This window comes from Diabrotica virgifera, chromosome 8 (genome assembly GCF_917563875.1).
Source record: "Diabrotica virgifera virgifera chromosome 8, PGI_DIABVI_V3a".
Lineage (NCBI taxonomy): Eukaryota > Metazoa > Arthropoda > Insecta > Coleoptera > Chrysomelidae > Diabrotica > Diabrotica virgifera.
Genome location: NC_065450.1, coordinates 64080802 through 64195180, shown reverse-complemented (window position 1 = coordinate 64195180; position 114379 = coordinate 64080802). Strand labels below are relative to the sequence as shown.

At 33.1% G+C, this 114379-nt stretch overlaps 3 protein-coding genes across 4 annotated transcripts; 1 reads left to right on the top strand and 2 right to left on the bottom strand.

Annotated features, from left to right (window-relative positions):
- Window positions 1-6861: 6861 nt before the first annotated feature.
- LOC126890616 (ribonuclease kappa-B) lies at window positions 6862-14509 on the top strand. The gene is made up of 3 exons (XM_050659699.1): window positions 6862-7064; window positions 7119-7238; window positions 13839-14509. Exons 1-3 carry the CDS (start codon window positions 6996-6998, stop codon window positions 13938-13940), a joined length of 291 nt encoding a protein of 96 aa, XP_050515656.1. The 5' UTR covers window positions 6862-6995; the 3' UTR covers window positions 13941-14509.
- A 16201-nt stretch (window positions 14510-30710) lies between these two features.
- On the bottom strand, window positions 30711-66272 carry LOC126890610 (beta-1,3-glucan-binding protein-like). Of its 2 annotated transcripts, none has more exons than XM_050659690.1 (4): window positions 65995-66272; window positions 45939-46093; window positions 43426-43589; window positions 30711-31354 (listed from the first exon to the last, which is right to left on the bottom strand). In XM_050659690.1, the coding sequence occupies exons 1-4, from the start codon at window positions 66181-66183 to the stop codon at window positions 30744-30746; spliced, it is 1119 nt and encodes a 372-aa protein (XP_050515647.1). In that variant the 5' UTR covers window positions 66184-66272; the 3' UTR covers window positions 30711-30743. The 2 variants fall into 2 exon arrangements, with proteins under 2 accessions (XP_050515647.1, XP_050515649.1); XM_050659692.1 differs by lacking the exon at window positions 65995-66272 and adding an exon at window positions 53290-53518.
- A 10708-nt stretch (window positions 66273-76980) lies between these two features.
- Window positions 76981-104498, bottom strand: LOC126890612 (beta-1,3-glucan-binding protein-like). Its single transcript, XM_050659694.1, has 4 exons — window positions 104234-104498; window positions 86795-86934; window positions 83150-83313; window positions 76981-77644 (listed from the first exon to the last, which is right to left on the bottom strand). The coding sequence occupies exons 1-4, from the start codon at window positions 104423-104425 to the stop codon at window positions 77028-77030; spliced, it is 1113 nt and encodes a 370-aa protein (XP_050515651.1). The 5' UTR covers window positions 104426-104498; the 3' UTR covers window positions 76981-77027.
- Window positions 104499-114379: the final 9881 nt, after the last annotated feature.

Below are 114379 nucleotides of genomic sequence, written 5' to 3'. Positions count from 1 at the left end.
TTTTAATACTTTCCAACTTTCTGTACTTCTCCGTCCTCCTAAATGTGTGTTAATCATGTTACACTTTTGCTCCCAAGCCTCATTCTTCTTTTGGCATATCATTTTTCGCACTTTAGCTTGGACCCTCCTGTATTCTACCTTATCGGCGTCGGTCCTTGTGTTCAGAAATTTTTTATACTTCTCTCTTTTATTTTTAATCTCTTGTTCTATTTCTTCGTCCCACCAATACGGAGTTTTTCTGTGGTTTTTTATTTGGAGTCCGAGGGCCTCTGTTTTTGGGCTTCTGTTCCGAGGGCTTCTTTTTGATGTTAAAACTTTTAATAGACGATAGGGACAGATTCGAAGAATGATTTTTAACGATTTTGGTTTTCGGGGCAGTGTGTTGTGACAACCGACGAGGAAGGACGATTTGAATATTTTTTTCTTGGCGTGTGTGTGAGCGACGCGCGAACGAGGAGCATTTTTAAGTTACGTGTTAAATTCTTTGCGGAAAGAGTGCGATCGGGTGCGAACTTTTCAATAGTGATCCGAGGAGAGAAATACGGGTTCGCGTAATACCGTACTAACAATATCCGAAGTTGTCGGTCGCGCGTAAAACTTTTAAATTAATAATTTAGAGTCTAGAGCAGGGGTGGGCAAAAGCCGGCCTGCGGGCCGGATCCGGCCCTTTTGCTTACCTTATCCGGCCCGCTGAGAAATCCCGCAAACAATTTTTTTATGAGCGTACGCGCAAAATTTCGGGCCATTGCTTTTTAAATGCATTCATTTTTTCGCATCCTGAGAAAACTAATAAGTATTTTTGAAAAATTTTAACGCAGAATGAAATATTAGGTACATTATTACAGAGGGCCGAGTAGTCCCTGAAAACTTCTATGCTTATTTTAATAAGTCACAGGGGTGAAAAAAAGAGAAAATTTAGTGTGATTTTTAATTTCAAATATTTCATTCAAAAGAAATTTTTGTTTATTCTAAGGGACTTTCGGCCCGCGGTAATAATGTGGTCTTTCATTCTGCGTTTAAATTTTTCAAAAATATGTATTAGTTTTCTCAAAATTAAAAAAAAATAAACGCATTTAAAAAGCATTGGTCCGAAATTTTGCGCCTATGCTCTTAATCTCTTTTATGCGATTTTGTTGAAATCAACAGTATTAGTGTTCGTAGTGTTTATACAGAGTGAGTTTTATGTATGGAAACTCTCAATTATCTCGGAAAGGGCTTGCACGATTTTATGGATTTTGGTAGATTGTCAGGTTTTCTGGTTTTCTGGAAATCTAATGAACTTTCTTATTTCAAATAGAACACCCTATATATTTTGAGTTTTCAATTCCTTAGGAAATACTGATTATTTTTCATGTTATATTCCCTAATACCTAAATGTCATAATTCCGGAGTTATTGCTACATTTCTTAAAATAAAATTTAAACACATAAAAAATATTATTTTTGAAACTGCGAAGTACACAAATTCAAGCTCAAGTCTTATTTTATCAGTCACAGATAAGTATGTAATTTGAGCCTGTTTCTTTGTAAAACGTTGTTTTTTAGTTGTTAATGCAGCTCCATTGCTCGTCCTCTCATATGCACTCCATTAACAATTAATGGCAAGCTATTAGAAGAAGAGTTGAGCTTGAATTTAGGTACTTCGTAATTTCAAAAATAATATTTTTTACTTGTGTTTTAACCTTGAAAATCGTCATTATTCGATTTTTTTAGTTTTAAATTGTTTAGGTATTATTCGAGAACAATTAATTTTGGAGAAAAATTACAAACTTGTTTGTTTCCAATGATCCAAAGAACGTAAAATAATGTCTACCCGGGCCGAAAACATTGATTTTTATAATTTGTTTAATTTTTTTTAATAAATGTAGCAATAACTCCGAAATTATGGCATTTAGGTATAGGGAATATAACATAAAAAATAATCAGTATTTCTTAAGGAATTCAAAACGTAAAAATTTACAGAGTATTCTATTTGGAATAAGAAAGTTCATTAAATTTCCAGGAAAACGGAAGATCTGACAACAATGTACTTAGCACTATAATATCGGCCGCATTAGAAAACCCCTATCTACCAAAATCTATAAAAATCGTGCAAGCCGTTTTCGAGATAATTGAGTGTTTCCATACATAAAACTCACTCTGTACAAATAATGAATCTCTATCTTCTGCTTTTCTTTAAATTGTCTGTGTGTTTAACCCGGTCTAGACGCGAATATTTTTCGGCCACGGCATTTGTCGTCTACCAGGACTCCTTTTACTTCGATTTTACCCCTCATAATAAGCTGCTGTAACAACTTACAACAACGTACTTATTATTTCTAAGTATGTGCCCTTTCTCCTTGCTGTCTTCTCCTTTTAATGAAGGTCAAAAGTTCTCTAGTCCTTCCCCACTCTGTGTAACACCATTTCGTTCGTAATATGATCGGTCCATGGTATTTTCAAATTCTCCCAAAAGCCATATCTCAAAAGCTTCCAGCTTTTTCATTAAGTCAGCATTAACGATTCAATGTTTTGCTGAAGATGGGGAAGGAATGCGAAATCATAAAAACCATAAAAACGAGAAAACTGGAATATCTAGGCCACATAATGAGAGGGAAAAAGTACTCCCCGCTAGGCTGATAATCCAAAGAAAAATCTCGGAAAAAAAACGTGGGGCGTACGAGGGTTTTCCAGGTTGCGAAATTTAAGGGAATGGTACGGATGCAGTTCAATACAATTGTTCAGAGCTGCAGCCAACAAAATACCAAAATCTTCAAAAAGCATGCACTTGATTATATCCTTGATTTAATTTCTGAATTTCATTTTTTATCTGGATCCTGGTATGACTTAATATAATGGACCATATTAAAATTTTTGTAATTTTACTGGGTATAAATTGTTCGCATGTACACCTAAGTAAGACAATTTAAGAAAAGAAGACAAGAGAAGCGTAGGACGACAACCTACATGGTGGATTGACGATTTAAGAAGGCTAAATAAAACTGGATGAGAGCGACGTAAGATAGATGGGATTGGATACACGAGGAAGAGGCCTATGTTCAGTACTGGACTTTTTAGGCTTCATGATGATAATGCAGCTACCAAGAACAGTCTTGGTTTTAAAGCGGACTGATTCCTAAAACGATGTAAATGGAAACAGATTCCTATGATAATAAAAATTATGATTATAATTACAGTTGTTGTAATTGACACGAATTACTTTTTATACTAGGTCTCTTTTTTACTCACATAAACTAGTATCACAAAATTAAGCCACTTCTATAGAAACCACAATAAGTTAAACAAGGATCAGCAATATGGCATGTCTTTGATACATTATTTACTAAGAATTTTGGTGCTTACGATTTTCAGCGACATTGGCGGATTTGTTGTGTTTAAAAATGGTTTTTCGTATTATTTAAACTTTTAGTTTTTTGTTTGTACATTTTATTCTAATTGCTATTTTCAAATTTAATTGTTAGAACGACCAATTAAGCTAATGAGACAAGAGAAAAGTAATATTTTTAACTTACAAACTGTCATTCTACTACATAAGGTAAGTGTGGTTACAGTTCTGTCGGACGAAAACTTATTTGTTTATTTTCGAAATTATTTTTTAACTTTATTTTTTTTTTATTAATTTATTAATGTTCGATTTAAATTAGTAATAGTCGATATGATGTTCAAGCTGTTTAATGTCGAGTCCATCAATCTCCTCAATAGTAAAAAGAGATCAAACTACTTACTTACTTACTTTATCCCTCTTGATTCCGTTTGGAACATAGGGCCTCTACAGTCTCCCTCCATTCATTTCTGTACCTGGGCAGAGCTTTCTTCTCTTTCCATGTTAACCCGTTGTCTTCTAGCTCTCTGGTAATATTTCTTGTCCAGGATGTCATTGCGGTCTGTCTTGCTTTCTTTTTCCAGTTGGTTGGTAATCCAGGCCTTGTTTGGTTATATCTTCTTCAATTTTCCTTAATGTATGCCCAATAAACTTCCATTTGCGTCTATTTATCGTTTTGCCTATGGGCTCTTGATTAGTTTTTCTTTAAAGTTCCTTGTAACTTATTCGATTTGGCCAATATATTTGCAATGTTCGTCTAAGTCGAAGTCATCTATTTATATATGTTTGAACCTTTTGTATAATCTTTTTCTCTAATTTCCAAGTTTCTGCTGCATATAGCAAAATGTTATTTACATTATTTGTATTAATTATCCTGATTTTGGTTTTGATTGTTAATTTATTGGACTCCCATATTTTCTTCAGCATATAGAACGCATTCTGGTCTTTAGTTTCCTTCCATTAATTTCTTCTCCTGTTAGCGTCAATTATGCTTCACACACAGCAAAACTTCTGTACATTTTCTACTTCTCCTTCAATGACAAAAGATCAAAAATTTCAATAAAATAACTTTATAAAATACGTCCATCGGGGTAGTAGCCAATTCTTAATAATACATTGACAGTACGTGCAGACGTACGTTTCACTTTTGATTAAAGATTTAACTTAATGTTGTTCTGAAGCTATTTTCTTGTGGCATTTTTACAATTTTAACTATTTAGAATGGGAAATAAGCCACAATATTATTAAAAAATGATTTTTTATTAACGTTTCGACGCCCAAATCGGGTGCCGTTGTCAAAATACAAAATACTATTAATATAAACAAAAATGTTGTTGCTTAGTAAAAAAATTCTTCTAATAATTTATTTAATTTGACTCATTTATATCGGCAATTCAGATACATATGATACATTTTAAAGTAGAAGACTTTAAAATGATATTGCCAATATTTATGAGTTGCGTTTCTGGGACGACTTTACTGAAAGATAGTTCATTCGATTACATGAAATCAACCCCAACTCAAGAATATCCGTCACAAAAAAAAATCATAGCATGTGATCTGTCTTTAAAAAGACAACCACATGCAACGGTGACATTAAAATTCTCGCGTTAGAGATCTCATAGTAAATCACGAGGGAAAACCAGGAAAAACCTCGTGATACTATCCCGACATCGTAAGTATTTGGTCTTACATTTAATTTACTCTCAAAATTAATACCAAATTCTGACTTTACTATAATTTTGTTTAAATTATAAATAATATCAATAATACATGGGTATATAAGTAATACTAAAATATAAAATATGTACTAACTCGACTATTGACTTACTAATTGTGGTATTTTCTTTCTATTGACTTCCTATTTCAGTATGGGTATCCACATCCTACTGAATTCCACCGAGGAATTTGCGACACAATTGGTTTCGTTTAGCATAATTAGAGCCGCTTCTTTGATTTTTCTCTTTTTACTATCTGTTTCTTTCAGGACTATACTTGAATCTCTCCACTGAACTCTATGTTCATTATCCCATGTGTGTTGACATATTTGAGATCTATCAATTTCTCTATTTTTAATATAAGATTGCTGTTCACTTATTCTAACGTTTAATGGTCTTGATGTTTCACCTATATAAAACTGTTCGCATTCACAAGGTATTTTATAAATACAATTCTTTGTCCTTTCTTGTTCATTGTTAGGTTTAGTTTTAGATAGAATAGATCTCAATGTGTTGGTTGTTTTGAATGTTGTTGAAATGTTGAATTTATTTCCTATTGTTTTAAGTTTCTCGGATAGTCCTTTTATGTATGGTATTGATATTTTCCTCGTATTATTTCTTGTGAATGTTGTAGGATCCCGTTCTATGTTGTTCTGTTCCATTCGATCCAATCTTGACAATTCCTTATTTATAAACGATAAAGGATAATCATTTTTTAATAAAACAGATGTTAAGAATTGTTTTTCTTCTAAAAAGGAATTTTCGTTAGAACAAGTAATTTTGGCTCTATCATATAAGGATTTTATGATTCCCTTTTTAACGTTGATGTTGTGATTTGATTTGTAATTGAGATATCTGTTGGTATGTGTTGGTTTTCTATACACTTGAGTCTCATATCCAGTATCCTTCTTTAAGACTAAAACATCGAGGAAAGGCAGGGTGTTATTATATTCCTTTTCCATTGTAAATTTTATTGTCTCTTCTTGATCGTTTATAATATTCAGGAATGTATCCAACAATTCTGATCTATGAGGCCATATTGAAAACACATCATCTACATATCTCCACCATACAGTGGGTTTTAAATTTTGTTTAGAAATGATATTAGTTTCGAAATCCTCCATAAATATATTAGCCAATAATGGAGATAAAGAGGAGCCCATTGCTAGACCAAAATTTTGTTTATAAAATTCATTATTTAGTTGAAAATAGGTATTATTAGTACATAATGTCAGTAACTCCATTATAGCTGATACATTTAGTTTTGTCCTAGTTGTCAATGTATCATCATTCTCTAATTTCGTTTTGATTATGTTTAAAGTTTTATCTAATGGCACATTTGTAAATAAACTGTTTATGTCAAAACTTACTAAAATATTATTTGGATTAAACTCAATAGTTGATAATTTGTTTACAAAATGTTTTGTATTTTTTATAAATGTGTCATCATTATTAGCAAATGGTTTTATAATGTTTAATAAAAATTTTGATAGTTCACTACAAGGAGAACTGATGGTACTACAAATGGGTCTAAGTGGTATGTTCGGTACAACGGCACCCGATTTGGGCGTCGAAACGTTAATAAAAAATCATTTTTTAATAATATTGTGGCTTATTTCCCATTCTAAATAGTTAAAAAAGATTTAACTTGTTTCTAAATAAATCATTATGTTGGTGCAAAGATCCGATAGAACAACTATATGTAATCATTTGGTGAAAATCAGGCAACACTTTATACTTGGAAGTATCGATTGTATATCATGTGTCTTTTGACAACTATCGATATATTGCGCAGCATTTAAATTATTAGGAATAGCTGTCAGCTGTCACTGTCAGTGCTGTGTGCTGTCACTGTCACTACTCTAGTGTCACGATTTTTTAGCCCTGAAATTGTCAGATTATCACATGACATTTTGAGAAAACTAAATTAGTAAGTGAACACGAATTTAGTTCAAAATGCCTTTCTGTGGTCCCAAATTGTCCCTCTGCGGCCTGATTATCAGTGCATGGGGTATCATCCAGTTGGTATGTGATTTGTTCCTTGTTAAAGTAAATATTTAATTTTATATTCGTTTCTAGGGTTTCATGGGTGTATTCTATTACATTGGGGCTGTGGCTTTAGCAGAAGATATTCCAGAGGTTGAGTTTAAGGGCGATTTAGACAAATTTTATAGCGACGTCAACACGGGTTTCACACAGGTAAGGAAATGACCTTTGTTTTTAACCCCTATAGTCACCCCTTAGAAGAAGATATCCTTAGTTCTAACTAACCCTTTAACTTCATTTGTAGCCACTTTTGTACTAAAGGGAATATTGTAGATGTGAATTCACAGATAAATTTTAATAATTACGTGCCTTAGATAACTTCCCCATGTGATAAGGAAATTAACACCTTGGCTGTGTAGATATTTGAAGAGTACAGGGGAAAAACAAGGAATGTCACATTTTATATGTATTGAGATAAACACCAAAAAAGGTTTAATTCTTATGATATCTAAAAACTACTTAGGAGATTTTTAGCAGAATTCTAGCAATTCTGATTCTATAATCTTAATATATTAATCTATATTAACTTATTAACTTAATAATGCACCAAAAAACTGCTGACATACCTTATTTTTGTTCAGTGGCGTGCGGACAATCCGGGTCCTTCGCCTAGATACAAATTCTTAAAAAATTTATAAAGACTGATCTTTCTTGTTTCTGACGACCAATGTATTCTTCGGGTCCTTACATGTGGATGTCAAACATGGACGTTCACAAAAGCGAATATGGACAGAATTGCGAAAACACAAAGAGCAATGGAAAGACAAATGATCAACGTAAGACTGTCAGATAGAAAAAGGAATTCCTGGGTAAGAAATATCACAAAAGTTAAAGATGCTACTCGTCAAACAGCTAAACTAAAATGGAAATTCGCCGGTCATACGATTAGACAAAAAATGAAAGATGGAATAAAATTATTACAGAGTGAAGACCATGGACATATAAACGAAAGAGAGGAAGACCACAGATGAGATGGGCAGATGACCTAAAACACCAAGCAGGCTCAAAATGGCACATGGCTCAGGATAGAGAAAGATGGAGGAGCGAAGGGAGGCCTATGTCCAATATTGGATGTCGCAAGGCTAATATATCTTTCTTGTTATTGTTCTGAATCGATAGTCTGGTCGATAGTACTCAGTTTTTGCTACCACATGGCGAGAAAAGCCAAAATTCATGAAAAAGTGACATTCCTTGTTTTTGCCCTGTACTCTTCATTTATAAACTTACGTTGAGTGCATTACAAGGCACATATATGTCTCCTATACATCATTCGCCACCGTGCATTACAACAAAGTCGACACAGCCAACCATTAATGTAATAATATGAGGTCTATTTGTCCCGTACCGCAGCCAAGGTGTTAAGGACTATTGTTTGTAACGACATTGAGCTATTATGCAAAGTAGGTATTAGCTGTAATGTAAAAAGTTTTGATGATTATTTAAAGTATTTAATCGAATTAATTAGGAAAGCTGGTGACATCTTCTAGTTCCGTGACTGTTATCGATCATTGGATATCATGTTGGCTACCATATTCACTATCGTGACATTATTGACAGTAGCTCTGAATAATGATGTAGTTGATTTTCTGTACCATTGTAGATTTTTCAGCCATGATGTTCTTCTACCTGGAGCACGTTATCCTGAATGATCAGATGTTAAAGTTCATATTTTTCAGGGTGTCTCATACTGTGACCTTTACATTCCAGCTTGCATTTCTTTATTATATTGACCAGTTTTGTTGTTTGGTTCAGCCCTCTTCTAAGGACCTCCTCATTTCTAACTCTGTTGACTGAGCATATTCTTATTAGTTGTCTGTATTCCCACATCTCAAAGGCTTCCAATTATTTAAGCATATCCCCACTTGTCCATGCTTCCATTCTATACAGTAGGACTGGAAAGATATCGAGGGGTTCGAGCGAAAACCCGATATCTAACAAAACCATTGTTTAGAGATAATCGCGATTAAAGATTTTAGGAAGTTTGAAGAAGATTTAAAATCGTCATAGGAAGTTTTATCAAATATTTGTTATAGCCAAATGGTAGAGAATTTAGTATTTAGTTATAATTTAGTTAGAATAATTTATTTTAAGTTTAAATTATAAAAACGTCTTTACAAAAAAAAAATAAAATGTGACATTTATCGGGTTTTACCTAGTTGAATGAGTAACACATTTGACTTTATTGGTTTTTATTTTGAATTTTTTTAATTATAAAATAAAAGTTGATTGTATATTATTCCAACAAAAATAAATTAATCTGCATTCTTTTTAGAAAACTAAAAGGTAAAATGTGTCTTCTTCCGATTCTTCTCATATCATTACGTCTGGAATTCGATCTACGATATAATTACCGGTTTTTAAATTTGTTATTCAAGCATGCACCTCTTCTGGAAAATATTTTCTTGGCACATCTTTATCAAATCGGTTTTCTTTGCTTCACTTATTGGAAAGGTACTTTTTACAACTTTGGTAAATTGCCCGCAGTTGGTAAGTCTATGGTTGCTTTTTGGGATGCAATTTGTTTTAGCTGTTTAGGGCGTAGAGTAGGAGTTTTTTTTAATCAAACCAATATCTTCTAATATTTTTATTAACTGGTTACCATTTTCCGCTATTGTCCCCTTTAGAATATCATCCAGTAGAATCACTGTTAGCTACAGCACTTACTATATATCATTTGAGATTATACACAGAGTTTTTTAAAAACTTTTCACACTGGAATTCATTCATGGTAAGCTAGTGAAAAGAAACATTTCTTACTAAATGTTCGTTCCTTTCTTTGGGAAGTTTTAGGGACAAGTCTAATCCTAATTAGTTTAACAGTTATATTGTACAAAATAAAAATTTTCTAGACTAAACTACTACTAGACTCCAGTAATTTCTACAGAGTTTCAATAGTCGTCAGACAACTTTTCAGTACACTTAAATTTAAATTTACTACAATTATTGATTTGCTGTGGTACTTTGGAAGCTCTGAGTTTGTTTTTCATTATAAATATATCTCCATTCTAAGCGCTTTTTTTGGTTTCGTAATATTCAATTGTCAATTTACGCCATCTTTTACTGGGTTTTCGCAGGAAAAAAGTGTGCTGAAATTTAATAAACTATCATAGTCTAAAACTCTTTATCTGATTTTTGCATGAATATATTTTGTCAAAATGAATCATTTTGTAATCTTGATCTCCGATAAAATTAATTATCAGTTTTTAACTTAAAAATATTTCTAATAAAATTAGTAACTTTACACAGGAAAAAGAAGATAAATGATTCTACCGGATTCTTATATTATAAATATGTTTACAACAAAGTATTTTTATCAGTAAAGTTATATATCGGGTTGGTGTTATTTGAAAATATGAGTTAACGGTTTTTACCATGTTTGGTTTTTATTAGTTATTGTGCTTAAAAATGTTAATATCAACTAATAACATTTACCAGTGGTAGGAGACGTGTTTTTACTACAGCAGAAATAAAAATATTGGATTTCATAATTTTGGTATTTATCGTGTTTTCGCTCGAACCCCTCGATATAGCAAATGTTATGTCATTCAAAAATAAAGGTCAATACGAAGATCGTGGCTGCAAGGTATGTTTCTCATTTTTACAACAGTACCTAACTCAGTCTTGTTCTTATGTTGATATTACTACAGCTATTAAAAATATTTTTAATATAGCACAAAGAGCACTAGAGTCTGAAAACCACCTTGAAATCTAACAGACCTATAAACATATTACATTTTGTAGTCCCGTAAAACTATTAACTACTGAAATTAATGTTTAAACTGTACCTTTCCTTTAGATTTACAATCACCCTTTAAAATAGTGTTATTCTGGTCAAATCCAACTCCCAGAGGAAACAAAAAAAGAAAATGTAAGGAGAAACTTGAAGAAAAAGAAAAGAGACTATATCAAATTAAGAAAACGAAAAAAAGCCTGATTCTGAACGTTCTGAAGACTGGATAGAAAGTGGTGATAGCTTAGCTTAGATAGAACTCAACTAGCAAGAAGAAACTGAATTTTCAGAATTATATGCTGTTGGTGTAATTGCTGTAAGAGGATTCTTCTTCTTCTTCTTACGGTGCCTATCTGTTCTGGATGTTGTTGATCAGCATGGCTATCCTAACTTGGCTTGCTGCTATTCGGAACAGTCAGGTTGTATATGTATTGATTTACTTTCTTAAGTTTTAACACCTTGACTGCGTTACAGGACAAATAGACCTTATACTACACCAACGCTTGGCTGCATCGACTGTGTCATAACTAAAGCTCGGATTTATAGGCAACAAAAATTTAAGAAAAAGGCGCCTATATAGGCAAAGATTTTTATTAAAAAAGGCAGGAATATTAACATTTAGGCAAAATATAGGCAATAAAGGAATATAACTTATTATTTATAACCACTTAAAATTTTATCATTAATAGAAACAACTAAATGTTTTTCAATATTTTCGGTCTTAAAACTATGTCTTCGATCACTTAAAATTAATTTATACATTGAAAACGAACGTTCGACATCGACAGATGTAATTGGAGCATATTTCAGAGCGGATAATAAATCTGGCATAATTTGTAATTCCTCGGAAAATGTCCCATTCAAAACTTTAGCAACATTAGATAAAAACGAAAAACCTTCACTCTTGTCGAAAACATATTTCATTTTTTTAAAAATTAATTGACCGTTACTTCCAGGTGCCGATTTAATTTTCGTCTTTAAAATTATCTATTAATTTTACTGACTCACATAAATTTATCTCTTGTTTTTCTAATAAGGTAATTGTGGTAATATTAATTTATAATTGTCATTGATATAAGCGAGTTCCTGTTTCAATTTGGGATTTTTTAATATTTTTTTTGCTTCTCGAATGGCTTCGGAAATATCATCATCGAATTCTGACATAACTAGTTCTATTTCATTGCAGTGTTCAAAGTAAAAAAAAACTGCTTCGAGCCAGGTTCTCCACCTTGTAATTACTGGTTTAGGTGGCAAAGGGACACCGGGAAGTCTTTCTTTATATATTTGCACCCTCAACGGAGCCTTTACAAAAACTTTTTTCATAAAATTTATAAAATTATTTACCAACGGAAACAGATTTCTTATTTCTTCAGCAATTCTATTTACCCCGTGGGCTACACAAGTGCAATGAATTAAATTAGGATAAAACATCTTTAAATTAACAGCAGCTTTTAACATATATGCCGCAGCATCTGAAAGCATTAAAACTATTTTATTCACTGGTATAGGGTTGGGTAAAAAGAGGTTTGTTAAACTATCTTGTATAAATCGACTTATTGTTAAATTGTTTGTTTTTTTTTCAGTTCTTTAACGGCAACTAAATAAGGTTTTCTCGCAAAGTTTTCGTTCAAAATTCCAATCATTAAATTAGCTATATACCTGCCGCATACATCTGTCGTTTCATCCACGATAATATACAAAAAATTGCCCTCTAACTCCCGCTTAATTTTTGAAATACATTCCACATAACATTTTTCCACAGTATGTTTTCTCAATGTACTCTCGTCCGGTAAGGATTTATTAAGATATTTTTCGAAAAAGCATTTAAAACTAGGGTTATTAACTTTATATAGAGGAATGTTGGATGCAATCATCATCTGGCATAAATCAAATTTAAATGCGTCTTCCTCCTTTTTTTTTGAACTGCTTAAACTATCCCGCAGAGATATTTGGGCTAACTTAGAGGAATTTAATTTTTCCAAATTACGTTTATGAAGTGGGGTTCCACAATGCTGGTCAATAAAGTACTTTTTTCTACTTGAAATCTGAGAATTAAAAAAAAATAATTAGAATTCTAAAACCGCTTTAGAATTTAGTTATGTTGTGGGACGAGAAAAAAAGAGAAAAAATAAAACTTACCGATTTGCCGCATGGTTTACAAAATGCTCCATCTCCTTCTAGAGAAAGTTCCGAATAAGGTGCGATCCATAGCCTTAATTTAGATGTCATCTTTTCACACAAATCTCTAAAACGTTTTAAAACGTGTTCTTTACTTTTCGGTATACGCAACAAAACTAAACTAAAATATAGCAATTTGTGACTAAACTCTGATACAGTAACCGACTGTACAACTGATAATAAACTAATAAAGCTTAGGGATTTCCAAATAGTTAACCCTCAAGTCTCGATCAGGTACATTTTCCTAGAAATCTGTTATATAAACAAACCATTGATATTTTATTATTGACCCAAAATTTTATTATAGAATGGTTTAGTAATAGAATAATATGATGGGTAGTATCATGAAATTTTAAAAAAGGCACAAATAGGCGGAATTTACGAAAAAAGGCAAAAAGTGCAAAAAACAATTATAATAGGCAAAATAGGCAAAAAAAGGCATTTTGCCTATAATCCGAGCTTTAGTCATAACACACGGAGGCAAATGGTGTATAACTTTTTCAAAATTAATATGACAATAATAATTATTACTGGGTAAAAAAAATTGTTGTATGTTCTTACTAAAATAAAACTGAAAAAATATATATTCTTATTATTTAACTATTCGCTGTCATTAATAACATTACAAAGTACTCTGAACAAATTTTGATTTCAGTTAGTATGATAAATGAAGGGTAGCCTTAAGTTTGGCTTACGTAAGGCTACTCTTATTATTAAGACTATCCTTATCTTCCAGTAAATGGTATCAAGCAGTTTTTTTTAGATTTGCATTTTCCTTTAATCACATCTTTTCAAACATCTATTATGTAAAAGAGTGTACAATTAACTACGTTTAATATTTTCAGAATGCTTACAACTGCTGGATTGCTGCTCTCCTATACCTGATAACATTAGCAGTATCAGCTCACCAATTCTGGGCCAACAACAGATCATCATTGAACGTCTAAGAATCTTTTAATTTGCTTTTGTATATATTTATTTACATTCCTTCTCCAGCTGTAGATTTTAAATGTATAGACCCTCAAATACTTCAGAGTACCAATTTTTCTGTTAAACTTAGCGAACTCGTACACCAAAGCAATATCCAAACGCAACATGAAACACTCAACATCCCATAAATATCAGAGGTTATGTATCCCTTGAACGCGCTTAAAACTACCTAGGAGTCCTCGAACTTTGTTCACCGACGCAATGCGGATAAGGATCATCCACCGAAAACCAGATGCGACACTCAGTGCATATTATCTTTCCACAGTGTATGTTATATGCGATTTCGATAGGGTATTGCTTTGGTGTACGAGTCCGCTTAGGTCAGTCAATGTAGCATGTTGTTGTTTTTAAAGTTTTCATTGGTACTAAAACTTTTGTTCACCAACGTAGTATTATAAAAATCATAGTAATATTAATAACGCTGCAATGTTATGAATCTTACCAAATTATTTTATGGTTCTGTTGTATTAGTGATTTGAATTTAAAAATTGTACACATTTACTATGAAATAAATTGATTTATTGTTTTTTGGTACTTTTTGACCAATTATCACCCAAATTATTTTTTTTTCACTATCGGTAATTTTGTTCTTGATATGGAAGTATTTATAAAATTGTTTTAAATCTTTCTCGTCCTATAAATAGATCACTGAGCGTTAGTGTTACCATAATTGCAAGTATGTGTAAATCAGTTAAAAACAGTTATGGGAACTACTGACTCTTAACAGCCAAACAAACTTAACACATTCACGGACACATCTTCATATAGCGCACCTTTGGTGAAACACTGACGCAAGTGCAAATTTTTCACAAATTGAGTTATCAACACTACGATATTCCTAATACTCGTATTTGTCTGAGGAAACAAAGCCAGAATTAAACCTTTTCCCTATTTCGCTAGATGACGTGTATGTCGTTGAATTTCCGTTTTTACCTGCTCTCTTGGTGGAACAAAGTCAGATTGTCAGTTGTGCGTGATACAACATTAGTATGCAATGATAAAATTATGAAATTTTGGGAGAAACACTGACATATTTGCTAATTTTTGGAGAAACAATGACATATTTGCTAATTTTCTCCCCTTTCAGGCGGCTTTAAGAGGGGATGTTTAAGAAAAATCCTAAAAAAACTTTATAAATTATAATATTCGGTAATAACTAAAACCGTGGACAATAAATTTCTACCTTCTTTTGTGATTTGCATCTCATTTTTGGTCTTAACTGACTTTCAAAACTATAAATGCGGTTTCTCAACAATTAACAAATTTGCACTTACGTTAGTGTTTCCCCAAAGGTGCGATATGATCTGCCCACATTCATGTCCCTTTGTGAGTGTATGCATATGCAGTACTTGGACCTCTACTTTTCATATTATACATTAATGATTTGGGAAACGTATTAAGCAAATGTAAAATTCATCTTTTTGCTGATGACACATTAATATATTTTTATGGGGAAGATTTTGTTGATGTAGTGGACACGATGAATCGTGAATTGCATTTATTAACTGAAAGATTTAAGTTAAACAAATTGAAAGTCAATGAGTTAAAATCCAAATACATGTTTATTGGTAATAATACTCTTTTCGGGAAATTCTTAAGTTTGGATGTTCACATTAAATTAAATAATGAAAAAATTGAAATGGTTCAGGAAATAAAGTATTTGGGATTTATATTGGATAGGGAACTAACTTTTAGTAAACATGTTGATTACATTTGCAGAAAGATAGGGAAAAATAGGTTTTTTTCGAAGAGTATCACCATTTTTGACATTTCAAACTATATTAACAATTTATAATTCGTTAATATTACCTCACTTTTTATATTGTTGTTCATTGATTTATACAGGATGTTCTAATTATGACAGGCTTCAAATTCTCCAAAATAAGGCTATGCGAGTAATATTGAGATGCAATCGATATACTCGAATTCAAGATATGCTGAAAACTTTAAATTGGTTAAAAGTTGAACATTTTATGTATGTCCAATCTATGACATTCTTATTTAAGATGGTAAACCATTTATTGCCTGAGTATTTGAACAGTCAGTTGGTCCCGATAGCAAATGTTCATGAGCATAGCACTAGAGCTGCAAATTCAATAAATTTTTATGTTAGAACAACCAACAAGTCCAGTTCAATGAAAAGCTTGTTTCATAAAGGAATTGTACAGTTCAATAATATACCTTATCACATTAAAAATAGCCATAATGCAACTATCTTTAAGAGATTATTAATCCATTATATTAAAACTAAGACCTAGAAACCAATTGGCAATGTTTGTTGTACTTCCAGTGTTTTTATTTTTATTTTATTTTTTCTTTTTTTATTTATATATTGAATGTTTCTGATTAATTTAATTTGACAATGCTTATTTCTTTATTGGTTTAGTCTCATGTTTTTAATTTTTGTAATACTTTATGATAATTATACAGCGCTCCTTGCCTTGACAATTCTTATGTAATTTGTACAGGTGTGGAGTGCAATGTTTTTGTTTTGTGTATTATCTATTATGATAAATAAATAAATATCTATCTATTTAGTCGTGTCCGCGAATGTGTTAAGAAAGAAAAAGAAAAGATATTGACAGTGCATTGAAAATATTATCTCAGTTGATTTGTGTTCGCTCTTCCTTGAAAAAATATGTTTCATTTAATTTGTTGATATTTGTTTTCTCCTTTTGGTGATAAAATTTATTAGGTCTCATGCTCCAAGAACCACGAAATCTCAAAAACAAATTTTAAGTTAATTTATTATAAGGTATTGACAACCTGACACCTACAAGCATGCCTAAAAGAATGATAATTGACGACCTAGAATTGGAAGGTGTCGACTCCTTCATATACTTAGGCTCGCTGCTAACTAAAGATAACAATGTCAGTGAAGAAATTAAAAGAAGAATAGTGCTCGCCAATAAGTGCTACTATGACTGCCAAATAGACAAGGCGGAAACGGCGGGTTCGTTGGGAAAAATATTCCCATGAGATATTTTTGCATAATCACATTCGTGAGACATCCCAGAATAAGGTTCAAGAAGTCGCCCACGAGAAAAGTGGGCCAATTTTTTTTTAACAAATTTTTTTTTAATCAAATTGCAAAAATCCATATTTTGGTCCGGACTATTTTTTTTAGGTTTTTTGGACCATTCTGGACAAAAAAGGTCTCTTATAATTTTTCTCTAAAGTCGATCTTTTTCGAGTTATAAGCAAGTTAAAATTTGAAAAACGCGAAAATGGCCATTTTTAAGGCTTAATAACTCGGTCAAAAATTATTATTTTGAAAGTCAGAAAGTGACTAAATCAAAGTTTAAAGTCGCCGTTACATGATCCTGAAGAAATCTATGTCATTAATTTACTACTAAGCTGTTATTTTTAATTAATAACAATGAGTGGTTGTATCGTATTGACGCTGCTGTAAATCCCTAATAGCACAAGGACGTCCAATGGACATCCATTGGACGTCCTTCACGGACTTTAGGGACGTCCTTTGGACGTCCGTTTTCGTCCGAGGAACGTCCTTTATACGTCCTATTTTGGTCCAAATGTCGCGCTACCGAACGTCCATTGGACGTCCATCTAAGGTCCGAGGGGACGTATATTGGAACTTAATCGGACGCAAATTGGACCTTAATCGGACGTCCTAGGGGACGTAAATTGGACCTTAATCGGACGTAAATTGGACCTTAATCGGACATAAATTGAACCTTAATCGGACGTCCTAGGGGACGTAAATTGGACCTTAATCGGACGTAAATTGGACCTTAATCGGACGTAAATTGGACCTTAATCGGACATAAATTGGACCTTAATAGGACGTAAATTTGACCTTAATCGGACGTAAATTGGACCTTAATCGGACGTAAATTGGACCTTAATCGGACGTAAATTGGACCTTAATCGGACGTAAATTGGACTTTAATCGGACGTAAATGGGACCTTAAGCGGACGTAAATTGTACCTTAATCGGACGTAAATTGGACCTTAATCGGACGTCCTAGGGGACGTGAATTGGACCTTAATCGGACGTCCTAGGGGACGTGAATTGGACCTTAACAGGACGTCCAATTTTGGTCCAAAGGCCAAGTTGTTAAACGTCCAATGGAGGTCCACCTAACGTCGGAGGGGACGTTCGGTGGACGTCATTTGGGCATTCATAGGATGTCCCAGTTTGGTCCAATGTCTTGCTGCTGAACATCCATCTAACGTCCTGGAAGGTCATTCGGTGGACGTCTAGCGACGATATTTAGACCTGTGGAGAATGTATTGTGGGAAATAAAAAATATATTTTTTAAGGAACTTATATTTCATCTTATATCAAATTACAATTATTGGATATTACAGTATTTACATTAAATTACAATACACTTCTCCAAGAAATTAACGCACCACCTTAAATATGGGGTATATTTGATGTCTCGTATTTCCTAAACCTGTTGTCCCATCTAAGTGATGTTTTTATAATATTATAGCCTAGGCTATAGGTTACCTCCTTAAGCTTGTCATGCTGTAATATATGTATATTATATCATATTGCTCTCTATAGTAATGTGATATAATATATATTACAGTATAGCTCCCTGTGCATGACAAGCATAAGGAGGTAACATATTCTAGGGCCTAGGCTAGAATATTATAAAAAAAATCACTTAGATGCAACAACAGGTTTAGGAAATTCGAGACATCAAAAATGCCCAATTTTTAAGGTGGTGCGTAATGGGCTGTATATACAGGGTGTAACAAAAATACAGGTCATAAATTAAATCACATTATTCTGGGACCAAAAATAGTTCAAATGAACCTAACTTACCTTGTACAAATATGCACATAAAAAGTTACAGCCCTTTGAAATTACAAAATGAAAATGGATTTTTTCGATTATATCGAAAACTATTAGCGATTTTTTATTGAAAATGGACATGTGACATGTGGCATTATTATGGCAGGAATATCTTAAAGAAAAATTATGGTGAAATTTGTGCACCCCATAAAAATTTTATGGGGGTTTTGATCCCTTAAATCCTCCCAAACTTTTGTGTATGTTCCAATTCAATTTTATTATTGTGGTACCATTAGTTAAATTCAATATTTTTGTTTCTTAGTATTTTTCAGATAAGGCAGTTTTTATCGAGTTGCGACTTCTTTTTTAATATGTCCACGTAAAAATTTTATGGGGGTTTTGTTCCTTTAAACCCCCCAAATGTTGTATGTTCCAATTAAACTATTACTGAGGTACCATTAGTTAAACAGAGTGTTTTCAAAACTTTTTTGCCTCTTTGTATTTTTTCGATAAGGCACGTTTTATCGAGTCTGGCTTCTTTTTTAATATGGTTCAAAATATACCTAAAAATGTAAAGCATAAATAAGTTTGCATATTATTACCAAGTCTCCATAATCGTACTTAACCATATACAAATATGTGGTGGATTTGACAAATATTCACAATATTTCGATAAAAATTGACTTTTCGAAAAAGCAATAAGAGGCAAAAAAGTTTTTAAAACGTTGTTTAAATGGTAGGTACTACAATAATAATTAAATTGAAACGTGCACAAAAGCACATTGTTTTCGATACATTGGAAAAAATCACTTTTCATTTTGTAACTTCAAATGAGTGATAAAGGCACAGAGACTTAGATCACGAGGTCACATTGAAAGGATGCCAAAAACGAGGACTCCGAAAAGGGTACTAAACTACACTATAGCTTCAAGAGAGAGAAGAGGAAGACCGGAAAATAGATGGAAGCAAGAGGTCGAAAAAGATTTGGAAAGAATGGTGTTACAGGGTCAGAAAAGAAAAATGAATAAGAGGAAGGAATGGAGAAAAATCACATATCAAGCCAGAGAAGATCTCAGTACATAAAGAAACGTGAAAATGAAGAAAAAACAAACTTTTCAAGCCATGGGCCTCTAAGGCCCTTGGTGCTATTAATATATAACTTCAAAGGGCTGTAACTTTTCTTTTGTGCACATTTGTACTAAGGTAAGTTAGGTCCAATCAAACTATTTTTGGTCCCAGGATATGTGATTAAATTTATGACCTGTATTTTTGTTACACCCTGTATATATATAAAGGTTATATTTGGTTCTTGGGACATCAAAGTATATTTTTTAGACATTCCCTGGATATAGTCACTGATGTGACATACCTCCGATTTGTTTTTTCATGAGTTTTGTAAGAGAGACTAAAAACTTTTTTATGGTTACCTCCTGTTTTCATATATTTTTTGACATGTTTTGTAGTAAATTCAACTATCTATTTACTACAAGACATGTCAAAATTTACATGTGAAAGCAGGAGATGATCCTAAAAATGGTTTTTCGTCTCCTACAAAATTCATGAAAAATCAGATAGGAGAATTTGTACATTACAATTCTCTGATGTTTGGGAAAAAGGGCTTAAGTCAGAAATGCACATCGATAATGTTTTGATGATTTCTGGACCAGAAAAATCGGCTCTTTTTATTGGTACATACAGTTTACGTCTACAACAGTTTTTTGCTGGTCCAGAAATCATCAAAACATTAGCAATGTGCAATTCTGACTTACGCCCTTTTTGCCAAACATAAAAAAAGCAATCTGGTCATAACTGACCAATGAGCAATTTTAATTTAACCTAAATTACTAATGTTTCTTAAAATGAAGAGCTTACCCGATAGCGTCTCTTATCTAATCTAACAAGATCGTGCACTATTCTAACATACACAGCCACATCACGCACTATGCTCTGCTTTTCACTATCACCTATCACTCAAACTAGTTCAAAAGGCTTTGTCCTCTTCAATCTTCTAGTTTGCCCAGTAGTATCGAGGAGGATTTCCTCAATATTCTTGTACTTATTTAAGTTGTTTGTCGGGATTCCTGCTATCTTCTTGATGATTATATCCAGGTTCCATTCCTAGGTATTAATATTTGTTTATAAAGTAATAACTTATTATGCATGGACAATGTTGTTTCTTCCAATTAGCCAATACACTTTTTATATCTTTATTTTGGTTATATCTGGTTTTTTGTAGACCACTTTCAGCTGATTCTAAAAAAAATTAAAATGAACGGTAATTTTTCTATTCTTTACAATTAAAAATCAAAATATTTACAGGTAATACATGCATAAATGATTCGTTTCATAAAGAAAATTGAAAACGGATTTTATAATACTTACATAATTGTTTAAGAGATCCAGCCATAGCCAAAACTAGCATACTAAACAGTACAGTTGAGTACAGCAAAAAAAGCCACTAATTTCCATTTTTCACCCCCTTATCGATGCATTTTTTTCCAATCAAAATTTTTACTAAATTTTTAGGTTATCTTATGATGAAAATGAAATAATTGATGACTTGATGACCAATGACCACGCGACGCTACATAGATACTCGCGCGGCAAATTTGAAAATGAACGCAAATTGAATAGTAAATGGCCTCTCTTTAGAGTATGGAAAATTTTACCCCTCCAGGAGGACATTGTACTCTTTTCATAGAATATCTTGTGGTAACTTTCCAGCCATAATTTAATCAGATGTTCACGGAATAGAACTTTGATAGTAGAATTCCTGGAATGTTTTGTTGTTAGGGGAAACTTTTATTTTATTTATTCTTGAATATTTCCTGTTGTTAAACATTGTAACCAATAATTTACAAATAAGATTTTCATTACATTACATGAAATCAAAACATGTTTTGGATATTAAACTATATAGTTTTATAATTGTAATAATTTAATATACAATTTTGAATTAAGATTTAATCTTTCGATCTAATCGATTTAAACTACAGTAAAACTTGTGTTACCGGCCCCCTGCCAACACCGGCCACCTGTACTAACGGCCGCTAAAAATGAAAAAGCTATTGGCCGATATAGAAAGGTGACCGGTATTGCCAGTTTTTGTAGTCTAGATATAATTGGTTTGGGGAATTTTTAAACTGGCCGTTAGTACAGGTGGCCAGTAACACAGGTTGTACTGTATATCTAGGCTACAAAAACTGGCAATAACGACCACTTTTCTATATCGGCCAATAGTTCTTTCATTTTAGTGGCCGTTAGTGACAGGTTTGACTGTATTTCATTAACGTAAAGTTAACGCAAGTTAATATTTTATTGAATTATTTTGCTATTTGATCTCGTAATTGGTATAATGTGTCCAATATAAGCGTTCATAAAACGTCCGTATTTCGTCCAGTATGGACGTCCAAAGGACGTCCATATTTATTCCTTCCGAAGGACGTCCAACGTCGGACGTCCACATTTATTCCTTCCGAAGGACGTCCAACGTCGGACGTCCAAAGGACGTCCATTTTTATTCCGTCCGAAGGACGTCCAACGTCGGACGTCCAAAGGACGTCCATATTTATTCCTTCCGAAGGACGTCCAACGTCGGACGTCCAAAGGACGTCCATTTTTATTCCGTCCGAAGGACGTCCAACGTCGGACGTCCAAAGGACGTCCATATTTATTCCTTCCGAAGGACGTCCAACATGGGACGTCCAAAGGACGTCCATTTATAGTCCATGGACGTTAGGACCAAAAATGGACCTATTTTGGACGTCCATTGGACGTCGTGTGCTATTAGGGATGTGAGTGCGAGTAAGATGCACAATGGACAGCCTAAGTCTTGACGTCACAAAATTGGGAGGAGCTTATATTTGGCTCCAAACAATTCTGTTTATAATGTTAAACACTCATAAGGAATTCTTAATTTATTGTTTACGTGGTTTGTGTGACAAAATAAGACTTATCAATTAGGTATTTAGTTAAAGAAACGTGCCAATTAAGAGATTTTTATTCGTTTTTGCCCAGGTGAGTTAATTTAATGCAATGATTAGAATGTAAACAGTTTTGAGGTTATGTTTATTTTCAATCACTAAGGAATAAAAACCACCTGAGCAAAAACGAATAAAAATCTCTTAATTAACACGTTTCTTTAACGAAATACCTAAATGAAGTCTTATTTTGCCACACATAGCACATAAAAGAAAAATTCCTTATGACCATTTAAGGTTACAAACAAAATTGTTTGGAGCCAATATAAGCTCCTCCCAATTTTGTGACATTTGTGACGTCAGACTTAGGCTGTCCATCTCTCGCACTCAGCATTTACAGCCCCGCACACGTGCATGGCGCTTAGTATTAATACTTAAAAATAACAGCTTAGTAATAAAATAATGACAAAAATTTCTTCAGGATCTTATAGGGGGGGCTTCAAACTTTGATTTAGTCATATATTGACTTTCATAATAATAACTTTTAACCGAGTTATTAAGCCTTGAAAATCGCCATTTTTCGTTTTTTTCAATTTTAAATTGCTTATAAGTCGAAAACGATCAACTTTAGAGAAAAATTATAAGAGACCTTCTTTGTCCAGAATGGTCCAAAAAATTAAAGAAAAAATTGTTCGGGCCAAAAATATTGATTCTTGCAATTTGATTAAAAAAAAATTGTTAAAAAAAAATTGGCCCACTTTTCACTTGGGCGACTTCTTGAACCTTATTCTGGGATGTCTCACGAATGTGATTATGCAAAAAAATCTCATGGGAATATTTTTCCCTTCGAACCCGCCGTTTTGGCCTTGTCTAAAATTGACTGTCTACAAAACACTAGTAAGACCAGTGCTAACATGGTTCAGAAACTTGGTCACTTACACAGAATGACCAAGAACTGCTCAAACGTTTTGAGCGAAAAATACTAAGAATATATGGAGGGATAAAAGAACAAGGTTTGTGGCGCAGGCGTTACAACTTTGAGTTGTATAGAAGTTTTGGAGAACCTGGCGGTGTAAAGTTCATTAAGGTAGCACGCCTTAGATGTATAGGTTATGTAATCAGAAGAGAAGAAGATGCCATAATCAGAAAAGTTTTGACCGAAGAGGGCCGATAGAACAACGAGCAAGAGGAAGACCGAGATGACTTGTGCCCGTATTTATAGTCCAGTCTCAAGACGTCATCGAGTCTCGAGACCGACCTTGAATGAAATTTGTGTTTAGTTTACACACAAATTTTAATCAAGGTCGGTCTTGAGACAACTATAAATACGGGCATTAGACAGAGCTTAGAAAATGATTTAAAATCTATGGGAATTAGAGCGTGGAAAAGAGTTACTAGAGACAGTGTTGAATATGGAGGATTGTTCTGAAGAAGGCTGGCTCATAAAGAGCTGTAACGCCACTGATGATGATCTCTATCTCTCTATCTAATTAGCCTTCTTCGGTCCATCTTTGGACATAGGCCTCCCCAATCCTTTTCCATTCTTCTCTGTCTGTCGCTACAGTTATCCACCTAGAGCCCACGTGCTTCTTGACATCATCTGCCCATCTCATTTGTGGTCTTCCTCTGCTTCGTTTATATTGCCACGGTCTCCAATTTATGAGAATTTTGTTCCATCGGTCTTCCTTTTGTCTTATAGTGTGTCCGGCAAATCTCCATTTCAACTTTGCAACTTCTTGTCTAACATCCCTAACTTTGGTTTTCTCTCTTATCCACTCGTTTCTCTTTTTATCCAATAGTTTTATGTGCAACATTTGCCTTTCCATTGCTCTTTGCGTCTTTATGATCTTGTCCATGTTTGCTTTTGTAAACGTCCACGTTTGGGAACCGTAAGTGAGAACAGGGAGTACGCATTGATTGTATACCTTGGTCTTAAGATGTGGATATCTTTTGTTTTTAGGGATGTAGCTTAGTTTTCCAAATGCCGCCCATGCCAGTCTAACTCGTCTTTTGATCTCTGCTGTTTGGTTTTCCTTGTTAAGTTTTATAATCTGACCCAGATATATATAATCATGAACTTGTTCTATTTCATCTTGTCCGATCCTCATTGTGATGTCCTCATCTGTATTTGTTATGATTTTGGTCTTGCTGTAATTCATATTAAGGCCTATCTTTCCGGCTTCTATGTCCAGTTCTTTCATCATTTCAAATAATTCTTCTTTTTTATCGGTTATCAATACGATGTCATCGGCGTACCTTAGATGGTTCAATCGTTGTCCACAAATTTTTATACCTTTTTCTTCCCATTCTAATCTTTTAAAGATATCTTCCAGAACCTGATTGAAAAGTTTCGGTGATATTGTGTCACCCTGTCTTACGCCTCTATTTATTTGAATTGATTGTGTTCCTTCGTATACTTTAATTGTTGTTGTGGCATCTTTATATATATTGGCTATTAGGTCTGTATATCTGTGGTCAATTCTGCTGTTAATCAAAGAACTTTTCACTGCCCAATGTTCGACACTGTCAAAAGCCTTTTCGAAATCTATGAACGCTACATATAGAGGGATGTTGTATTCATTTGCTCGTTCTATAAGGATTTTCATACTTAATAAATGATCACTTGTGCTAAATCCCTTTCTAAAACCAGCTTGTTCTTTCGATTGGTATCCGTCGAATTTTGTCGTCAATCTGTTGGTTAAAATTTTTGTTAGGAGTTTATACATTACATTGAGGAGTGTTATAGGACGGTAGTTTTTTATATCTGCTTTGTCCCCTTTCTTGTGTAAGATAATGGTTACGGATTCCTTCCAGTTGTTTGGGATTCTTTTTTCTTTTAATATTTTGTTAAAAAGGGAATAGAGAGTATTAATTACCACTTTTCCACCATATTTCAGCATCTCTGTAGTTATTCCATCTTTTCCAGGCGATTTGTTGTTTTTCATTTCTTTCAATGCCTTCTTTATTTCTGATTTGCTTATTTCTGGCTGTAATTCTGAATTGACATTTTTTATTTTCGACTTAAGTTGGGTTTTTATTTCTTCTGATGGTTCCTTTTTTGTTTTATATAACTCTGAGTAGAAATGCTGATGATGATATTATAAGTTATTTCAGTAATGTGCTTATATATTGTAAAGGCCAGAGATGCGGGATGCAGCCAGAAAGCAGTTTCTTAACGAAAAGTCTTGGATTTAAAATATTGTATATTATTTTTATTTCAGTTATTTTAATTGTTTTAATTGTAGTAAACTTTGTATCTAGGGCTTTTCGTCTTCCTCCTTTTACGAGAGATGTCTCTGTTTTGCGTCTCAAAGGTGGAATCCTTGCTTCACGGTGATTTCCATTAAATATGCAGGCTGTTGTGCTGTTGATATTTGGTTTAGAGTTGTGACTGTGACTGCATAGCTCCACCGAGGACGCATGAGATGCAGAAATAGCTATCTGGAGATGGTGGTCCAACTCTGAATCAAATAAAAACAGAAACTGCCTTTTCCTTCCTTATTTCAGTAACTTCATCAGTGCAACGACACATACTTGGTTGATCTTAAGCAAAATTTTACCCTTGTCCAGAGGATAATTAATAGCTTCCAGTACCTACTATAATATTTCAATCTGATTGAGAGCTATAATTAATCGATATGTTTTATCGCTTATATATGTTTTCTCCATTACTTCGTATAGTTTGGTTATCAGTACATAGTACATTATTGTGTAAATTATATAAACCATATCCAAATTCCAAATAGATATCAGGGAACAACATAAAATTGCAGTGAAGACTAAATTTTACTGTCGCATTAGTTCTCTTCTTCTTTTTGTGTAGACATGACTTTGTTTGTTTTTCAAATTGCCCCCAGTAAGTTCTTCCATCGTTTTGGTCTCTCGCCGTCTTTACCACTTTATTTGTTGTCATTCAGCTTATATATGATCCTTTCATTCTACTCTCCTAGGTATTAAGTATCCGGTTCTTAATGTTCTCCACCTTGCTTCTCCGTCGTATCTATATCTGTACTTCTTACTCTGTCCTGAGTGTCTTACCATCATTTTTTAAGGAATTTTATCTTTGCTATTTCTAGCAATATTTTTGTTCTCTCTATGTCAGGCCGTGTTGCTGCCGTGTATGTCATTATTGGTCTGATGACTGTTTTGTAAATTCTGCCTTTCACTTCTTTTCAGATGTGTTTATTTCTGCATATTGTTTCATTCAGGCAACCTGCAGCTCTGTTTGCTTTATTCACCTGATCTTCCACTTCTGTTTCGAGCTTCCCGTAGCTAGATAGTGTGATGCCTAGATATTTATAAACACCATCACTTTGTTCTATTATCTGATCCTCCAGCTGTAATCTACATCTTAGTACATTTTCCGTTATAATCGTTATATTAAATTGGTGCAGCATACGTGTCAATCATCTTCACTTGAGATTGGTATTGCATAGTAGAATATTTTAAGTTGTCTTTCCCTTTAGTATCCTTTTAGTTCTTACTTTGTTTATTAGGTATTTCTTCAGTGATAAAATTGAAGAATAGAGGACTCAGGGAATCCTCTGTCTTATCTCATTGCCAGCTTCAATTGGGTCAGTTAGTTTTACCAAAGAATACCCCAACCAACAAGAAGCGAAAGCATCGACTATTTCACGATCCAAATTTCTTTGCGCATGTGCGATCCATCCATTCTCCAACCGATATTTCTGTCCCCTGAACATCAAAGGAGCCGACAATTGCTTTCGCTTCTTGTTGGTTGGGGTATTCTTTGGTTCTACTTTTACTTTTATTGTATTGTCGTGATAAAACATTTTCGATCGTTTTGATTATTCCTAGAGGTATCTTTTTACTTATATTAAGTAGATAACGTCCTTTAATTTGACCGTATCAAATGCCTTCTCAAGGCCCATGATACTACGACAACCAGAGATAAAGCCACGCGCATGAATAAGCCTGTCTCTCTCTCTTCTACGCCTACGTCACTGACCGACAAACGCCAGGCCAAATGTTCGATTTTTAACTTGGGTTTGTTATTTTTATGCAGTTTGCGAAAGTTTTCGGAAATCATGAAGCTATATTTTCGGGATAAATTTCTTAAATATAATTAGAAATAGTCATTACTGCCCTTTCAGCATGGTATTATTGATACTATTAAATCTTTGCGACTACTCTTTCTAGATTTAAAAAAAGATTTCAACATCAATTATATAACAACATATAATTTAAATCAATATTGTTTACAAGGACTATATTCTCAATAATACGTGCGATTGGAGGTTTACATGATCATCCGTCTCCTTTGCAATTTAAATACCGTCTTCGTAATTTTATTATGTGTCGGAACGATGAAGTTATTTTACTCTCAGCTAATGTAAGTAACCTTAGAATCTTGATTGTTACAACAATGGCGTAGTCGATTCAGTAATGATAACCTAACCACTATTTAGTCAATTAAATCTTCCAGTAACTTCAGAAAGTGAAAACTATCAAACAGGTTTTGAAATGGAAGAGTTGTATCATGATGGACTAGAAAATTTAGCTGGTTTCATAGCTTTCAAGCTACGACATGAAGAGAGTTTGGGCAGTTCTACAAATAGTAACACTTCTTCCTCGTGGGTAAATCATCTCTTAAGGCCCCGTCTCACCATCAAATAATTGACAGTTATTTGATCAAACTTGACAGTCAAACTTGACTAGTGACACAAACTATACATACTAACTGTCACTTTGTGTCACTAACTGTCAAGTTTGATCAAATAACTGTCAATTATTTGATGGTGAGACGGGGCCTTTAGAAGGGGGTTTGGTGAAGCCTTTAGAAATATTACTTACGAACTGTCGTGAACTAGAAAATATTTTTGCCCATTCAATGGGGACACTATTAAAGTTGGCATCAAAAATTATCAAAAATCTTTATTGGAAAGATCAGTTCATGTTAAAATATCTGGTGATGTGAAAAAACTATTTTTTAGATATCGGATGTATTTTCGAATGCGAGTTTTGAACCAAAAGTTGAAAGAATAGTCTAGAATATAAAAAAAAAATGCAAAAATCGAATGTAAAATGAATCAAATGTAATATTGTTTTTGTTTTGTTTTTTTTTTGTTTTTTTTTTGTTTTGTTTTTTTTTTGGGCCGAGGGATGTGCTCTTTTTCTAGTCGGCGTAAAGCTAAGCGGGAAAAGAACTAATCTCAGGGGATGAGTTTTGCTTGGAGAGTCTTAGGACTTTGCACCTCCCTAAACCATCCCAAGACCGCTGGGTACTCCCAACATTGATTGGGGGTGTGTAATCTTTGATTGCACCCTTCTTGTGGTCGCCCTGTTGAAACTAAACTTAGCGGATCTAGACTACATAGATAGTCGATAAACAATCCGTGCGGTAATATGCAGATAGATAAGGTTATACCTGCAGAATAGGATAGAATATCAACTCTAGTTAAAGCAACAATCAAAGCAAGAGTAGATGGAGGCTGTCCACAACGAGGAGTTCTGTCACCTCTACTTTGAGCAACCTTGTTAGATGATCTCAAAAATCTCTCCACAGAAGACTTTTTTGTCTAGGATACACTGACGATATATCATTCGTCATCAGGGGCAGGTTTGCTCAGCTGGTGTCTGGGAGAATGTAAGCAGCCCCAAATATTGTTGACGACCGGTGTAAATAAGAGATACTGATAGTCAATGCTCAGAAAACAAATCGCCAACTGCACCCAAAGGACAGCACTAGAAGGCTTAAAACTACCGGTGCTGGGAGGAACAGAGATTTAATTTGCCAAAAAAACAAAATACCTTGGGGATTATATTGATCATAGTCTGAAATGGAATACTCACATCCTGAAAACCACACAGAAAGCTACTATGTCCTTGGGCAAATGTAGAAGAATGTACGGTGAGAATTGGGGCTTATTGGACCTTTTAAAAAGGGCCAGACTAAAGAATGTCATCTAGAATTAGAGGACCACAATAGATCTGAAAAGGTAGCAGTGGAATAGGCTAAACGGCCACCTCTTTAAATCCATCTAAATCTATCTACTTAATTTTGTTTTTGTAATTTTATTACTTTTTTGAAACTTTGGTTTTTTTATTAGTTGTTAATAAAGCATCTTTTATTTGACGCGGTTTGTTTAAAGTTTTCTGCATGTCAAGAAACCTGTTAAATTTTTGCAGTGAAAAAACTATTACGTTTTTTAGTACAGTACCTAATATTGCATTATTTTACTGGTTTGATTATAATATTTCATCAAAGTATAAATTAAACAGTGTAACATAACAGACTAATGGCAATTTCAGTTATTTAATAACACGAGAATGTATAAAACCGTATAAAACTCTATGCTTTCCCGTAAGTCTCCGTACAAGTTTGTCGGGCGCGACGTCATGCGCGCACCGGTTAAAAGTTGTTCTCGAAGTGGCTTTATCTCTGGTTGTCGTAGTATCATGCTTAAGGCCCATGAAGCATATATGCCGGTTCGTTGTATTGTAATGATTTCTCTTGAACTTGCCTCATTATAAAAATAGCATCAGTGCATGATCTTCTCGACCTAAAACCTTGTTCTTCTGCTAAAGTTATAATTTAATTTCATTTAGTTTATTTGTTATTATTTTGGTTGTTTTTAGTGTTGTGTTTAATAAATTAATTCATCTGTAATTCACCGGGTCCAGTTTGTTTCAGTTTTTTGAAGAGAGGTATTAGGACGCTTGATCTGCATTCTCGTGGGATTTTGTTTTGTTCTTTTATTTTTTTGGATTAGTTTGTTTTATTAGTTATTTGGTCAGATTGGGTCTTCCATACTTTAGGAGTTCTTTCTGTATTCTCTCTCCTGGTGAGTTTCTAATTTTAAATATTCTTAATACTTCCTTTACAACTCCCTCCTCATAGTGTTCATTTCTTCGTTCGTCGTTACTTCGGGTGTTGGTGGTTCAATATCGTCACCTTTAGCCAATGGGGATCGAAAGTGGCATACCCACGTTTCCCTCTGAATGTAGCATTAGTTGGAGAAACTATACGAAACCAGAATAAAGTGTCCTCATAAAACAGGAGTAAATAAACAATATTTCGAAATTTATTTTATTATTAAATAATCATATTATATAGCCCATACTTTGACATAATCAACTTGTAAATGCGAATCTTCAGTTCCAATATTCCATGTAGGAAGCCACTGTTCTCTACCTTCCCAGAAGTTAGTGGCAGCATTAGGTGATGTGTTCGACCAAGGTTTACCTCTTGGACTATTGTTAGCATTATCAGGAAAATAGTTGACACCACCTACAGCTAAGTTAATAACGATGTAGAATTCTTGATCAAAAGGAGCCATCTTTGAGTTTCGTTTCCACGGGTTGTCCAAGCCTGATGAAGATAATTCACCCAACTCCCAAAATCCTCCTCCCGGTGGCGTTACTCTTCCAATCTCCTCATCGTCAATCGCAAATTTAATGTAGTCGGGAGTCCATTCTACCTGGTAGTTATGGAAAGCTTTGTCGTAGCCAGTTTCCAAGTTTTCTTCAAAATGTGTGCGTGCGTATTGATTGTAGTTAGGATTTGGTCCCCAATGAAGGGTGCTTCCAATTTGTTGGACGCCGATGTTTACCCCGGAAGGATTGGTTAGTTGTCTGTTGCCTCTACTCTCCATGATGTCTATTTCTCCAGACGCGGGCCAAGTAGAGTATTGGTTATATCTTGGTAGCAACCAGATTGCTAAAACAAAAAATTATTTATGTGTGAAAACACTTTTTTAAATTAATTTAAAACAATAAAATAAAAATTTTATTTTTAATTCAGTTGCAATGCGAAGGCAAAACAATCCTACTTTTCAATTAGAATACGGAGCGCAGTCCAGTCCCTTGAATCGCGATTTTCGGCTCTTATTGGAGCCTCATATAGAAGTTTTCTCATTTAGCCTAATTGAAAAGTAGGATTGTTTTGCCTTCGCATTGCAACTGAATTAAAAATAAAAAAAAATTTCAGCAGGGAGAGCAGCATATGTGCCTCCTGATGAGAGACTAATAAGTTTCGAAACCGGTAGAGGTGCTTGCAGCACTCTCTGATTGGACTGGAATATGGTTCGGCTGTATTTTCGTTTTGCAACGAAATTGAAAATGGTTATTCATTTTTGATTTACATTTACTCTGTGTGGAGTATGAAGGGAACCAGTCTCGTTGGAACTTTACCGCGCTGAGCAGATGTGACGTGAATTGTAAATTGTAGAATTCCCTCATCTTTCTTAGTCTCAGCATCCGTATGGCTTGCAAATTGTAGAAGTCTCGGAGGTGTAACCAGAGAAGGTTCCCATTGTTTTCATTCTGGTGGGATATGTTATATGCCATTAGAGTGAAAACTTAGTCTTTTGCTAGCAGTTGCCGCTAGGGCATCTATGCCATTTCGTTCGTTGCAATTCGGGACTGCACGCTGGGGTTTGTTTTGGTTGGATCAGGGAGAGCAGCATATGTGCCTCCTGATGAGAGACTAATAAGTTTCGAAACCGGTAGAGGTGCTTGCAGCACTCTCTGATTGGACTGGAATATGGTTCGGCTGTATTTTCGTTTTGCAACGAAATTGAAAATGGTTATTCATTTTTGATTTACATTTACTCTGTGTGGAGTATGAAGGGAACCAGTCTCGTTGGAACTTTACCGCGCTGAGCAGATGTGACGTGAATTGTAAATTGTAGAATTCCCTCATCTTCCTTAGTCTCAGCATCCGTATGGCTTGCAAATTGTAGAAGCCTCGGAGGTGTAACCAGAGAAGGTTCCCATTGTTTTCATTCTGGTGGGATATGTTATATGCCATTAGAGTGAAAACTTAGTCTTTTGCTAGCAGTTGCCGCTAGGGCATCTATGCCATTTCGTTCGTTGCAATTCGGGACTGCACGCTGGGGTTTGTTTTGGTTAGATCAGGGAGAGCAGCATATGTGCCTCCTGATGAGAGACTAATAAGTTTCGAAACCGGTAGAGGTGCTTGCAGCACTCTCTGATTGGACTGGAATATGGTTCGGCTGTATTTTCGTTTTACAACAAAATTGAAAATGGTTATTCATTTTTAAAAAAAAATTTATTTTATTTTTATATTGGTCTTTACTCCTTCGAGTAACTGGGTCCATTTTCTGTTGGAATTTACCAGCTGAACAGACGGGGTCGTGAATTGCAAGTTTTTTGAATTCCCTCTTGTCTTCTTCGCTTCAGCATCCATTTGGCTTGCAAATTTTAGAAGCCTTGGAGGTGTTACCAAGGAAATGGACCAATAAGTTTTCGATTTAAAAATCTTTTAGTAATATTTTAATATTTTCTAAATATTATTAATAATGCTATTAGGATTGAAAACTTCATCTTATAATTTAAAACAGCTCATAATTTTGATAGTAGACAGTCACATGAATTGGTAATAATAAAAAAAGAAGACGCCAAGCACTGCAAAAATCTAGAATGGTCACCTAGTTGGACTAGATGATATTTTTAAAAAGTATCGACAATGTTAGGAAAATATTAAAAAGTTGGCTAACAATTATGTTTAATAAAATTACTTGCATGAAACAAATAATAAAGGACACCAGACCTCCCGATATTTGCTTCTCTGCGAGGTGACATATCTCAAAATTAAAATATGTTTTCTATAATCCATTGTGATTTATGCCCCTTATACGCTGTGAGCTCGTACGTAGAGGGGATATTTATAAATTCGCGAGCGCCAGTAGTGGCAAGTCTGTAAACGTTTACCGGAAATTTGACATAAATGTCAAAGTGATTAATTTAAAATTAAAATTAAAAACATTAATTATAAAAAATATTAGTTGGTCAAAGCTGTGGTATATATTTTTACCTTAAATATACTTACGTTTTAAATACGGAATTTAAGTTTTTTTAATGTTCCGTAATATGTAATTATAATTTAATCTAAAAATCTTAGCGCCATCTACACGATAATTGTGAAAGTATCCGAAGTAAGAAATTCATATTTTATCAATAGAACGTCAAAATGATTAGCAAAATCTTAAAAAAATCGATTACAATTTAATTACTTTTTTGCGTTGTAAATGTTAAGCGATAACAATTAAATAATAAATTTAAAAATTACCGGTGAAAGTTGAATTAGTAATCCGCTAGGAGCGCCACCAGCGAAGCTCAGAGCGTATAGTCCAAATAATGAAGCTTAAAATAGGACAAAACCTCGCAATTTTTACAGAATGGATCGATTTGCTTGAAAATTTGAGAATAAGTAGTGGATAGTTCAAAGATCAAAATCTATATCAAAAAATGGTCTATACATTGTTTTGATCAGATTGATAGTTTTCGATTTATACCTTTTGAAAAAATAAACAAAACCGTTTTTTTTTAAATTTTCTTTAAGACCAATAGTCATCGAGCTATACTTTATTATATGTTGGTTCTTCTTCATCAAATGCTAAATATTGTAGTTTCAAAGTCAAAAGAAGGAAAACTATGCATTTATAGGACAACTTGTTTAAACTAATTTAAAGTACTTAAAAATATGTATCTCCAAAAATAAAAAAAAGTCTCTAGCTCAAAAATTAAGTGACTTATAATGAAAAGAATGCCAGTCCCCATTTTTTCAGCGAAAAAGTGATCGCAAGCAACCCATTAATCACCATCCTAATTAAAATTAGTCATTAACCTTATTTGGTCTTCTTTATTTATGTATTATCATTGATTAATAACTACATGGTATTATTAATGGGTTCTAGAAGTTTGTTAGAATAACGAATTTTGTAGTTTGGAAAAAAATGGTCTTTTCTTCAGAATAGCAAGATTAGCATCAGAGATACGAAAAAATGTTTAAATATAAAATTGTAGCTTATTTAATTCCCAAGAAAACAGTTTACAGAAATTTTGTCTACGGCAAAAATTGAGTGAGCTATTGACAATTAAAACTTGTAATAACATACAAAAACCACCTTTACCAACCCTTTCAAAGTCACCTCTTTTTGCGACTGAGGATTTTAAAATAATTTAATATTAATAGATAGATCTTACAAAAGCCTACAAAATTATTTTGTACCAAACTTTCTAGGATAAAAAATTAAAAAGTTACGGTTAAAAAATCAATATATTTTTTTGAAAAAAAAAAGGAGAAATAAAATTCGAAGCATAATAATGTAGCGGTGTTTTTAGTCATTGGGCTTATAGGCTATTGATTATATTCAAAATAAGATAGCTAAAAGGAACTAGGTACAACGTTAACGGGGTTTTATTATTTCATGTGGTCAATGGACATCTATATATGAAAAAACCACAGAGTGCTACCATTTAAAGGGGTGCGTTTTTGAGAAATGGGTGAATTGGTCCCTGGGCACAAGTTACATTAGGGTGAGTTCTATGCACTTTTGGTACAAACATATCTACATAAAAATTGTTCCTGGTTAAATTTTCTATCTAAATATCACTTTTTAAAGTCAATGATACTTTTTTTTACAAAAATATATTCAAAAGAAAAAGCACAAAGAAACCCAAAAGAAAGAAATTTTATTTTTTGTCCCATAACTTTTGTCCACGAGGATATAGGTATAGACATTGCTTTACAGGAAAAAAACCTACATATTTTTTCTTTAAAATTTTGTTTAGTAGAGGTAATTAGGATTTATATTTTTCGAAATATGATTTTTCAAAGTTCGCCACTCACAGCAATTTTGGGCAATTTTCCTTGTTATTTCGCAAATATTGCTCTGTAACTTTTTTCTACGTAACTGTAGGTATATGCAATGGTACATTTAACAGGAATATAAATCAATTACCTTTAAAATGGTCTACTGTATAACATTGTACGACTTTTTTAAAGCGATTATGGTTTTTCAACCTTTTATACTTTTAACGATATTTTATAATATAATATAAAAATAAAATAATATTATTGTACATTATATTATGTAATATTATATTATATATTATATAATACCTAATATAAAAAAATATTATTTTTTATATTTTTTTACGATTATCTTTTAAATTTCTCATTATAACTTTTTTTTCTTGTACATGAATATATTATATATTGCTCAATAAAGAGGGCTTACTTTCTGTTCTTTAAAATGATGTATCATCTAATGGAAACCGAGTGATTGTTTGATATTTTTTTACCTAACCTGTATTATTTAAAATTATTTCTTTTACAAAAACTACATAAACATTAGTCTTAGAAAACATCACTTTAGTTAAAATTATTTAAACGTTGACATTTAAAAAATTTTCAAAATCAAAGTCCATCTCTTCGTTAGCATATCTTCCTCTGACACCTCAGTTAAGAGTTCCCACAATTAGTACCCATGCACATGCACCCTTTGCAGAATATTGAACAACTAATTCCTATCTTCCTACAACCGCAGTTTTTTGTACATCCTTTGGTACATTTACATGCTATTTTTTCAAGCAAAGCTTGTGGTGCAGGAGCTTTGACACTAAATATTGGAATTAATCCATATTTTGAAGTTTGCCCGGCCGAGTCAATTGGATCCAAAGTATTATCTATAAAAATAAGATTTAATCATAACACTCAATCACATAAAAAAGTTATAATGAAGAATTTAAAAAATAATGAAAAAGTTATAATGATAGTGTGTTTTTTCCTCAAAGTTTGGAACACCCTGTGGAATATTCTAGCGTATATAAAATATTGAAATTAAAACTCAGCTAGAACCTTAGGTTATCTTAACATTTTGCTTTTTGATTCATTCGCTTATGTTGGATAATAAAAAAGTTAGGTACCTTAACAACTAGCAACGTTTTTCATCAATACAGGGTGTTTCTAAATAAGTGCGACAAACTTTAAGGGGTAATTCTCCATGAAAAATAATGACTGTTTGCTTTATAAACATATCTCCGCAAATGCTTCGTTTCCGAGATACTGGATGTTGAATTTTTTCGTACAAACTGACGATTTATTTATTGCTCTAAAACCGGTTGTGATATGCAAATCAAATTTAGTGGGTATTAAGAGGTAGTTATTGTGCATTTTTTGACGTACAACTAAGAATTTTACATTCACCATTGGCGTGCATACGGGTCATATTACCCGGTCATATTACCCGTATGCACGCCAATGGTGAATATAAAATTCTTAATTGTATGCTAAAAAATGCCCAGTAACTACCTCTTAAAACTTACCAAATTTCATTTGCATATCTCAACCGGTTTTAGAGCAATAAATAAATCGTCAGTTTGTAGGAAAAATTCAACATCCAGTATCTCGGAAACGAAGCATTTGCGGACATATGTTTATAGAGCAAACAGTCATTATTTTTCATGGAGAATTACCCCTTAAAGTTTGTCGCACTTATTTAGAAACACCCTGTATTGATGAAAAACGTTGCTAGATGTTAAAGTACCTAACTTTTTTATTATTCAACATAAGCGAATGAATCAAAAAGCAAAATATTAAGATAACCTAAGGTTCTAGTTGAGTTTTAATTTCAATATTTTATATACGCTAGAATATCCCACAGGGTGTTCCAAACTTTGAGGAAAAAACACACTATCATTGTTACACCCGGTATACAATGACACTTATCTGTTTAACAATAATATTATTACACCGATATTCCTGAAGAATAAAGCTATAAATAATTTAAAAAATCACTAAAATCGGACAACAGGTTTAGGAAATATCAGACATTAAAAATGTCCCGTTTTTAAGGTGGTGCGTTAATTTTGGCGCTTAGTGTATAATATATACCTAAATGTAGAAAAAAAGTTATAATGGGAAATTTAAAAAATAATCGTAAAAGATATAAAAACTCGTTAAAAGTATAAAGCCTTGAAAAAGATTACCTCTTAAAACGAAGTCGTACAACATTATACAATAGAACATTTTAAAGGTAATTGATTTCTATTCCTCTTAGATGTGCCATTGCATATGCCTAAAGTTACGTAGAAAAAAGTTACAGAACAATATTTGCGAAATAACAAGGAAAATTGCCCAAAATTGCTGTGAGTGGCGAACTTTGAAATATCATATTTCGAAAACTGTAAATCCTAATGACCTCTACCAAACATCATTTTAAAGAGAAAATATTTAAGTTTTTTTTCTCTGAAGCAATGTCTATACCTATATCCCCGTGGACAAAAGTTATGGGACAAAAAACAAAATTTCTTTCTTTTGGGTTTCTTTGTGCTTTTTCTTTTGAATATATTTTTGTAAAAAAAAGTATCTTTGACATTAAAAAGTTATATTTAGATAGGAAATTTAACAAGGAACAATTTTTATGTAGACGTGTTTGTACCAAAAGTGCATAGAACTCACCCTAATGTAACCTGTGCCCAGGGACTAATTCACCCATTTCTCAAAAACGCACCTCTTTAAATGGTAGCATTCCGCGGTTTTTTCATATATAGAGATTCATTGACCATATGAAATAATAAAACCCCGTTAACGTTGTAGTTCCTTTATATAGTACATAATCAATAGCCTATTATTCATTCTTATTTATTTATGTATTAATGATAGATTCTAGAAGTTTGACTAGCTTATAATAGTCTAAGATACAATATAAGGTCGATTTGCACCGATCTGTTTAATGGATAAAAATGATTGGATATGTAATTTAGCATGTTAACAATTACAAAAAACAAGGGTTGCCCGGTCTAATCTTGTTCTAGCTATAATTAATTAATAATTAAAAAATGACATTTTTTTTATAAATTTCAAAAATAAAATTTCGACCCGGGCAGATATTATTTCAGATTTTTTAGGTTATTCTAAACAAACCAGGTCTTTTGTAATTTTTCTTTAAAGTTGATCGTTTTCTAGTTATAAACAATTTAAAACTGAAAAAAGAACGAAAGATGACGATTTTCAAGGCTCAAAAAAATAAGTATAAAATACTATTTTTGAAATTACGAAGTACCTAAATTCAAGTTCAAACCTTATTCTATCAGTTTTTGATAAATCTTTTGGACTTATTTCATTTTGAAACATTGTTTTTTAGTTGTTAATGCCCGTCTCCCCATAAGAAATCTTCCTCATTAACAATTAAAAAATATGATTTAGAATAAAGCATGGCTAAAATTCTTATCGAGACCTGATAGAAAAAGGTTTGAACTTAAATTTATGTACTTGATGATTACAAAAATGATATTTTTTACTTATGTTTTTGAGTCTTGAAAATTGTCATCTTTCGTTCTTTTTTCAGTTTTAAATTGTTTATAACTCAAAAACGATCAACTTTAGACAAAAAACACAAAAGACCTTTTTGTTTAAAATGATCCAAAAAATCTAAAATAATATCTTCCTGGGTCGAAAATTTTATTTTAAAATTCATAAGAAATGTCATTTTTTAATTATTAAATAATTATAGTTAGAACAAGATTGGATCGGGCAACCCTTGTTTTTTGTAATTGTTAACATGCTAAATTACATATCCAATTATTTTTATCCATTAAACAGATCGGTGCAAATCGACCTTATATCGTATCCTCTACTATAATGATTCGTCTTAAAAAAACTGAAGTTAAAAGCGAATAAAGAATTTTTGTAGTTTGGTAAAAGTGCCATTTTCTTCAGAATTGAAAGATTAGCATCAGAGATACGAAAAAATGTTTTGATATACAATTGTAGGTTATTTAATTCCCAAGAACTTGGTTAAAAAATATTTTTCTACAGCAAAAATTGAGTGAATCTTAAATGAGTAGGTAGGTATATCGAAAAACATTGATTTTTTCTATACAAAATAATACTTTAGATAGCGAATAAATTGGAAAAATATTAATTTTATCAAAAAAAAATGTATAGAACATTTTTTGCTTAGAATGAACCTTTTTATCAACTTCTACGGTCAAAATATAATAAAAAATTTCCACCCCTAAGATGAGGTGGCAACCACCCCCATGGTAAAAGCGCCTTTCGGAATCATATAGGTTTTGATTCTTGGACTATCCACTACTTATTCTCAAAGGGCCTAGCCGGGTAAGATGATGAAAAGTGCCCCCAACTCGATTCGAATTCCATATAGGTCACCGTTAAGCATATATAGTGAAACTAACTTTCTGAAATTTTTAGCCCCCTAGGTGGTTATGTGACCCACCTAGAGCCTAATTAGGGTTTTTATATTTTTATTTTTTATCTCAGCCGCATCGAGAATTAGCGAAAAACTTTAAATAAAAAAGTTGTAAGCTTTAAAAAGTTCTGTCCGAAAAAAATTTTGGTTTTAATTTTTGGCGGGAAATTTAAATTTTAGAACGATTTCAAAGTTTTAAATAGGTATAAAAAAATAACTAAGACATTCATTTTTACGAAAAAAATATATAACGTGTATTTTTGCATACTGTTTCACCCTAAATTTTTTCAAATTTTTAAAATTGGTGAAACGCACCTTTAAAAATAAAAAACCGCATTTTTTTCGGTTTTTTTTTTCGTTTTTTGGTACAATTTTATACATATTTTTCAAAAAAGGTAACACAGTCACTGGAGTAGGTAAAAAACTAAAAAATAATTGGGGTTTGCTTAATAAAAATTTTTTGTAACGCCATCCATTTTCAAGATACAGGGCGTTGAAGAAAACAAAATGTTACACATTTTTTACGATTTTGCCGAAATTACTGGCAACATTGTAATAAAATTTGGCGAGTTTTAAGAGGTAGTTGTTGTGCATTTTTGGACATACAATTAAGAATTTTATATTTATCATTGGCGCGCATAGGGGTAATGGTCTGAACTTTTTAAAGAAAAAAGATAGTACGCCACTGACATATTTCAAATTAACAATCGTTTTTTAATTACTCGTTCAATTTGTGACAAAAAATCTATTTTCCTATTTTTTCATATGACGCGCCATTTTTATTCAAAAAATAAAACATCTTAACCGTTACAAAGTATTCGAACTTCTATGAAATAAAATACTACTATAGTAGTTTCTACATCTAAATACATAAACTCGTACATCCATTATAAAAACTAATTCGAATATTTTGGAAGCGTTAAGATATTTTATTTTTTGCAGCAAAACGGCGCCTCGTATAAAAAAATAGGAAAATAGATTTTTTATCACAAATTGAACGAGGAATTCAAAAACGGTTGTTAATTTGAAATATGTCAGTGGCGTACTATCTTTTTTCTTTAAAAAATTCAGACCATTGCCCCTATGCCCGCCAATGATAAATATAAAATTCTTAATTGTATGTCAAAAAATGCACAACTACCTCTTAAAACTCGCCCAAATTTTATTACACTATTGCCAGTAGTTTCGGCAAAATCGTAAAAAATGTGTAAAATTTCGTTTTCTTCAACGCCCTGTATCTTGAAAATGGATGGCGTTACAAAAAATTTTTATTAAGTAAACCCCAATTATTTTTCAGTTTTTTACCTACTCCAGTGACGGTGTTACCTTTTTTGAAAAATATGTATAAAATTGTATCAAAAAAAGAAAAAAAAAACCGAAAAAATCCGGTTTTTATTTTTAAAGTTGCGTTTCACCAATTTTAAAAATTTGAAAAAATTCAGGGTGAAACAATATGCAAAAATACACGTTATATATTTTTTTCGTAAAAACGAATATCTTAGTTATTTTTTTATACTCATTTAAAATTTTGAAATCGTTCTAAAATTTAAATTTCCCGCCAAAAATTAAAAACAAAATTTTTTTTCGGACAGAACTTTTTAAAGCTTACAACTTCTTTATTTAAAGTTTTTCGCTAGTTCTCGATGCGGCTGAGATAAAAAATAAAAACATAAAAACCCTAATTAGGCTCTAGGTGGGTCACATGACCACCTAGGGGGCTAAAAATTTCAGAAAGTTAGTTTCACTATATATGCTAAACGGTGACCTATATGGAATTCGAATCGAGTTGGGGCCACTTTTCATCATCTTACCCGGCTAGGCCCTTTTCAAGCAACTAGATCCATTCTGTAAAAATTGCGAGGTGAAAAGCTTCGGTTCCTGGCCTATTATATTGTTTTTATCAGGTAGCTGATGAATACTTCTCTACAATCACGACAGGTGATATATCTACTTCATCATCATCATCATGCAGTGGCATTACAGCTCTATACAGCTCAGCGGATTTATGAGCCAAAGCCTTCTTCAGAATAATCCTCCATTCACTCCTGTCTCTGGCAACTCTTCTCCATGCTCTAATTAAAATAGATTTTAAATCATTCTCTAAGTTGTCATGGTACCTAATTCTCGGTCTTGCTCGTTGTCCTATTGGCCCTCTTCGGTCAAAAACTATTCTGACTATGGCATCTTCCTCTCGCCCGATTACATGCTCTATCCATCTAAAGCGTTCTACCTTAATGGATTTTACAACGTTAGCTTCTCCAAAACTACAACTCCAAGCTGTAACGCCTGCGCCACAAACCTTGTTCTTTTATCCCTCCATATATTCGTCTTAGGATTTTTCCCTCAAAACGTTTGAGAAGTTCTTGATCATTCTGTGTAAGTGACCAAGTTTCTGAACCATATGTTAGCACTGGTCTTATTAGTATTTTGTAGACAGTCATTTTAATTTTTATAGATATTTTTGACACCATCTGTTTTCTTAAGCCATAGTAACACTTATTGGTGAGCACTATTCTTCTTTTAATTTCTTCACTGATATTGTTGTCTTTAGTGAGCAGCGAGCCTAAGTATATGAAGGTGTCGACACCTTCCAGTTCTAGGGCGTCAATTATTATTCTTGTAGGTGTCGGGTTGATTGACCTAGTGCAACACATATATTTAGTCTTTTGAACATTTATATTTAGTCCCATTCTCTGTGCAGATGCTATTAACGGCCGAAATGCTTCTAGTCAGTCAAAGATTTTGTGAACCTACCTATGATGTCTATGTCATCTGCATAACCGATAATTTATACTGATTTGTTATAGATAGTACCATTCGTATTAATTTGGGACTCTCGAAGAATATTTGCATCCTCATCATCATCATCACGTAGCGCTACAACCCTGGGTGGGTCCTGGCTGACTGTACAACTTTCTTCCAATTTGTTCGGTCTTCCATCAACCTAGGGTCAAATGGAATGTTCATTTTTCGGAGATCTGCTTGGATGTTATCTCTCCATCGCATTCTGGGACGTCCGAGTGATCTTTTGCCTATAGGAATCTTCTCCGATACCAGTTTTACAAGTCTCTCGTTATGAAGTATATGCACGTGGCCTGCCCATCTTAGTCGCTGTGATTTAATTTCTTGGACAATATCGGTGTCATTGTAGAGTGTTTTTAATTCGATGTTGGTTCTGATCCTATACTGGTTTGTGTTAATGTCGTGGTGAGGTCCAAAAATTTTTCTAAGTATTTTTCGTTAAAAACGTCTGAGCTTTTCTTCGTTTGATTTGGTCATGGTCCACGTTTCGCATCCATATGTTAGTACAGGTGTGACGATGGATTTATAGATTTTGATCTTGGAATTTCTTGTAAGATTTTTTGATTTTATAAGCTTATCCAGTGCGAATAGACAGCGATTTGCTGATTGAATTCTGTCTTTTATTTCTTCAGTAGCATCGTTGTCACCTGTGATTACGGCCCCCAGATACTTAAAACGTTGTACTTTTTTTAAATTGAAGATGTTGACAGTCACATTTTGTCCTATCCTGTCTCTTCGTGTCGTTCTATTTATACACATATATTTCGTCTTCTCTTCAATAATCCCCAGCCCTACTTCGCTTGTTGCTCGTTACGGCATATTTGCATCGGCAATATTTATTCTAACCTGCAGTATATTCTGGTAGACATAATTAAGTCCTTCAATGCTGTTTTTAAATTTCTTGTGAAGTAAATAGTAGGTTAAATAAGATAAAGCTTAACAAGAAAAACGTATGGAGTAAACTTACCAGGCCATAACCAATCGCCAGCTGGAACTTTTGCTCTAACTTCAACTTTGCCATATTTAAATGAGAAGGAATTAAGAGATCTTATACGAGCACTCTTAATGGGATTTACTATATTTGTAGCACTTCCAGTTCGAGAACAACCATAGAATTGTGGATTTGTACACCTAAAATAAAATAAAAATTTTTACAAGAAACAATTAACATTTAAGGATAGACAGCTTTGGATTAACTTCGATTCAGGGCCAACACTATCGGCTGACCAAGGTTTCTGCTTTTCAGCGTCTTCAGAGCCGCCTCACAGTGTTCAAAATTGAAGGAAACGTGATCGTAAGTACAAAAAAAAAATAAATCTGAGAATGCCGAAATTAAGGGGTTTGTTTGTATTACTCATGATGCAACTTCTCAGCAAAAATTGATTTTTTATGTTTGTTAGGGCCAGATGTATTAATGATCAAAATTACAAAATTCAATATAATTTTATACATCAAATTTAAATCCTCAGAGGCTGCCTTTTACTTTAATTATTACTTCATTTATGTGGATAGCTAATATAAAAGTAATTATCTGAGATAAAAGTACAAACTTTAAAGATTAAAATAGCATAGTTAGCTTCACTGAAAGGTGATTTTGATTTTGATATAATCGCCTGTCTAAAAACCTATCCAATTTTTGATAACATTAATGTTTGACAGCGTATTACGTTTATTGTGCCAAAGTAAATCCTTCACTATATGAAAGACTATAATGTAAGGAATAAAAAAATATATAAGACAAACTGTGCAAAGGTGCGCAACTGAGTACATGCGCATAAGTTTGCATCGAGCGCCGAGCGCATTTGTCTGAATTAATAATTGCACTCGTACGTATTCTTTACAAGTATGTCAAACACATGTTATTTGTTAGCCAAGCCGCACACCAAAGAAACATGAAACGAAAAACATGAAACATGAAACAAAAAACATGTTTCATGAAAAGAAAACACTGCTAAACAAATCTCAAAGTCCGCCTACCAATGAAACGAGTGTGATTTATGCTCATGACACATTTTTATTTTCGGAGAGTTTCATAAATGGCCGGACATATATTTGTTTAGCAGTGGTTTATTTCCATGAAACGTAATTTACGTTTCATGTTTCTTTGATGTGCGGCCTGCCTTAGGGTTACGAAAAGAGATTTTAGTTTTGATGAAGTAGTGTTATTCCTCAATAGAGGATATACTCTCTATATAAATAACATACTCCTCACTCAAACGATAAAATTATTAGTTTTCGAGATATTTGAACTTAAACAGGTAACGGCACATATTTTGATTAATGTATTGTGCTGCTTAATTTTTAATTTCAAATAGGTATCTTGAAAATGAATGATTTTCTCAATATGAATGAAAAATATACTCTTCAGTCTTAACGATAAAATCATGGATTTTAGAGATATTTAAAGTTTAAAATTAAGCGGCACAATACATTAATCAAATATATGTGCCGGTACATGTTTAACTTCAAATATCTCGAAAACTAATGGGTTTATCGTTGCGAATGAAATGTATGTTATTTACATAGAGAGTATTGGAGAATCGAAAAATTGCGCTAAAATGGCATTTCCGCCAGTTGCGTAGAATTTGGGAAGGGTCAACCATTCACTGTCCCCTGCCGTACGCCTCTGGTAATAGCCAGAAATGTTTGTTTAACATCATTTTATAGGGTGTACAGTACCTACACTTTTTGCCAAGTATGAAAAGGATACGTCGAAAAGTTTTAAACCACTGAGCAAAAATAGTTTTTAAATTTTTATATAAAACACCCGGTAACTCTATAAGGAGCCACATTTTATTTAAGTGATTTGGGTGAAATCCTAATATTTTGAGGTCTAGAATCTATAACTCAAATATTAGACATTCTTAATGAAATAACCTGTATAACGATATTTTTAAAGTAAAATACCCCCTAATGAAGGGATGAAAATTAAAAAAACGACCCCTATTATATATATACTCGTTATACGGTATAATACCTCAAATATTCTAAGTTTTCAGCGAGATAACTTTTACAGTTTAAACAAATTTAGTTTCGATCACGTTTTGACCAATTTTGAACACTGTGCGCCTGTGGTGTATCCCTAGGCGAACTGAATCCAAGCTGTCGCAGTATGCATATAAATAAAAGAGACACCGCTTGGTAGTATTTTTAAGTTAAGATAACTAAGCTAAAGATAAAATTTAAAAAATATTATTGTCATGGTACCGTAATCTCAAGCGTCCTGCAGCATGAATATGAATAGCTGCAGTGTCGGAGAATGTTCGGAAACGACAACGGAAATGGGTGGGAGTAGAATTGGTCAAGCGACGGAGAGGTCCAGCCTGCTTTATTCACAAGATATAGTCTATTCTGCTGTGACACAGTCGTCCTGCTGCAGGAGAATCGGAAGGCTTGTATGATAGGTATGTCCAAGCTTTAAGTCGGGGTAGCGTAAGTCGAGGTATTACTGTTCATCAATAAAACAATAAAAATACTTACTCATCAGCAGGCGAACCGCCATTGACATCAATTGTTCCAGAATAGAGAAATTCGTTACCATAATCGTCAGCTACCAAGGTTGGTCGGATATGCAAAACACCATTTTCAACGTAACTATTACTTCGGTTATTTGTGTACCATTGAAATTCCCAATTCTAAAAAATAACTTTGATAAATATACCTACAATAATGTACATCTAAGATATTTTTAAATCAATATACAGGGTGTCCCAGACTAATTTATCCAGGCTGTATCTCTTAAACAAATAGAGATTTTCGAATGGGACAAAAACTAATCTATTCCATTTGTAACACACTTTAATATGACGTAGAGAAAGTCATCCCTTAAATATGCATCGCTTAGTTACAATCCCTAACTTTAATTTTTTTAATCGGGTCAGACATGCTCGCTAAGAGCGGTTCCAGACTCGTCGGCTGGAGAAAGAGGGGGTGGGTTTAGTCGGTAGGCGGCCCGTTAAGATGAAGTAGGACGGACTGAATCCGACACACCTGGGACACCTTCCCAGACGGTCTTGCGAAGCTTCCCACCTCCCAAAAAAAGGTAACCAGTGGCGCCCAATATTTTATTTTATTTTTTTTGACATTGTTATTTCGATTTTTTCATTTTTTTTCTAAGCTAATAAGAGTATACCATAACATCCCTTAAGAATCCACATCCCTTAGATCTCTGAGACTGGAGCGACCGTGGCCATGTTCTTCATTGTGTAACATCCCTTTATATGACATATCAACATCTTGTCAAAGTTCTATTCCCTTTTCATGTTATACAAATGACGCCCTTTCGTGGGACTGTTATGAACACACAAAACATGGAAAGGCTCATTATACAAGGAAAGGTGGAAGGCCGAAGATCACGAGGAAGATCCCCAACAAGATGGATTAAATTACAGGAATATGCAAAACACCTGTGCGTGAGTTAAAAGAAATGACCAGAGGCAGAGATCTTTGGAGACAGACAATAAACGATATCACGTCGACCACTACACTCCCTCCGGGGCGTCAGGATTGAACAGAGATGTATTTGTTAAAGGTTCTGCCAGTTTGACCAATGTACGTTTTTGGACAGTCACCACAAGTCAGTTTGTATTCATCACCCTGTAATTGCTTTTTCTTTTGGACTTTATTGTTCTTAGGTACTTATTTATTGTACCTAATGTATTCGCTTGAGTTGTTGTTTGTTCTGAAAGTTGGTTTTACTCTGTCTTTATTATTTGTTTGGCCATTTTTGTTGATATCTTGCCTGTATAGTGTATATGTAATATAGGAGAAGGTACGGGGTTTTCTCTGTGGTGGTGAGAACACTAATTTCAGGGCTGTCTTATTCAATTTTTTGTATAAAATTTTGTTTATTATTTTGTTCGTTGTAGTAATTTGATTTTATTTTTATTTCTAAAATGCAAAATAAATCTAAACGTCAAATAAGCTTATTTTAAAGTAAAATTGGGGCTTAATCCCAATAAATAATCGGAAATTGAACCATTTGTACGTTTAATACAATTACCATATTTGGAAAATTATATAAAGATTGTTATTGTGGTAAATGATGTAATTTGTTGAAGGAAATTGGGTAACTGTTGAGCTTTTAACTTAATTTTTAGATTAACAATCGGAAATTAGGTACAAATTCTAGGATTTTCTTGTTATTGGCTAACCACGAAACCTTGAAATAAATTCCCAAATCGGAAATAACATAAAAGTTATGTATTTGAAGAAATTGATATAATTATATTAGCCATAATAAATGCGTTTTTTGAATTACTACTTCAGGAGATTGAGGTAGGTTGGAAATATGTGCTTCATTTTGTAAATTAGCCAAGGGAGCCAAACCTTGTCTAGAGATGTTTAACTCCACTGCAGCAATGTTTATCTTTTAGTGCTTTATTATTGGTTTCGATGTACTTGAGACAACTGTTAGTTCTTTTCCTGGCTTGCTAAGTAGTATTAGTTGGGCAATTGAGACTGTTGGCCAGTATCCAAGGCGCAGAATAGCGTTGAATTTGTAAGTCAATAGGACTGTGCTGTATCTTGGCTGTTCCTTTAAGATTTTTGCTGATATCAAGTCAGTTTCAGGCGATATTTTTGGGATTCAAGAATTATTGAAGTCTTATTTGAACTAAAATTTAGTTTTCCTTAATTTCTTTTTGCTCATGCTTCACTGCCTCTTTTTCTTATTGCTGTTTTTAAAAGTGTGCAAATACTAGCCTTTTATACACGTTGTAGACATAATCGCAAGATCAAGAAGGAAAATGATAGAGACATTTAATCAAATAGAACGATGCGCAAAATCATCATCATCATTGACTCTACAACTTATGGTGGGTTCTGGCCTATTCCAGGATCTGCTTCCATTCCTTTCTATCCTTCGCCTTGGTTTTCAAATTTCGTACCCTTAAGTCAAGTCAGGTCAAGTCGAACAAGCAATACGAAACGCAAAAAACGGAAAAACTGTAGGTACAGACGAAATACCTGCGGAATTACTGAAATGTCTAGACGATGAAACTCTACCGTTACTACTGGATCTGTTTAATGAAGTATATATATCCGGAAAAATCCCCCAGGAATGGTTGGTCTCCACCTTTGTAACAATACCAAAAACCATATATGCCAAAGATTGTTCGGACTATAGGACAATATCACTAATAAGCCATACCCTCAAAATATTTCTAAAGGTGATTCATGGAAGATTATACAGAAAGCTAGAATATGATATGGATGATACACAATTTGGGTTCCGCAAAGGACTTGGAACAAGAGAGGCATTGTTTGCGTTTAATGTCCTCTCTCAAAGATGCTTAGATATTAACCTGAATATTTATTCCTGTTTCATCGACTTCGAGAAAGCGTTCGACAGGGTCCGACATGGAAAACTAATAGAATTATTGAAAAACAGAGATATAGACAGACGAGATTTACGAATTATCTTCAATCTGTATTGGAATCAAAAGGCCAATATAAAGATAAAAGAACAAGAATCCGAGAATATTGATTTAAAGAAAGGAGTAAGACAGGGTTGTGTTCTGTCGCCGCTACTGTTTAACCTGTGCAGTGAAGCCATATTTCAGGAAGCGATAGCGGAGCTAAGTGATGGAATCTCTATAAACGGAAGAATAGTAAATAACATAAGATTCGTTGATTACACCGTTATAATGGCAGACACCCTGGAATCGCTACAAGAATTGCTAAATAGAATTAACGATTATTGCATTCGATACGGACTAAAAATAAACAAGAAAAAAACTAAATTTATGATTGTCTCAAAAACAGAACATGGAAATGAGAGGTTAATGATAGAGCAAACCCAAATAGAAAAAGTTAAGACATATAAATATCTAGGAACCTGGGTTGATACCAAAAAAATGACCAAAGCAAAGAAATTAAAGTCCGAATTGAAACTGCAAGACAAGCATTTATAAAAATGAAGACACTGCTTACAAACAAAGACCTTCAGTTGCCTCTCAGATTGAGGGCTCTAAGATGCTACATATTTTCTATATTTCTATACGAAATGGAAGCTTGGACATTGAAGAGACAACACATAAGAAGACTAGAAGCGTTCGAAATGTGGTGTTACAGAAGAATATTGAAAATTCAGTGGGTTCAAAGGATTACCAATGTTGAAGTGCTACGACGTTTAAATATGGAGTTAGAAATTATGAAAAGTATGAAAACTAGAAAACTGGAATATTTGGGTTACATTACCAGAGGAGAAAAATATGAGTTGCTGAGAATTATTATGCAAGGAAGGATTCAAGGAAGAAGAAGCATAGGAAGAAGACGCATCTCCTGGCTGAGGAACCTTAGAGAATGGTTTAACTGTAGTTCATTACAACTATTCAGAGCAGCAGCCAACAAAGTGACCATAGCCATTATGATATCCAACCTCCGATAGGAGAGGGAACTTTAAGAAGAAGACTCTTCAGTCGTAAGTCATCTTTCACCTGGTCCTTAAATCATGCTCTGGGCCTGCAGAGCTTCTCCTTACTACATCCGTCTTTGGTTATAAAACGATGCACAAAATAGTGAATCGATAGACCAAAACAAAATATATGTGTGCAAGTTAAAACGCAGAAATAAGACAGCTACGAAATCTAGCAATATGAGAATACAACATTATTTAGTGTTAAATATTCTTACATACTTAGGATCTTTAGTTATGTCTTAAAACAACTCAAGGCGAATCGTAGATGACAATAAATGTTTCCAAATTGGACAACTAAGATTAGATAATATAAGAAAAACAAAACAAACACAACAAGCATACAACAACTACAAACGAATCAGAAACGAAACGAATACTTTAGTGAGGCAAATAAAAAGGAAGCACTGGCAGAGTTTCTCAAAACAGATGGAACACGACTTCTACGGAACACAAAAAGAAGTATGGAGAATGATTCAGGGCGCAAAGAAAGGAGATGGACGAATTAATAAAAGCAAAACACATTCAGAAGGAAACATGGGCAGACTACTTCCCATCTCTATTTGCTAAAGGCGACGATAATGAACCACCAACACCTGAAGTTACAACAAACGAAGAAATAAACATCGAGGAGGGAGAGGTAAAAGAAGCATTAAGAAAATTAAAAAATAGAAACTTTCCAGGAGAGGACAGAATATCAAATGAACCCCTAAAGTACGGAGGACAAGATCTCACTAAACAACTATTAAAACTAATACAAAAAATAATAGAACAAAACAGAATACCACAAGAATGGACATCAAGCATCCTAATACCTCTCTTCAAAAAAGGAGACAAATCGGACCCGGAGAATTATAGAGGAATTAACTTATTAAACACAACATTAAAATTAACAACCAAAGTGATAACAAACAAATTGAATGAAATTATAACATTAGCAGAAGAACAACAAGGTTTTAGGTCGGGAAGGTCATGCACTGACACTATATTTATAATGAGGTAAGTTCAAGAGAAATCGTTGGAATACAACAAACCGGCATATTTATGTTTCGTTGACCTTAAGAAAGCATTTGACAGGGTCACATTAAAGGATGTTATCCATTTATTATACTGGAGAGAGGTACCTCTAGGAATAATTAAAACGATCGAAAACATCTACCAGAAAAACACAATAAAAGTAAAATTGGACGATGAATTAACTGACCCAATTGAAGCCGGCAATGGGATAAGACAGGGGGATTCTTTGAGTCCTTTATTGTTCAACCTGATCAAGGACGAAAAAAAAGTAAGAACTAAAAAAGGATACCAAATGGGAGAAAAACAACTTAAAAAAAAGAATGTGTGTGTACTTTGTACGCACGTAAGAAGTTATACTTCTATTATTATGATTTCAACGAAATTAATATACTTAACAGGTTATTTGTATTTTATTTAAATATTAAACTAACTTTCTTCACCTACCACTTTTAAATTTTTTTTATTAAAACGATACCAAAAATATAAAAAAAAAGAATATGAATCGTCCGGGATTTGAACCCGGGACCTCTTGATCTCCGACCACACGCTCTACCACTGAGCTATATACCTTTTGCTTTGACAGGTTACAAGATTTCTCATACATACTGACAAATTTAAGTGAAGTATACAAAAATACTTTAAATATACTTACTATTATTATAAACTATCTTATTCCCGAGGAAGATAAATCCAAAGACACAAAAATTATAATCCAGACCTCTGGATCTCTGGCCGAATGCTGTACCAAATACGCTACGAGAACTGTGTCTGTATCGGTTCGAACGTACCTAATGACAATTCACGGTAACAAACAGACAAGGTGATGTATAATAAATATACAATAAAATGTTTTAATAATACTCATCTTACTCCTGAGGAAGACAAATCCAAAGACACAAAAATTATAATAAATATATTTACTAAAAACACTAATATATCCTTTTCACACCTTTTCTTGCACTGATATATTTAACCACAACTAGAAAGATTTAGCAACTAAACGCCATACTGTCTGTGTGCGCATGCGCGCAGTATTATGAAATTTTACTCTCAATCGCGCCTAAAGAAGTATAACTTCAATAATCTGCTATGCGGACGATGCAATACTAATCTCTCAAAGTGAAGATGATTTACAACGTATGCTGCACCAATTCAACATAATCGCCAGAAAATTTAACATGTTAATTTCCTCCCAAAAGACAAAATGCATAGACTAGACATCACACTATCCAGCTACGGAAGGCTCGAAACAGAAGTGGAAGATCAAGTGAATAGAGCAAACAGAGCCGCAGGTTGCCTGAATGACACAAAATGGAGAAATAAAAATATCGGAAAAGAAATGAAAGGCACAATTTACAAAACAGTCATCAGACCAATAATGACATAAGCGGCAGAAACACGACCCGACACAGAGAGGACAAAAAGATTGCTCGAAACAGTGGAGATGAAAACCCTTCGAAAAATCGATGGTAAGACTCTATGGGACATAACTAGAAGTACAGATATACGACGGAGATGCAGGGTGTATAACATTAATAACTGGGTAAGAAACAGAAGAATAGAATGGAATAACCACATAAGCCGACTGACAACAAATAGGATAGTCAGGACAGCGAGAGACGGTTCTCCAATAGGAAGACGATCAGTGGGAAAACCACGAAAACGATGGAACGACAACTTACTAGAGGCACATTGAAAAACCAGACAGTCATGTGTATACAAAAAGAAGAAGAAGAAGAAGAAGAAGAAGAAGAAAAAGAAGAAGAAAAACAAAAGTAAAAGATACAAAATTAATAAGACCGGTACTCACATATACTTCAGGAACCTGGACACAACCTATAAGTGAAGGAAGATTATGGATAAACTCTAAAAGAAAAATCTTCCGACATATAATAGAAATTCACAAAAGAATATGGAATTTGGCAAAGAAAGAAAACTTTGAACTATTCAAAATATACCAGGATCCGGATATCATAACTTTGGCTGCGTTGGATGGGACCTGTGGAAAGAATAGAAGAAGGCGAAATACCAAATACAACAAACAAGTGCCAATAGAAACAAAAACAACAGGATGATCGAAGCTGAGATACACATAATAAATAAAAAATTATATAACCCAAAAAATAAAAAAAATTGGAGAACAGATCAGGAAACAAATCAAAATAGAGAAGAATCCTGGAACAGGAAAAGAGTAGAGCCAATGATAATGATGATGAATTAAACCATCTTTTTAAATAAAAACCGTATAAATTTGGCCACACACTGTATCCAAACCATATAACGTATTAAAGTAAATATTGTTATCTAAATGAATATATTAAAGAACGGATAATAAGTTTTCCAAACACTGTTCTTTAGTCATCGTACGAAAATATAATAAGTATGTCAGGTACTTACTCCATTTCCACTAAGAGATACCTCGTGTTGCCATTTTTTCAAATCCAGATTGTTAAACTCGTCTTTAAAAATCAGATCACCTTTACAGGGCAGAAGGGGCGCGTGAGTACCACTTACGGTAGTGACCGATTTTTCACAACCACGTAGGTTGTGAAAAATCAGTGCCATGAACTTCATTAAGTTCATACTTCCGCGTTTAACGAAATTAATCGTGTACTGAAATGCATATTTAATCTTTTGGTGTATTTTATACTTATCTATAAATTACGTACTGTTATCAACTACCTTTGGGGTAAACCAATTTTTGTATCTGAAAACTCTGTGGTGGTTTTTCTTAGTCACCAAGGTTATGGTTAAAAGATAGTAGTATAAATGCGGTTCAATGTTCTTTCCTGCAGGAAATATCTATACATAATACTGTAGTATTTTATTGTGATGATGACTTCGTTTTCTTCTTTCTGTGCCTCATGCTTTAAGGATATTGGCGATCCTTACGGACTATTTTGTTCTGTCTACGGCAGTTCTGAAGAGTTGTGTTGTTCTGTCCTGAAGTAACAGGTTTTTCTGCATTACATTAAAAATGATCGTTATCAGGACCAGCAGTTATCATCAGCAGTCAACGGAATCTGCAGAGGAATCTGTCGGAAAAGCCAAAAGGCAAAGAAATGCGGAATGGTATGATGATGAATGCAGAACTCCAGTAGAGGAAAAAATGCAAGCTAGGATTAACCAGCTTCAAAGAAACACAAGAAATAGCAGAGAAATTTGTAACGAAAAGAGAATACAAGCGACTAGAATATGCAGAAGAAAAAAAGAGAGGCTTTGAAAAAACAAGTACAAGAAATTCTAGAACATAACAACAGACACGAAAGCAGAAAACTCTATAAAAGAATAAAAGAAAGCACACAGTCATTTAGACCAAAATTGACAATATGTAAAAACAAGGACGGAGAACTACTAACAGAGAAACAAAAAATGGATACTTCGAGGATGGAAAAAAATGAGATAGAAAGAATGAAAGAAAAAAAATGAGATGGAAAGAATACTTCGAGGAAAACCTAAATGCAGATATTGGAAATGATCAAAACGAGATAATATATTATACGACGGAGTAGCATATTGAAATTTCGCGTTATGAAGAAGTAGTTCAAATAATAAAGAAACTAAAAAACAGTAAAGCGCCAGGAACGAACTGAGTTTCGGCAAAATTATTGAAATATGGCGGATCCGAACTCTGGGGAAGAATCCATTACCTGGTACAGTTGGTATGGACCAAGGAGCAAATGCCGGAGGAATGGGCAGTTGGTCTTATACAGTAAATATATAAAAAAAGAGATAAGAGGGAATGTTAGAAGTACAGACCAATTACATTATTCTAAATGTAATATACAAAATCCTTTCTGGCATTATCTACAATAGATTGTCAGAATACTCCGAAAATATAATTGGTGATTATGAAAATGGATTCAGACCAAATAGAGCCACTACAGACAACATATTCATACTAAGAACAATACAAGAGAAAACTTGTGAATACGACATAGAACTAGATAATAATATGTATATAGACTTTTAACAAGCTTTTGATAGTGTGAAAAGAGACAAAATGCTGGAAGACCTCCGTAATCTAGATATAGCAAAGAAATATGTCAGCCTCATAAAAATGACGTTGCAGGGTTCAAAAGCCACAGTTAGAGTAGATGGAGAACTGTCTCCCCTGTTTTACATCAACATGGGGGTGAGACAGGGAGACGCACTTTCAACCATGCTGTTCAACCTAGTTCTTGAGGCAGTCATCAGAAAAACCAATGTAACCAGCTAAATAAATACCAAAACAGTACAAATTACTGCATATGCAGACGATGTCGTCATTATTAGTAGAAGCAAGACACGATTAATGGAAACGTTCAAGGAAATTGATCCTGAAGCACAAAAAAGAACGAAACAAAAACTAAGTACATGACCATGATAAGAACACCTGATAATGAAAATAATATAGCAATAGACAACTATACTATTAAACATGTGGATGCCTTCGCATATCTGGGCACAGACATCAATCGGAAGAGTTCCGTAAGTAGCGAAATTAATGCACGTATTTCCAGTGGAAATTGTACATACTATGCTAATAAATAATAAAAGATTGATGACATCGAAATTATTAGACGAAAGAACCAAAATGACTATCTACAGAACCTTGATTAGACCCGTAGTAATCTATGGTTGTGGAACCTGGGTAATGGCGAAAAAAGATGAAGCCCAACTCAGGACACTCGAGAGACAGATACTGAGAAAAGTATATGGTCCCAATATGGCCCAGTACAAGAGGAAGACGACACATGGAGAATCAGGAGAAACGACGAGGTCAATGAACTGAATGAAGGGTATGTATTGTAAGATTTGTTAAAAGTCAAAGTCGGTCATGGCCGGGACATGTTCAGCGAGAAGAAGATACGAAAACGATAAAGAAAATATATTACAGTGGAAGCCGGTAGGAAGGCGAAAAAAAGGAAGGCCCAGGACGAGATGGTTGGATGACGTGGAAGACGACCTGAAAACCATGAATATAAGACAATGGAGGAGAAGGATACAAGAGAGATCTGAATGGAAGGACATAGCCAGACAGGCAAAGATCTATCCAGGGTTATGTTACCAATAGAAGAAGAAAAAGAAGAAGAATCGCGTACTGAAATACGTGTTCAATTTTTTGGTGTATTTTATACTTATCTTTAAATTAATAACATATTTTTGTAAATTACCATTGGGGTAAACCATTTCGGATTTATTACGATATCTGAAAACTCTGTGGTGATTATTCTTAGTCACCAAAGTTATGGTTAAAAGATAGTACAAATGTGGTTCAATGTTCTTTCCTGCAGGAAACATCTATACTAGGCTGTTCAATAAGTTTTGCAGTTCAATAAAAAAAACACAATTTTATGGTTCGACATACACTTCATTATTCGAACATCAATACACTTGTTCCAACAAGATTTTATTTATAAATTCCATCCCTGAACTGAAAATCTGGAAGAGCTGCAAAATACGCTTCCACGGCTGTTATGACCTAATAACTTGCTGAAAAACGCTTTCCACACATGATTTTTTTAGGTATTGAAACATATAGAAGTCGCTAGGGGCCAAATCTGATGGATAAGGTGGATGCTCCAACAATTCGAATTTTAATTGATGGATTTTAGCCATTGTTAAAATGCTCGTATGATACGGTGCATTGTCCTGATGAAAAAGGATTTTTTCTTCTGCAAGCCGGGTCTTTTATCACGAATTTTTTCCTTCAGCTGGTCTAAAAGGTTACAATAATATTCAGAATTTATTGTTTTACCAGTTTGCAAGTAATCCACGAACAAAATTCCTCTCGCATCCCAAAAAACTGACGCTAACACCTTCTCGTACGAACCTTTCTGAACGCGAACTCGTTTCGGAGCCGAAAAGCCAGGTTCACACCCCTATTTAGCCTCTTGCTTTGATTTAGGATCATGGTGATAGATCATAGTAATAAATCGACGCACAAAATCTAGTTTATCCTGTCGAAAACGCTCTAAATGTTGCCGAGAAAGTCGCATTCGAATGTGTTTGTGTTCAGTTATTAGCGAATATGGCACCCATTGTGAGCACAGCTTTCTGAACCCCAATTCTTTAGTCAAATTATTGCTTTTACTGTCCAATGGGATGCCTACGGCTTCCACTAAATTTCCTTCAGTCACTCGACGATTTTACAATACCCTAACTATTCTAAATGAGAAATAAGCCACAATTTAACTAAAAACATGATTTTGTTAACGTTTCGATGGCCAGATCGGACGTCGTTGTCAAAATACGTAATTTGACAACGACGTCCGATCTGAACATCGAAACGTTAACAAAATCATTTTTTTTTAGTTCAATTCAGAACAACATTACAATACCTTAGGGCCAAACCAGACGGGCTACTCTGCAGCGCTACTCTGTGCATCCACAGAGTGGCTGAAACAGGCGATTTTCTAGCGCCGGCGACTACGCTGCTAAGTGGATCGTTTGGAAGGGTGCGGCGGTTAATGTAATGGGTGAGAAAAAAAAGTAAGTTTGTTCAAATGATTAAAAACTTGCCGGCTAATATTAAAAAAAAGTGTGTTCGTCAAAATCAAAGTTTGTAATGTCCATAGTTTTAAATATTTTATAAAATGTTAACGCTTTTGAAAAAATACCAATAAACTCCATAAATGGAATTAAGAAGATCTAGATCAAAACAGCTATATCACAGAAAGAAGCACATAAAAAATCAACCAGTACATCTGGTATCCTACAGGCGTAAAATAGTTTGATACAACCTGACAACTGAATTAAAGAGGCCCTTAAGGAGATGATGACATTGAATATATGTAAACATGTTTGCATCTCCCTTTTAACTGATATCTTATCGTTTTGTTTTCAACATCAAATAATAAAACCATTCTTGGCCTAAGATGGTACCCCACTATTTAACATAAATAAACAAACAAGATTGTGAGTAGGTATTTGTTTTGGTTAGTTCAAATGCATCCAATGTATAATAAAATTTAAATATAAATAGAGAAAACATTGCCTACGTGATTTATTCTTTTCGATAGGGCTACCTTCTTTAAAATCAGAAACAAATAATTCAAATATAACGTCCCACGCTTTTCCTTTTAATGCCCTATAAATATGCCCTCGGGTTCTTGTCTAACAAATCTTGTCTAAATCAAATTTCTAACTTCTAAGAAAGGCAGTGAATAGAAAGTTAATCATAAAATCATTTGCCTGTTGCTTTTATTCTCTTTCTCTTTGTTGACATTGACATACAAATTTGTTGCATTTGCATTTTTTTTGACATTGATTTCGAAGTAAGAAAGGGACAACAAAAGGTTTCCTTCTCTAACCTTAATGTATGCAACCCGTCATTACATTACGAATCCGAAATTTGTTCGCGGAGCGAAAAATCCTGAGCATGTCCAGGATAAGTTTACGTTGACGCCTGCGCATTGGAAACTAATCCCGAACTTACTCTGAAAACGTTCGATTTGTACTGCGCGAACACTGCTAGTATTCCACAACAATAATTAAAAGCGATAATCCCCTAAAAGTACCTGCCTAATACTACCTTTCACGACCGATAGCGTGAAGAGCGACAACGTTGTCAAGAAGATTCTCATTTATTGTTGTTTGTTTGGGTTTATATGACTGCGGACACTAAATCCATTCGCCAAATTCTCATTTAGTTTGGCGGGAAATTTAACAGTTACAAAATGCACATTTAAATTGGTAGTGTCTAATTATTGTAAGTTCTATAATTACCGATGCGCGATGTAGCTCCGTTATTCTGAAAAAGTTTACCATCGTTTTATCATCATCTAATATTATATAGGTTTAATTAAAATAATTTTAGTGGTTCAGTGTTTTAATCCAATGATGAAAAAAATGTGACTACATTTATTTGAAGCTTCTTGTATTCTACTAATAATATTGCTTTGATTAAAACAAGAAGCTATACAGTCGGAAAAATGAAAGAATACCCATGAACTAACATATAAAACACGCTGTATTTTCCTGTCACCGTGTCACACAAAAAATTGGCCAGCGCAAGTACATGTAATAATTATTGTTACATGTACTTGCACTGGATAATTTTCTTTGTGACACGGTGACAGGAAAATACAGCGTGTTTTATATGTTCGTTCATGGGTATTCTTTCATTTTTCCGACTGTATATAATTACTCATAATAATAGTCGCGTTTTGTGTAAAATCTCCATGGACCACAAATGGATGTCCAGGGCCCCCGTAAGAGGTACTGGCGCCTGTGTGCAAAAGAGGATATTGGCGCCCTTTGAGGCATTTTGGATCATGTTTTTTATTTATTTTTTGAAGGTAGGTAGGTGCTTGAAATAAACCAGAAAACTGAACTTTAGAATGTGAGTTTCACCTCTTCTGGGTGGTGAAAAAACATACGTTCAAAAAATACTCTGTCAATACTTTTCCAGTTATTTGCGAGTAAATTTTTGTTCATATTTTAACAAAAAAAAAACAAGTTTTTAGAAGGATTTTCGCAAATTACTCTAAAAGTAAGTATTATATAAAAAAATATAGCTTATAAAAAAGTGAAAAAAAAATGGTGTAAGTATGTATGAAGTCTGCAAACCCAGTAGAAGCAGAGTTGTAGCTGATGAAAAGGAGGTTCTTATTCGTCAAATTACAAATCATATATTTCAACGTAAAATAACCAAAAAATCAAGCACTTATCAGGGAAAACTCGTTACAACTTTTTTAAGGTGTTTAAAAGAAGCTATATTTTTTAACATCAAAAGTAAGCAGGTAAGTTAAAAATTAATGTTGGTCCCTTTTTTTGGTAAAAAAATCATGAAAACCACCCCCTAATTAGCATCCCTAATGAAATTAATCGTTACCGCTTCACCACAAGTTTCATCGGTGCAAAGTGCTTATTTTTGAAAAGGCTGTAGTTAAAAGGGCGAAAGGGCTGAACGAGTCACTAATCATGAGTGTATGCAAAATTTAAACAGCCATATCTTCCAATTTTTGTCTTACAGGAAAACAAAACGTCCAAAATATTCAGAAAAGCAAAATCTACATTTTTTTACTGCTAGAGATTTTTGGTATCACTAATTAATTTTAAAGTTATTTGGAAAAAGAAATTTTTTCAAGATTGAAAAAAATTACTTTAAAACCAAATTTTTTACCAAATTTTTTCAAAACTGAGCCCTTTAAACCGATGAAACTTACAAATCATATAAATAAAGCTTTTCTCAACATTTTAAATAAGTTGTAATGAGTTTTCCCCGAAAAGTGCCTAATTTTTTGGTTATTTCACGTTGAAATGTTCGATTTGGAATTTGACGAATAAGAACCTACTTTTCATTAGCTACAACTCTGCTTTCTACTGGGTTTTGCAGACTTCATATTATTATATTATTTTCTTTTTCACTTTCTTGTAAGCTATATTTTTGCTAAGAGTATTTTTTCGATAAAATAATTAGTTTTTAATTGCGAAAAATCGTCCAAAAACGTTTTTTTGTTGAAAAATGAACATACTCACTCGCAAATAACTCGAAAAGAATTGACTTAGTGAAAATCAGAGCTGTAAAAGATACTTTTTAAAAGTATCTAGATACTTTTAAGATACTTGAGGCAAAAAGTATCTTAAAATACTAAGTATCTAAGATACTTTTTTGTGAAAGTATCTAAAGATACAAAATACCGGAAAAGTATTTAGAGTAAAAATATCTTAGATACTTTCAAGTAGCTAAGATACTTTTGAGTATCTAAGATACTTTAAAGTATCTAAGATACTTTTAAGTATGTAAGATACTTTTATGTATCAAAGATACTTAGATGCTTTTCTAGTATCTAAGATACTTAGATACTTTTGTAGTAACTTAAGATACTTTTAGGGTATAATATAAAGGTACTCGGTACTCTACTACTCTACAGTAGATTGTCGATACTTTTGTTTTAAAAACATCATTTTAACCCTTTAAATTATTATACAATTTTAGTTTAAGCCAGCAGGTACTTTGGGCTTTGGGGTAGATAAGAAATAAAAGATGTTAAGTTATTACAAACTAATAACTATGTATTGAAAACAAAAATCAAACATTAAATTTTCAAAACAATATAAAATAAACATAAATTCGTGTGTTAAAAACAGCATAAGATGCATTATGCATTAAAAACAGAACATTCAACATAATTAAATTTTTAAACACAATAGGATAGGATATAAAAAATAGTAACATTTTCGTAGCTAATAACTAGTTAGTATAACCACTAGCTTTTAGTAAAACTAAATTTTCAAAAGTATGATCAGACGAGGCATGCCGTCGGGGTGAATTAATAAAAGTTGCAAAAGAAAACATTCTTTCAACAGCTGCAGAAGAAGGTAATGGCGTATTGAACTTTTTAAATAATTGTTCTATAATATTATATTTTTTTAACATTTGTATGTTGGTTTCAGAATCGGCCAAATATTGTAATAGTTGCAGCTCAGCTTGTCGTTTATAATCTAAATCAGTATAGCCAGTGTTTTCGTTTTGCGTTTGAAGATCGGAGTTAATATCAAATTCAAAGAAGTCGTTTTGCATTTTGTTACTTTTCAATACAGTAGTAATGTTATTTGTACTTACATCAAATTGTTTTAATTGTTCCTCATTTTCCTTCATAATTTTTATAGCTTCTGTAATTACCAAATCCTTAATTTCACTAAGGTCATTTTCGATATTCCTGATTCCTCGAAATGCAGTAAGCCAACGTGTTTTAAATAAAGGATTAGTAACTGCAGCAATTATTGCAGATTGGTTAGTCAACTTAAGAAGTTTTTCAAATCTGGAGTTTAAAGATACTGTCAGAGCGTTCAAAATAGGTTCCACATATTTAAACTTATTGGTTTTAAGCTTTTCAATTTTAACAAACAAGCTTACGATTGATGGTAGAAGGAAACCGTAGTACATATTTTGTTCGCCTTGAAGAATGTCAAGTGCCAAAGCAAACGGTTTTAGTATTTGGCATAATTCTGCTAAATAATTTAGATCAGTATCTCTGAGCCGATCTTGTTTTGCAAAATTTAATTTTTCGTATAGAGATTCCAGTTTTTCTTTAGACTTAAGAATCTGGTTCAGAGCATCGAACATGGAATTCCAACGAGTCACACCCGGGTAACTTAAAGTATGTCCTAATACTTTTTTTTATCACTTCAGCTGATTTAGGACGACCTGCTTTTTTCCATATATGATTACACCTAGCTATTGCTTGTTCATGTTTTGATCTAAGAGAACTGGTTGAATTAATTATTTTCATAATATCAGTAGTTGTTATTAGGGCAAGTGTATGACTTGCACAACGTATGTTTTCAGATAAAGTAGGTATGATCATGATCAAATTATTGTCACTTAAATTATTTGGAAGGAGATAATTTTCGTTTTCAAATATGTCAGGAATATCCTCTTCATCCTCCAAAATATCTTCCTGATCTTCCTCAATGATGTCGATATCATCTTTTGGCACTTGTTGTTGATGTTCACCGTCGTCACCAGTGTAGTGTAAAACATTATTGATACCAAAAACACCAAATGCTTTGACAAAATTTGAGCCGTTGTCAGTAATTGTTGCTAACACTTTATTTGGATGTAGATTATAAGCAGTATGTATGTCTTCTAATAGTTCAGCTATACGGTCGTGTGTATGCGCTCCAGAAAATCTTCTACATGCTAGCGGTGCTGACTTTCGTAGAAGTTTGTCGTCAATCCAATGACATGTAACACCAAGAAAACTTCGGGTTTTGCACGACCAAATGTCAGCCGTCGTGCAGACGTAACGGATATCATGTAATGTTAATTTTAAGTTTTCTTTGTTCTCAGACACCAGACACCATAGAGGAAATTTTTTTTTTACAGCTGTAGGCCTGGATATGATTTTTAAAGGAGTAATTCCCTTAAATAAATTTAAAAAGCTACGATTTTGTAACAACGACAAAGGTGACATGGTATCTACAATAAACTGAAGAAGTCTTCTGTTAAATTTATCCTGTGTAACATTTTCGGTCTTTGTAATCATTTGTCTAATGTTCATTTGCCAATCATTGATATTTTTAATTTCCAGTTTTTTCGTAAGTTTAGAACTTAAATAATCCTTATAAAATGTTGAATGTTTCGTTTTAAAATGTTTTAAGAAGTTACTAGTAGAACCTGAATTTCCCTTTAAATATTTATTATTAGGTAAACACATTCTACACTTAGCTATAATGTCTCTTGTCCCGTCAAGTTTTTCTAACATTTGTTGCGTAATTTCAAAATATTTCCCATCAAAGAGATTTGAGGTTGCTGCATTATGATGTGAGGATTGACTATTAGTTACAGAAACAGAACTAGTAAAACTACTAGCAGCAGTAGCACTAGTAGCAGCCGAGTTGTCTGAATCTGAATCCTGATTTTCATAGGTTTTTTCCGAAGATTTTGAAGAGGAGGCACCGCCAAAAAATTTTCTGAACTTCTTTTTTGTTGTTGTTTCAGGACTTTCAGGAACATATGTAGGGTCTTTTTCATCTTCACTTGGTGTAAAAGGGTCAGGTTCAGGTGATTCAGGTTCAGTAAATGTCATGTCAACATAGACATTTAGTTCTTTATCATGGCAATTCTCATATATATCCATCTGAAACAAAATTGTCAAGTTTTATGTGGCCCCGACCCTAATTTTGTTAGCACTACTATAGTTATTTTTTGAATGATTTTACAAGGACCACGCTGCAATAACTACTTAAACTTCAAAAAATAAGATTTTTAACACGCTGTATCTCTTAAACTTCTAATTGTAGACCCCAAGTATTGAGATTGTTTGAATCGGCTTAATGCAAAGAATCCAAAAAGATGAAAATATACATCAGGGGCAGGGCGTTCCATTTAAAAAAATATTAATTAGTTAATCCTAGAAATATGAAACACCCTGCCTGTATAAAAGTAAATAATTTTAAAACGTGAAATTTTTTGTACAGTATCATATATATATCGAACTTTACTGCACCATTGGGAATTGGGACACCCTGTCAGAGCGCAAAAATATCATGATAGTTTATATAAATATCAAAATATCGGCTATATTTGATATATATCGGATATATATCCAAATGTGATATTTATATATTTTCGAAAAAAGTTACAAAATGGAAAAAAAGGAGAAATAATAAGTTTATTCAAAAGTAAATATAAAAAAAACATGTAAAACTAAATAAAAAATTAAGTATGCTAGTAAAATGTGAAATGATATTGCGCTAAAGCGAAAAAACAAATAATGCTAATAGATACATAAAAGATAAAAATAAGAAACAAAATTAACAAAAATATAACCTTTGATGCCTTTGAACCAAAACTATAAATTCCTTCTTAAATAATTAATAAATTGATACACTCTTAAGTCTTCAATATAAATCAAAATAAAAACAGAAAAGCAATAATATTATAAAATAACTTAAAAACATTAATTCCCGTCAAACTTTATAAGTCTGAAATGTAGGAAAGGAAATAGAATATTGATATATATATCTTGATCTTGATATTTATTATAGATAAGTATCAAGATATATATCAGATCAGGATATATATCAGTGGATATATATTTTTGCGCCCTGCACCCTGTAGATACAACCGTAATGTTAATTTTATAATTTTATTTTGATTTCTTTGATCATAGGATTTTAGGTATTCTGCTCTACATTGCAGGGATCAGGGATCATAATTTATTGAATCACTTCATTTTTTAAATTTAAACAAATAAACATTTAATTTAAATTTAAAGTAGGTTATAAAAAGCAAAGAAAGGAACTTACCTTTTCTAGTGCACTAATATTTTTTCCTTTAGCGAGTACGAACGGCAAAGGCAAACTAACTTAACGCTGTAAAGGATAAACGGTTAATGCTGCGGGCCGGCGGGCGGGATGCAAAGAACAATACACATCGTCTCTCCCGCTACGGCCGGCGCGACAGGTCGAAGCTTGTCGGATCATGAAAAGTATCTATTTCTCAGGTCCTGAGTAAGTATCTAAGATACTTTTTGTATCTAAGATACTTCTTTGTATCTAAGATACTTTTAGTATCTAAAGATACTTTTAAAGATAAAAGATACTAGATACTTTTAAGAAGTATCTAAAGTAAAAGTAACTTTTAAATGAACCAAAAAGTATCTTAAATAAAAGTATCTAAGATACTTTTAGTATCTTAGATACTTTTTTTATCTTTTTACTAAAGATACTTTCAGCTCTGGTGAAAATCTCTATACAACAAAAGTTGCTTGGAATTAGTCAGTTTTTTCAATTCCGGACTTATTTTGAACGAATGTTTTCTCACCCCCGAGAATACCCCCAGGTAGTCTCGGGCGTATTCCCTTGAGAATACCCCTTTTACCCCCAGAGTAAAAGCACACATCGGTACATTAGGTATCACTTCTTGTCTTGTTAGCTCTGTGTATGACAAGTTTTATGTCAATATAAGCGGTTCTTTAAAATTTACAACAAAAACCGTGAGTAAATGGACTATTATTAGTAGGCTAAAATATCAAAATGAAACAAACAGAATAAAAGCATAACAAAATAAATTAAAATGCCTGACTACCTGAATATACTAATAAAATTTCGTGTGTGTTTAAACTGAATCCTATTTAATTTCTCAACTTTTATTTTAAAATTAATTTTTGTTTTTGTTTCTATGCTTTTTTGCAATTTTTGACCCCGGGTTTTGGCGCCCCTAAAGGATGGCGCCCGTGTGCATTGCACACTTTGCACTTATGGTAGCGGGGGCCCTGTGGATGTCCAATGTACGTTGAAATCAAACGTCCAATGGACGTCGCGTAATGGGCGTACATAGTACGTCCAGTTTTGGTCCATGGACGTTTGGACTTTAAATGTACGTTATATGGACGTCCATCAGACGTTGTGTGCTATATGGGTATATGCATTTTTGAACGAATTTTATGCACTTTAAAGCATCTTTAAAGTGCAATTTTGCATTTTCACCTATTTTTGTATAGTAGACCTTACTTTTTTCCTGACGCCATCCTGAACACAATGTAAAAAGTTGCAAATCTCTAAGTGTTGTATTTAAAAATCGATTTATTTTGTGCCCTGGTCTATGATAAAATAAAGACTATAAGTTCAAACACTAATGAAAAGCTATATTAAGTGATTACGTACCCCGCCTCCACCTAACGTGTTTTCGTGTTGCCACGTTTTCATGTCCAACGTATTGAAATCATCTTTAAATATCAAATCACCGCTGCATACAGCCTTAGGTGCATGAGAACCACTAACGGTTGTTAATGGTATCCCGCAACCGTGTATATTTTGCACCAACAATGCCACAATTAGGCAAATTACAATCATCTTACATTCTTTTCACAAAACTAATTGCCTACTAACTTAAACTAATATATCAGCATGTTTTATACGTATCAGTAAACAAAGATTATTTAAACTAGACAGCTACTTCATGATCTTAGTTTTAAGGGGGAAAATAATAATAATATAAGCCACACTTCAATAGGTGAGATAATGTGCATTTACGAGTAGTAGGTAATCCGTAAATAAGCTGTCTCAATATTTTCCAAGGCTATAAAGATTAGTAAGTTGATTACAATAAGCTGGGAGTATTTTATAGAATGCTAATCATCATGTTTATTAATATTAATAATTGTCGAAATTAAATGACTTTTCAGATATGAATTAATCCGTAACACTTCGATAAAAATAGTATTAGTTAGATGTGATAGCAACACACACCAAAAATGACGAAAAACAGAAGAATGAAAATTCCATTATAAGACTCCTACAGAAACGAATTTAGAATAAACTCAAGAGGCACAGCAATCTTAATCAGAAAAGCATTAAAACACAACAGACTGACTCCAGTTGAAAATTATAATGTTGTCCTGAGAACGAAAGGACTAACAATAATAATATGCAAACCTAAACCTAAACGCAAGATATATTAACACGACCGAACGACAAAAAATAGGAATGGAAGAATACTACGTGACTACCTAAAAGATAAAAGCAGCACAAAAGTTATCAGACCGGGAGACTGACTTTCTTGCCCGGAGAAGACATACTTCCAACACAGACATAGAAATTCTTCACAACCTAGAAATATTCTATAATATACAATCAGTATCAGAAGGAAGTGAAAACAACAACCCAATCATAATGAATGGGAACAAAATCCACTCCATAATATACCAGAAGAAAAAAAAAACAAATTGGAAAAAGTTCAAAAGGATAATCAGTGAAAACATTGGCAGAAACAATCAACTCTGCCAACGAACTGGAAGAAAAAGTAGCAGGATTGGGAAGGTGTCTATTACATACAGAAAAAAGTACAGTAACTGAAGAAACGCCTGTAAAAGGAAGATTTTAAAAGGTAAGCAACGACTTGAAAGAACTTATAAGTAAAAAAATAGAATGAAAGAAAGGCAAACAGAACTAGAAATCCAGAAGTAATAAAAGAAGCAAACCAAGTAAATAGGAAAGTGATAAAATAGCTACAAGAACATAGGAGCAAATGCTGGGATAAGTTTGTTCATCATTTAGACTCAAACAAGCCGGCTATATAGAAAATCTCAAAATAAATGAAAACAAACCTATTCCTGTGGACTACTAAAGGGATCAGTATTGAGCCCCCTTTTTTTTTAATATGTATACAGCGGATTTGCGTAAAGTCCCTACTGACATTTTTAAATTTCAAAGAATACAATATGCTGATGATTTTCTCCTGTATTCACAGGCCAAAACTTATGATAACTCGGTTCAAACCTTAGGACGAATTCAATGTTGTGTTAATTTATGGTTCAATCAAAACGGATTCGAAAGGGCTCAAAATAAATCTACTGTCTGTATTTTCACTCGACATAATATCCCAAAAATAGAGAATTTAAAACTTAATGGCTACGACTACGCATTTGCTTCTTCCATTAAGTATTTGGGAATGATTTTGGATCGTAAATTGACTTGGAAATTACATATTGACTTTACTATAAATCGATGTAATAAGGGTCTAAATTTTATGAAAAAAAATTGATTGGATTTGATTGGATCTTTGATTCTATTCGAAAAATTTTTCCCAACCAGAAATAGTGGATGTGTGAGTTATTCGTAAGGGGATTTTTCCACATTCTCTATTTCATTTGTTTGGTCTAAATTTTCTTAAATAATTTTCAAGGATTTGGTGGGGAGCTGATGTTGAAACTTCCTTGCTTTTGTATCGATCATATATTAGATCTATAATTGATTATGGTAGTATTCTATATGGCTCAGCTTCTAAACATATTTTAAACAAAGTAGACGTTGTACAGAACTTAGGACTCCGTATCTGTTTGGGAGCTATGAAAGCAACTCCAAATAAAGCTTTACATGTAGAAGATTTAGAAATTCCACTCAATTACAGAAGGAAATATCTCAGCCAGAAATTTTTAATGAAAATTCGTTACCTAAATATCGGTCTTTACCAAAATATTAACAAGCTGAATGTAGCGGATTTAACTAATAAATACTGGAAGCTAAAGAACTCTCCTCCACTTTGCGAGGCTTTTCGAGATCTGTCAAATTTTGACTGTGATTATAACATGATTGATAGTTTTGGACTTGAAGATTTTCATTCTTTTTTACATAGGTACAGTTAAATTAGTAAAACCAAGTTACCATGAAAACAGTAATATTAGCTCTAACATCTTAAGAATATTCTTAGAGAATTGGCCAGATTCTGTAAATATATATACAGATGCATCTAAGACGTTAGTTGGCACTGGATGTGCCTTTTTCATACCTGCTACTGAAACAAAAAAAATATTTAAGTTAGGCCATGATTTTTCTATCTTCAGTGCTGAAGCCATAGCAATTTATGAGGCCCTGTAATATTTTAAAGAATCAGAAAATATATCTGCAACAATTATTTCCGATTCACTCTCTGTTCTTCTTGCTATTCAAACTATAGATTTTCCCAATAACAATTCAAATATTTATATCCTACTAATTAAGAAAATCCTTTTTGAAATTCATAAAAATAAAGGAAGAGTGAACTTTTTATGGGTTAAGGCTCATATAGGACTAACGCATAATGAATATGTTGATAGTTTGGCTAAAAAAGCTATTGAATATGGTACTTCACATAATCGTAAGTTTTGCATATCTGACTTAGTTAATACTATTAAGCATCGAGTTAAAAATCAGTGGAGTCAATCATGGCGAGATCTTTGTAAACAATCCAAATCTCAGTATTCACTGATTCAACCTTCTGTTCCAAATATATATTGGTTTAAAAATTATGTAGTACCTCGAAGATATATAACAACATTAATTAGAATGAAGTTTGGACATGTATGTTTCCCTCTACATCTAGCAAGAATTAAAGTTTTTGATTCAAATCTTTGTACAGAATGTCAGAAGGTTGGTGACTTGAATCACACTTTCTTTGAGTGCGCAAAATACATTTCATGCACATATAATTTAATCCAAGATTTAATAAAATGTAATGTTTTTCCACCTTTCAATATATCCTATCTATTGTCTCTGAACAGCAAGAATATATATGATTGTTTAATGAAATTTATCTGTAAAACCTCTAAACTTATTAATCCTGATAATTTGGTATATTATGTACATATGAAAAAAGAAGAAGAAGAAGATGTATAATGGAAAATGTGGTGAGCAACTTGGACAGTCCATAGCGGCCAGCTTTTGAACTGAGTAGAGAGCTGTAGAAGAGTTTGCTATGGAACTCTAAGGACCTCATTGCCTTCTTTATGTATGAACAGAAAACAAAAAAGTTGTGACTGGCTAATTGACACCTAAGTCTATGCCATAAAAAAAAACTATTCCATCACTACACGGAGAGAATGGGATAGTGTACACGATAGAAGAAAATGCCGAAGCGATGAAAAGTACTCTTGAAGGACATTTCAGGCTAAACTATCAGGATAAAAATAAGATTTCATAGAAGAAGTAGCAGAGCTTCGCAGGTCATAACGCTAGACAAACGGACAATAGGTGGAATACCACGAGACAACAATGGAGACCATGGACAGGAAAGATAGCAAGAGGACGACCCCAGATGAGATGGGGAGACGACATTAAAAAGATAGGAGGAACGCACTGGAAACAGAAAGCACTAAACAGAAGCGAATGGAGAAAACTGGGGGAAGCCTATGTTCAAAATTGGACGAATTAAAGGACAAAAGAAGAAGTAGAAGAAGAAGTATAACGTAGCCACAGCAGATTATCAAGAAATGATATACATAGATAATAATGACTCCCCAGAAGAAGTCATAAGAATAATTAAATACCTAAAAGCGAAAAACGCACCCGAACCAGATATGGTCACGAACAAGACACTAAAAAAAATCTTCCAATGAAACCAATCGTATGCGTCACCCAAATCATAAATGGGATGTTCAGATTAAGAATATTTCCTAAGAAATGGAAAGAAGAATAAGTGATAAGGAAAGCCGAAAAAATGGGACATTCGTTATTCTAAATCTACAGACCAAACAGCCTACTATCATCAATAAGCAAGGTTGCAGAGAGATAATACTAGCCAGTGTTAAAAAGAGTCTGATTAGTTTCATTGCAATAATTGTTTCATCACATCGCTTGTCGCTTTACGTATTTGCCATATCGCTCCAATTACAGTGAATGAGCAACTCTTTCACTCTTTAAGTTGGACTCCAGATTAATAAAATTATTGTTTTTTACTATCATTTTACCATTCACAGTAGTTACCTATCCTTCAAATGCAAAGATACAAGAGAGATCTGAATGGAAGGACATAGCCAGAGAGACAAAGATCCATCCAGGGTTTTGATGCCGAAAAAAGAAGAAGAAGGAGAGGGTAAAAGAGCATATATGATTAAAAATAAGAACCAGCATTTATAATACTTGCTTTCGACCAATACTTACATAATCTACGATAAAAACAAGACTTGATACAAAGAAAACAAAAACAGGTCCTAACAACTAACAACTAAAATAATGAACACGTAAAGATCTATATTAAGACTGTAGGCGCAAATATTTTACGGCTATCCCTACTTTTTCTGTCTTACACGGCAAATCATGTGTAGTAAAATTCTCACTGGTATGGATATGTAAACATTATTTGACAATGTCATAATTAACTTTAAAGAGATGGCTTTTGAATGTTCGTGGATAACTGTTACTTGTATAATTCCTTAAATTATTAATTATGCTAATTAATATGATAATTTTTTCACTAGCTATGTATTCAGTGATTGTAATAATTTATATACTGTACAACAAAAACTAATACTCAATCGAGAATAGAGGAAAAGTGATAAAGTGATTTTTTAATAATACATTGTTACCATGGAACGCTTACAATTTTGAACATCTTTAACAACAAAATACTTGTATCACAGAATATATTATCCTGGTGTATTCTCTGCTTGGATCTTTCATAAATAATAAATAATAAATAACTTTTTATTAAGTTTACGTCTTAAATCAATTATTTATCCAATACATTATTAATATTATTTAATCAACAACTCAAAATATTCCCGATGCCATGTCAAATAGATAAAATTGTCACTGTCTTGTCACCATATTCTATTCGACTCAGTGCGTTGTATGACAAAGATAGCGAATGTTCGATTTGGAGAATATCACCACGGATATGGTGTCAATTTTTTTCGAATCCTGAAAAACTAATAAATATTTTAAAAAAATTTAAACGCAGAATGAAAGACTGAGTTATTATCGAGAGCCGAAAGTCCCTTAGAATAAATAAAAAGTTTTATTTGAATGAGATATTTGAAAATAAAAATCACACTACATTTTCTCTTAGTTTTTCACCCCTGTAACTTATTAAAATAAACATTATAGAAGTTTTCAGGGACTTTCGGCCCTCGGTAAGAACGTAATCTTTCATTCTGCGTTAAAATTTTTCAAAAATACTTACAAGTTTTCTCAGGATTCGAAAAAAATTAATCCCATTTAAATAGTATTGGAGCCGAAACTTTGTACCGATCCCCTTAAGTAAAACCAGACATGTTTGAATCAACATGTAACGACAATACGAGAAGATAGATGGAAAAATTGTAAGATATGGAAAGCAAACGGATTGAGGCTCCTTAAGTAGACCACTCAGAAGATGGCAAGACAGATATTCTTCGGAATCACAAATAGAAATAACATTGCCTAATAAACATAGGTCTTAAACATAGCGTATGAAAAAAAAGAAGAAGAAACCGCAATTATCTTTAAGATAATTTGGCAGCATCTGTTGTATATATAGTGGAGAATTGTGTCAGGAATTTTCCGAGAATTTCAGGATGTAGTAGGAAACTAGTAGGTACCCAGAAAAGTTGGACATCTTGGATATTAAAGCACCCTAATATGTCTGTGTAGATATTGGCATTGGATCCGACTCGGTCCGACCGTCACATGTAACACCGTTGCCGTATCCTCTATTGTTTCATACTATCACGTTACAATTTTTTGTGATATTATATTTGTGTGTGAAATGTATCATTTTTGTGTATTTTAGGTTTGTTCTAATATGTTATGTATATATAGGTTTTTACTTGATTATTTTAAATCATTGTGACGTTTAACTTGCTAGAAACCTTGTAATATTGTGTAATGTGTTAAAAGTGAGTAGTTTTGAAACACCAATTAAGTAAAGTTTATTATGTTGTTGTTTTCACCAATTTTGAAAAAATGTGAAAACATTGAATTGTCCACGTCCGTCTGTCCGTCCGTCCGTCTTGTCTGTCTGTTTGCAAACTCAACTCCTCCGTCATTATACCAGGTAGAATGACAAATGAGGTGTCAAATGAAAGCTTATCCAAGGATGGTACTAAAGGTGAGAAATTTAACCTTGGCTGTCTGTCCGTCAGATATGATTGCTTCGTTACTATACCAGGTAGAACAACAAATGAGGTGTCAAATGAAAGCTTATAATCCAAGGATGGTAGTAAAGGTAAGAAGTTTGACATAGGCTGTCTGTCCTGCTGTCCGTCCGACCGCGAATATAACTCCTCCGTCACTATAACAGGTAGAATCACAAAAGAGGTGTCAAATGAAAGCTTATAATCCAAAGATGGTACTAAAGGTGAGAAATTTCTTGTATTATAAGCTTTCATTTGACACCTCATTTGTCATTTTACCTGTTATAGTGACGGAGGAGTTATATTCGCGGTCAGACAGACAGACGGACAGACAACCTAGATCTAATTTCCCACCTTTAGTACTATCCTTGGATTATAAGCTTTAATTTGACACCTCATTTGTCATTATACCTAGTATAATGACGGAGAAGTAAATGTTATTATTTTATTATTCTTGTAGGTACATTTAACATTGATTGAAGTTATGAAAGAAATATATATAAAACAGCATGGCAACACTGTACATAAAAATTCAGCCACATTCAGCTGTGCCGGCTGTGCGTTACATAGGGTGCTTTAATAGCCAAGATGTCCGAAAAGTTTTTGAAAGTCAATTTCAATATTTGCAAGACAGATCTATGAAAGATGAAATTTTCTTTATCTAATTCATCTTTTAACAACTAAGCTGTAATATGGAATAATATTAAGGATACATTTATTTATTTTTATTAGTAACATCATGCAAAGAGACTGGAAGAACTACTAGCAGCAAACTAGTAGCAGTAGTTTTATCAAGTAGTCCAGGGCGCATCTGTTTTAAGATGGACGTTGAGAGGTGACTCATATTTTTTTGCAAAAATGGCTTGTAGCCCAATAAATGACCGTTTTGGAGTGTAATTTCCAGGGGCAACTCCGAATTGCATGAAAATTTGGATTTAGGTTCTACTTACCTTCCACTTCAAAGTTGAATTTGTGCCGTTGGTTGCTTTTACTTGGGGGGTGACATTTACCCTTTCTCGGGGGGTGAAAAACGGGTGTTTAAAATAAGGCCGGAAATGAATAAATTGACTTTTTTAAGCACTTTTTGTTCTATAAAGTTTTTTACGTAAGTCAATACATTTCGAGTTATTTGCGATTTAAAATGTTGGTTTTTCGACAAAAAAACTACGTTTTCAGACCGTTTTTCCCAAATAACTCAAAAAGTAAATATTTTATCGAAAAAAATATTTTTAGCAAAAATGTAGCCTATAAAGAAACGAAAAAAATGGTGTACCAGTAAACCCTACAAATTGAGTAGAAGCAATGTTGTAGCTCATGAAAAATACGTTCTTATTCGTCTAATTCCAAATCGAATAATTCAACGCGAAATCACCGAAGAAAGAAGCGTTTTTCGGGAAAACCTTATTAACATTTTTAAAGTCTCGAACAAAAGCTTATTATTTGTTTTTTACAAAAGTTTACAGAATCAAAAGTAAACGAGTTACACCGAAAAAAAAAAGTTGGCCCCTTTTTATTGGTAAAAAAAATTGTGAAAACCCCCTCTATTTAGCACCCTAAATGAAATTAGTCGTTTGGCTTTACCATCTATTTTAACTGAATGTGTATTTTTTATATGATCTGTAAGTTTGATTGGTTTGAAGTGCTTATTTTGGAAAACATTTGGTTTTATAGTAAAAAAAATTTTTCTAAAAATTTTTGAAAAATTTCATTTTTTCAAAATAACTTAAAAAGTATTAGTGATAAGAAAAATCTTAAAGAGTAAAAAAATGTAGGTTTTGCTATTATAAATATGCTAGTTTCATTTTCTTTCTCCGTAAGACAAAAATTGGTTAAGGTATGGCTGTTCAAAATTTGCATACACTCGTGATTAGTGACCCATTCAAGCTTTCTCAATTATAACCCTTTCAAAAATAAACACTTTAAACCGGTGAGACTGACAGATCATATAAAAATAGATAGCTAAGTAAATTGTTTGTACAGCGGTAGCGAATAATTTCATTTGGGGAGCTAAACACGGCGAGATTTTCATGATTTTTTACAAAAAAAAAGAGGGCCAACTTTATTTTGAGCGTAACTCTCTTATTTTTAATGCTAAAACTTTTGTTAACAATTAAAACAAAGTTTTTTATAAACACTTTAAAAAAGTTTAAATGGGTTTTTCCCAAAAAGTGCTTAATTTTTCGGTGATTTCACCTTGAAATATTCGATTTGGAATTAGACGAATAAGAGCGTATTTTTCATGAGCTACAACTTTGTTTTGTTTGATTTATAGACATTACTGATACACCATTTTTTTGGGTTTTCTATAAGCTACACTTTTGCTAAGGATATTTTTTTTATAAAATATTTACTTTTTGAGTTATTTGCGAAAAACCGTCTGAAAACGTAGTTTTTTTGTCGAAAAATCAACATTTTCAATGGCAAATAACTCAAAAAGTATTGACTTAAGTAAAAAACTCTATAGAACAAAAGTTGCTTAAAACCATTAAATTTATCCATTTCCGGTCTTATCTTGAATGTATGTTTTTTCACCCCCGAGAAGGGGTAACTGTCGCCCCCCAAGTAAAAGCAACCAACGGCACAATTTCAACTTTGAAGTGAAGGGGAAGTAGAACCTAAATCCAAATTTTTATGCAATTCGGAGTTGCCCCTGAAAATTACACGGTATCGCCGAGTTTCCCGTTCATTTACTGGGCTATTGGAATTAACTCATATAGTAATAGTTGAGTTATCCTCCCACTTAAAAAGCTCCGGAACATTGTTTAAATAATGAAAATGTCAAAAAAATGAAAGAAAAGTTCGATTTTTTTCTTCGTTTTTCGATATAACTTTAAAAGTATTCACTTCCGAGAAAAGTTGCACTAACATAAAAGTTGCGTATTTAAATTTCCTATAATATACGGTTAGCTAAAAATTTTAAAAATTGTCACCGTTGTTGTAAAATAGCAATAATTGCGAAAAAAACCATAAAAAAGAAGTATTCGCATTTTACGTTTTTTAACCATTTATGCTACACCTAGGACCTTCATATTTTAATCAGAAAAACTTTATGATATAATAAAATAATACTGTAAATTTCATTGAATTCAGTTCAACAGATTTTGCACACAATAAATTTTGCAATCCAGCTTTCGCAAAAAAAATTATTTTTTCAAAATGTTGCAGGACTGAAAATAAAGCAGATAGCAAGTTGAATTTTTTTTTACTTATAGAAGAATACTATATTTTCAATTTGAAAAATTAAAATCGGTTAACTACCACAGCGTCAGGATTTTTTTTAAATAATCATTAATTTTTGGTGCTACGCGCAGGACAGCGGTGTTCGATTCACACAAGTTGATTTCCACCAAAATTTCTTCCAATCTTTATCTAATATATTATTTTCTTACTCTATATTTTGTTGTATTTTAATATTTTAATTCCATAAAAATAAAACTAATTTGATTATTTTTTGTGAAATATTGTTTTAACAATTGCATATGTTTAAAAATAATAAACTTTTATTCTCTAAGTTAAAATATTATATGAACAAAGAAAGTTTTTGCTAAAAAAGTGTTATTTCAAAGGACAGAGTATAGGATTTTATTTTGCAATAAACAAGTTTATTTATTTATATCGAAATGTACTAAAAATTAAAATTTATCAATTATTATCAAAGGTCATTGGACGTCGTGGTAGTTAAACGATTTTAATTTTGCAAATTGCAAATGAAAGGTACAGTATTCTTCTATATGTAAAAAACATCTTTTATATGTAAAAAAAATTCCACTTACTGTCACCGATCTTAATTAAATTTACAGTATTGTTTTATTATATCATACAGATTTTCTGGGTGAAATATGAAGGTCCTAAGTTTAGCATAAATGGTTGAAAACGTAAAATGCAAATACATACTTGTTTTTTTATATTTACTCCGCAATTATTGCTATTTTGCAACAAGGGTGACAATTTTTTAAATTTTTAACTAATCCTATATTGTAGGAAATATAATTACGCAACTTTTATGTCAAATCAACTTTTCTCGCAAATCAATACTTTTACCGTTATAATCAACAAACCATGAAAAAAATCGAATTTTTCCTTAATTTTTTGAGATTTTGATTATTTAAACAATGTTCCGGACCTTTTTGAGTGGGAGGATAACTTAAATATTGTTATATGAGTTATTTTCACGCAATTTCTGCAAAAAAATATGAGTCACCTTTCAACATCCAAATGTACTAATATTTTTACAGATGCGCCCTGGTCTATACTGCTTTATAATAAAGAAAAGGTAGAGCACAATTTTTCCATATGTTTTATTTATCATTTCATAACACATCCTTATATCTATATTGCCCATACTCTGACATAATCAACTTTAAGATGAGAATCATCTGTGCCCAAATTCCACGTTGGTATCCACTGTTGCCTGTTCCTCCAAAAATCTGTCATACCGATACGGTACGGAACATTATGGGACCACGGCTTTCTGCCTGATCTATTATCAGCTTCATCAGGAAAGAAGTTTCCGCCAACAGCCAAATTAAGAATTAAATGAAATTCAGCATCGAAAGGCGCCATTTTGCTTTTTCCTCTCCATGGATTAGGTAATCCAGTGTGCTCGAAATTTCCAAGTTCCCAGAATCCGCCAGAGGGAGGTGTAACTCTTCCAATTTCTCTATCATCTAACGAAAATTTTATAAAATCTGGTGTCCACTCCACTTGGTATTTATGATAGGCTTGATCAAACCCTTCAGGTATGGTTGTTTCGTAGTGAGTTTGAGCATATTGATTGGTTTGTGCGTTGGCGCCCCAATGCAAAGTAGTACTTAATAAGGGTGTACCGATATTTTGACCATTAGGTTTTATCAGTTCTTTGTTTCCTCGTGTTTCCATAATATCTATTTCTCCGGAGGAAATCCAGTCTCCGTTTTCTATCCATTTATTAGGTAGCAACCAAATTGCTAAAACACAAGAATATGCACATAATATTACAATACAAAAATATACCAACTTAAAAATATCGACGTCGACCAATAACAGACGATGATATAAAGTATATTTCATAAATGAAGAAATTATTGCTGGTGTGAGCACATGATTAACATGTTAGGGTATAAGGTAGGGATGGGAATAACCTACCGGTTTTAACCTAAAACCGTTTTTTTTACTTCGCAATAACCGGTTTTACCGGTTGTTTTTTTTGTCCCGGTTATAACCGGTTTTTCCTTTTTAAAGTAAAAACCGGTTATTAGGTTTTTAAGGTGATTAGGATTAGGTTAGGTATTATTTTGGATCCCAATCATAATTATTATTCTCAAGTAATTATTCCAAACAAAACCATAATTCAAATTTTATTTTATAAATACAGAAGCAAACTGACAGAAGCAAAACAATTAAGTTTTATTGTAATATTTCGTTGAAAAGGTATTTGTAATCATAATATTTACATAAGAAGTGATCTGGTTGAAGTAGACGTAAACATCATCTATTTTTCACACTTGACTCTTGACATTGAAAGTGGGTGAATGACTTTTTCTGATTACCAAAAATAATGTTCTGACTATGAATATCGAATTACCGATTACGAATACGAATCTCCAAGGATTTCCCTATGTTTTCAAAACGATACACCCATACAGGAAGTATTAAATGAGTTAAAATATACAAATATACAAACGTGTTAAAAGAATGTTGTTCTAAAGCTATTTTCTTGTGGCATTTTTATAATAATTACTTTTAATGGGAAATAAGCCACAATTTTACCAAAAGAATGATTTTATTAACGTTTCGAAGCCCAAATCGGGTTTCGTTGTCTTTTTTTTCTTAGTAACAGCATTTTTGTCTATTTTAGTAGTATTTTGTATTTTGACAACGAAACCCGATTTGGGCTTCGAAACGTTAATAAAATCATTCTTTTGGTAAAATTGTGACTTATTTCCCATTAAAAGTAATTTATTGTGTTAAAAGAAATACATGATAAATTTTTTTTGATGGTAGTAAAAATAAAAGATAAATTGCATTATCCAATTTATTTTGAAGTAAAATATTTATGTTGATATTATTTTTTTTAATCCCATTTGAAAAAGTCTGGTAAATTTTTTATAAGTTAAAATGGTTGGGTTAAAATGTATATTATTGCAATATGTATATATTAATCTTACGCTATATTATATTTAATAATGATCAATAAATATATAATAATAATAAAATAATAAATAAATATAATAATTAATAGAATAAAATGGTTTTATTAAAAATTGTGTTTTATTTATATTGATATTGATGTTCTTTCGATAGTACTAATTTTGATCATATTGATATCGAGTATCGAGTCGAGTGGGGTATCGCAAACTAAAGCGCATTGTAAATGTAACATTGTAACCTATTGGATTAAAAAAATCGAAAACCGGTTTTTGGAAAAACCGGTTTTTCTTGGCCGGTTATAACCGCCAGGTTAAACCGTAAGCAAAAAAAAACGGTATAACCGAAAACCGGTGTTTTGTCAAAAACCGCCATCCCTAGTATAAGGAGTCAGACTCACAATTTTATTGAAGGTGTTTATTTAAAACAGTTTGTGGGAGAGTTCACAGTTTATAAATATGCCATCGTCAGGCCCTTAAAGAAACCGAGCCAGATATCAGTACAAGAACTGTACAGTATAGAATATGATGTCTGATGTCAATTTGAAATTAAAGGCCCATGTGTCTTCGTCGATTTCAAACTCATGTGAGTTTGTACTATGCAATTCTGTTGCCTAGATGTTAAGATATGTCTCTTGATGAGTTATGTATAGGTATATATGGAAGGGATCATTTAATTGTACAATGTAATGAAGTGTAAAAAATATAAGACAAAAACCGAAGTTGGTTTATGACTGCACAAACGAAAAAGACAAACAACAAATATATATGTCACTATGTAAAAAACTACATTTGAGGTGCTAATTGTGTACCTACTATACAAGGAAGGAAACCTTCCTTGGAAGAGACTTGGGAGAGACTGTCTCTTCTAAACTATTCACCGCTTTGTTACACATTGCTATGAGAAACAATAATCGGGAAAATATTGAAGTAAATAAAAATGGTGAGTTTCTGAAAAACTTGAGATTTTCAGACGACATAGTCCTTATTGCAGACCGGGTAGATCATGCGTACCATCTCTTCAAGAATCTTTCAGAACTCTTTTACACGAGTTGGCCTTAAAATTAACCTTTTCAACACAATACATGACCAACGGAGTAACCAGGCTGATACTAAGGGGGGGGGGGGGGTTACAACTACTGGAGGGTCTCTGCGGTGTATGGAATTAAGGGAGGGTGTTAAGCGAATAGAGCTCAAAGTACCTCCCAATGGGGAGGTTATAACCCCCAAAACCCCCCTGGTTACGCCACTGTACATGACCAACCTTGTACTGGCCAAAAACATCTCAACTAATGGCACACAAATTGAACAAATGTTTAGCTATAAATATCTGGGCCACGAGATTAAATTAGGAAAACATAATAAAAGGCCTGGCATGGGCGATTCACCGAAAATTGAAGGAAGTATTTAGATCGTTAGATCGGATATTACCATTTCCTTGAAAAGACAGATCTTTGATCAGTGTCTACTCCCAGTTCTAATGTATGGAGCAAAAACATTGACCTTTACCAGAAAATAATCAATAACATACAAGTAGCACAGATAGTAATTGAGAGGTCAATTTGGAATGTATCCCTCAGAGACAGAGTTTCAAATGCAGTAAGGTCTCGTTTTATGCGGTGGATACGTTCTACAGAAAAGCGCATATAAAAAAAAATCACATAAAAAAGACTTTACTTGCATTGAAAAAGTAGGGATACGTATTTTTCTAAAATCACATAAAATGGTGGACGTTTGTCCACCAAAAATTGTATGTTTTTGAAGTTCTTTTTTCTCCATTGGGCCAAATAAAATCTCAAAGAAGAAATTAAAAACGCAGACTAACGATACTGAGATTGCAAAAACCTCTTCTAATGGAATATAAAACTTTACGACACTTATTAAATGTTTCAATCCAGAAATCAAAATGTTCTGTTTATTAATACTGCAACTTGAAATCAGCGACATCTAACCTCTTAAATACTTAAACATTTAAATTTAATTTCAAAACAATTACAGGTTATACCTTTAAATGCGAAACTCAGATTGATGTAATAGCTACATGCTACATAATGTAATATAGTCCAGGGCTCATCTGTTTTGAGATGGACGTTGAGAGGTGACTCAAATTTTTTTGCAGATATTGCTTAAAAATAACTCAAATAATAATATTTGAGTTATCCTCCCACTCAAAATGGTCCGGAACATTGTTTAAATAATCAAAATGTCAAAATATGAAGGAAAAATTCGATTTTTTATTGGTTTTTTGAATATAACTTTAAAATTGTTCATTTCTGAGAAAAGTTGTACTGACATAAAAGTTGCGTAATTAAATTTACTATAACATAGGTTTGTTTAAAAATTTAAAAAATAGTCACCCTTGTTGCAAAATAGCAATATTTGCGAAAAAAAACCATACAAAAACAAGTATTCGCATTTTACGTTTTTCAACCATTTATGCAACACTTAGGACCTTCATATTTTACCCAGAAAAACTTTATGATATAGTAAAACAACACTGTAAATTTCATTAAGATCGGTTTAATAGATTTTGCAAAATAAATTTTGAAATCCAGCTTTCGCAAAAAAAATTCCTTTTTTAAAAATGTTGCAGGACTGAAAATAAAGCAGATAGTAAGTTGAATTTTTTTTGCTTATAGAAGTGTACTGTACCTTTCATTTGCAATTTGCAAAATTAAAATCGAATAATTACCACGGCGTCAGGTAATTTTTTAAATAAACATTAATTTTTGGTGCTGCGTGCAGGACAGCGGTGTTCGATTCACACAAGTTGATTTCCATCAAAATTTCTTCTAAGCTTTATTTAATATATTATTTTCTTACTCTATATTTTGTTGTATTTTAATATTTTAATTCCACAAAAATCAATCTAATTTTATTATTGTTTGTGAAATATTGTTTAAACAATTGCATATGTTTAAAAATAATAAACTTTTATTCTCTAAGTTAAAATATATGAACAAAGAAAGTTTTTGCTAAAAAAAGTGTTATTTCAAAGGATAGAGTATGTGTTTTTATTTTGCAATAAACAAATTTATTTATTTATATCGAAATATAATAAAAACTAAATTGTATCAATCATTATCAAAGGTCATTGAAATGCCCAATCAGAGCAAACTATCCGCTGTCCTGCGCGTAGCACCAATAATTAATGTTTATTTAAAAAAATTCCTGACGCCGTGGTAGTTAATCGATTTTAATTTTGCAAATTGAAAATAAAAGGTACAGTACACTTCTATATGTAAAAAAAATTTTAACTTGCTATCTGCTTTATTTTCAGTCCTGTAACAATTTAAAAAAACGATTTTTTTTTGCGAATGCTGTATTGCAAAATTTATTTTGCAAAATCTGTTGAACCGATCTTAATGAAATTTACAGTATTATTTTACTGTATCATAAAGTTTTTCTGGGTGAAATATGAAGGTCCTAAGTGTAGCATGAATGGTTGAAAAAACGTAAAATGCGAATACTTGTTTTTGTATAGTTTTTTCGCAATTATTGCTATTTTGCAACAAGGGTGACTATTTTTTAAATTTTTAACCAGTTCTATATTGTAGAAAATTTAATTATGCAACTTTTATGTCAGTACAACTTTTCTCGGAACTGAATAATTTTAAAGTTATAATCAAAAAACGAAGAAAAAATCGAATTTTTCCTTCATTTTTTGACATTTTGATTATTTAAACAATGTTCCGGACCTTTTTGAGAGGGAGGATAACTCAAATATTATTATTTGAGTTATTTTCAAGCAATTTCTGAAAAAAAATTTGAGTCACCTCTCAACGTCCAAATGTACTAATATTTTTACAGATCCGCCCTGGTCTAATACCCGAATACCCAGGAATACCCGAATTGCAAACTCTCAGATTACTGACATCTGGATGGGAATAGTTGATAATAATTATAGTAGTTGTTAATAATAGAAATTTTTATATGAAATACAAACCAAACAACTTCAAAATCGCATTAAAATAATCCGCATAAAAAGAGACCTTACTGTACAATAGTTAGGAGAAAAACTGGTTTTACGGATGCAGTTTTAAAGAATTACAACGATGAAATGGAACTTGGCGGGACATATTGCCCGATCCAATGATGGAAGATGGACAAAGAAAATTCTAGAATGGAGACCTAGACACGTTGCTTATTATAATCGGAAACATCGTCCAACAAGGTGGTCGGACGACATTATGCGTATTCAGCTCAATTGGATTTAGGGTGCTCAAGATCAGATGCAATGGAGTTATTTACGGGAGACCTATGTCCAGCAGTGGACTCAAAACGGCTGATGATTATGATGATGACTATAGTATATAATATACATACCTGGCCATAACCAATCTCCTGTAGGAACTTTAGCCCTAACTTCAACTTTGCCATATATAAAGGAAAAGGTATCTAATGTTCTAAGACGAGCACTTTTGACTGGATTTAGTATTTCACCTGGTGAGCCAGTTCTTTTACAACCAGAATTGTGTGGATTGGTACACCTAAAATATCAAATAATCAAAATAAATGTATATACAGGGAGCACGTAAAGGTTGGAATAAATTCATTTTCTCGAGAATGGACGATTTTGTAAAAAAATCCCAAAACAGGTCAATTTTTATTTTTTTTACGACTTATTGGCATATATATCATACTAGTGACGTCACCCATCTGGGCGTGATGACGTCATCGATGATTTTTTAAAATTAAAATAGGGGTAGTGTGATACCTCATTTGAAAGGTAATTCAATTCTCTATTAAGTAATATAAACATTAACATAATTATTTATACAGGGTGTCCGAAAAATTTTTTTTTAATTAAATTTATTGACATAAAAAGAAGAATGTATGTAAGGAAGAATAGCAGGCAAACGCAGTCCAGGACGAAGAAGAACCTCATGTTTGAAGAACTTGCGAGATTGGTATTGTGTTGATACAAGCTAGGCCATTAAAATGTTACATTTTTTAGGCCATACCTTGCATTTGTTAGAGGAGTCAATTTTATTTCTTTAATGTGTAGGTGATATCAGTAGAAGCTTAAGTTTAAGTTTTTCGGGTCGGGACCCTTGTCCCCCGGCCGCCATCTTGGAAATGGGGTGCAAAGGGGTTTCGCGCTATATCTCGTAAACTACTAAACCTACGGAAAATCTAATTAAAAATAAAATGTAGCCAATTAAATTTTCTACAATTTTGTTTCTATTACTTTTTATCGTCAAGTGACCAACAAAAAAGATATAAACAAAAATAAGTAAAAGTTTTTTAACAAGTTTCTTTTTGGAGGTTATAACTTTTTTCAGTTCATTTTAAAATACAATAGCATTATATCAATTTTGTAGAGGGTTTTTTAGCGAACAATTTCCACTGTAAGGTTATTTTATTCTATTTATGTATATAGGTTTTACAGCGCTCCAAACTTGACCAGATGCTCGAATGCTCACAGGGATACAATAAAAAAAAGGTTAGGTTTACTTTTCTATCTATATAAATTTCTTATTCATACAATTTATTATGATTTTAACATTCTTATGCTATTATTAATGTATTTTTGACCTTTCTCCCCACTATAAAACTTATAACCGTAAGCATATATAAAAAAGGCCACAGAAGTTATTTGAGGACAAATTCGCCGGTCCAGAAGAAGAATGACGCAACCGCAAGATACAAAATTCTTAAAAAGAACAAAAAAAAAACGATTTTTGATATCAAAATTATAAAGTATGATCAAAATTAGCCATCCACCACACCGTGACCAGGATCTCGAGATATAAGAATTTTTTGGGGTGTGCCGCTTGTCTATGAAGTAACATAACTTTTTTCCTATTGTATATTTTGACTTAAAATTGTCCAAAAAACTTCTTTATGAATCATATTTTATTGCTGTGTTGGTAAAATTATAAACTAAAAAGTTTGTCACTCAACTTTTTTAACTAAACATGAAACTAACGAAATATGGTGACAAAATGTTTAAAAATTAACAACTCCTTTTATAATGTGTTTAAACATTTTGTACAAATTTCATTGTTATCTAAATACCTCAAAGATAACACAGTAAGAGTTTCAAAAGGAAATATTTACAGCGACGAATGATTCAGCGAGGTAAATTTGAAAAATCATTAAAATTAATTTTTGGCATTTTTGTATAAAATTTGACTTTTGAAAATGTTTTACCAACTCTAGATAAAAATAAACTTCATATTCGGATTCAGCGACCTCGAAAACATAAAAAATTACCAACATTCGTCATTCACCTTAAATTTGATTTTCGTGGTCGGCAAAACGTAATTTTAATTAAATTATTGTTTTTATTGTATTCCTATGAGAATTAGAGAATCTGGTCAAGTTTGGAGCGCTGTAAAACCTAGATAATAAATAAAATTAAACAACTTTATAGTGAAAAATGTTCATGGAAAAATCCTCTACAAAATAGCTATTAAGTTATTTTATTGTGAAATGAACGGAAAAAAAGTTACAACCTCCAAAAGAAAACTTCTTACAAAATTTTTTCTTATTTTTGGTTATAACTTTTTTGTTGGTCACTTGACGATAAAAAGTAATACATGTAAAATTGTAGAAAATTTAATTTGCTACATTTTATGTCTGACTAAATTTTCTGTAGGGTTACTAGTTTAGGAGATACAGTGCGAAAGCCCTTTGCAGCCCTTTTTCCAATATGGCGGAAGGGGGACAAGGGTAGCGACCCCAAAAACTTGAACTTAAGCTTCTACTGAACCCCGCTACACATTAAAAAAATAAAATTGACTCCTCTAAGAAATGAACACTAAATGTAACATTTCAATGGATTAAGCATGCTATTTGGGGTGGCGGTAAAAAATTAAGATAGCTATGATGGTAACCAACGTTCTGAAAAGACGTGTTACAGGAAGAAGAGAGCGAAATGAAAAGTTTATCGAGTATTGGCGGAGAGCTTATATACAGGGTGCGGCATTGTGCGAGGAAGCCCAATTACTCATTTGTCGTAAGTGATACTAACAAAAAAAAAAAAAATTATTTAGGTAACAAATGGAGCATACTTTGAAAATGATTTCAAATATACAGGGCCAGCTATATTGACAGGGTGGAACAAACTTATCATTTTATATTTTTACATTTAAAATTTTACATTTTTGGAATCTTCTCGATGTTCTCATTTTGCATCAGTACCTTTACTGTCTGCACGATTTAGCTAATACACCACCAATGAAACCAACGTGCAGTATTACCCCACACCCGTTTACATTTTTCTGTATACGTCAAGATCCTTACAGTAATTGGAAATTAGAAAAGACTGCAAGACTTGTACACACTTCTAAATAGGTCAAAACGGCAAACAGGTGTATGTTTTCAAAAAAACTTTTGATAGTGTGTAAAAAATATTTTATTATCAGCTAAGTACTTTCGACACATAACGTGTCATCATCAGAGCTTCGTCCTCTTATAAAACCTTCATAGAAGAGCAATTGCTAAACAACACAATAAAAAACATGGATACTGGGCAAAAGCCACAGATATAGGGTATAATAACCCTTTAAAGTGAATAAAATCACATCTAAATTCTTTTATTAATTAGTGAGACAACATGGCTGAGTCAAACCATGTAATAATAAAAGAATTTAGATGTGATTTTATTCACTTTAAAGGGTTATTATACCCTATATCTGTGGCTTTTGCCCAGTATCCATGTTTTTTATTGTGTTGTTTAGCAATTGCTCTTCTATGAAGGTTTTATGAGAGGACGAAGCTCTGATGATGACACGTTATGTGTCCAAAGTACTTAGCTGATAATAAAATATTTTTTACACACTATCAAAAGTTTTTTTGAAAACATACACCTGTTTGCCGTTTTTACCTTACAGTAATGACTGAACTATAAGCCAATGTATGGTTGCCAGTGTCTCGCCACTAGGAGGGATATGGGATATATTTGGGATTACCAAGTACATAGTTTAATTGGATAATAATATTGTAGATACTAATAATGCTTACTTGTTTCCCAAATCTACGGTAGCTGATTGTAAAAACTGCTCTCCTAGCTCATCAGCTACAAAAGTTGGTTTTATGTGTAAAATTCCATTTGAAGTATAGCTGTTGTTTCTGCTGTTTGTGTACCATTCAAATTCGTTGTTCTGTAAACATAAAGAAGCAAGGATATTATACTATAGACTCATAATTTAAACATAGAATATAGACCTTATAGGAGGGTACTGCCCTGTAACGTTTCAGCATAGGATTTTGTGCATCTACTGAGTAGGTGCATGTGGCCTTACAATGACTACGGCATTTTCAAGGGACAAATAAATGTGACCATCTGTTCCATTCAAACTCTTCTTCTAGGAGAGTATATATTCTTTGATATAAAACAACAATTCATCTAAAAAACAAACAACTTGTGCCTTTGGCACGAGTTGCTTATACAGGGTGATTGATTAGTGGGGTAAAGTTCAATAGATCCGCTATAGTAATAGATAGCAATAAAAGTTGATAACAAAAATTTTAGCCACATTTGAGCTTCACATTACAAAATTAGTTAGAATGTTACAGGGTATTCGATAACACAGTGGCAGACCAAACTTATGTTTTTTTAAATAGAATACCCTTTATTTTATTTTATATTCGAAATCCTGTTAATTTCTCCATCACAAAAATATAAAGGTTTGTTATGTTATACAGGGTATTTACAAAGTTATAACCAATTTTATATGAAAATCGTAACAAGTTCAACTCCCTGTATAAATAAAAATCAGCAAAACAGCAATGGTTTATTAATGCCATATTTTTTACGTATTGTCAAAATTTTCAAGAATGATTGGTATTGCTAATTTTCTTTATAGCAAATACAGGGTGAGTCAAAACGCAAGTACATTATTTTCTCAGTAATTTTAAATGGAACACCCTGTATTTTATATCACTATTGAAAAGTACCATTACCGTACTTTAATTTCTAGATAACATTCCCTATGTCTAAATTTATTAGCTTTCGAGATATTTTCATTTTTCGACGGACCAGTAGCGTCGCCACCCAAATCACCAGAATTTAATCAACTGGATTAATTTTTTTGGGGTTACGTTAATAATGAAGTTTATAAAATACCTCCAACAACAAGGGATGATATGAAAAATAGAATACAAAGTGTATTTCGATGTGTTATTTTGCAAATGCTTCGTAGAGTAAGTAGCTCATTCAATGATCGTTTTATGCGTGCATAAATGTGTTAAAAGGTAATTTTGAACACACCTCATGTAATTAAATATTAAAAATATTTTATTAAAAGTAGCTTCTAATTTTTCAAACATGTTTTCTTGCAAAATTTATCACTGATAAATTATTTTTCGTTCTTTATTTGTTTCATTGTTACATTTACATACAAAAGTAGTGTATAATAATTGTCTTCACAAAATGTTGTATTTTTGTGTGTTTTTTTCTAAAATTTATTACTAATTTTCCTTCTTTATTTGTTACATTTACATAAAAAAGTAGTTTTTAATTGTTTTAAAAATGTTGAATTTTGTGGTTGTATTTTTTTTTGTAAAATGTATTACTAATAAATTATTTTTATTTCTTTATTTGCTACATTGTTACATTGATTACCGGATTGATAATCAGTAATCGTCAATTGTCAATTCAGTCATGGCTTACTTAAAATATAGATAAATTTAGACACCTAAAATAATTTGCTCTGAAAAATGGAAATATCTCGAAAACTAATCAATTTGGACATAGCAATGTTATATAAAAATTAAAGTACGGTAATGTTACTTTTCAATAAGGATATAAAATAGAGAGTGTTCCATTTAACATTACTGAGAAAATAATGTACTTGCGTTTTGACTCACCCTGTATTTGGTATAAATAAAATTAGCAATGTCAATAATTCTTGAACTTTTTAACAATAAATAAAAAAAATATGGCATCAATAAACCGTTGCTGTTGGGCTTATTTTTATTTATACAGGGAGTTGAACTTGCTACGATTTTCATACAAAATTGGTTATAACTTTGTAAATACTCTGTATAACATAACAAACCTTTATATTTTTGTGATGAAAAAGTTAACAGGTTTTCGAATATAAAATAAAATATAGGGTGTTCTATTTAAAAAAACAAAAGTTTGGTCTGCCACTGTGTTGTCGAACACCCTGTAACATTCTAACTAATTTTGTAATGTGAAGCTCAAAGTTAGCTACAATTTTTGTTATTAACTTTTATTGCTATCTATTACTATAGCGGATATATTGAGCTTTACCCCACTAATCAATCACCCTGTATGTGTGAACATGGTTCGAGATAATATCGAAACGCCGTTTTCATATTTGGATTTAGGAGACAAAACTACATAGGTATCCATCGATAGATCGGCTCCAAATATAACAGGGGTAGCGACACACAAACGAACGAACGAACGGAAGATTTTGTGAATTGATAACGAAAAAAAGGTTTTCGTTGAAAAAAAGAGTAGCCTAGTACAGATATGTCAGAAGAGCAGACTCTTCCGGATGCTGCGTAAACAAAATTACAGAATTCAGCCCGTTAGAAGAATAAAGAGAATATCACAAAGATCATTTAGGCCGTCCGCACATGGGTAGGCGACGCTCTCCATAGACGGCGCGTTTAGGATTGCAAATCTCCTCGTCTTGTACGACTTTCGTCCCTTGCGATCGGTAGCACACGAGAAAGTTCCCGTGAGACGCACATTTTCAGTCATGGAGCTAAGTTTATTTTATTTGTTTCCTTCGTTTTTTGTTGATTTTTAAGCTAAATTAAATTTTAGTTTTTTTTTAAGATCGGTGAAAGTTATGTTCGTTGATTGTAGTACTAATAGTGTATTGTTGGTAATATAAAATTCTGAAAAACATTAAACTTCTGCTTCTAGGTGTTTATTATAAAATTAATTAATGAAGTAGAAAAATACCATCAATTGTATAATGCTCATTTAGTCGTTTTGGTTGATATACAGCGTGTCTACTTGAGTTGGAAACATGGGAAACTTTTTTATTATTAATTTTACGAAAAAAAGTTATTCTTTATAAAAAGTTCTGCATGCCCCAAAACCTAAGATTCAATTATCAGATATCAAATTTTCTCAATATTATACGAGGTATGTCAAAAAATATGAACTTCGGCTAAGGGTAAAGTACCTTTATTTCTCTCAATATCGAAAATTCTTATGATAAAAAGTTGTTTGGAATTAAAAACTAAGATGAAATATGCAATTACATGCTTCTTGTTGAAAAAAAAAATATTTTTCTCAAATTTATGGATACCCAACATCGTTTTTAATTATTACAAATATCATAACTCGTTTATTATTGATTTTACGAAAAAAAGTTATTCTTCATAAAAAACTTTGCATGGTCTAAAATCTAAGACACAACCATGATATATCAACTTTTATTAATTTTATACGAGGTGTGTCAAAAAATATGAAATTCGCTCAATATTATAGCACCTTTATATTTCACAGTATTTCAATTAGAAGGATGTAATTGCATATTGACACTTAGTTTTTAATTCTAAACAACTTTTTTAATAACCGTTTTCAATATTGTGAAAAATAAAGGTACTTTACTCTTGAGTGAAATTCATATTTTTTGGCATAACTCGTATAAAATTAATAAAATGTCATATCTGTTGGTTGGATCTTCGGTCTTAGGACATACAGAGATTTTTATAAAGAATACCTTTTTTTCGTAAAAGTAATAATAAAAGAGTTATCGTATGTGTAATGAATAAAAACGAAGTTAGTATCAATAAATTTGAGAAAAATTTGGAAAATATTTTTTTCCAATTAGAAGCATGTAATTACATATTTGAGCTTGGTTTTTATTTCCAAACAACTTTTCATAATAAGAATTTTCGATATTGAGAGAAATAAAGGTACTTTACCCTTAGCCGAAATTCATATTTTTTGACATACCTCGTATAATATTGGGAAAATTTGATATCTGATAATTGAATCTTAGGTTTTGGGGCATGCAGAACTTTTTATAAAGAATAACTTTTTTTCGTAAAATTAATAATAAAAAAGTTTCCCATATGTTTCCAACTCAAGTAGACACGCTGTATAAAAAATGTGTTCTTCCTGGTTGGAAGATGTGAGCAAACTGAATCGACTAGTGTGCGGAGAGCAATCGCTTGTGCCGCAGGGTTCGTCCAAGACGTCTCTTCGATCGACACATATGCGGACGGCCTTAGAGATGATGTTGATGAAGCAATGGCAAGAAACAAGAAAGATATGGTTTGTTCAACAGTAAATGGTTTGAGTTCAATTAGTGCGGTCGTAAATATTATTAAATTTATCTGACCTGGCCCATTGTTAAGACCCACCCGGAGCGATAAGCCACCGAGGTAGACAGAGTTGGTCTTTTGCAATTAACACTGACTAGACGGTACTCCCATAATAAAGCCTAAAATAAATTTTACCTGAAACCGGGCCTTTTATACTATTATCGGTTAATCCGGGCTGTTTATAGTGGTAACTAATTGAACTTAACCATTTATTGTTTAACATACCATACCTATAAGGTGGAGATTAACAAATGGTGCATATCTCTAGCAGTACTAATTTGCATATTATTGCACCGTATAGAATTTGAAGTTTCTTCCTAGTCGCGCCTTGGAATTAAATAATTTTAATACTCAGTAGCAAACTTCAATGTCAGTAACCAATCACCAACTTTAATTACAGTTCTTAGAACATTTTTAGATGCGCCCTCATATGCAAATTTGTGTCATCCCAAATGACGGGACCTCTACTTATAGGTAAACTTTTTCTTTATATAAATGTAGGTTTCATTGCATTTTATGGTAAATTACAGCAGAGAATGACCATGCAGCGACAAAGTATAAAGCTATGCATAATAATTAGCAGTTTTGGTTTTTCCTTTAATCTAAAACTTTTTTAATGTATTAAAATGCAAAGTGATTAAGACACATATATTCATTTTTTCAATTAACATCGTGTAATTCCCAAATTAAATTATCTGCCATAGACAAATATGAATATAGTGCAGTCACTGAAGGTGGATATGAGCTATTACCTCCGATTTCGTTGAACCTCCATAGATTTGCATGAAAATTGGTGACTGGTTAGAGGATATCTCAAGGAACAAAGGTGACATGGTGTCAACTTGCGCTTTTACCCTGGGGGTGGATGCCACCCCTTCTCGGGGGTGAAAATTATTTTATTGAATATAACCCCATAGTTCGATAGAGGGACAAATTCTAAGCAAAATTTGTTATATAAAGGTATTGAAATAAATCAAAACTTTTTGAGTTATTGGAGATCAAAGGTTTGAATTTTTCTTGAAAAAAATGCATGTTTTTATCCAATTTTTCATCAATAACTCAAAACTATAAGTTTTTAGAAAAAAGTTATTATTACCAAAATTAAAGATATTAAAAAAAACTCTTTATAAGAAAAACCTTTTACTGTTAACTAAAAGTGAGTTATAAGTAATAGGATATAATATTTTTTTCGCCAAGTAAAAAAATCTAAGTATTCAAGCTGAAATAACGGGAAAATAATGCATTTTATAACATAAACTTATTAAACATTTGTCAAAGTACTTAAAAATATCTATCAAATAAGCCCCCGAATATGTTGATAGCATTAAAATTTATGCACCAAAATTTTTTAAAAATTTATTTTTTCAAAATTTTTCCAAAAAATGTTATTCTTTTTTTTAATAACTCCGTTTATTTTTAATATATCATGTTTATTTAAAAACCGTTTGAAAGATAATTCCAAAAGCTATTTAACCACGTTAAATTTGATCTTTTAAACACCTTACTTTCTTAAAAATAAAAGGGGAAATGGCCCTGGTTGCTTGGTTTTCAGAGGAAAATTTAAGATTTAAACGTTTCTATCTCGGTTATTTTTTACCCTATGGAAATAGTAAAACAAGTAAAATATTTGACACAGAAAAACTAAACTTTGCGTATATATCATTTTTTACGTATACATATTGAGTATTTTTGGAGTTATTATCAAAAGAATATGAAAATTACAATAATTTTAAAAATTATGATTTTTTTAAATCATATCTTTTTTCAAAAATATGCCTTCTAAACCGGTCAAAATTATTAAAATCAGTACTTATGTCAATATAAAGAAGTTCTTGTAAGGATTACCATAAATTTTAATTTTTGTGGAAATGGCGTATGTTTTATTTTTCACTTTTTCCTAAAAAATTCGAAAGGGTTCTTTTATTTTTATCATAATTTGCTTAATTTTGACGACATTACCTTGTTCTGAAGCTCATTTAATAGGTATTCCAAAATACGTTGACAAATGATTAGCAGGTATATTTTATACATTGCATCGTTTTCCCGTTATTTAAGCTATTCCCGTTATGTCAAGATCAATGAATTAAAATCACAACATATATTTACAAAATGTCGTAAAATATCGCCTAATATAGAAATAAATAACAAAGCAATTCCACAAGCCGAAAGCGTTAAATACCTTGGTATGCACCTGGACAAAACTTTGACATGGAGAACACATATATGGAAAAAGCGCCAACAGTTAAATTTAAAATTTCGTAAACATTATTGGATACTGGGCAGAACATTGAAGTTGTCTATACGTAACAAACTGTTGGTATACAGTACAATACTCAAACCGGTCTGGACCTATGGGATCCAGCTATGGGGTACAGCAGCAAAATCCCAACATATCCATAATGGAAAGATTACAATCCAAAGTGTTACGCTCTATAACAGACGCCCCATGGTTCGTGTCAAACAAAGACATTTATTGTGATCTAGAAGTACCTACGATCAGTGAAGTGATAGTTCAGTGCAGTGTTCGGTACATAAAACGCCTAGAAAGCCATCCAAATGCCCTGGCTTGATAATAAACTTGAAAATAAACTTGCTTGATAATAGTCAACAAACTCACAGACTAAAACGTAAAAATCCACTGGACCTTATTTATAAATAAGTTTTATACCTCACCGTAATTGTGTTTATATTTTAGATATATGTATTGTTTGTAAATGTAAAATGTATGTTTGTATGTAGCATATTATCGGAATGTCATGTTTGTTCCATACTAGAGGTCCAGTCATTGGACTGACCTCTCTAACGTCAATAGGGATGTTCACTAATTTTTAAATATAGTTAAATTCAATAGATTACAAGGTATATAAAAACGTAACAATCATAAAACTGTTTAAAAATGTATATTTTTTAAAATAAATGAGTTCATAATGTTGATTTTCTTGGAGGCTAGAAAAACGGTACCCTGCAGCGAGGCTACGGTCTGTGACGTCAGCAGTCGTAACGTCTTTGATCGACGACTAGTTTTGTATACTTATTTACTCAGTGTATTTGAATGTGCGCAGTTTTTTACCTATTTAATTATTAAAAATAAAGCCAAATAAGTGGTGTTTTGTTCCTGGGTGTGTAAATACATCAAAAAACAGTTCTGACAAGATTTTTATTACCGTTCCAGCCAATTTAAAACAGAAAAAGAAATGGTTTGTTGCAGCTAGAACTTAAAATAATTAACTTAAAGAACTAACTTAATAAAATAAACATTATAGAAGTTTTCCAGAGACTTTCGGCCCTTGGTAATAATGTAATTGTTCTTTCTGCATTTACATTTTTCAAAAATACTTATTATTAGTTTTCTCACGATTCGAAAAAAATAAATGAATTTAAATAGCATTGGACCAAGATTTTGCACCTACCCCCTTAAAGAGTAAATGAAAAAGTTTCGGGACCTCAAATTTGTATTCCTTAAACTGGGATATTCCTAAAAACGGGATTCTAATAATACATACAGTAAAAGTAAACCTTGAAAGAACTACATGTGGATGTAAGTATGACTTTATATTATATTAAAATTATTAATAATTTAGTGAAAATATTGGTTGAAATGAAAATGTATAATACCCAAGTTCAAAAATATTTTTTACCTTGGAACAGTTGTCAACTCGAAATACGAAACAACCGAAATAAGATCTAGAGTTGAAAAGGACATAGCAACATTTAACAACATGCATGAGAAATATTTTCACCCATTGCGACATAATATCTCTCCCACTAAAAATGCGGCTGCTAAAATGTTATTATTTCCGGTCTTGCTATATGGCGCAGAGGCCTGGACAATAATGGAAACAATAATGAAAAAGCTAGAGGCATTCGAGATGTGGGTGTACCCACGTATCCTCAAAATATCCTGGGCGACCCACACCAACGTACAGGTATTGCGTCGAATGGGAAAACAAAAAGAAATCTCTTTTACAATTAAGAAACGAAATCTTCAATATTTCGGTCATATCATGAGGCATGATAAATGTTGTATACTCCAACTGATAACGCAAGGTAAAATAGGGAGCAAACGCGGACCCGGAAAAAAAGACACTCATGACTTAAAAACTTACGCCAATGATTTGGACAAAAATCGATCGAGTTATTCAGAAACGCCTCAAATGAAATTAAAATTGCCATGATGATAGCCAACGTCCACAACGGACAAGGCACATGAAGAAGAATAAAAATATTTTTAATACACCTAACCAAGGTAAAGTAATAACCAGCCGATGTATGTATACAATATGCATGCGTACAATGCATGCATACAACTTTCTCTATTTTTTTTTTGTGGAGTATTAAGCATTTATTTGTTTAGCTTAAAGAAGACATGGAAAATTATATGGAATATACACTCAGTAAAGCTGTGGTAGATTTATTTTTTTACAAGATGCCAATAAATCATACACCATTGTTACATCTACACTACAGTCGGTAGTTTATACGAATCGGCTTTCTGAAAACCTTCTTCCATTTTATTTGTTTATTTTTGTAAAACCCAAAATATGTCCTTACAAACAGTCTATCCACTTTAAACTAAGCAAATTCACTATAAAACTCCACTTTAACCCTGATAAAACAAGAAGAGAACAAAATAAAATGACCTGAAACGTCAAACAGGTAAACAGTAACACTATGAGAATGGCGCGCGCTTGGGGTATGCAACTAGTGACGTCAGGCCAATAGAGAAGCGTTCTTGAAATTTAAAATAATGCTAGATTTCTAATAAAGATTTTTTATAGAAAGGCTTTTTCAATTTTGTTGAAATTTTGGACAATTATTCCTAGGGTGTTTCTTAATCGTTTTACATGTTTGAAATGACTTTTTAATTTTTTGTGAACATCCCTATTCTTTTTTATTTCAAACCCCAAAGACGCTTATTGTTAGAATTTTTATAACTAACAGATTGCTGAAAAAACGTTTCAAAAAAAAATTCCCGTTATGTAGATTTGAGTACTCGTCGAAAAAAGTACACATTCAATTGCCAATAACTCACTTTGAACTAACATTAGTTTAGTTCTTTAAGTGAGGAGTGTATTCAGTTTTTCCTTAACATCAATTTCAGTAATAATAACTATTTTGTAAAAGCTTATAATTTTTGAGTTATACGTAAAAAAACGATTTAAAACATGCATTTTTTTACGAAAAAATTTAATCTTTGGTCTTTAATAACTCAAAAAGTGTTGACTTATATTAATAACTTGATATAACAAATGTTGCTTATAATTTGTCCCTCTATCGATTTATGGTATTATTTTTAATAAAATAATTTTCACCCCCGAGAAGGGGTGGCATCCACCCCTAGGGTAAAAGCGCAAGTTGGCATCATGTCACCTTTGTTCCTTGAGGTATCCTCTAATTATACCAACTTTCACGAAAATCGATGGAGGTTCAACGAAATCGGAGGTGAAAATCTTCAGTGACTCCACTAATAATAATAATTAAGGTTTATTTCAACATGTAGACCAGGGAATTTAGCACAAAATAAATCGATTTTTAAACACAGCACCTAGATATTTGCAACTTTTATCATTATGTTCAGGATGATGCCAGGAAAAGTCTAGAATAGAAAAATGGGTGAAAATGTATAGTGGCATTTTAAAGTGCATAAAATGCATAGAAAAGTGTATAAACATGTCAAAATATTTGTAATAATGGCCAGATTTTGTTACTCGGGAGTTTTTGGGGTCGCTGAAGACGAGTAATCCATTAGAACCGACCACCGGAGCACCTGGTGCCCAGATTCAGTGTTAAGGCACGTCATCTGAAGTTTCGAGGGTTTTCATCACTAAATTGATGCAAATAGATTACTCGGGAGTTTTTGGGGTCGCTGAACAAGAATACGCCATCAGGACCGACCCCTGGTGTATCTGGTGCTTAAAAACACTTAAAACTCCAGAAGATAACATGACTTAGCATTGACCTTTTGCACCAGGAGGTCCGGGTGTGGGTTGTGATGACGTTTTCGTATTCAGTGGCTTTAAAAACCGCCTAGTAATCTATTTACATGCATTCAATGCCAAAAGCATTCGAAACTCCATAAGATGACGTGTCTTAGCAGTGATCGTGAGCACCAGGTGCTCCGGGGATCAGTTGTGATAGCGTACTGGTGTTCAGTAAACCTAAAAACCCCTCGTGTAATCTGCTGGCATCAATTTAGTTCCAAAATACCTCGAAACTCCAGAAGATGGCGTAACCATAGACATCAGGTGGTCCGGAGTTGGTTCTCATGGAGTATTCTTTTTCAGAAACCCCAAAAAAACCGCCCGTATAATCCATCAAGTTCATCAATTTCATGCCGAAAACCCTCTAAACTCCAGAAGATGACGTGCCTTAGCAGTGACACTGGCCACCAGGTGTTCCGGGGATCGGTTATGATGGCGTATTCGTGTTCAGGGACTCCAGAAACCTCCAACTAATGTACTTGCATCAATATAGTGCTGATAATACTCGAACTTCCAGATGGCGTGTCTTAGTAGTGACCCTGAGCACATGGTGCTCCGATGGTCAGTTCTGATGGCGTATTCATCTTCAGCGACCCCAACAACCTCCGAGTAACAACGTCTGGCTCTTAATACATATATTTTGACATGTTTATGAACTTTTGAAAACATTTTATGAACTTTAAGAAGCAACTAAGTATGCATTTGTACACATTTTTGTATAGTAGACTTTTTTCCTGACTTCATTCTGAACACAAAATCAAAAAGTTGCATGTAGGCCAGGAACCGAAGCTTTTCACCTCGAAATTTTTACAGAATGGATCGATTTGCTTGAAAATTTGAGAATAAGTAGTGGATAGTCCAATGATCAAAATCTATATGATTCTAAAATGCGCTTTTACCATGTGGGTGGTTGCCGCCCCATCTCGGGGGTGGAAATTTTTTATTATATTTTGACCGCAAAAGTTGATAAAAACATTCATTGTAAGCAAAAAATTTTCTATAAATTTTTTTGAGAAAATTAATAGTTTTCGATTTATTCGCTATCGAAAGTGTTAGTTTTGTATAGGAAAAATCAATGTTTTTTCGATATACTCATTTACGATTCACTCAATTTTTGCGGTAGAAAATTTTTCAGACCAAGTTCTTGGGAATTAAATAGCCTACAATTTTATATTAAAACATTTTTTCGTATCTCTGATGTTAATCTTTCTATACTGAAAAAATGGTATTTTTTACCAAACTACAAAAATTGGATATTTGCTTTTAACTCCAGTTTTTTTAAAACTAATCATTCTAAGCCAGTCACACTTCTAGAATCTATGTAGTATTAATACATCAATAAATAAGAATGAATAAGGCCAATGACTAAAAACACCGCTAACTTTCATTATTATGCTTTCAATTGGATTTCTCCTTTTTTTTGAAAAAAAAATATATTGATTTTTTAACCGTAACTTTTTTATTTTTTATCTTACGAAGTTTGGCAAAAAATAATTTTGTAGGTTTTTACAAGATCTATAAGGTTTTTAATATTAAATCTTTTTAAAATTCTCAGTCACAAAAAGAGGTGACTTTGAAAGGGTTGGTAAAGGTGGTTTTTGCACGTTATTATAAGTTTTAATTGTGAATACCTCACTCAATTTTTGCCGTAGAAAAAAGTTTTGCAAACCAGGTTCTTGGGAATTAAATAAGCTACAATTTCATTTTGAAATATGTTTTCGTATCACTGATGCCAATCTTGCTATTCTGAAGAAAAAGATTTTTTTTAAACTACAAAAATTCGTTATTCGCTTTAACTCAATGTTTTTAAAAACTAATCATTATAAGCCGGTCAAACTTCTAAAATTTATTAACAATACATAAATAAAACACACTCAATAAGGTCAATTACTAATTTTAATTCGGGTAGTAATTAGGGGGTTGCTTGCGATCCCTTTCTCTCGCTGAAAAAATAGGGACTGACATTCTTTTCATTATAAGTCACTTAATTTTTGAGCCAGAGACTTTTTTTATTTTTGGAGATAGATATTTTTAAGTACTTTAAATTAGTTTGAAGAAGTTATCCTCGAAAAATGCACAGTTTGCCCGTCTTTTCAGTTTGAAACTACAATATTTAGCATTTGACGAAGAACAGCTAACATATAATAAAGTATAGCTCGATTACTATTGGTCTTAAATAAAATAAAAAAGCTGTTTTGTTTATTTCTTCAAAAGGTACATTTTTGTTAAGCAAAGTTGTTTTGATAAAACGAAAACTTTTTGAGTTATTAGCCAAAAACTGATTAAAAACATTGATTTTTTCGATATAAAACTAACACTTTCGATAGCGAATAAATCGAAAACTATCAATTTTATCAAAAAAATGTATAGAACGTTTTTTGCTTAGAATAAATGTTTTTACCAACTTTTGCGATTAAAATATAATAAAAAATTTCCACCCCCGAGATGGGGTGGCAACCACCCCCATTGTAAAAGCGCCTTTCGGCATGATATAGATTTTGATCCTTGGACTATCCACTACTTATTCTCAAATTTTTAAGTAAATCGATCCATTCTGTAAAAATTGCGAGGTTTTGTTATATTTTAAGTTTCATTACTTGGACTAATGTCTCTAGGTGCTGTATTTAAAAATCAATTTATTCCGGTATTTTTTAGTGCTAAAATTTAGCACTAAAAAACAGATTTAATCTCCTGGTCTAATGTATGTTATTTTACAAATAAAAATGAATTGCAAGGCTTTGAACTCAGATGCTACTGTTTGAATAACAGTTCAAGGTTAGAACTGGAAGGATTATTAAGAGAACCAGATTATAATTAGATATTTATATTTTTTAGGAAATCCCGTCCAGTTTGCAGAGCAGGTAACACATTAATTAACTCGTTTGCGTATTAAATTTGTATGCTTTATTTTTATAGTCCGGGCACTATGGTCGACATGCTGGGAAAAATATTCTGATTCCGTTTTTCAACGAAAACTTTGTTCTCGTTTATAAATTCGCAAAGTCTGTTCGTTCATTCGTTTCTGTGTCGCCGCCCCTGCAATATTCCGGAGACGATCTACCGATGGATTCATAATTTTGTAGTTTTGTTTCCTGAATGCATCTCTGAAGACGGTGTCTGTGTTTTCAGTTAATAAATTTGCAGATTGTCGTGAGCAAATCATCATTAATAATTATTATTCTTTGAACAAATTTTTCAAACAATTTTGATGACTTGATTTTTTTGGAACATTATTTTAGGTATTTTGGACAATTCTTAATAATGAATTATTTGGACGATTCTCTGTAGACATCTTAATTTTACAATTTATACATATAAGGAGATATACAAATAAGCTACAGTCATTTGAAATGTGTTGTTACAGAAGGATGCTTGGAATCGCATAGACACAGGAGAATACGAACACGGAGTATTGCGAAAAATGGGTAAAAAATAGAAAATAAAGTAAGTTCGATAAAATAAGTATTCTTTTTCTCATGATCATCTTTCAGTGCGTCACAGTTTTTTGATTTCTTTCTAACGCATTAAATTGTATGTGACAGAAAAAAGGCACGTCCGTGATTACAGATATTTACAACATTTATCCTAGTTATTCTAGTTGTCGATAGATGGCGCCATAATAAAAACAATATTTTTTTTAATTAGATAATAATATTACAAATATAATCTGTATAATTTATAAGACTATACAAATCAAAGAAAATACCATTTTATAAATGCAAGAAACACATTTGATTTGTTTTTATTTCAAATTAAAAATAAAATGTGACAACTGTCAGATTTAACTAAAATGTCATGTTAGAATAAATGTCAGAAATGTGTATTATCACGGACTTTCCATTTTTCCTATCATTTGTTACGCACTGAAAAATGCTCATGACAAAGACAATACCTATACTAATTTCAGTATAAAATCAAATCGTACTGTAATCTATGGCCTTGTCTACACAATGATAGTTTTACCAACGAATATACAGAGATGTTCAAAATTATGGAATAAATAAATTTTTTTGAGAATAGGCCATTTTGGACAAAAATTCCGAGAGGTCGATTAGGTACACTAGTACCTAACGTCATCCATCTGGGCGTGATGACGTAATCAATGTTTTTTTAAATGAGAATAGGGGTCGCGTGCTAGCCCATTTGAAATGTTATTCAATTCTTTATTTAGCAATACCTCCAAGCATTAACACAATTATTTACATAGGGTGTTCAAAAACATATTTTTTAAATTAAAATAATTGGCACAAAAAGAAGAATGCATTTAATTTATTTATTTCAAAATGAATTTTACTGTTGTTAGAAAACAGAAAAAAAATTATTTGACAAGTAGGTAAACGTTGTTTTTGCTTAAATCAAATGTTTAAACAGCCAAGAGGCAGATGGGTGGGAGCTGGGTATTTATCACAAACCTGTTATCACAAACCATAATTCCTGTTAATTGACATGTTCTTCGTGTCGGAGTAATTAAAATGCCCAACATATTTTTTGTCAGCCAAACAATTTTTCATATATTATATAAGGCGTTTAGAAGATAAGGGATACAGTTGCATTTTTGCTACTTTTGAGAAAATCAAGTTTGAAGTTTAACATCTTTCCTAAATTCTACCGCTTGTCTTTCAAAATAGTTAGTGATTGGCTGGTCTTTTTTACTTTAAAAACTTTTTTGGAATAGTACCTACAATTATATCAGATAAACTTGGCATTTTACAAGCTATTTTAAAATAAGAAACAGCACTTATACCCATTGTCTTCCAATTGAAATACTTGGACTGTACTTGTATCTTTATTCTTTTAAATACAATTTAATTAACAAAACACAGAATTTTTGTGAAAAAGTTAAAAATTGGTATATATAATATGAAAAAAGTAGAAAACACAGTAAAAATAAACTTAACTAGTCATCATCGCTTTCAAAGCAATTATCTGGTTCGTCGGGCTCTTCCTGAATATTATCCCGAGTGGCTTGATCTGGGATTTGTTGTCTTTCCCGTTGTTGATGAGGCAAATTTCTGTAGAAGTTGTGATAGATGGGAGGCTATTATGGGAGGATTATTAAGGGATCTAGAGCTCTTTAAAGATGGCGTCTTGTGATTAGTTTTTTTTAATACCTCCAGAACGGTACCATTTAAAAAAAAATCGAAAATTTGTATGCCTATTTATTCTCCACAGATAAATCGATTTCATCTATTGTGAATGTATAGTAGTGGTCATAGGCGTCGGTTTTGGGCAGGGCAATGGTTATTTTATCGCATAACTTTTTTCTTTATCTTTTAAGCAATTTTGACCGCGGATTTTTAAATTATGAGGTATTTTATTACTAAAAGTTACTCTTACTTTAAGTCGGTAGAATACACTGTATTCTATAAAAATCGATTTGAAAATATTTAGTTCTTTGAATTTGAAAAAAATGTTCGCAAAAAAACTGTTTAGAATAACAAAAACTGGTACGTTTATTTATTTTCCAGATATGAATCGATTTCATCAATTCCGAATTTCTAGTACCCATCATAGGCGTCCGTTTTGTGTAGGTCAACATTTATGGTATCGCACAACTTTTTTGTTTTGAATTTTTAAGCAATTCTGACACTAGATTATTAAATTATGAGGTTTTCTAGTACCCAAAGTTATTCTTGCTTTAAATCGGTAAAATACACTATTTTATTTTGAAAATATTTTTCAAATTTTTCTTAAATTCAAAAAACGAAAAGTTTTCAAATTGATTTTTCTAGACAACGGTGCATCTTAGTGACTTCGTGACTTAGTGAACACCTCACAATTTGCTATTACAGTATCAGAAATGCTTAAATGTTAACGACAAAAAAGTTATGCGATAAAATAACCCTTGCCCTACCCAAAACGGACGCCTATGACCGGTACTAGAAATTCGCAACTGATGCAATCGATTTATCTCTGCAAGATAAATAAGTTTACCAGTTTTCGTTTTTCTGAATAGAAGCGTTCTATTCAGAAAACTAATTACAAGACTCCATCTTTAAAGAGCTCTAGCTCCCTTAGGAGGCATTTTCGGACTAGATGAATTGAGTTCAATTGTCTTAAAATTATCTGAGGAATCTCCGGTCTTCGTTTGTCGGGATATTTTCTGAACGCCCTGTATGACTAACACTTATCTGGAGGCCAAGTGATATAAGCGTACTTATATCCAATGGCTGCCAAATGATAAACAAACTATTTTCAGGATATAAGTGAAATATCCATATATGCCACTACTGGTTTTAAATTCACTTGTGTCCTTTGTCCACAACATTAAAATGGGTATTGACTATCTATTTCTGTACTTATCTCCAACTTGACCAAAATTGCACTTATACCCCTTGGCTTCTAGATGCCTCATTATAAAATTTGCTATTGGTAAACTTAAAAACAACCTGCCAGTTTTCACAATCATAAACTTGTCAGGATGACAAGTTTAACAATTAAAATCACGTTCCACAATCAAAACTTCCCCTGTTCCAGTGTTCCCATACATCAAAGTTTGTCCGACTAGACACCGTTATGCGTTAAGGTATTAACTCATTTTCAGCTTGCTATTAATAATTTTTTTTGGTACCATATATTAAATGGATCCATATTATATATGGCTCTCAGACATGGACGTTTACAAAAGAGAATATGGAAAAAATAGCAAAGACAGAAAGAGCCATGGAAAGACAAATGCTGAACATTAAATTATCAGACAGGAAAAGAAACGAATGGATCCGCAAAACAAAAGTGAAAGACGTCTCTACCCAAGTAGCAAAGCTTAAATGGAAGTTCGCCGGACACACCCTACGGCAGAAGGATGAAAGATGGACTAAGATGGTAATACATTGGAGACCATGGAACCACAAACGAAAAAGGGGAAGGCCACAGATGCGATGGTCAGATGACCTGAAGAAACAACTGGGTCAAAATGGATGCAAATTGCCCAAGATAGAGAGGCATGGAAGAAGGAAGAGGAGGCCTATATCCAAGGATGGATGTTTAGGGCTGATTAGATAGATAGATAGACGCGGGATCCAGGCCTAGTCACTTCCGACAAAAAAAAGCAGGTTTGAAATTTGAATTTAGCGGGACAAAATACATACAAAAACCTCCGTGGACTTTGATCGCCCACGAAATAGCCCTGATTCCTAAACTAATATAATGCATTACTTACTCCACCTCCAGCCAACGTATCTTCGTGTTTCCATTTATCTAAATTTAAACAGTCGAAATTATCTTCAAATATCAGATCACCCGAACATATATTTTTGGGCGCAAAGGGCCCACTAGCCGTTGTCACACTTCTTACACAATAGGAGTTCACTTTACAAACCGCTGCTAGCACGAAGACAAGAAGCACTTTCATCTTGGTGCACGTTTTTCTTTGCACTAAGTATTTGATAGTACGTGATCTTCGTTTATATATCTTGCTGCACTAAATATTATCGATTTCATGCATATTAATCAGATCGGGATTACCAGATAAATAAAAAATATACCTAATGGACTTATTTATTGAACTATAAATAGTTGTTTTTCAATATGATTAATCTGAATACATATCACTAAAAAATATACCTAATGGACTTATTGAACTATAAATAGTTGTTTTTCAATATGATTCATCTGAATACATATTACTCATCAAATAAAATTTAAATTATGAGTCCAGTTTTATACACTGAGTTGCAAAAATTCAATCCACGCAGCTTTTATAGAGCAGAAAACAATTTTTTGAAAATTCCCCTTATAGATTGGGGGTAGATTTAAGGGGGAACATTAAATGTAAATAAGAAATAAGAAACCGAATTAATGCGAAAAGAATATTTGTTTATAAAAATATAATATGGCATTATTCGAAAATTGACAAAATGAAAAGTGGCGTTGTTGATAAAAAACCTATACTAAATTTACAATCAAGATGCAGTAGAAATAAACAAACCAAGACACGTTAAATGCTACTATTAGCACTCCCAAGTCATAATTTACAATGTATAAACTTTGGAAATCATGATTTGGGATTTACAATGTATACACATTGTAAATTATGATTCGGGAGTGCTCCTAATAGCATTTATCAATTTAACGTGTCTTGGTTTGTTTACTTCCACTGCATCTTGATTGTAAATTTAGTATAGGTATATTAAAATCACAGTAAAAATAGAAATAAACAAACCAATAGGTACACATTGAATGTTACGAGGAGCAATCCCTAATCATGATTTACAATGTATATGTTATGTTACCGGCCAAACACGATGTCAGGACAAACTAGTTTGGCCTAGGCCTGATCCTGATATAAATACACACACTTCAGGCCAAACTAGTTTATCCTAAAGTGTATGTTTTTATATCAGGATAAACTAGTTTAGCCTAGTCTAAACCAATTTAATCTAGTCGAAAGTACATAATTGATTACAGATATGTTGCTGATTTAAATGTAAGTTTAGAAGACACTATTAAGAGTCGTAAGACTTTTAAGTATTTAGGGTAAATGATAAACCGAGATGGCACGTATATGAAAGATATATAAATGAAAATAATACGGGGAAAACAAGCCACAAAAGCACTTAATCGAGTGATATGGAACACTCTAACTAAAGAAAACCAAATAGGATTTTTCAGGGCATAGTGCTGAATATTACCCTACAAAAGCGGAAGAATGGCCAGTGACAACAATAATACGAAATAAAATACGAACAGTTGAATTGGCGTTTATGAGAAGGTGTCTACAAATTACAAGGTAGGATAGAATAGATCACCTGGTCAGATACAAGAGGACGTAACTCTATGATTGACTACATTATGACAAACAGACAAATACACCCCAGGGATATAATAGATGTGCGCACTCTATCGTCCGCCAATGTAGGATCCGACCATGGCCTGGTACTAGGGAAAATAAATATAGAAATCAACACACAACGCAAAAGAAATACAAAAGTCGAAGAAAAGTTAAACATAGAAAGCTTAGAAGACCAAGGGACACAAAACTTGTATAGAAACAGACTAACAGAAAAGCTTAACAGCCATAACCTAGAGACTAAAAAGGATATAGAAGAAACCTGGAAAATTATTAGAAAAAGTATCCTACAAGCAGCAGAAGAAGCTTTAGGTAAAAGAAAAGTCAACAAAAATAAACGTGAATACAAAACTCCATGGTACGACGAAAGGGTGAAAGCACTAGCAAATCAAAAGTAACAAGCTTTCCTAACATACAAAAGAGTGAAGACACCGGAGGCACGAGACGACTACGTGACAATCAGGAATAGAGTAAACCAAGAAATAGATAACATCAAAAAGGAACACTGGGAGAAATTTATCAAAGATATGGAATACAACCTCTATGGATCCCAGAAAAAGGTGTGGAAGATGATAAGGAGACAAAAAACAGAAATGAATGAATTTATACGGATAGATAACATTACGGAGACACAATGGACTGAGCATTTCGCGAAATTATATGGAGAAGGAGAGAACAGAGAAATACACATTAATGAAACCCACGATAGAGTACTAATATCAGAAGAAGAGCTACAAGAACGAATAAAAAAATTAAAAAATAGAAAAGCACCTGGTCCTGATAAGATAAATAATGAACTGCTAAAATATGGAGGAAGAACACTACTCAAATGGCTCCTAAAATTATTTGTCGATATAATAAATATCGGAGTAGTACCAGCGGAATGGAAGGAAAGTCTCCTGCTACCGATACTCAAAAAGGGAGACTCGAAAAATCCTGAAAATTATAGAGGCATTAGTCTGATGAACAGCACATTAAAATTGTTGACGGCAGTCATAAAAGATAAAATCGAGGAAAAAGCGAATATGGCAGATGAACAGCAAGGCTTCCGGAAGAACCGTAGCACAATAGATGCAATTTTTATTATCAGGCAAATAGTAGAAAAGTCTATTGAATATAGAAAACCAGCATACATGTGATTTGTAGATTTAAAAAGTGCTTTTGACAGGGTGAGGCGAAATGATATCTTAAATTTATTACAAGCTGAATAAATAGACCACCAGATAATAAGGCTAATTAAGGAAATTAACAAGAACAACAAGACCAGAGTTATAATGTCAACAGGAGAAACAGAACGCATAGAACTAAAAGGAGGAATCCGCCAAGGAGACTCGCTCAGCCCATTGTTATTCAATATGATGATGAATCAAATAATTCACGAAGTCAGAAAACGACATGGATACCACATGGGAGCGCATAAAATCACGATACAATGCTATGCTGATGATGCAGTACTAATTGCTGATAACGAGGATGACCTACAAAGGCAGCTCCACACTTTCAATCTCACAGCAAATAAATTTAATATGAGAATATCGGTAGAAAAAACTAAATGTATAGTGATAGGTAAAGAGCCGCGTAGATGCAAGTTAGAAATAGACGGCAAAATTGTAGAACAAGTCTTCTTCTTGTAGTGCTTATCCGTTTCGGATGTTGGCGACCATCATGGCAATCTGCACTTTGCACACTGCTGCTCTGAAAAGATTTGTAGTGGTTGTGTTGAACCACGTTCGTAGATTTTTCAGCCAGGAAATCCTTCGCCTTCCTGGTCCTCGCTTTCCCTCTACTTTTCCCTGCAAGACCAGTTGCAGCAGTCCATATCTCTCACTGTTCCTCATGATGTGACCGAGGTATTCGATTTTGGCTGTTTTTATTTTGATTAACAGCTCTTTTTCTTTTTTCATTCTCAGCAAAACACCCTCATTAGTAATGTGGTCGGTATAAGATATCTTCAGGATTCGACGATAAAGCCACATCTCAAAAGCCTCAATTTTCTTGCAGGTGGCGTCTGTGAGAGTCCACGACTCAACTCCGTACAACAGTATAGGAAATATATAACATCGTAGTAATCTGACTTTTATGGGTATCGACAAATCATGACATTTGAACAACTTTGCCATTTTTTGAAATGCAGATCTTGCTTTCTCTATCCTACATTTGATTTCTATAGAATGGTCCCAATTTTCATTGACGTTCGTACCAAGGTAGGTGTATGTTTTTACTCTTTCTATTTGTTGACCATTCACACTGATTCGTCCAAATTGCTGTTCATTCTTAGAAATCATCATACATTTGGTTTTCTTAGTGTTTAGTGAAAGTCCGTATCTCTGACTGACTTCTGCGATTCTGCTCATTAACTCCTGTAGGGCTTCAGAACTGTCAGCGAATACCACAGTGTCGTCTGCGTATCTTATGTTATTGATACATTCTCCGTTAATTCTAATTCCGGCTTCAACATCATCCAATGCTTCTTGGAAGATTTCCTCAGAGTAGATGTTAAACAGCAGTGGGGATAGTATACATCCCTGACGGACCCCACGTTTGATTTTGATATCGTCGGATTCTCCTGCCTCTGTCCGGATAGATGATGTTTGATTCCAGTATAGATTGCTGATAATCCTTAAATCACAGGTGTTTATTCCAATATTGGTTAATATCTCCATCAGCTTGTCGTGCTTTACTGTATCGAACGCTTTATGGTAATCAATGAAACATGCATAAATATCGCAATTCACGTCTCTACATCGTTGAAATAGCACTTGTATACTAAATAGAGCCTCTCTTGTACCCACTGCATTTCGAAAACCAAACTGTGTTCGGCTGATTTTTTCTTCGCACAGTCTATATATCCTTTGATGTATAATTTTTAGAAATAGCTTTAAAATATGGCTCATTAAGCTGATGGTTCGGAAATCACTGCAGGATACGGACTTTGTTTTCTTTGGTAAAGCAACAAACGTCGACTTCAACCATGCTTTTGGTATTACTCCGCTTAAATATATGTCGTTAAATATTTTGGTTAGGCGTTGAGTACCGTCGGTGTCAAATAGTTTTATGAGTTCAGCATATGCATTGTCAGGTCCAGAAGCTTTGCCATCTTTTAGTTGTGATATTGCTCTTTCCACTTCACCTGATGTGATTGGTAAGTGGTCATCACATATGTAGGATGGAGGTTGTTCGGATCTAGTATCATCAAAAAGTTCCTGTATGTATTTTGTCCATATGCAGATTTCTTGATTTCTGTCTGTGATGATATTCCCCTGTTGGTCTCGCAATTTGCTAGCTGTGTTGGATTTCTGAAGACCAGCTGCTTGTTTCACCTTTTTATGCATGTTAAACGTATCATGTTTTTGCTCTAACGACTCTATCTCTTCACACTGTGATTTTAACCAATTTTCTTTGGCCTTTCTTATTTCAGTTCTTATTTGTCTCTGAATCGTGTTGTACATTATTTTGTTGTTTTTTGATTTTCTTCTTTCTTCCATAAGTTGTAGTATATTGTCGTTCATCCAACTTTTTCTCATCTCTTTCTTTTCTATTAGATGTTCTTCTCTGATGTTGTTAAAGGTTTCACATATATTTTGGAGTGATTCTTCGGCATTATATGTTTGCTCCATATTAATTAGCTTCTCTGAAAGAATCTGTGCGACTGTCTCTTTTGTTTTCTTATCTTTTAGTATTCTCATATCGCACTTTTTGTTGCTGTTCTTTTTTGCAACCTTCTTGAATCTAAACCTAAATTTACCAACAACAGGAACATGATCTGATGATACATCAGCACCGGGGTAACCCTTAACCGATAGGCATCCATTACGGAATCTCTTGTTCACCATTATGTAGTCAATTTGATTCCGTATTACGTTTCCTGGTTGATCTTGCGGGGAGACCCAGGTGTACAAGCGTCTTGGTGGTAGTTTGAAGAATGTGTTTAGTATTGTAAATTCTTCTTCTTCTACAAACAGTTTTAATCTGTCTCCCCTTTCATTTCTCTGTCCTAGACCAAAATCACCTATGAATTCACCGCTTCTCCCTTTACCAATTTTCGCATTGAAGTCACCCATAATGATAGTTATATCTTCTTTTTTAAGTCGTTTAAGTGACTTTATCAACAACTCATAGAATTGCTCTAGATCTTCTTCTGGTTTATCGCTCGTGGGGGCATACACTTGTAATATATTTAATTTGACGGGGCTAGTATTCAGTTGGATTATTATTAATCTTTCAGAAATAGGTATAACATTTGTAACATATTGACGTAATTGGGGAGACACGATTATTCCAACCCCATATATATGTTGACCATCGTCATTTCCTGAGTGGTATACCATATGGTTGTCAACAATACAAGCACCACTATTTGGCCATCTCATTTCGCTTATGCCCAGAACAAGTAATGAAATTCAATTACCTAGGAGTAGAGATCACTAGTGACAGGAATATAAGAACAGAGACCACAACACAAGCAACAAAAGCGGCAAGAGTAAGTGGTTGCCTCCGAGAAACCATATGGAGAAACAAATATCTGAACACGGAAAGCAAAATAAACGTATACAACACAACAGTAAGACCTATCCTAACATATGCAGCGGAGACAAGGACCGATACAAGAAAGACGAAACAACAAATCAACAATATCGAAATGAAAGTATTAAGATCAATAATAGCGGGCATATCATTAAGAGACAGACAAAGCAACAGAAGTATACGAGAACGTTGCAAAATTCAAAATATTAACAGGTGGATAAAAACAAGAAAGAAAAACTGGAATGAACATGTAAATCGAATGGAACCAGATAGATTAGCGAACATCTGTAAAAACAACAAGCCGTATAGCAGAAGACCCGTTGGAAGGGCGCCGAAAATGTGGAAAGACAATGTACAGTCAACAACAACTGAAACGGAATAAGAGGCAGACAAACAGGAGTAATCCTAGTCGCGCGAAGAAGAAGAAGAAGAAGAGGATAGAATAAGAACAGCAGACATATAAAAAAAATAGAAGTAGAATGCTGAATTACAAAAAAGTTGTGGTAGTAAAAGTGGAGCCCTGAAATGGTCCGGGCATGTACAAAGAATGCCGGAGCACAGGTGGCCGAAAAGATTACTGGACTGGGACCCGCGGGGAGGAAGACGGAGAGGAAGACCTGCTGTAAGATGGAAAACTCACAAAGGAAATGCTATGATAGATAGAGACCTCAGAGATGGCGACTGGGAGAATAGAGTGCTATGGAAGACGAAAACGGCAAACTCATAATGGGAAAAAGCCAAGAAGAAGAAAGTAATTCAGCGAACTAGTACGGCTTAATATAAATAATAAATTGAATAAAATACTTTGTTCTTGGAAAAATCATCATTTTTATTAAAATTTTAATTATTCGTAACAAACAAACAATAATATTGAGTTATATTCGCGGTCGGACCGAGACAGACAGCCTAGGTGAAGTTTCTCACCTTTAGTACCATCCTTGGATTATAAGCTTTCATTTTACACCTCATTTGTCATTCTACCTGGTATAATGACGGAGGAGTTGAGTTCACGGACAGACAGACAGACAGACGGACGGACGTACGGACAGACGGGCGTGGATAATTCAACGCTTCCACATTTTTTCAAAATTGGTGAAAACAATGTTAATTCGTACTTGATTTTATTCGTAAGTGTATGTTTTCTTTTAATTTTTTGAGAAAACCTCATCCTTTTATTTATTATTTTTTATATTATTTAATTATACAAGAATATGTATATTGATTTATAGCATGTACCAATATCTTCATTCGATGTATCATATGATACAATATATCGATGTATATTATTTTGCCATCCCTGTTGGGACGTGATTTGGGAATACCCGCATGTAAAAGTCCTTACATGTTCGCTAAATTACTTTCGACTCGGCTAAATTGGTTTAGACTACGCCGTACTAGTTTATCCTGAAGTGTGCGTCTTTATTATATCAGGATAAACTAGTTTGGCCTAGGCCAAACTAGTTTGGCCTGAAGTGTGTGTATTTATATCAGGATAAACTAGTTTGGCCTACGCGCGATAGGACAAACTAGTTTGGCCTAGGCCATACTAGTTTATCCTAACGCGCCTAGGACAAACTAGTTTGGCCTAGGTCAAACTAGATTGTCCTGAAATCGGGTTTGGCCGGTAACATATACATTTTGTAAATCATGAGTTGGGATTTAAAATGTATATAAATTGTAAATCATGATTTGGGAGTGCTCCTTGTAACATTCAACGTGTCTTGGCTTGGTTTGTTTATTTATAGTGCATCTTTATTATGATTTTAGTATAGTACTAGTATTTTCTCCTCCTTCTTCTTCATGTACCATGTCCTTGCAGAATGTTGATTACCATCATAGCTATCTTAATTTTATTCACTACCACCCTAAATAGCTAGTTGGCTCCTTGTTGGTGGTCGTCCTCTGCTTCGAAAGGCGTCCTGTGTGCTGTGTGGGTATCCACTCGAGAATACGTTTCGTCCAACTGCTGTCTTTCGTTCGCGCGATATGCCCTGCCCAGTTCCATTTCAAGGTCGATATTCTTTTGATTGCGTCGGTTACTCCGATCTACGGCGCAATTGTGTTGGTTATTCGGTCTCTAAGCCTAAGCGAAAGGCCACACGGGCGATCATTTACGGCGCCGTAAGAGCAGTAAACCCATTGATTGACTAACTCCTCCACCAATTTTATATGAAATAGGAGTTAGTCAACCAATGCCTCGTCAGGTTTACTGCTCTTACGGGCCGTAAATTATCGCCCGTGTGGCCTTAGGCTTTGGTCACACGGGCGATTTTTTACGGCGCGATAATTTACGGCGCCCATTGGTTTGACTACCTGAAATAGACTAGTTTTGAAAGACTACCTGGTTAGACGAAATATTTCATCGAAAATTGGTGGAGAAGGTAGTCAAACCAATGGGCGCTGTAAATTATCGCGCCGTAAAAAATTGCCCGTGTGGCGAAAGCGTAAGCCTTAGGCCAGACACGCGATAATTTACGACACCGTAAGAGCGCGAAAATGGGTCCCACGATGAGATTAGTGGATGGCTAGACTGAGCTGTAAAATATCGCGCAGCAACATCGAACGGGCCTATCTTTACCGTCGTGTCGAAAGCGAATGGACCTGGTCCAAATTTGTAGCTCATCTCGCCACAACAGCGACCAAAACGTTTTATTTTCATCTCGCGACACGCCGTAATTTACACCCCGTCTGGCCATGCTTTTTACAGCGCTTACTGCCACTTCATTTTACAGCGCTTACTGCTCTTACGGTGCCGTAAAAGCCGTAAAAAATTAGCGCGAAAATGGGTCCCGCGGTGAGAAGAGTAGATGGCCAGACTGAGCTGTAAAATATCGCGCAGCAACGTCGAACGGGCCCATGTTTGGCGTCGTGTCGCAAACGAAGGGAGGAATTAATTTTATTAGCCGTCGCGTAGTGCATGAAACAAAAAATAAACACCAAGATACCTAGTATGCCGTGTACTGAACGAAATTTGTAGCTCATCTAGCCACAACGACGACCAAAAACCTGTATTTTCTCTCGCGACACGCCGTAATTTACATCCCCGTGTGGCCATGCTTTTTACAGCGCTTACTGCCTCTTAATTTTACAGCGCTTACTGCTCTTACGGCGCCGTAAATTATCGCCCGTGTGGCCGTCGCCTTAAGGGTTAAGACCTTCCTCTTTAAGCAGATGGGAAGAGCTGATTTGAAAATATCTCTTAGCTTTCCATAAGCCGCCCAACGAGCTGTCTCTACTTTAAACGAATTTCGTGACAACAGATATTTTTACGCTGATATTTGTTCTATACTTGTTCCAGCTGTGTTGATATTCTCACTCAGAACGAGGTTTGTCATCACTTGTGTTTTTGAGTGGTTGATCTTTAAACCCACTTGTGTATAGTCATGGTAGAGCCTTTCGCACATTTCGATGGCATGCTCAATGCGATCTGTTATGGTGACTAAAAGTTGCTCTCCATTTATGTTTATGCCCTTTTCCTCTAGGTTTGCACGCTTACAAATGTATTCCAATAATGTTGTGAACAGTTTTGGCGAAATGGTGTCACCCTGGCGAATGCTAAACTTGTGTGTATCTTCATGAAGTCTGACGCATGCCGTAGTATTATCGTAAATTGTTTTGATGACAGTGGTGTAGCGGTGATCTATTGGCCATTCTTTTAAAACTTCAAGCATTTTCTGACGGTTGTCTGTGTCAAATGCTTTCTCATAATCCACAAATATTAAGACGAGTGGTTTGTTAGTTCAGTAAGCCTGACCTGAATCCTGCCTAATAAGTAGGTAAACAAACCAAATTATTTCTCAAGTAAAAAAACAGTGGTAATAAACCTACCTGTAGAAACGTGTATATAAAACTTTTTCCATACTGTACATACATATTTCAATAAAGTTTAATGATATTTAGTCCAGAAAGCCACTGCGCATCCGCTAGGAAAAATATTCTAATTCGGATTTTTTGCACAATCTTACTCAAAAAGGACTCCTTTTAAGAGGAAAC

Excerpts from the sequence above, each read along its gene's own strand:
- LOC126890616 (XM_050659699.1), top strand. The coding sequence starts at position 6,996 with ATGCCTTTCTGTGGTCCCAAATTGTCCCTCTGCGGCCTGATTATCAGT. Across the intron at positions 7,065-7,118 it reads CATGGGGTATCATCCAGTTG|GGTTTCATGGGTGTATTCTA; the intron begins GTATGTGATTTG and ends ATTCGTTTCTAG. Across the intron at positions 7,239-13,838 it reads TCAACACGGGTTTCACACAG|AATGCTTACAACTGCTGGAT; the intron begins GTAAGGAAATGA and ends TAATATTTTCAG.
- LOC126890610 (XM_050659690.1), bottom strand. The coding sequence starts at position 66,183 with ATGATTGTAATTTGCCTAATTGTGGCATTGTTGGTGCAAAATATACAC. Across the intron at positions 43,590-45,938 it reads GGCGGTTCGCCTGCTGATGA|GTGTACAAATCCACAATTCT; the intron begins GTAAGTATTTTT and ends ATTTTATTTTAG. Across the intron at positions 31,355-43,425 it reads TGGCGATTGGTTATGGCCTG|CAATCTGGTTGCTACCAAGA; the intron begins GTAAGTTTACTC and ends TTTTTGTTTTAG.
- LOC126890612 (XM_050659694.1), bottom strand. The coding sequence starts at position 104,425 with ATGAAAGTGCTTCTTGTCTTCGTGCTAGCAGCGGTTTGTAAAGTGAAC. Across the intron at positions 83,314-86,794 it reads ACCGTAGATTTGGGAAACAA|GTGTACCAATCCACACAATT; the intron begins GTAAGCATTATT and ends TTGATATTTTAG. Across the intron at positions 77,645-83,149 it reads AGGAGATTGGTTATGGCCAG|CAATTTGGTTGCTACCTAAT; the intron begins GTATGTATATTA and ends CTTGTGTTTTAG.